The sequence below is a fragment of the Sprattus sprattus genome (genome assembly GCF_963457725.1).
Source record: "Sprattus sprattus genome assembly, chromosome: 9".
Lineage (NCBI taxonomy): Eukaryota > Metazoa > Chordata > Actinopteri > Clupeiformes > Clupeidae > Sprattus > Sprattus sprattus.
The window spans coordinates 28,839,060-28,983,238 of record NC_137928.1 but is presented as its reverse complement, the minus strand read 5'-3'; the positions used below and the strand labels follow the sequence as shown (position 1 = coordinate 28,983,238).

The window sequence follows — 144,179 nt, the reverse complement described above, 5'->3', positions numbered from 1 at the left end:
AGCACAGAAGGGGGAAGGAGGGGGTCATTGAAGAACGACTCTCCCTAAAGCTGACACACAGGAGCAACGAGTGTGTTCTGTTTGAAAGACCGTACCTATAAAACGAATCTAAAACGAGCGTCTGCCACTCCACCGCTGTCCGGAGTTCAAAACCTGCACCGACATCGTGCCGCGGCTTGTCCCAGAATGCTTTGCGAGGTCGGCAGCAGCAGTGCGAGTGCATTTTTCCAGCGTGACATCAGCGCTCTTCCCGCTGCTAATCACTGGAGCATCGTTCAGCTCTCGAGGGAGGAAGCGGCGTGTGAACACACTCACGCTGACTCAGGAAGTGGCAGGCATACCGCTGCGCAGAGTGCCAATGCACAGCACCACACACACACACACACACACACACACACACACACGCACACACACATGCACACACGCACACACACACATGCACACACGCACACATGCACACAATTATGCACACACACACACACACACACACACACATTCATGCATACGCTCACATAGACTTACGCTGTCATACACTCAACCACACACATACACATTCATGCAGACACAGACACAGACACAGACACAGACACAGACACAGACACAGACACAGACACAGACACAGACACAGACACAGACACAGACACAGACACAGACACAGACACAGACACAGACACTCACCTGAGAGTGATGAAGAGTGAAGAGGAAGATGATACTTAAGTGGTATCTCATGTGTGGTGACACACCTCAAAGGTGCCGTTCAAGTGGGTTTATTGCACATGTTTTACAGTGTTGGTGTCCCGAAGCAGATTAGCAGAGAATGGCTTCACAGAATGTGTAAAAACTAACCTTACTTGGTAAACCCCGGTGGTAGTGTGCGTGAGCTTTGAAATGAGGCTGGAGTAGGAAAGATCTAGCCCTCAGGCGTGTGGTTTAGTGACTGATTCAAATGGCACCATTGTATTAGCCAGGTTAAATGGCAGGTCAGTCTGCAAGGAGATTGCATTTCTAGATCTACATTCATCAAGGTTTGGGTGAACAGCCCGTTCAGAAATGTAAAACAAATAGCCCCCGTGGCGTGCAGGTCTAGTGTGTTGCCCGTCTCCCATCCCAACAGCACTCCTATTAGGACTAATGCACTGCGCCATGCTAGGATGCTAGGATGCTAGGAGGTAATTTTTTGTTTTCCTATCTTGTGTCTAGATTTTAATGCTGAGGTTTTGTTTTTCTTAAACGCTTTTTGTAAGAGCTGAATGTTTTGAATACAATTTTGCTTTCTAGCACACATGTCTCACATGGTGTGTGTGTGTGTGTGTGTGTGTGTGTGTGTGTGTGTGTGTGTGTGTGTGTGTGTGTGTGTGTGTGTGTGTGTGTGTGTGTGTGTGTGTGTGTGTGTAGAGTATGGACTCCTCAGACCTGTCAGACGGGCCCATCACTCTTCAGGAGTATCTGGAGGTGAAGAAGGCTCTGGCCTCTTCTGAAGCTAAAGTCCAGCAGCTCATGAAGGTCAACAACAACCTGAGCGAGGAGCTGCACCGACTACAGAAGGAGGTACACATGACATCCCCACACACCCACACAAACACACACACACACACACACACAAACACACGCACACACACATGACATCCCCACACATACACACATGACATCCCCACAAACACAAACACACACACACACACACACACATACACACATGACATCCCCCCACACACACACACACACACACACACACACATGACATCCCCACACATACACACATGACATCCCCACACACACACACACACACACACACACACACACGACATCCCCACACATACACACATGACATCCCTTCACACACACATACAAACAAACACACACACACACACACACACACACACACGACATCCCCACACATACACACATGACATCCCAACACACACACACATATGACATCCCCACACATACATACACACACACACGACATCCCCATACACACGACATCACAACACACACACACACAAGCTCACCCTACACTCACTCTCCAAAACCCCCACATCCCAAACACACACACACACACACTCACACTCACACACACACACAAGCTCACAATGTATCCTACACTCACTCCCCAAAACCCCCCCCACACACACACAGGCTCACCATATATCTTACCCTCACTCCCCAAAACCCACACAAACACACACACACACACACACACACACACACACGCACACACAAGCTCACCATGTATCCCACACTCATTCCCCAAAACGATGGTTATGTATGGGCCATTCTACCGAATTGGTGCAAAGTCAGGTCGGAAATATTTTGAATTTTTTTATGTTTTATTCCCAAAACTTTGTCCGTATGTATATTGTACCATATCTAAAGTACACATATCTAGTAAAAGAACAGTCAATTTTTATATTGTATTTTCAGAATGTGTTGGAATGTTTTTCCTCTTCCAAAAATTGTCACTACCGAAACATCACATTTACTATAGTAAAAAAGCATTATTATTGACCTGTTCAGATTGTGTTTCCTTCCCTTCTCTGAACAGTATTTTTACAAATATTTCTTGAAGGTTTTCACAATGAAATCCATAAAAATGAAATTTTTACCAAATTTTCAAGTTCAATTTATACAATTCATCAAAATCTAAGTGCAATATTTCTTTGTAAAATGCAAAATACTGATCATATTGATTCCAGAGTTGTTGATTGAGGAAATTGAACAAACATTAATCCAATCAGTATCATAACATTTTAGTTGATTGCTCAATATACTTAATTTTTTACAAAACATCCTGTGTTTCGGTAGTGCTGCACTGTTTCGGTAGTGACATCCAGTGTTTCGGTAGTGACCGCACTGTTGGATGGATATTCATTTCTCTCCCAAAATCTTCCAAAAGGTGCTCTGGGCCGCCCTTTAGTCCACACAACACATTTATTTAAAAATTATGGGATTGAACTACTTACCATTTCATTTTGTCACTACCGAAATCATCAGGTCACTACCATATGTTTCAGTAGTGACTGTTTCGGTAGTGACAATTCTAGCTAACTTTAAGCTAACTTTAAGCATAAATAAAGAATTCTAGCAAGCACACGGCTTGCAAAAAATCTTTGAAGAGGTGTACACACATACAAACATAAGATTTTGCATAAAACTCCAAAAGGTTTACTTAATTGAAGAAAACATGCGTTTCGGTAGTGACAATTCTTAAGGTTACACGTCGATTTTCAGACTTTGGAACACATTTATATAAAAACTATGGGATTTAGCTACTTACCATTCAACCATGAAGGACAGGGATGCAGTGTCACTGCGTGGTCAAAAATGCAGAGTCGTGGCTAAAACACAGGCTCAGCCAATGGACTAAAACTCTTGTGTTTCGGTAGTGACATGAAAACTAGGGACATGATTTTTTATATGTCTAAGTATGGTTAATTGATTTAAAAATTAAACCCAAAATTAATCTAAATATTCCAAGTTCTGTTTCAACCCAATCATAAAGATCTTTGACATTAAATCATTGAAAAAAATCTAAAAAAATTGAAAAGTGTTATTTACAGGCATTGAAATTTAGATGTCAGGGTTGGGGACAGCTACTTCCCAATAGAAAGTACCCTATAAATGATGATTTTGTATATATTTAGCTTATCACTATCTCATTTAATGCATTGGGTTTATATAGACCATAACATTTTCTTAGTAAATATCTATGCCTAAATACTTAATTGTTTTGTAAATAGTTTTTATTGTTGAGGGACTGCATATTACACTAATTCGGTAGAATGGCCCGTATATAACCACGGTTCTATGAGTTCCGGATGACCGCCAGAGGCGGTGCTTACAGCACATGGATATTATCACACGGAACGTGCAGGTCGAGACTTAATAACAACAAAGTCAAACGTGACCTGGGTGACGGGGGTTAAGACACCGGTGAACCCAGGAAGCGATCTCTTGGCAAGTCTTCTCGCATAGAAGCCCAGGAGGCCGCCATACCACGAGTGGAGTGCGCCCGGACATCCTGAGGAACCGCGGAGCCACTGTGCCCGTAGGCCTGCCGTATGGCCTCCACTATCCACTTGGACAGTCTCTGCCTAGAGAGTGCCAGGCCCCTCCTCGGTCCGGTGTGGCACAGGAACAGGGCATCACTCAGACGGAAGCCCTCAGTACGAGACACGTACATCCTGAGGGCATGAACAGGGCATACAAGTTCTGACCTCTCCCCCTGATCTGCTACAAAAGCAGACAGGCTGAGAGGCTGATTAACAAAGCCAGAAGAGAGGGGGGGCCTCAGACGGAGAGCGCCCCGGAGGAAGCGAGCCACCAAAGGAAGGGATCCCACAGTACGTACTTCAACCCTGGCATGATGTGCAGAGATGGCAGCAGCGTACACCTTGATGGTGGAAGGTGCAAGACCCTTGTCAAACAGTGACTGAAGGACCCGCAGAATGGTAGGCAGGGGGCAGCGTGTAGGCTCCACGCCCAGTGCCAGGCACCAATCGGAGAATAGCCTCCACCGGTTGGCGTAGAGGGCATTGGTGGAGGGCGCCCTCGAGCTGGCAATGGTGTTGACCACCGCCGGCTCACAAAGCCCTAGTAAGGGGTCTGGCTCCTCAAGGGCCAAACCCAGAGCTGCATCCGGGCCGGATCCGGGTGCCAGATCTGGCCCCCCAGCTGAGACAGAAGCTCCTGCCTCATCGGCAGGCACCAGGGGTCTCCGTCCAAAAGCTGTAGCAGCTGAGGAAACCACACTCTCCCCGGCCATCGAGGAGCCACCAGCAGAAGCGAATGACGGTCCACCATAACTCTTTGGAGAGTCTGCACTAACAGTGGTAGCGGGGGAAACGCATAAAGCCGTCGCCGCGGCCACGCATGTGCCAGTGCGTCCTGGCCCAGGGGACTGGGGCCGTGGAGACTGAACCACAAGGGCCAGTGTGTCGATTCCTGGCAAGCAAAGAGGTCCACCTCTGCCCTGCCAAAGCGGTCCCAGATGGCGAGGACAACCGCTGGGTTGAGCCGCCACTCCCCGGGATCGGGGCCCCGCCAGGACAGCAGATCCGCTGCACTGTTGGCGGCCCCTGGCAAATACGCAGCCCGGAGGCTCAGGAGACGACGATGGGCCCACTGCAGCAGATGCTGGGCCACTCTCAAGCACTGGAGGGACTTGGTGCCACCCTGGTGGTTGATGTAGTACACCACCGTGCAATTGTCGGACCTCACCAAAACGTGTCTGCCGGCCAGGCCCGTGAGGAATCGTTGCAGGCTGAGAAAGACAGCCTGCAGCTCCAACACATTGATGTGCTGCCGCCGCTGCAGAGAACTCCTGCGGCCTCTGGCTGTCCGGCACTGCCAGACCGCACCCCATCCTTCCAGGGAGGCGTCCGTGGTGACAACCTCCCGCCGGGAAGGGACGGCAGCCAGGGGGACACCCTGCAGGAGGTAAGCCCTCTGCCTCCAAGGAGGGAGGAGTTTGTCGCAGGTGTAGGAGACCTTGAACAGCCTGTGCCTGTGCAAGGCCGGGTGGAGGCGGAGGTCGTTCAGCCACCTCTGGAGCGGTCGCTGTTCCAGCAGCCCCAGCGGAACCAGATAAGAGGCAGCGGTCAGCATGCCGAGGAGGCGTTGGAAGGACCTGAGGGAGAGTGAGAGGGAGACATGTGCGACATCGGAGCGGGCCTTGGCCTCCGACCGGGAGCATATCAGCCAGTCGTCCAGGTAGGGCAGGATGTGCAAGCCCTGGGCCTGGAGTGGCGCCAATGCCGCCGCCACACACCGGGTGAAGACCCGGGGAGCCAATGCTATGCCAAAGGGCAGGACACAAAACTTGTACGCCTGTCCCTCGAAGGCAAACCGCAGGAACTGCCTGTGGTGTGGTGTAATCGGGACGTGAAAGAAAGCATCCTTCAGGTCGATCGCGGCGAACCAGTCGTCCGCTCGTATGCTGTGCAAAACATCCACAGTGCGGAGCATGTGAAACCGTAGGATCTTCAGATGGCAGTTCAAAGCCCTCAGGTCCAGTATAGGGCGGATACCGCCGTCTTTCTTTGGGACAAGAAAATAATTGGAGTAAAACCCACCTAGCCGCTTGCTCCGCTCGACTGGAGAGATGGCACCCTTCTCCAGGAGGCTCTAGATCTCTTGCCGGAGGACGAGGGCCTTCTCCGGGCAGGCCATGGTGGTGGTCCGGACCCCTTGGAATCTCGGCGGTCAGTGGTCGAACTGGATGCGGTAACCTTCTTCGAGGGTCAACAGCACCCAGGGGTCCGAGGACAGCTCTCTCCAGCGTCGGAGCTGCTCGCTGGAGAAGTGGCAGACCGCCGGCGTGACAACGTCAGCGTCGTCCAGATCGCCCCTGTCGGTCATCATAGGTGTGACGAGGGGCTGGTTGGGTGGAGGGAGCGGCGCCGCGGGCCCGAGATGTGTAGGGCCGGCGAAAGTCCCCGGCCCGCCTTGAGTCCCCGGCCCGCCTTGAGTCCCCGGCCCGCCTTGAGTCCCCGGCCCGCCTTGAGTCCCCGGCCCGCCTTGAGTCCCCGGCCCGCCTTGAGTCCCCGGCCCGCCTTGAGTCCCCGGCCCGCCTTGAGTCCCCGGCCCGCCTTGAGTCCCCGGCCCGCCTTGAGTCCCCGGCCCGCCTTGAGTCCTCGGCCCGCCTTGAGTCCCCGGCCCGCCTTGAGTCCCCGGCCCGCCTTGAGTCCCCGGCCCGCCTTGAGTCCCCGGCCCGCCTTGAGTCCCCGGCCCGCCTTGAGTCCCCGGCCCGCCTTGAGTCCTCGGCCCGCCTTGAGTCCCCGGCCCGCCTTGAGTCCCCGGCCCGCCTTGAGTCCCCGGCCCGCCTTGAGTCCGGGATGGGACGGCAGCCAGGGGGACACCCTGCAGGAGGTAAGCCCTCTGCCTCCAAGGAGGGAGGAGTTCCTCGGCCAGCCTTGAGTCCCCGGCCCGCCTTGAGTCCTGGGGGGTACGTGGCCGAGATCGCGGCGTCCGAAATTGCTGCGCCGGCGCGGGCCCCCTGGAGATCGAAGCTGCGTTGCCGCGTTGGGGAAGCTGGCGCAGACCGGCATACTGTTCCCGTGCCTGGACGACTTGAACGCTCCTGTCCAGGGCCTGTTGCGCGGCTTGGCCCAACAACTCCCCGGGGACAACAGGGAGAAAGCGGGGGACCCTCCTGTCCGGCTCCGCCAGCGGCGACTGTGCTAGCCAAATTTGGCGGCGGGCGAGGGTCAAGAAGGACATAAGCCTTCCCAGTTCTCGCGCTGAATAGGCGAATGCCTGGAGCGCAGCCTCGCAGAGCTCCTGAGAGCCCACGGCCGTCCCCTGGGATGTTTGGGCGAGGGCCAACAATAGGTGGGACGTGGAGTTGCTAAGGCGTCCCACCCGCGCCGCCGTTTCATAGCTCCGGACAAGCAGATCATCTGTGATGCGGCACTGAGCGCGGGGGCACCTAGCGTCCGGGTGCAGAGCCTCATTGGGGGACAGGACCAATGCCGCCATAGACGGCTCGATGTTGGGCATCTGCTGGAGGCCACACGCAGGGGCATGCATGTCCGCCAGAGCCCTGCACGCGCTGGGGAGGTGCGAAAAACGCCTGGGGTCCGTCCAGCATCTCTGAAGCTCCTGGATGTAGGGGGCCGAGGGCGGCACGGCCAATGCGGAGGGTTGCGTGGAGCCTCTAAAGAAGGTGCTCTGCTGAGGCTGGCGAGTCCAACCCCAGGCGGGCCAGTGCGGCCTTCAAGGCGGGCTGAATGGTGGAGCGCCCACGCTCCGACACTGCCACTGAGCCATGGCTGGTGGCCCGGGAGCCAGCCTGGGAGGCAGAGTCAGTGGCCCCAGACCCCTCATAATCCAGGCTCTCCGAAGCCAGGATGGACACCTCGTCAAGGCCACGGGTGGCCGGTGACAGATTGGGAGGCGGTGGCGTGCCACTGTCCGCCGGAGGTGGAAGGCGAGCCAACAGGGCCTTCATCTCCTCCAAGTCAGCAGACATCCTGCGGACCTTCGCCGCCAAAGGGACCGAGCGCGACTCATGCGCCTTGAAGGCGGGGCGTGAGGCCACCCCATGGCGCCTGCTGGGCACTATCGCTGCAGTAGACACGGCGCCCTGCCCCGCCGTGTCAGGGAAGCTTCCTGTGGCGCAGCCACCAGTGCAAGCCTGGCAGTCCGTGCCTCCATGCTGAGGCACATGCAGTCAGCGCAGGCAAGGTCGGTCAAGCCCTGCTGTAAGTGGCCGAGACCCAGACAGGAGGGGCACTCGCGATGCCCGTCTTCCATCTCGAGATTTGCCCGGCAGCTCACGCAGCAGTGAAGATACTCCATGTCAACCAGTCAGGCGAAGGCACCGGACAGGACAAGCTGACGAGAGAGGACAGGGGCGAGAGCACCCCAACAGTATTTCTTGTCTTAATTCAAAAAGACAACCAAGGCCACAAGACACCCAGGGGCGAGAGCACCCCAACAGTATTTTTTAGTCTTAATTTAAAAAGACAACCAAGGCCACAAGACACCCAGGGGCGAGAGCACCCCAACAGTATTTCTTGTCTTACAAAACAAAGAGATAACCAAGGCCACAAGACACCCAGGGGCGAGAGCACCCCAACAATATTATTAGGTTTACAAAAAAATCTAAATAATGATAACAAAGCTAACGTTATCAATAATCACCGCAATGAAAGAGCTAGGCGGCAACAGAACACAGGGGCGAGCACACCCCAACAATATTGTTAGGTTTACAAAAAAATAACAAGGGTCAAACAAGTTAGGCTAGACTAAGCCTGCAAGCAACCAATAATCAGAATCAAAATAATGATAACAAAGGCTACGTTATCAATAACTAACACAACATGAAAAGAGCTAGGCGGCAACAGAACACAGGGGCGAGCACACCCCAATAGTCAGCGGTAGTACAGCTACGGTAAACTTAGTTAAATAAGAAGGGCAGCCCACAGGCAAACCAAGAAGGCTACAAACAAGGTAGCTACAAGGCAACAAAAAGGGCGCCGGGCGCCACTAAATATCGCTAATAAATCAAACAGCGGCGAAAAACACCACTACAAATAAACAACCTTACCTCCAATGCAACGCCAAGGCAGCCTCCCGCGGCGAGGGACACACCGCTTCGGAGGGCCAGGCAGCCAGCCCCGGCCAAGCGAGAGCACTCTATAAAGGCGGCGCAACAGCGAAATAAACAGTGAAAATAAATATATTTCAAATGACCAAAACGCAGTCTCTTTGGGGGGTGAAATCACGGCCCCAACCAAACAAGGTACGAAACTTCGGCGCTTCAGTCCACAAACAATCTCCAAACCTGCAAACGCAAATGCGAGAAGTGAAAGAGATCGTTTCCTGGGTTCACCGGTGTCTTAACCCCCGTCACGGGGTCACCGGGTGACGTCACCCAGGTCACGTTTGACTTTGTTGTTATTAAGTCTCGACCTGCACGTTCCGTGTGATAATATCCATGTGCTGTAAGCACGGCCTCTGGCGGTCAGTAGGAACGATATAGAACACACACACACACTGATTGACTGTCACATGTTTACAACGGTAGTAGAGACATTGCTTTCATTGACAAACAGCATCTTTTGACCGTTTGATATGATGCAGGGCAGGCTCAGAGTATTGGTCATTACTCAGTCACTTACTAGACAGAGGGGGCAGATTTCTCATTATTCTTTGATGGTGTGTGTTTCTGTTACCCTGTGATACATGTCAAGTCATCTCCAGCCCACCATGGTTAGTCCCATCCTAGTGTGTCATGTGTCTTCTGTGCCTCCACTGGCGTCTCCATCACCACCAGCACCACCAGCAGCACCACTCGTCTGTTTATGAAGCCTCCATTATTCACACACACACTCAATGCCCTCAGTATGGAGGGACCAGTGGGCACAGTGTGAACCTAATGAACAGGACAGAACACTGGCCATGTGCACCTCTGACCCGAGATGAGAGGAGAGGAAAAGACTCCAGAGTCCCAGACCCCCCCCCCCCCTTTACAGCATGCCATCAGCAGCACCCCAACCCGCCCTCGAATGCAGCCACCCTCGAGTGAACATCTAATATCCCCCTCTCTCCTTCTTATATGTCCATTATTCCAGTTGTGTGTTCCCCTGTCGCTCTGAGGCCTCGCTCCATGTAACAGACAGCATGTTGGACTGTTGATCCTCTTCCTGGTGTTTTGTCTGACTGATGTGTGACCTAAGGTGACCTCCCCCCCCCCCCCCCCCCCCCCCCCTCGTTCCCTTCCTTGCCCCATCCCACCCCTCTCCTGTAGATCACGCGGATGCAGACGGAGAACAGCACGCTGCGGGGGGGTCCGGCCGGTGGGACATCCATGTCGGGAGCAGGGAGCGGCAGCGCGGGGCTCTGGTCAGGGGGGATGATGAGGACGGGCGGTGGTGGGGGAGGGGGGGTGGGTATAGCGGGCGGGGGGAGGGCTGGGGGCATGGGATTGAGCGGGGAGGTTGGCCTGGCCACGGCACACACCACCACTGCCGGGCCCCTCCGCAGGGACAGGCAGGCCTTCTCCATGTACGAGCCCGGCGCCGCCACTCCCAAGTCCCACACCACCGGGCTGGACTCCTTGTCTGGCCGCCTGCAGCCCCTCAACCCCTCCAGCGTAAGTGTGACCTCGTAACCGGCCTGGGAATGACCACAGCACACTCACAGGCCTGCCTCTCTCACTGTCCTCCCTCTCTCACTGTCCTTCCTCTCTCTCTCAATGTCCTGCCCCTCTCACTGGCCTTCCTCTCTCTTCCAGCTCTCTCTATCTTCCTGTCTCTATCTCTCCATCCTCTCTCTGTCTCTAGCTCTTGATCTATCCTCTATCTGTCTCTATCTCTCGATCCTCTCTCTAACCCTCATCTCTCTATCCTCTCTCTCTCTCTCTGTCTCTATCTCTCTATCCTTTCTCTGTCTCTATCACTCCACCGGTCCCTTAGTAGTTCTTTCATTTCCCTGTCTTGTGTGTGTGGTTCTGCCCCTCCCTGCACTCCCCCTGGCCCTTACTCCAGTGCTGCTGCTCCTGCTGCCTGGCTAACCTGTGGAAACGTGTGGTTGTCTCAGCTAACTCACTCCCCCTCACTATCTCTTCCTCTGCACTGCCTGCGATGATCTCCAAAACTGTCTCTACAGTTTCACAACGGGTCTGCTTCTAGGATGTGCGCTAGACTGGATGATGATGTGTATATTAACTGGCACAGAGAGAGCACATTCTTGAGCAGCTCTATGCAGTGAGGTTCCCCTGGGTCTCCCTGCATGTCCATGGGGCAGATGGAAACGATGGAGGACTGCCGTGACACTTCCCTACCCGTCTGCATATGTGCTCTGGTTAACTGACACCACAAAAGGAATGCAGTGCACGGAACCCCACTGAACTGCCTCCAGTCATAACAGTCCAGTCAAACATCCATCCTGTTCGTCTCATGCATTTGTCTTGTCTATCTGTCTGTCTGTCAAATTGTTCATTGAAACGATACCCTCACCTTCATTCTCTTCTGCATCCACAAGTATATGTGTTCTCAGACGTTATTCTTGGGTTAGTATCTACCTGAGAATGTCTCCCAAAGTCTAAATATGTACAGTGTTTGTGGGTACATGACATGCATTGGGACCTTGACAATTATGTGTGAAGTTGTCAATTGCCAGTAATGTCTTAAGCAGTCAGTGGTGGAGCTGATAATGTGAATGTAGGTGTGACCCAATGCAAGCAATCGTTTTGTTTCCGTTAGCTTAGAATTCACTCTTTCGTATATACATAGGGAGAGAGTCATCGTCCATGGAATCGGCCATGTTGTGCGGCCATGTTTCCACAGTAACCAAACCAAAACACTGGCACTAGAATGCCTTTCATGATTTTATGGCACCTGCTGGCCACCGTAGCTTCTCCTACACACTTGGAAAAGGAGAAGTATTGAGTTGGTTGTAATCTGCAGCCTCATGGCTAGATGCCACTTAATCCAGATACTGCACCTTTAGGCGAAGCAGCAAGCATCATGCAGATTTAGTCTTTGAAGTTCTACTCCGGCCAAAAACAAGTGCAACATAAATAAAGCACAAAATGAAATGTTCTGTCAAATAAAACAATGGCAATGCGAGTCTTTTTATCAAACTAAAATCTCGATTGGATGAATTCTAGGCTTTTAGGAAAGCTTAGCTCCATTGCATTTGTAGGAGCCAGGTTGCTGCTTTTCAAATGGCATAAAGACTATGCCTTAATGGCGTATAAACTATGCCTCAATGGAGTAGAAACTATGCCTCAATGGAGTAGAAACTATGCCTCAATGGAGTAGAAACTATGCCTCAATGGCATAAGAGGCTCATGTCCTGGCCGGGTAAAAAACGCATCCAAATGTTTTTATTTCTGCCAATTGAAAACCAAAAGGAGTGTGCATGTTCATTGTGATATTTAACCACAAGGTGGCGTAAGATGCAGTCGATTGAATTACAAGTATACTACATAAATCGAAGGTTACGTAGGTAACCACGGTTCTATGAGTTCCGGATGACCGCCAGAGGCTGTGCTTTCAGCACTGAATTATACATCGCACGTTCGTGCAGGTCAAGTTATAATATCAACAAAGTCACGTGTGACCTGGGTGATGTCGACAATGTGCACCAGCACAAAAGGCCGTTCCACCCAGGAAGCCACCTCTTGGCAATCATCTCGTGAAAGAACTCCAAATGACTGCCAAGGTCTGGCGGTCATCCGGAACTCATAGAACCGTGGTTACCTACGTAACCTTTGTTCTATTTCGTTCTTACTGACCGCAAGAGGCGGTGCTTTCAGCACTGGATGACAATACCAACAAAGTCATGAGGAGTGCCTACCCGCTTTTAGAGATGCTGTGACTGAGTAGGAAGTATCGCTGCAGCGACCAGGTCATTGGACACCACGTTCACTCTGTAAAACCTAGTAAAGGTGCAGCCTGATGCCCAGGAGGCTGCCCTGCAGATGTCACTGAGAGGGACCCCCCTTAGAGATGCCCATGAAGTCGCCACACTCCTTGTGGAGTGGGCTCGGACATGACGAGGGGCTGGGAAGCCACTGTGCCTGTATGCATGCTGGATCGTCTCTGCGATCCACCTAGACAGCCTCTGCCTGGAGAGTGCATGACCTCGTCTTGGGCCTGTGTGGCAGACGAACAGCGCGTCTGACTGGCGGCCCACTGCAGTTCTCATGATGTAAGTCCTCAGGGCGCGCACTGGACACAGCAGTTCAGCGCTCAGGCCTTGTCCTTCCTCCAGGGCGGACTCGAAAGCTGCCAGGCTGAGGGGCTGAGGGGCTGGTTGGCGAATGTGGAGGAAAGAGTCTTTGGGAGGAAGGAGGGGTTTGGCCACAAAGTGACTCCCCCGCCTTCGGGATGCCACTGCAGGCAATCCGCGCTTACCGATAAGGCGTGTAGTTCCCCTACTCACCTTGTCGATGTAATAGCCAGGAGAAAAGCGGTCTTCATCGAAAGCCAGCTGAGCTCGGTCGACTGCAAAGGCTCAAACGGGGCTCCACAGAGTGCTCGCAGCACCAGGAGGAGATCCCACTGGTGCACCCGCCTCCGCTGTGGGGGTCTCAGTCGAAGAGCCCCCTTGAGGAACCGAGTCACCAGGGTATGAGACCCGACAGTCCTGCCTTTTATCCAAACATGCTTTGCGGAGATGGCAGCAGCATAGACCTTGATGGTGGAGGGCGTGAGTCCTCTATCAAGGAGTGACTGTAAGAACTGTAGTACGGCTGGCAGGGGGCAGTGTGTTGGCTCCTGTCCTTGCCCCTGGCACCATTTTGAGATGATCTTCCACCTGTTCGCATAGAGGGTGTTGGTGGAGGGTGCCCGCGAGCTGTTACTGGTGTTGACCACCGTCTGCTTACAAAGTACTAGCAGTGGGTCGGGCCCCTCAGGGGCCAGACCCAGAGCTGTAGCCGAGACTGATCTGGATGCCAGATCTGTCCGCCCAGCTGCGAGAGGAGGTCCCTCCTTACCGGGAGGCACCAGGGTCTCCCGTGCAACAGCTGAAGCAACCTGGGGAACCATACTCTCCCCGGCCAACGGGGAGCAATCAGTAGAAGCTTGTGCTCCTCTGTTTCCACCCTGTGCAGGGTGGGCCAGATTAGTGGCAGAGGAGGAAAAGCGTACAGCTGCAGTCTCGGCCATGTATGTGCCAGTGCGTCCTGGCCTAGCGGACCTGGCTCCGAGAGGCTGAACCAGAGGGAACATTGTGTTGACTCCCGAGAGGCGAATAGGTCCACCTCTGCCCTGCCGTAACGATCCCATACAGCCTGTATTACCGCTGGATGGAGTCTCCATTCTCCTGGGTCGGGGTTCCCCTGGGACAGGAGATCTGCGGCTCTGTTGGACGTGCCGGGCAAGTACGCGGCCCTCAGGCTCAGTAGGTGCTGATGTGTCTCTTGCAGGAGCTGCTGGGCAATCCCCAAGCACTGCAGAGATCTGGTGCCCCCCTGTTGGTTGATTTTGTACACCGCCGACATATTGTCGGATCTTACCAGCACGTGTCTCCCTGCTAGCACCGGGAGGAAGTGCCTTAGGGAAAGCAGCACTGCCTGAAGCTCTAGCACATTTATGTGCCGGCGCCTCTGTTGAGGGCTCCACCGACCTCTGATCGTCCGAAACTGCCACACGGCGCCCCATCCCACCTGAGAAGCGTCCGTGGCCACTACCTCCCTCCGGGAAGGAATAGCGCCCAATGGGTTTCCCTGGGTCATGTACCTCCTCCTCCAAGGACGGAGGAACCTCATGCTGCTGGTGGTAACCCTCACCAGTCTGTGTCCGTGCCGTGCGGGATGGAGGCCCAGGGCGTTTAGCCAGATTTGAAACGGCCGTAGCGCCAGGAGGCCTAGTGGGATCAGGGATGCGGCTGCTGTAAGCATCCCAAGTAGGCATTGAAACGACATCAGGGTCAGTGCCCTGTGTCTTCTGAAGCATGCCACAAGCTGCTGGATTCTCTCGACCCGCTGTTGAGAGGGGACAGCACTCATCCCCAGAGGTCGAGGGTCATGCCCAGGAACCCCGTCTGCTGACAGGGAACTAGGGAACTCTTCTTGAGGTTCAGTCTGAGCCCTAGCCCCGTGATATGCGCAATCATCGTGGCAACATCGCTGCAGGCCTGTGCCTCTGACTGGGAGCAGATAAGCCAGTCGTCCAGGTACGGTAAAATTTGCATTCCCCTGGCCTGCAGTGGAGCCAGCGCAGCTGCAACACACCTGGTGAACACACGGGGCGCCAGAGATGTACCAAATGGCAGGACCCGAAACTGGTATGCCTGACCCTTGAAGGCGAACCTGAGGAATTGACTGGTGTGGGGCGATTGGGACGTGGAAATACGCATCCTTCAGGTCGATGGTGGTGAACCAGTCGCCTTCCCGGATGCTGTGCAGGACCTCCCTGGTGCGCAGCATGTGGAACCTCAGAGTCTTGAGGTGAGTGTTTAAGTGCCTGAGGTCTAGGATTGGCCGGAGTCCGCCATCCCTCTTTGGAACTACGAAGTAGATGGAGTAGAACCCACCTTCGTGTGTCCTCGAGTCTAGCTGTTCGATGGCCCCTTTCTGTAGGAGAGCGCCGATCTCCTGACGCAGGGCGAGGGCCTTCACTGGGTTGGTGACTATGTTGACGAATGTTGGCGGTCGGCTCTGGAACTGGATCCTGTAACCCTGAGACACTCTGGCTTCCAGCGAGGAACATTTTAGCCAGACTAGACTAAGCCCGGCGGTGTACACCCCGGCTCTGCTCAAGTAATGACACCCAGAGCGAATGCACTCCGGTTCTGTGTGACACCGTTGACTTAAGCCAAACACCTGTAAGAGACCTCTACTCATTCACCGAGCGAGACACACTCCGAATGAACAGGCCCTCACCACTAACTTAAACCGGGATATTCGTAACAGTGTCTTAACCTCTATTAAACCAGACAGCAGTGGAGCGAGCACACTCCACAGCGGCTGTCATAAACGAAAGCAAACTTAAACCGTAATATTCGCAAAGAGTCTTAACTTAATCATGGAGCGAGACCCACTCCGAATGAAAGCTCTATTAATAAAACAGCGGTGGAGCGAGCACACTCCAAAACGACTGACACAACGAAAGCAAACTCAAACCGGAATATTTGCAAAGAGTCTTAACTTAATCACGGAGCGAGACCCACTCCGAATGAAAAGCTCTATGAAATCAACAGCGGTGGAGCGAGCACACTCCGCAACGACTGTCACAAACGAATGCAAAAGTTTACTTACCTTACGTTTTAATATGCCGAAGCCTGTCGGGTAGCTTAACTGAATAATAATTGGGACACTACATCCAGAGAATCCGGCGAAAAACACCGTTCAGCCGGGTAGCTTTAAACTGAAATAATAATAGGGACACTACATCTAGAGAACCCGGCGAGAAACACCGTTCAGCTGGGTCATTTTAAACTGAAATAATAATAGGGACAGGACACTACATCCAGAGAACCCGGCGAGAAACACCGTTCAGCTGGGTACATTTCCCCTGTGGGGAGTGAGCAAGGCCGCTCCGGCCCAGGTTACACTCAGTAAGGAATAATAAGTTAGCTTACCCGCTTCAATGCACAAATCAACTTCGAGTGATGCAGTCTCTCAGAGGGTGAAAAAAGTCACTGCTCCGACCACAATAGTCACGAAACTACTCGCGTCTGACTCGAATCGCAATGTCGACCTGTTAACGCAAGAAGATGCAAGAGGTGGCTTCCTGGGTGGAACGGCCTTTTGTGCTGACGCACATTGTCGATGTCACCCAGGTCACACGTGACTTTGTTGATATTATAACTCGACCTGCACGAACGTGCGATATATAATTCAGTGCTGAAAGCACCGCCTCTGCCGGTCAGTAGGAACGAAATAGAACCTACAGTGATCTAGCAGGTGCCCCTCTTTGTGTGTGTGTGTGTGTGTGTGTGTGTACTTCTCTTTTCTCTGGTAGTTATCTAGAGGCTTACTCACAGGGTTTAACAAGGGGGGTGAAAACACCTTACTGCTGGAACCAATCAAACCCTGAGCCTCACAAGACCAAGTCCTCTTGCACTGTCTATAAGATAGACAAGTAGCCAGCGCTGTAAGGTTAGGTGTCAATCTGGTCTATGATGACTAGGGTTGGGTACCGAGAACCGGTACCGATACGGCACCGGCTCCATACAACCGATACCTACCCAGACCGAAATGCAACGCAGATTTCGGTGCTTCCTTTCGGTGCCTGAGCAGATTTTTTTTTTTTTTATTAAAAAATTAATAATTTAACAAAACTAGCGATAGCTAACGAGAAGTAACGTTAGTGGCGTAGATCTTTCTGAGTACGATCTGTATACTTTTTTGTGTTGCTAACAGATTTCGTGGGGCACATATAAAACTGCTCCCAATGTAGACTCTCGCCTGTGTCGCTCACGCTCATTGGTGATAATGTAGCATTCCATATGGGACTAGTGGAAACGGGATTTGTGTTGAGGAGTTGCCATGGTAATGGGTTGACTTGTGTGTGGTTTCGGTTTCAAGATAAGTGTGGTTGTTCTAAGCAGAAGTTGGATACGCTTTATTAAACGGAGAGCTACCGTCTCATCCAAAGATATTCCTTCTCAATGTGAGTTCTTAAGAGAGCACTAACTCGGACGCTACAATAACATTGCAACAGTCTAATGACAGTGAAGAGCAGGCAGCCTTGCACAGAGCAAGCACAAACAGAGCTAGCCATCAATATAACGGAGAAATTGCCGAAAGGTAAACGATCAAAAGTGTGGCTGTATTTCGCGTGTAAATGGGGGAGAGAACTCAAGAGGCCCTGAACCTAAACTCTTAAAGGGGCAGTACACATTCACGAAACCAGTAGGTTTAAATAAATGCAAACAAAATAATATTTTTTTTACTCTGAAGGCAAACATGCTCATATTTCTGCAAAAGAATTACTGAAGTGTGAAGTGTGTGTACAGAGTGTGTTATGTATTTATTTATATTTATTTAAGTATACTGTAAACAGTTGTTATAAGTTAATATATTGTTCATAGTTTGAAGTTAAAAGGTTTGAAGCCAAGTGTTTTGTATTTATTTTTATTTATAGTATCCCTTAAACAGTTAATATATTGTTAAATTTGAAGAAAACTATTTGCCTTGGCAATAAATAAGCCTTTAATGTCTTTAATTAAAAAAAAAAAAAGTATCGGTTCTGGCACCGTTTAGGCACCGGTATCGTTTTAAAAGTATCGGTTATGTACCGGTATCGGAAAAAACCCAAACGATACCCATCCCTAATGATGACTCCATAAACCCTTTAAAATCTTAGAAGAGTCCTTTATCTTGACCATGAGACAGCAGAGCTTGGCTGGCATCACCAGACTGGCATCACCAGACTGGCTTTGACTTGTGTTTCTGTGCCTAAGCACATGACTGAAGATGCTGCTCTCTTTCCTTTTCCTCTAATGCTTACTCACCCTAGCATCTCTTTCTCTCTATCTCTATCATTCTCTCGCGCTGCTAGTAGCATGTACCTCACTGACTTGTGGTTGTTCCCCTCTCTGTCCTCTCAGGGGCGAAAGGGTGGCCCATCCGGCCCCGGTCCCTACGGAGGCCAGCACCTCTCTGCCTCCACCGAGATGGGCAGGTATATGGTGAGTGTCTGCTCCGTCCCCAGCATCTGGCTCAGTACACACAACCCCACGTCCTTCAGGCATGGAGCTCATTGTGCTTGTCTTCCACCAGGTCTCCAGATCAGAGAAGCACGGTAGCGGCACGGACAGCGACTATGACAACACCCAGACATACGACGTCTCATTGGGGTTTGTTGGGGGCCGTCTCTCTTTGGTTACTGTCAGATTTGATGGGGTTTTCGTGGCCGAAGGGTATTTGGAATCGGATGTGGGATGTGTTTTTAACGTGGGTGTTTGCAGGGCGGGCCGCAGTAGTGAAGAAGAGGGCCGCACTGACGTGGATGAGGGGGAGGGGGGCGAACCTGACCCAACGCTGCCCTGCACGGAGGACGTCATCCTGAAGACGGAGCAGGTGACCAAGAACATCCAGGAGCTGCTGCGAGCCGCCCAGGAGTTCAAACATGACAGGTACCACCGCAGAAATAGCAACCGCTAAACCCAGAGGGGACCGACCCACTGATGTAGTGGTCAAATCTCAGGAGGCATCGTTAATTTACCTTTATTTAAATGCCCTTTGATTAAACAATAGGGTAATTAAGAACACTATTAGTGTTATTTGGGGTAAAAACAAATGTGTAAAGAATAAGCATCTGTACAGGAGTTAAATCTCTCCATTAAGTATAGTGTGTTTCTGCTTTCAGAGTTTGAGTTCATGAGATTGTTTGGTATAATGTTGTTTGTGTGTGTTTGACCAGTTTTGTCCCATGTTCTGAGAAGATACACACAGCGGTCACAGAAATGGCCTATCTTTTCCCTAAGGTAGGCACCAGCCTCATTTAGACCCCTTATACACTCCTGCTGTGTCATTGTCAGTAGTACAGCCAACACTTCCTGTCTGAATCACGCTTTTTCTGCTCCTCGTCACCCTTGCTTCCCTCCATGTCCATTTCTCCTCTGCATCCTCCAAATCTGTCCTCAAATCATGTTCTTTCCTACAACCTCACTCTTCTTCTTTCTTTGTGTCTGCTGCCTGTCTTTCCCTCCCTCCTTCATCTCTGATCCTCTCTCTCACTCCCCGTCTCCTAGCGACCTGCTCTGGATGCGGTGCGCGGCTCCCTGCGCCTCCTGCTGGCCAGTGCGTCGCGGCTGCAGGTGGAGTGCCGCAAGGCCGCGCCCTCGGACCCCTCCACTGTTACCGTGGACTACCAGCTCCTCACGCAGCAAGTCATCCAGTGTGCCTACGACATTGCTAAGGCCGCCAAACAGCTGGTCACCATCACCACCCGCGAGAAGAAGCAGTAGTGAGGCAGCCCCACCACCAGGGGCCAGCCAAGGGTTTGGGGGATGGGGGAGGGAGGGGTGACCAGAAGGAGAGATGGAGAGAAAAGGTCAGTCTCTGGTGACTGACAGAGAGAGGACTGCTGGAGGATAGGAAATAGAGATGGATAACGGAAGGCACTATGGGAGGAGAAAAGGACTGGGAAATGGAGAGGGAGAGATGAAATAGCATCCTGAATGGAAAGAGAGAAGAGGGATGCACAGTGTGGGGGAAAAAAGGAAAACCTAATCATGATGCTAAATGCAGCTATCACTACGGATCGTGGGGTGGGGGTGGGAGAAGCAGCAGACCGCCAGTGGAGGCACACAAGAGGCAGGAACCCCCAACGGGTCGGCTCTTAATCATCTCACTTAATCTCACAGGACCACTCGGTCCTGATCCCCCCCTCCCCTTCTTACACTTACACGTCTCTCTCTTTCCAACACACACACACAGGCACACAGACACACAAACACACACACACACACACACGAGCACGCTCGCTCGCACGCAGCCTGACTCTGGGGGCCAGGGCACAGAGACTGCATCTCTTTGGGGCCACAGACAGACAGACAGACAGACAGACAGACAGACAGACAGACAGACAGACAGACAGACAGACAGACAGACAGACAGACAGACACAGACACAGACACAGACACAGACACAGACACAGACACAGACACAGACACAGACACAGACACAGACACAGACACAGACACAGACACAGACACAGACACAGACACAGACAAGCACTCCCAGTCACACTAAAGAGAAGTGCAGTTACGGGCCCCCACTGGGTAGGAGTGCGTGCATCAGTGTGTGTGTGTTTCCTGGCATTGTTGAGAGTGGGAGGATTGTGACCATTTTATTCTGTCGATTTGTTTTGTTGTTTTTCTTAATTATGCCGTTCTGTTGGCCCGGACCTCTTGGGACAAAATGTACTGACTTTTGAAAAAGAAAAAAAGCAGACACTTACACTGGAATTGTAATTGTATTATTGTTATTGTTACTATAGTTTTGTATTATTGTTATTGTTTATCTATTGTTTTTGACTTACTTTGTCATTGATGTTTTTTTTCTTCTTTTCTTTGGTCTTCATTTGGATTTTATAGTCAGGGTTGGACAGGGAGGTGGCAGCGGAGCTTAGAGATGCCCCTACCTCCCGTCTCTCTGGCTGACACTAACCTGTGAAAGGATACTCAAGACTCAGTGGAACACTCCCATTCCTACACAGTGACATTGGTGGAGTGTCCGTTTATTCGCTTGTATTTGTTTGTTTGTTTTAGTTCTGTTTTAGTCTTCATGCATTCATACGTGTTATTGGAAATGAGGTTGAACAATAGCCAAAGGAGAAAGGGGTGTCACCGTCTACCCCTTTTGAGCACAAGGACAATGATTTCAGTATGGTCTTAGGGGGGGGGGGAAGAAAAACACTCAACGCAACTGATGTCAGAAGCATTCTGTTCTCTTCAGAGAGACCACAGCACTAGCTACACTGATAAGATGCTCATCTCAAAGTTCACAACATAACCGGATCATTTTGAACCGGTAGAATTACCTGTGTCGTAGTACCTCGGCTAGTCTTATCTGCCTTGTAGTGCTAGCAAGTTTGGGAGCAGTGAACATTTCAATACTATTGTTTTGTATTGTGTTTTTAGTTTGTTTTTCTTCTGGAGCTTCTTGCCTTCTTTGTATCTAGCCAAGTGAACGTTTTCGTGGGAACTCTTCCTGTCATTTTCGCACCTCTCTCCAGGACAAGAAGCCTCCTCTGAATGGGCTTTCACTGCGAAAGGGTCTTACTCTGTAAAGCACACGGGAGTCCGTCATATCAGCATGAACATGAATGAAAATGTACGTCAGTGATAATCCGATTCTTGCGTTTGTTTGTTGAATGAACTTTAAAAAAAGAGAGAGGAAAAAAAATAAGCTAAAAACGGAACTGAATGTTAACGGAGCGAGGTGCCTGCCGTAGCGCCAGGGGCGAAGGCACCTCCTTACAGAGCAGAAATAGCCTGTTTCCTGCCCTCTGGAGACACCCTTTTTAAACAATCTTCCTTCAATTGTGAGCAACTTTGTGCCAGACTGTTTCCCATTTTTTGTGACGCTGATTGAGTCATCGGTATAAGGCTGCGTGGTGCGAGACCGACTGGAGGCCATTTGTCCGTGTGTGAACAATAGCACAGCTCTGTGGCGATAGTCGGTAGTGGGGGCAGTGGGTGGTTAGCCATCCTCAACCAGTTCCACTCACTCACATCCATGTGGTCCCTATTAGCACTGCAGCAATTGGCAACTCAGTTTGCCACCTCCAGACTATTTCGGTATGGTAACATTACATAAGTTTGTTTTTCTCCTTTTTTGTTTTTAAGACGGTTACTCATATGGCCTTAAGATCTTCTGCTGTGCTTCTCATGTCTTCCATCAGCCAATTAATCCTAAATAGTTTTTCTTTTCTGTATGTAGAAAAATGCGACTTATCCCCTTTTAATTTTCATCTTCCTTATAAATCAGTGTCAAAATGTAAAGAAAGATTGTCTTAGAGAAAATATATGATCATTATTGCCTTTGCACATCTGCTAGTTTTAGCCGGTAAGTCTGGCCATCTCATGCCGAGAGTTGATTGGCTCTGCACCCCACCACTATGATAATGTGGCGTACGGCCTGGATGTCTGCCCCTGCTTCCATCTCCTTTACCTCCCATGAACAAAACCATATAGAATAGAGACATATATATGAGACTTATATTTTCACAATATTTTTTATCAAGCTTAATGTTAAAATATTGTTTGGGGGAGATCTTTTACCTCTTTCTTCCTTTGCTTTGGTGGACCCTGGGGCCAGACCTAGGGGTCTAGATCGAGGTCCACCACAGGTAAAGCACTAATCATCTCAACACCATGGAACAGTGGTTGGCCCCCCACGTCCCCTCCTCTTACTTGTTTGTGTCGAGTGACAGACCTGCTAGGGTAGTCTTAGTTAGGCTGGAAGAGGCCTTGAAATCAGCCTGTGTCTGTAAGCTCATGTAGTCATCCAGAAAGATTCATCAGTATGACGTTACATGGGGGCAAAACTGTGGAAAACTCATCCCCAACAATGCCCTCTTCATACCCCCACCAGCCCTGTCTCATCCATACACCCCCACCCCCTGGTGCAGACAGGTGCACTGCACTTCACGCCTTCACTGTTTCGTTTGTGCATCAATCTCACAGCTCTTCTCATGGGAGAAACATGGTGATGGGAGAAATTCCTTACGTAGAGGTGAACTGTACAAAATGAAATCAAAGCAAAAGATAGAAAAGAGTCAAGATGAGGCAAAAACAATGGAATCGTAATAGGAACTCGTAAGCTGTACATTTGTAATAAATAAACAAAAAAACAATGCTTATTGTCACTGGACTTATTCTTTGGTGTGTTCTGAGGTTTGAGTTGACCCCTGGTGACCCCGGCAAGGTAAGACATATTCAGCAACACAAACTCGCCCTAGGCAAAGCTATTCTACTAGTTAAACTACAGGGATACACATATGGGATTGTTTGAGGATAACCTTTCAAATATGCTGCTGCCACTTGGACATGTTTCATTTGGCCCTTTCCCAGGCGGTTGCGGGCAGCTTTTGTGAACTCTCCTATAACAATAGGCTCTGTGAAACCCCAGCTGAGCCTGTGGTTTCTGGATGCTCTCCAAACCCAAGATGAGCGCAACGAGCACAATCCTTTCTCCTGGGAAGTACTGGACACCAAGTGTCACGTCGACTGTTTTGTGTCTCTAAACAAATATATGAAAGGTAGCATATATTTGAGTTAATGCAACAGTAAGGAGTTTGGGCCTAAAACTAGCAGGTTAACTACCCAAAGGAAAGAGTTTGGAAACACCAACAGCAGCACAGTTGGCAGTGATCAAATCGAGCTAGGATGTTAACATTTGTCATTTGCCAATGTACTGTGAAAGCTTTTCTTTCATTTTTGCAGGGTGGTCCTTTCCATTTCCCTTCATATTATCATATACCATCAAAATAAATTTCAAGAGGATACCAAAACCAACTGCCTTTAATAAAAAAAACATACTTTAAAAAGTGGAAAATGGCTGCATACTGCTGCCTTAAGCAAGAACATTGCCTGTACAGAACATAGTCAGGGGCTAGGTCATCTGATTAAGTCCGAAACCCTGTGGGCCAGACCCCAACAACTACCCTGCAGTTGTTGAGGGAGCAAACGAAATCAGGCATTACTTACACAAACAATTTAATCTAGACAAATTAGAAAAAGTGGCAACACAACCAATTAAATATATGTTAAAAAAAACAATGAGTTGCAGGTGCTTATGACAAATAAGCAATACAATCGTTGTACCTGTGGCAGTGGTAGAGGGCCACACCTTTGGAGCTCAGGGTCCAAGAAACCCAATCAGTTCACTGTCTGTGACTGTACTGGTACAGTATCTGCACTGCGCTATACGCGACAGAGTATGGCGGCTAGGCGAAAGAGAAAAGCACTGAGTACCGACCCCTTTGCCACTGCTGTACTGTTTATCATAAAACAGGTCGTGTCAGTCTGGATACTGTTTACGCTCCAAACATCTTCCAGACTCAAACACTGAGGTCACTTAAGACTGTAAGGAGCTGCAGTGGAAGAGTACTAAATATCGCACACTCTGCTTCAAAACATGTGTTGGTGCAAGTCTTTATGAAAGGGACCATTCTTGGGGCTCTGGAAGAAGAGGTAATCTTTCAGTCCAGAGGAGTCCCTGCCAATGCAGAGAGATGAGGAGGAGGCAAAGGAGGAAGATGGGGGAGGAAGGCTGTTAGTCTGACTCCTCTTCTGTGCTTGAGTTGGGTATGAGGGGAGCCTCCTGTCTGCGGCCAGCTGCAACCCTTCTCTTCCTGCGGCCAGCCAGTTTCAGTCTCCGCCGGATCACATCTGGAACACACATCACATGTAACACACAACTCACATCAAACAATCCTAACTGACATTAAACACTCCTGAACTGACATTAAAAACTCCTTCCTGACATTAAACACTCCTGAAGTGACATTAAACACTCCTGAACTGAAATGAAAAACTCCTACCTGACAGTAAACACTCATGAAGTGACATTAAACACTCCTGAACTGATATTACACACTCCTGAACTGACATCAAACATTCCTGAACTGACATTAAACACTCCTGAACTGACATTAAACACTCCTGAACTGACATTAAACACTCCTGAACTGACATTAAAAACTCCTGACATTAAACACTCCTGAACTAAAAGTATACACTCCTGAACTGACATCAAACACTCCTGAACTCACATTAAACACTCCTAAACATTCTTACAAACTTGCACCCAGAACTATTTTGAAGTGTATGCTTTATTTAGTAGTGCTGTCAAACGATTCAAATATTTAATCGCGATTAATCGCATTTTTGTCATAGTTAACTCAAAATTAATCGCAAATGAATTAATCGCAAATCTATTCTAAAAGTCCCTTCAATAATTTTTTTCCATCATTTTTATTTTATTTTAATGCTCTTATCATGGAAAAGTGGATTGGCTTGCTTTATGCAATGTTTTATTTTATTGAAAAACAACATTGCCAAACAGGGCGGTACAAAATAAAATTATAAAGTGCACATTTCATATAAACAAGGACTCAGCCTATAGTGCAGTTTAAACCAAAAACAATGAACCGTAACAGTTAGGTTACCAATAAAAGGTAAGCCTACTACTTCTGTGCTTTCAGCCAGCTGCCTGTTGACATTTTCAGACAACAGTGAAGCTTGCTTCTTTTGCACAACACAACTTTTAAAGGTAAACTTTCTATTCAGAAGCTTCTTATCATCCATTTCGCCGTATAGCGCTCACCATCACTCAAACCGTAACGTTAGCCTACTACACAGTTTGCGTGGCCAAAAAGAACGTTAATCTTAAAAAAAAAATATATATTTTTTTTTCTTTTTTTTTTACAACGCGTTAATCGCGCGATAAAAAAATTAACGGCGTTAAAATGGGTCTGCGTTAACGCCGTTAATAACGCGTTAAACTGACAGCACTAGTATTCCTATACTCAGTAACTCATTATTTGAATCTGGAAGATGTTGAGAGTGTCTTTCACATGTGTGACAGAAATTCTTTGGGGCCGGTGCATTTTTTTGTGTGTGTGTGTGTGTGTGTGTGTGTGTGTGTGTGTGTGTGTGTGTGTGTATATGTGTTCATGGTTCCCATGAGCCCGTACCGGCCACACTGTCGTAGTCCTGTGTGCCATCGCGCCAGTACAGGCTGGGCGTGGTGCGCCAGTGGCGGTAGAGCCGCGTGTGGAGCACCGACAGCGTGAGCAGCACCAGCAGGAAGCCCAGCGCCGCCGCCGCCCACACCGCCTCATCTGTGCGTGCCGTGGGCAACCTGTCCCCCAGCGACCCCTTGCCGGCCCCCGCTGGGGCCTCAGTCTCCCGCTCCCACTCCAGCTCCAGCTCCCCCAGCCGCCGCTGCTCCTCCGTGTCCTCCCTCACGCGCTGCCTGGGGCTCGTCGCCCCGCTCTCGCCCGCCTTCCTGTGCGTCTGCCCGCGGGAGTGACTGTGCGAGGAGTGCACACGGCTTCTCGTCCTTGACATCCCTGTCGCCTTCCTCTGCTCTTCTTCTCCTCCTCCTCCTCCTCTCTGGGAGCCTTGGTTCTCAGTTCTGGTGGCCTCCTCCTTCTTTGGTTCTCCTTCTCCCACCGGGTTCTTTCTGCCCTTAGATGGGTTGGCCGTAACTGTTGCTGTTGGGGTTTTTGCAGTGCTGTTGACGAGCAGGCCTGTAGCGTGTGTGACTGTCTCACTTATTCTGCTGGGCTGGGGGCTGTGGAGGCCAGTCTCATTCTGGAGCCGTGTATGGAACTCTGTTTTCATGCTGTCCTGATGATGATCCTTCTCCTGCCCTCTAAGCACAGCTCTCCTTTCTCGTCTTCGGATCCCTTCATCCTCCTCTCCCTCCTGGGTCTCTCCATCATGGTGAGGGGAAAGCGTCTGCTCACAACAGGTCCTAAGGCTCTGCAAGACAGGTAACACACAAAACACAAATACTCAGAAACACACAGACACTGGAAAGATCTTGCAGGGTTTCATTCCAAAGGGTCTCTCACTGTTCTTTTCACTGATATGATTGAAATTAAAAAGAATGCGATTGTCTTTGCAAAATGATAGATTAAACATGTCTAGCACGTCTGGCTTAAAACCGTTTTCTTCCAGATAAGATACTGATACCCAGAGCTTAATTTGTAAATCAGGTCCCAGAAGACAGAGAGGGTGCTGTTCTGGCGGGTCAGAGAAGAGAGAAAAACAAAGAGTCACCAAACGCATAAAAAAGCCGCAATGCTTGGAGGACAAAGGACAAAACCTAGGTGCTAGCTGTTAAAACTGAACAAAACCGTTGATTTAATAATCCGAGCATGCCCATTGTAGCTGACCCTGATGTATCAGCTGTCAAGATATGGCCTGGGGTTGATGGACATTTCAATTGCACATATTATGTATCATTGTCATTTACAATTTGTGATTTAATTTGTTGTTGTGCAAACGTAATATGCATTTGCTGGTGGGTTCATGAATTTGTGCATTAGTCTGGTGACCCTTTGACCCTTTGCGACATGTGACCTCACCTATATGACCTGGAAGTGCGAGGGCAAATGAAGCTGAAAGACTGAGAGAACACGCACGCACGCAACATGTTCGCATCAAGTTAAGCTAATCTACTGCTGGTTTCCAGGCGAACACGTAAGGGATAACGGCCGACGAGCTGTCCAGTTCTACGAAGTTAATGGACGCTGCGGGGCAAAGAACACCACGACGCGGAGCGGAGTCCATTAACTTCGTAGAACTGGACAGCTCGGAGGCCGTTATCCCGCTTATCTCCCGTTTACAACATCCAAAAATGTTTTTATTATTATTATTATTATTATTATTTAGAATTTCCTTTATCTTTAGGAAATTTAATATGCATAATAACCTGATGAATTCTTGATTTGAAGCCTAGTGCTACCGTTAGAGAAAGTAGTGCGTTTTTTGAAGAAAAAAAAACCGTTACGTTGGTTGTCAATGGTAACCATTCATGAGCATTGATATGGAACGGCGATTTAACGTTTCTACTGGGACTACGTCCAAGGTGTCCGGTTATACGAACTTAATGTACACCCCATTAGCCAATCAGAAAACAGTATTTCGTTCCAGAGGGAGATAAGGTAATACTTACGTATCTGCACTATGTTTTAAATGGAATGTATATTTGTTTGCGATGTTATATGTAAACTTGGGGTTTGTTTGTTTGTTGATTGTTTGTTTGTTTGTTCGTTTGTTTCTGTCTAGTTTTCACGGTGTTCCAGACAATAAAGAAAAGAGAGTTGGACATCAGTATGATGCGTGGAGTCCTGTTTATCAGACAAAATCAGCGGGTATTTACACCCATAAATGCCCAAATCTACTATTTGATTCGGACAGGCAGCCGAAGGAATTCAACGTCCTACAAACCATTACATATCAACACGTTCATGACTTGCACACCACTATAAAATAATAATATAATACACTATAAATTATTTGTATTTTATGTAATTATGTATGTTTTCATTCCAGAGAGGAACCATATTTGTGCAAATCGGCACCGACAGTCAAAAACAATGAGGTCCTGGATCCTGTTCCGGTAGGAACCGGCTCAAATGAAGCCCCGCTGATAAGCCTGTCTCTTGGGTTTCTATGCTCTAGAAAACACTTTTTCAAATCAATAAACAGAATAGATCTTGGCCATTCTAGGTGGAAGCTTAGAAAACATAGCCATCTAAAGAGCAGTCAATAGTTCTGCTGTCAAAATGTACAACTCTATCTTGACCTACATCAGTGAAACAATAAAATAGAGTGCTTTCCTGCTATTCTAACAGAATGTCTGAAACAGGATTCCCAAGGAAAACTGCTCTTCTATTCATAATAATCGGGTAACTGGAAAGGCATGAACAGCCAAAACGTTGCAGTTCCCTTTTAAGCTGCCCATATTAAATGTCAGGTTATGAACTACCATGTCACAGAAACTCTATTTAACCCTTAGCTCTCCATTGGGAGAACTTGTACCCAATCTGTTGTGGTGATGACCCACATTGCAGGACATGCCAAAACTACAGCATGAAAGAACACTGTAATGGATGTCAATAGACAATATAAATGTGAGCTGTTTTAAGAAAGCCAACATGAATTATTCATTTTGTGTGCAAGAGTACAAATGGGCTCGGATTATCTATGTAGCATAACTTGTTTTCACGGCCATATTAAAAATATGGAGTATTCACACATGACTATCAGACCATGTTAGGACAGTCCAAAATTCTACATAGGCATCTGAGACTCCAGGCCTTGGTGTTTCCTCATTCAAAAAGAATGCCCTTCTCCTGTTGATATGGAACTTATCAGCTCTTTACCTTTAGCCAATCAATACGGGATGTTGTTGCACGCATGTCCTGTGCAGTCTCTTTGGGCCTGTGCAGGGGGGCACGGTGTGTCAATAGCAGGCTGTAGCGTTCCCTCCTTCTCCGTTGGTCTGGGTTATGGTGCTGCTGAGGGTTGGAAGAGACCGAGACTAACCAGTCACAGACCTCTGGGGCGCTCACATGAGACATCTCCAGAGTTCGACCCCAAGACACCAATGCCAGAGGCTAAAGGAAGGAAAGGAGACAAAAAAATAGCTTATAGAGAGACAGTGCAATAAAAAAATACTGCTCACCTCAGAATACTTTTATTGTGCTCTGCCATTTCATCTGAGTCAGTATCCTGGAAGCTGTCAAAATGATTGTGGCAACAACTTCCTTAAAACTGAATATATCTATGAACTTCCTTCCCGGCCAACTTCTTTGTGTGACCGGGAAAATATGACATCTGGGGATGCATTGAGAGGGGACACTTCACCTCAAAGCCATTCTCCTTACAAAGCCATAGACTGAGAAAATATTATTTTCCATACCTCCCTTTTGCCTTCCAATTAGTCTTTTATGTCACAACTCTTTCTTGCAGTCTTGAATCAACAACACTGCCTCCCACTCTAACTCCCAGCCGAAGTGTGCTGTGGTCTGTGATGTGACCTACCCTCTGAGGACTCAGCCAGGGGTGGGCCGTCATGATGGAGCCAGGCAGACAAGAACGCGCCAGGGCAGCCAGACGACCTCGCTGCCCATCAGGAGCACAAGGGTGATGCAGGACTACAATCGCACCATGCTACACACATACACACACACACACACACACACACACACACACACACACACACACACACACACACACACACACACACACACACACACACACACACACACACACACACACACACACACACACACACACACACACACACACACACACACAGGGAGAGAGAGAGTATTCTGAAACCCTCTTCAGACGGATAGGTCTTCATGTGACATGCTCTACAGGACTTGTGCACTGTGTATACATGGCAGTTTGTTTGGAGGGCAGTTTGTTTGGGCGAGTCGTGGTGTGAGGAGCTGAGCTGTGACTCACCTGAAGGTTGTTGAGCCAGCGCTGAGTTGGGCAGTACAGGTACACACCAGGTTCAGCTTCCACAGGCCTGTGATCTCCACTACACACAGCAAAAATACACTACAGATAGAACAACTATAACCTAACCTCACTACTAAAGTTAGGTTATACATTACATACATTTATTCAAAGTGGAATCGAAAAATGTATTTGTTCTAAATGTTTTGAAGGAATGAAGAAACGATCTAGATTGGAGCATCTTTACAGTCTTGTGAAATGTGTTTCATAGGTTCTTTGAGTTAAGTCATGGTTCTCACCTGCTTGGAATAGTAGCATTATACGAAATGGGCGTGTCCATGCAGACATGCTTAGCGGTCTGGAGATGGGGAAAGGGCAGGAGGTAAAGATAACCCAGTTATGCAGACAATGAAGTAGGCTACATATCCACTGCCAGTTTATACATCTACACAACCAGATAAGTCAACTAATTTGTGACAAGGGTGGGTGAGGGTTAAACCTGGTGTTTAGGTGTGTTAAATCATACTGACGTGTCAAATGCTTTGAACAAAATTCTGTCAACTGATAAAACTGTACAGACTGCGCTCTCGGCACATGTTGTGATTGCAAACGTACCCGCAAAGGTGGTGAATACTTCTGAACAATATGAAGTTGCTGCAAAGGAAAGCGAAAAAACATCAGCTTCAGAACAAATGTATGTAGCCTACGACTTCAAAGATAACTAACCCGACCTTCAGACTGGCTTAAGGGTGTTATTACCTGGCTCGAATCTTTCAAGAGCGGTTCAGAGCAATGTAACCCAGCCAAATGCGGCAAATCTCGCCCCACCTGAACCTGTATCACACATAGCCTATTAATAACACTGTCTAACATTGTTTCACTAACAAAACATTAGGCTCATGCTACTCGTTAGAGTCCTTAGATTATCAAGGAAAAGTGAAAAAATACTACCTTTCCATTGTCACATAACTGCCAAGCTAACGTTGACTGGCAACATGTCCAACAGAGTACAGTCAACAGGATAGCCACTTGTGGAGTCATAGCGTAGTCCAGGTAAGAAAATAAAACAGTGACTTAATCTAGCAGTGACATTAAGACTAACGATTTCCAAACGCTAGAGGAGCAGTAGGCTACCCTTGGTCGCTACCGAATAAGGCGAACTATTTAAGATGTTGTCTAAAATTATAAAATTAAATGAGATAGGTAAGCCAGGTCCACGACTACAGTTATCGGTTCGTATGCACATGGCCCTATGTTTCCAAAACTAATTTTTGCGTAATTTAAATTCGACATGAGCACGCCATAAAAATATGCTTATAACGCTATAGTCGATATAAGCATTTGGAACTGGCAAAGGACCTGTGGAGATTAGAAAAGCCTCTTAAATGAATCAGTTTGAAACATATCCAGAGAAGATATGCCATGCTTAATAGCGCTTATTATCATCCGAAGCTAGAGTCTCTCAAACTTGTCTTGAGTTCAGGCGCTTCGCAATTTCCATAGGCTACTGGTCATACTGTGTTTACAGATTTGCGCTAAAGCGCACGAAACGTGCAAAATGACTGGATATGTCGGGAACGTAGCTCACGCAACTACGTAATGCTGTCGCTGCCAAATGTGAGTGTCGCTGCCAAATGTGAGGACCCCTCCCTGTCATGTCTTCTTCTTCTTCTGTAAAGTTTTTTGGCGGTTTACAGTCAATGTGCATTACCGCCACCTTCTGGACCGAGATGTAGATCATTGGGGTCGTTAAAAAAAACTTAACGAAATCATAAAAATAAAAAATAAAACAAAACAATTAAAACTAAATTAAATAAAACAAAACAATAATTCTAAATCATGTTAGCTAATTGTGTTTCTTTGATATATTATATTACAGAACTTGTAATATTTCCTGTTCTAGGCTCACCCAATAACGTCTCCAATGAAAAGACTTGCTTTGCTGCACTAACAGCCCTTTTCATTTTTTCCCTCTGTCTAGAGAATATCTCACAACTTAACAAAACATGTTTTACATCCTCTTTAACTCCACAACCCTCACAATTTCCTGATGTTTGTTAATGATATATAAATTGCTGTTCAGAGCAGTGTGCCCTATTCTCAGTCTGTTAAAGGGATAGTTCGGTTTTTAACCCATGAAGTTGTATGGCATCTACATCACCAGTGTAATGCAATCCACGCTGATTTACCTCCGACAGCGTCCTGTGAGCAGAGTTCTCGTCCAGTTTTGGTCAAACCGAAAGTAGTCCGGCAGGTTTCTAGACCCAGGAAAATAAAACGTTTCTCTTCCCAAAACATTATGTGTTCAAAAGAGTGATATATTTGCATCCCAAAACCGTTGTAGTGGAAAAAGTCACACCTCGTTATCACTTGGCCCTATTTTCAATACGCTCGATAATGCAATCTCACAGCCAGAGTCTACCTCTTTGATTCGCGAAAGTTTGATTCACCAAAGTTGCCTGAGAGAAACGTCCATCACAGGAAAACGATGAAAACTGAGACAACATTTGATAAAATTGACATAAAGCATCCTTTTTAATTGAACCTCCTGCTTCCTCATTTCCTTTCACACCTTTATGAGCAGGAACCCACACAAACTGGACTGTCCTTCCTTGTTGACTGATTGAAAATATGTTTTGATTGACCTCATCCAATGAATCCTGTCTACATGCTGAATCTCCATTCTGTATAGCTGTGAGAGATGACATGGAATCAGAACAGATGATTGCCTTAGGGAGCCTAGCCTCTTCTAGCCACTGTAATGCAATGATGATGGCTGCCATTTCAGCTGAAAAAATGGATAAATGATCCGTAGTCCTCTTTTTAATGTATACTTCGGTTTCTGGTATAAATACCCCAATGCCAGTCTTACCCTCACCATCTTTTGATGCGTCTGTATACATTTCTGTAGTGTCGTAGCACATATTCCCTAGATACTGCCCTACATTGTCTTTTATTTCTATTATCACCCTAGGGGAACCAAATAGCCAAGGTGAGGTTGTTGACAGATGCAAGGTCTTACTGCATTCTATTTCCTCTATCCCCAACTGGCTAGCTAATCTGTTAGCATCCCATCCAAAACTACTGATCTGAGACCTGCCATATTCCCAACATTCTTTAAGGACCTCTTTCGTAGGATGAGATAGACTGTGTCCTTTTAAATTGACCCAATAGCCCAAACTCAGTTTCAGACGCCTGAGGTGTAATGGCATTTCTCCTGTCTCTACTTGCAGTGCTGGTACAGGAGACGTTCTGAATGCACCACAACATACTCTGAGACTTTTGGCCTGCATTCTGTCCAGTACTTTAAGGTGTGTCTTTGATGTGGATCTGTACACAATACATCCATAGTCAAACACTGATCTTATCAGAGCTATATAAATTCTCTTTAGAGATGTCCCTGACGCTCCCCAGTTGTACCCCGCTAAGCATTTCATTACATTCACCCCCTTCTGACACTTCTCAATTACCTTCTTAATGTGTTCCTTAAAATTTAACTTACTGTCGAACCACACTCCCAGGTACCTAATTGTGTCGACTTGCTTCAACGCTTGACCGTAGAGGTTCATTTGTAAATCAGGCTTAATTATTTTCTTTGAAAAACAGATGATTTGTGTTTTTTCAACTGATGAATGAAAACCCCACTCAAGTGACCATTTCTCAACCTTGTTAGTGTGCTTGCCCGAAGGGAAGCACAGTATTGTTATCGTCAAGTTTTCTTTATTAGTGTGCTTGCCCGTTTGAGATAGAGACGCCATTCAAACACCGAAATGTCCGGCTCGATCCGGATCAAGCCGCTATGACTTTTCGTGGCGGTACTCCTTGCCACTCCTTTTTTATTCCTCTTTTTCATCACCTTTTTCTCTCATTGACTAACATGGTGGAAGGTTGAGCCATTGTGACGTCACCCACTAAGGCGAAGCTCTGTATTCTCCTGTAACGGCCGTTGACGGCCAGCGACGACCAGCATACAATCATGGATATAAACACTAGAAAAGCTGTCGCTGAACTTCATCTACACACCTGATATAATTCTTTAAGCCTTATTGAACATATTTTTATCTTAAAAGCTATATATTTGTATTTAACTATTTTGAGAAATTATAACGTTATTACATGATGTGCCTTCGCTGCAGAACAGGATGGTATAAGAGAAAGAGAGCGGAGATTCTCCTAACTGGCTGGCTAATGTAGCCATCCCATTTAAGCTATTCATATTACCGCTAAGCTATTTGTGACATTGGTAATTATACAGTATAATTTGTTACATTTCACTCTCAATATTTCCCGCTACAAACTGCTTAGTATTCCACTTTGTAGCCTTCTCTAATCACTCGATTACCTCAGCCAGCCAGATTGGCAAAATGACAGCACCGAGACGTCCACGTATGTTTACCCTGAAGGGAGCAGTAGTGCTTTGCCAAATTGAGCCAGAGATTTTCGAGTCGAATGACAACGAAACTAATGTAAGTTGTAAAATGAATGTTGATGGATAACAACCTAAATCTGAGCCATAGTTGCCAACTCTGGCATCTACAACATTTCTGATTAGCTACGCTAATTTGACTCACAGAGCCTAGTTTGTGTTGATGCGCCGGTCAGTGTCTTTCAATAGAGAGTTAGCCTACACATAGCCTCTTACTCTATAAAACATTAAAGCAAATATGGCGATTATTATTTACCTTATCTGCTGGTAACCATAGAAGATCGTGAAGTAGGCCTACTAGTGATTTGAGTCCAAGCCCATATGTATTGTAGATGAGGTAATCCACTTGGTGCTAGCAAGCACATCAAAACTCCAGTCAAAACGATGGTCTGTCGACAACGCAGATTTTGCTAGGATGTTTATCCTACTTGTAACTTGTTGGTTGCTAGAAAGCTCTCTGAACATATGACTGGTCTTACTATACTGTTAGTACACAGAGTATTCCTATTTTATGGACTGCATGGCTTATGAACAAAGCTCATGTAAAGTGACATTTCTAGTAACGTAATCTTGGAATGTAGCCTGGCTCGTGTCGCTGTCATTCTTCCACACTGTCAGTGGACGAGCGTTGGCTCACTGTAGATTCACTTTGTTTGCGTTATTTCAGTGTAGTATTTATTTATATATTTAATTTTGCAATTAGGCTATATAGGCTGTCAAAAAGGTGTTGTATCGCTATGGCAGGGTTACATGAAGTAAATATGAATGTAATAGGCTACTTTGTGCTACTGAATAATGCAGCTGAGATAATAAAGTCTTTGGAAGATGTTTTGTGTCATGTCTAGGTTTATGTCTGTAAATGTGAAATGGTTAGTAATAGTATTGTAGTGTGCTCAGTTTCCGAAAACTAGACTGAAACTAAGAAGGATAACTATGACTAAATGTGACTAAAACTAATATGCATTTTTGTCTTAAGACTGAATCTAAAATAGCTGCCAAAATGAACACTGATAGGGGACCCCTTAATCTGCAATGCATGGTTGCTAGCTCTAATCAGATGTACTAACTAGGCTTATAAGAGAAGACTAACTTTTTATGCCAACGAACACACTAGACCCTTTCACAATAAACAAGCAAACATGACAGAAAAACAGAGCAAGCACACTCTCGCAGTTCGTTCACGAAACGCATTCTAGTTTATTAGTGTGCTTGCCCGAAGGGAAGCACAGTATTGTTATCGTCAAGTTTTCTTTCTTTATTTATTAGTGTGCTTGCCCGAAGGGAAGCACAGTATTAGTGTGCTTGCCCGAAGGGAAGCACAGTATTGTTATCGTCAAGTTTTCTTTATTTATTTATTCTCCCCGTTTTTCTTGCAGCTAACTACTCCTCGCCCGTTTGAGATAGAGACGCCATTCAAACACCGAAATGTCCGGCTCGATCCGGTGCAAGCCGCTATGACTTTTCGTTGCGGTACTCCTTGACACTCCTTTTTTATTCCTCTTTTTCATCACCTTTTTCTCTCATTGACTAACATGGTGGAAGGTTGAGCCATTGTGACGTCACACACTCTGAGATAGGAGAAGCTCTCTTAAATGCCATAACAATCATGCTAATCGAAAACCACCATCAAGGTTTATATCTCTTAAATGCCATAAAAATCATGTAAATCGAAAACCACCATTAAGCTTCATCATCATGATACAGTAGTAGTAATAGCTAGCGAGTTGTTTACGTTCACAACCCACAGACAGTTTAAAAGGCCCGACAACAGTCACCAAAGTGAATAGAGTGATGATAGCTAGCGAGCTATTTAGCCTTCACCCAGGCTCAGGTTTATTTTGCTAGGTATGTCCGATATCGACGCAGAGACACAGTGTGAAAAAGGATGGAAAACTTGGTTCGGGAACTACGTATGCAGTAGTTGGCTGTACCAACTCAAGAAAACACCTGAACGAGTGGTTAGATAGAGAGTGCAAAATATTAAAACGAATGTAGTGGCAACAGTTTCAGGTACAGTTTATACACCCGCTCTAACAGTGTTAACCAGTATGTGAGTAACGTGGGTTTTATTAAGGCATAGCGTGTGTAATGTGTAGCTATTTCATTCCGTTTGTTAACCTTTCCGGCTGTCTGTATACCAGCAGCAGAGCGGAGCATTTTACTCCCATGCCATCTCGGAATGAAATAGCTACACAATACACACGCTATGCTTTAATAAAACTTACGTTTTATGAGACACCAACAGAGGCACAACCGACAAGTCTTACCATTGAAGATCTTTGACGTTCGTTCTGAAACTACATATTCCGTACAGTAGATTTCCCCTCGTTTAGTATCCACCATCAAGCTTTATATCACAGGCAACAAATCGTGTTCCAAACAGGCAACAAATGATGTTCCAAACTCTTTACTGCTTATGGTGTCCACCACGGAGGGAGCCGGAGTTCGCCTGAAGTCACTGGCTATCTTATATCTACCTACCCAATAAAAGTAATTTGTTCCAGCTAATTCTTTGAAACACATTATTTGTTAAATATGACTCACTTTCCCGCTGCAAAGAATGTAACTTTGTTGCCTCTGATATAATTACCTCAGCTCAAGACTTCATCACATAATAAGTAATTTCGTCAATATGTCAGCACCAAAAAGATCGCCAATTTTCAGCCTTGAAGAAACTATAATGATGTGTAGCCTACCAACGATAACTCACATGAGTTAGAACACGGATTTTCCATGTTGGATGACATAGATGTAAGTGCCTGGTAAACTAATCATTTTCAATTAATACACACTGAACAAATACATCGCTGTTCTCATCAGTGGCTGTCAACGAAAGTTGATAGGTTTAGCTATTTGTGCTAACTTTCTAGCACAGCTTACACATTTCAAGCCAACTTCGTAAGTTGTACTGGGTTATCCAGTTGGGGCGACTTGCTCAGAAAAAAATGCGACGGTCTGACAATAACTCGGATTTGTTTAAACTTTTATTGGTCAACCGATGGGTACAGAAAGATAAACTTTACATTTTTGGTCAACAACCTGACAGTCATACAGACCTTGGCTAGATTATCAACAGGTTACGTGATATCCTACATCCGTCTTCCAGAATCACTGCGAGTGAACTAATTAGGGGTGAGGGAGGGACCTGACGTTTTTTAGCTAACGTCACGTGATCCCACGGGCACATTATATTGGATGCGTGGATAGACAAATAGATATGAATACATCTATAAGTATATAGATAGATTCATGCTCCCTGTTATTGAAGGCCTATACATTATGTGATTTACAAGACTACAGGCCCATGTTGGATGCCACACCTTTTTTTGTTTTGTTTACTAAGTGTTGTAAATTATCATTAAGAAAATCTAAGCAATTATCACTGACATCTGCCCCTAGATTTAACAATAAAGGTTGTTTCTAGTTACACCTCAGACTGTTAATACTTTTCTTCCCATATCTGATCCTTTGTGTGATGTTATGGCTATATACTTGATGTTATAACAATAAAGGTTATTTCTAGTTACACCTCAGACAGTTAATACTTTTCTTCCCATGTCTGATCCTTTGTGTGATGTTATGGCTGCAATGTCAAAGGTCATGGCCAAAACAGAGCAAGCACACTCTCGCAGTTCGTTCACGAAACGCATTCTAGTTAGTGTGCTTGCCCGAAGGGAAGCACAGTATTGTTATCGTCAAGTTTTCTTTATTTATTTATTCCGTACGTTTTTCTTGCAGCTAACTACTCCTCGCCCGATTGAGATAGAGACGCCATTCAAACACCAAAACGTCCGGCCCGATCCGGTGCAAGGTGCTATGACTTTTCGTGGCGGTACTCCTTGCCACTCCTTTTTTATTCCTCTTTTTCATCACCTTTTTCTCTCATTGACTAACATGGTGGAAGGTTGAGCCATTGTGACGTCACCCACTCTATCAGTCGCTCTCCATTCAACTGTAGGAATATTAAGAGACACCTTCCAGGGCTCTACAGTGCGAGTATTTCACTCGCATAAATAGGTACGTGCAAACTTGAAAAATAATTTACAAGCACAGTGTGCGAGTGACAGACAGTTGTCAATACGGCGCCAAAAAGTGAAGCATTCCATTGATTTCACATGGAAACAAGTGACAGGGTCGCGACTCCAGGGTTTTCGACGGGACCAACAGCAGCAGCATCATCATCATCTGGATTTACTGACATTTTCGGTATATATAAACACATAATATCAATTGGTAACTGGTGTGTTGTATCCTGTTTATGTCTGATACTTACGTTAACTTATTACACTAGGCAGCAGTATTGTGAAGTAGAGCTAGAAATGGCTTTGCTAGCTCCCATATTGTAGCTCACACCAGCAACTGCTCAATTTAGGACAGAAAGGAGTTTGGTAAAATAGCTAGTAACTGTCAATGATAACTAGTTATTAGAATATATTAGCCAACGTTAAGTTGACTTCAAAGGGGCAGTCGAGTGTTTAGGTTGTGTCAGCTAGCTTGGAAAGCTAGCTAATAATTTTTGATTGAAGCTTCACGTTAGCCTCGGTAAACGTTTAGCTAGCTAACGTTAGCTAACTATGAGGTAGCATATCCCAAGTTATACTAGCTTTTGATAGCTAGCTAGTAAACTCATTGCAGTATGGGCTAAAGGACAGGGCTAGCTAATCATTTTCGATTGAAGCTTCACGTTAGCCTCGGTAAACGTTTAGCTAGCTAACGTTAGCTAACAATGAGGTAGCATATCCCAAGTTATACTAGATTTTGATAGCTAGCTAGTAAACTCATTGCAGTATGTTTCCTTTTACCAAGATAACAATTTCGGACAGGCTACGCACAACATTAATCAAGCAAAAAATAAATGAATATGTGACTGGTTTGAATAGCCTTGTTTATTTGGGCAATTGTTATTATCATTGACACCACTTTCAACTGTCAAAACTATCCGTCTAGCTAAATCTGTTGGTAATGAGATTTCACAGCATTTCATATGGAGGATATGTGGTTGATTTAATCTAGACGTGATATTCTCATATATTTGAATGACAATTCTGTTAATCAAGTATTGCCTTAAATTATTATTTACATTGATTTAATTGGAATTCAGCTGATCTGTATCTTGGAGACTAATTGCATCCACAATTTAAGTACTGCAAGCTAGACTACTATGCAGTAGACACAACACAGGAGGTCCCTGGGCCTGAGAAGGGAAGGGAAGGAGTTTAATGTGGCTATAATATGGAATTTTAAATGTGCCTAAAACTAGACTAAATTGTAATGAGTTTTCGAAAACTAGACTGAAACTAAGAAGGATAACTATGACTAAATGTGACTAAAACTAATATGCATTTTTGTCTTAAGACTGAATCTAAAAATAGCTGCCAAAATGAACACTGAGATAGGGGACCCCTTAATCTGCAATTCATGGTTGCTAGCTCTAATCAGATGTACTACCTAGGCTTATAAGAGAAGACTAACTTTTTATGCCAACGAACACCAATAACTAGAACTAATTTGACAGACTATAAACCAATGTGATACACGTGCTCTCTATCTATACAGTAAAAGTGTTGCTTACGTTTGATACTAGACCTACAGTCTAACTCTAACTGCATTAAGTCTAACATGTAGGCCTATCTTACAATAAACTTTAAGTAAAGCTGGCTATGTAACCGCATTCATTCCAATATTGTTGCAGAGATGTTTCCTTTTACCAAGATAGCAATTTCAACAATTCACTTAGCTCAGTAAGTCAGTATAACGAAACTCTGAGATACCCTCATATGTCTAAACGTCAGTGGAGCCAAAATATAATGGTTGAGCTTGGTTGCTTGCTAAAATATATTGGAAGAAGGCCCCACTACACTGATTGAGTAGATGTAAATACATGTTGTAGCTGCCATCAAAGACAGTTGAATAAATAAATAAATAAGTTAATAAGTTCATAAATAGGTTAATAAATATATTAGTTTATGAATATAAACATTAAGAAATAAGTACTATTTCATGTTTAAACTACATTTGTGTTGTGTTTATTTGTTCTTTGAGTTAAGGGCTTAAAGTGGGTCATAACTCATGTCGGAACCAAAGTTCTGAAGTTACAGGTGATAGACGGGGTTTTGAAGGGATTGCTACAGTTGAGACCATGCTGGCAGTACGATAGACCTCAGTTTGCAAGTTTACTGTATGCAAGAAAGTTTAATGTATTTGTGCAGTACATTTGAAGTGTGTGTACATTTAACTAAGGATTCGTGTTTACTGAAGATCTGAAGATTCGTTGCCTTTTATTTCTCTCAAGTAAAGCGGCCAATGAGGTACAGTTGCTACTTTTCTATTATTTGGTGGTTAAAGCTAGCGTGACTTAAGTTTCGCTTTCCGTGTAACCTTTAAGTTATGTATGTATGTGTTCTCTATGAGAATTTAATGTAATTTTATGTTTCTGTATGTCCAGTTCTCACGGCACGCCTGTGGTGTGAATAAATGCCTGTAAAATAGAAAAGAACGACCTGGTTTCGTGTTTTGGACTTGAGAGGAGTAACAGTGAGAACTCAGCCACCGCGACGCGAGGTGGGATGAAGATCTTAGCCCGCTGTCGACGGAGCTACAAGCAAGATTCTCGAAGTTTCGCGGCATCCTACTCATCAAAGACTGTGTGCATGTACCGGTAACTTAAGAGCATTGTGTGGTTAAGCCAACAAGAAGCACGTTTAAAACAAGTTAAATGTGAAAGAAGTGGTGTAGCCTCAACAACTGCGTTACAAGGACTCTTTTAAGTGTCAAAGTTTAATCGGTTTGCACATAATTATAAGCTTAAGTGAACGCAAATTTCATCAAGGAATTATTGCTAAGCATCTTAAAAGTGTAAATAAGGTTTAAAATGTCACATTCTTTGGTTACATACATATGTGTTTTTTGATGTAAATGTATATAAGGTGACGTTATTGACAATTTCGTTAACCCACACTTGGTGTAGTTTTAGTTTAAAGGTGCATAACACAGTATTAGCTTTAAGAAGGTACTCTCTTGTTTAGTATTTGAGTGAAATAAGTCTCTCTTCTGCTAAAAACAGGGCATTTAAGTCAGTTTGATTTGATATTGATATTATTACATTTTTGAACTAAGTGTGATAGGCTAACAAGTGAAATTAGTTAAGATAAAATATTCAAAGTAAAACTCAATATTAAGTTACAAGCAAACTAGGCTATGCAAAGCTACTCAAACTATTTAAACTTAGTTTAAGGCCCCAATTAACATACCAACATGGATGATAATGACCTTGCAACTAAAAATCAAGACCCAGACACTAAGAGTGAAACTGAAGAGCAGAAGTCTAAACACACTGACAATGAACCTTTAGAACCAAACCATTCAAAGGAAATTGAAGTAAGTACGGAGACCAATGGTGCTGCAGAAAAAGAATTAGAGAGAAGTCAGAGAAAAAGGACACTTACTGAAAAGGGTCAAGAACTCCATGATGACAAGTTGAAAAGGCTTCAACGTCACTTCATTAAAACATATGAGAAATGGAAGATTCTTACTAAGGAGGCTAGAAGGGCACTCAACCTACCATCCTCAAGCGATGTTCTACAAGACCTCAAGACTAAAATTAATTCTGCTGATAAAGAGGTAAAGCAAAGCTATGAAGATGTATGGCAACACAGCACTCCTGACGGAGACACCCGTCGTCGGGTAGACGCTTGTGATGCTGTATCAGGGCAGATCATGGAACGGATATGTAGTCTCCTTGATGACTCGAATCAGGACTTGCATACAAGGCAAGCACCATGGACTAACACTGGCTCAGTGTTTTCATCTATAAAATCCCAAAGGTCCATTTCAAGCCACCAGGGCTCAAGTTCTGGACATACTTCAAGTAAAGGATCAAAACGTTCAAGCCTGTCCTCCACAAGGAAACAGGAAGCAGCAGCAGAGTTAGCCGCAACACAAGCCACCTTGAAAGTCTTGGAAGAAATGGAAGAAGAAGAACAAGAGCTTAAAAGGCTTGAAGCTGAGAACAGGAAGAAGCTAGCACTACAAGAAGCAGAAAATGCTGAAAGACTAGGGTTGTTAGAAGAGAAACCCAGGCAGTTAGAACGTTTAGAAACAACTAAAAAGATGAACGCTGCAAGGGCAAGATTAAAAGTTTATGAACAAGATGCAGGCTCAGATGAAGAGATATCAGAGCTTCTCCATAATCCTCAATTGTTAGGGCCTCCACCCAAACCAAAGACTAGGCCTTCACAGCCTGTCATAAGCAGTCAACACACAAGCCATGAACCTGCTAGGCCCACTTATCAAGATAGTGGCACAATAGTACTTGCCGAAGCAATAGCAGAGTCCATAAATGCAAGCCGTCTCCCAGTGCCAGAGCCACCAGCCTTTAATGGAGACCCAATAAGATACAAGGATTGGAAGATGTCGTTTCAAACCTTGATAGGCCGGAAGAACATTCCTGTAAATGAAAAGATTTACTACCTCCGAAAATATGTCACAGGACCTGCAAAGAAAGCAATCGAAAGTTATTTCCTGTTAGGCACTGACAAAGCCTATGAGTCAGCATGGGAAATATTGGAAGAAAGGTATGGCAATCCCTTTGTGGTGGCTAAAGCTTTCCGTGACAAACTAAATTCATGGCCAAAAATAGGACCCAAAGACAGTGTTGAACTAAGAGAATTCGCAGATTTCCTCCGAGGCTGTGAAGCAGCTATGTTGCATATGAAGAATCTTGAAGTCCTGAACGACTGCAGTGAAAACCAAAAATTGCTTAGCAAGCTTCCTGACTGGTTAACTGCCAGATGGAACAGAAAGGTTATTGAACTTGAAGAAGCCACTAAGGCCTTTCCAAGCTTCAGCAAGTTTGTTGAGTATGTGGCTAGAGAAGCCAAGATCGCTTGTAATCCCATGACCTCTCTTCATGCTCTGAAGTCTGGTGATGGTGAGAAGGTGAAGCCATCCAAGGTCCGAAGTGTTGGTGCAAAGGTCCTAGCAAGTGGATCTGAAGAGAAACCAGACACTAAAGTACCAAAGGGTGACGCTAAAGAGTGCATGTTTTGTGAGAAGACAAATCATGGCAATCAGACATGCCGAAAGTTCATGGAGAAGTCTGCCAGCGAACGAGTGAAGTATGTGCAGACAAAGAGATTGTGTTTTGGATGTTTAAAGCCAGGACATCACTCAAAGAACTGTGAAAAGAGAAGTGTTTGTAACGTGTGCAAAGGGAAACATCCCACATGTTTACATGAAGACCGCACCAAGGCGGATGGAAAGAATCAAGTTGATGGACGAAGAGAGAGTGGAAAACACCTAAAGGAGAAAGAAAGGTCAAAAGAAGGGACCGAATCTAAAGAGAGTAGTGACATACCAGACATGGCAACGTCTAATCAAGTGACACAAAACAGGAATAGCACATCTGCATCCACAATAGTGCCAGTTTGGCTGTCAACAACAAATAACCCAGAGGCTGAAGTTCTTGTATATGCTCTTCTGGACAGTCAGAGCGATAGCACCTTCATCCTACAAGAAAAGGCAGAGACTCTCGATACACAGAGGGAACCTGTACAACTAAAGCTTTCCACACTTTCATCTAAACAAACTATCATTCCAAGTCACAAGTCAACTGGGTTGCAGGTTAGAGGCTTTTATTCCTCCAAGATAATCCCTCTTCCAGTGACCTATTCCCGAGAGTTCATTCCTGCTAGTCTAAGTCACATTCCTACATCTAAAACAGCAAGAGCATGGTTTCACCTAGAACACCTTGCTGAAGAAATTGCTCCTTTAATTGACTGTGACATTGGTTTGCTCATAGGGTATAACTGTTCTCAAGCCCTGTTGCCCAGAGAAATTGTATCAGGCAAAGATGACGAGCCATTTGCGGTAAGAACCGACCTTGGTTGGAGCGTAGTTGGTTGTGTCAATCCCTGTGTTGATTATGGCGATGCCATTGCAAGCAGCCATAGAATTGTCGTGAGACAGGTTACACCTCGTCTACAGTCACCTGTCAACCTAACAAGTCAAGTTCAATACATATGCAGAACACAAGTCAAGGAACTTTTCGCTCCTACAGATGTGCTGAAAGCGCTTGAGTCAGACTTTAGTGAAAGAAATGTGGAAGATGCACACTTCTCTCAGGAAGACCTTCGCTTCATCTCAATAATGGAGGAGGGTATAAAGATACAGGCAGATGGACGTCGTGAAATGCCACTGCCATTTAAAGAAAACAAGCCGTGTCTGCCAAACAACATGAAGTGTGCAGATCACCGACTCAGGTGTTTGAAGAGAAGACTGGAGAAGGACAAGCAATACCATAAGGACTATGTTGCATTCATGAGTGACAACATAGCCCATGGAGATGCTGAGAAAGTTCCAGAATACGAAGTCCACCAGAGACCTTGCTGGTATATTCCTCATCACGGGGTCTACCACCCTCAGAAACCGGGGAAGATCCGCGTGGTGTTCGATTGTTCAGCAAGATTCGAAGGTGTATCACTAAACGACATCTACCTCACTGGACCAGAGTTAACGAATACCTTAATAGGTGTCCTCTGTCGGTTTCGTAAGGGTTCAGTAGCAGTGATGTGCGATATTGAGCGAATGTTTCACCAATTTCGGGTAAGAACAGAAGATCAAGACTACTTAAGATTCCTGTGGTGGGACAACGGTGACATTAAGTCAGAGCCATCAGTCTACCGGATGAAAGTGCACCTATTTGGTGCAGCCTCGTCACCTGGCTGTGCTAACTATGGCCTCAAGCACGTTGCTGCACAAGGGCAAGGACGATTCAGTGAAACATCTATCCGGTTTATTGAAAGGAACTTTTACGTGGATGATGGCCTGATAAGTGTCTCAACTGATGAAGAAGCCATACAGTTAGTCCGTGAAGCCAGACAGCTCTGCAGTTCTGGAAAACTACGCGTCCACAAGTTCATTTCCAACTGCCAAGAAGTGCTTGCGTCCATTCCAGAAGAAGAGTGTGCTGACGCTTCAAGAAGTCCAGATTTGACCTTGGGTGAACCAAAGATGGAGAGAGCCCTAGGTGTTAAATGGTGCGTCACGTCAGATCACTTCAGCTTCAGAGTAGAGGTGAATGAACGTCCACTTTCAAGAAGAGGAGTCTTGTCGACGGTAGCGTCCATCTTTGACCCATTAGGCTTTGTTGCACCCTTTATTCTGATTGGGAAGCAAGTCCTACAGCAGATGTGTCGTGATAAGGTTGGATGGGATGATACGCTACCAGAGGACCTGAGACCACGGTGGGAGTCCTGGCTCTTTGACTTGAAGAACCTAGCAGATGTCAAGATTCAGCGATGTTATCTCCCAGCAGAGTTCAAGGAAGTCCAAAGGTATGAGCTCCATTACTTCTCTGATGCAAGCGTCATAGGGTATGGAGAATGTACTTACCTAAGGGCAATTAGTGTGACAGGACAAATCCACTGTTCTTTAGTGATGGGTAAGGCCAGAGTGGCCCCCACTAAAGTTACAACTGTGCCACGACTTGAGCTATCAGCAGCAGTCGTTGCTGTGCGTACAAGTGACATGCTCAGGAAGGAGTTGGAAATAGACGCTCAAGAAGTCTTCTGGACCGACTCAAAGGTTGTCCTGGGTTATGTGAACAATGATGCGAGAAGATTCCATGTATTTGTGGCAAACCGCATCCAGCGCATTAAAGACAGTACCAGACCAGATCAGTGGAGATATGTGAGCTCTGAAGAAAATCCTGCCGTCCAGAGGCCTAAGGGCGAAGGAGCTCATTGCCTCCAACTGGTTTCCTGGCCCAGATTTTCTCTGGCATGAAGAACTTCCTAGTGGAGATGTTGAGGTGGGAGACTTAGCAGTGGAAGACCCTGAAGTACGCAACATCTTCGTACACAAGACTTCAGTGACAGAAGTTTCACTGCTGGATCGCTTCCTTAAGTTTTCCAGTTGGACAAGATTAGTCAAGGCCATTGCTCGACTCAAGCGATGGGCCAAGGAGCTGAAGGGTTCAATACCAAGAACTAATGAAGCTACAAGTCTAATGGAGAGAAGCCATGCCGAAGCTACCATCATTGGTCTCGTCCAAAGGGCAGCATTCTCTGAAGAAATCCAGAGTCTCCAATGTGGGAAGGAGATGACAAGACAAGCCAAAGCCAGCAGGCTACACAGATTGAATCCGTTCCTAGATGAACAGGGAATCCTCAGGGTGGGAGGTCGGCTTAAGCGTGCTGATTTACACCATCACATTAAACATCCAGCTGTTTTACCTGCCACAAGTCACATAACAAGATTGCTCATAAAGCATTATCATGATCAAGTGCAACATCAAGGGCGTGGCATAACAGTCAACGAGCTAAGAGCAAATGGATTCTGGATACTTGGATGCAGTCATGCTGTGTCATCTTACATTTACAAGTGTGTCAAGTGCGGAAAGTTAAGAAGGTCCACAGAGCAACAACAAATGGCAGACTTACCTCGTGAGCGCATGGAAGAAACTCCCCCATTTTCGTATTGTGGAATGGACTGCTTCGGACCTTTCTATGTTAAAGATGGAAGGAAGGAGCTGAAGCGCTATGGGCTGCTGTTTACATGCCTATGCTCTCGTGCTGTTCACATAGAGCTTCTTGAAGAGATGACCACTGACTTTTTCATCATCGCTCTCCGTGCCTTCATAGCCTTACGTGGAAATGTTAGACAACTTCGTTGTGATCAAGGCACTAATTTCGTTGGTGCTAGACGCGAGTTCCTAGAGGCTTTAAAGGAGATGAACCAAGAACGCCTAAAGGTGCTGGGCTGTGAGTTTGTTATGAATCCACCGTCTGCAAGCCACATGGGCGGAGCCTGGGAAAGGCAAATTCGGACAATAAGAAGTGTGTTGACATCCATTCTGGACCAGTCTTCCCAAAGACTTGATAGTTCATCATTACGGACCTACTTCTATGAAGTCATGGCAATCATAAACAGCCGACCATTAACAGCTCACTTACTGAATGATCCCACGGGACCACAACCTCTTTCACCTAATCACATCTTGACGATGAAATCCTCCATCATTCTTCCACCACCTGGAGAGTTTGTAAAAGAAGACCTTTATCTTCGTAAAAGATGGCGCAAGGTACAGTACTTAGCCAATGAATTTTGGTCCAGATGGAAGAAAGAGTATCTGTTGAACCTGCAACAGCGACAGAAATGGCAAAGAAAACGCAGAAATGCAAGAATCAATGACATAGTGATTGTGCAAGACGACACTGCACCTAGAACTGAGTGGAAGTTGGCAAAGGTCACAAAGGTCTATCCTGGTGAAGATGGATGTGTGAGGAAACTACAGCTGCTGATCAGTGACTCAACATTGGATAAGCAAGGAAAGCGTCTTGGAAAGCCAGTCTACCTGGAGAGGCCCATCCATAAGACAGTCACCTTGCTTGAAGCCGAGTGATGTAGCTTAACTACATTCTTTCTTGCAAAAGGTCTTATTATCATCCATAGTATGCAAGTTCATGAGCGAAATCACAAGTGATTGGTGGGAGTGTAGCTGCCATCAAAGACAGTTGAATAAATAAATAAATAAGTTAATAAGTTCATAAATAGGTTAATAAATATATTAGTTCATGAATATAAACATTAAGAAATAAGTACTATTTCATGTTTAAACTACATTTGTGTTGTGTTTATTTGTTCTTTGAGTTAAGGGCTTAAAGTGGGTCATAACTCATGTCGGAACCAAAGTTCTGAAGTTACAGGTGATAGACGGGGTTTTGAAGGGATTGCTACAGTTGAGACCATGCTGGCAGTACGATAGACCTCAGTTTGCAAGTTTACTGTATGCAAGAAAGTTTAATGTATTTGTGCAGTACATTTGAAGTGTGTGTACATTTAACTAAGGATTCGTGTTTACTGAAGATCTGAAGATTCGTTGCCTTTTATTTCTCTCAAGTAAAGCGGCCAATGAGGTACAGTTGCTACTTTTCTATTATTTGGTGGTTAAAGCTAGCGTGACTTAAGTTTCGTTTTCCGTGTAACCTTTAAGTTATGTATGTATGTGTTCTCTATGAGAATTTAATGTAATTTTATGTTTCTGTATGTCCAGTTCTCACGGCACGCCTGTGGTGTGAATAAATGCCTGTAAAATAGAAAAGAACGACCTGGTTTCGTGTTTTGGACTTGAGAGGAGTAACACATGTTAATTCATAGGCACTTGTTCTCTCTGTCACAGAGCAAGCACACTCTCGCAGTTCGTTCACGAAACGCATTCCAGTTTATTCCGTACGTTTTTCTTGCAGCTCACTACTCCTCGCCCGATTGAGATAGAGACGCCATTCAAACACCAAAACGTCCGGCCCGATCCGGTGCAAGCTGCTATGACTTTTCGTGGCGGTACTCCTTGCTTGTTGCATTTTATCAGTAATGTTTCCAATGTTTCTCCCTCTTATCCACAGAGCTCCATCATCCGCATATAAAGCTTTGTTGACTCTTAGATCTTTTATTTGTTCAAAAATATCACTGATCATTAAATTGAATAGCACTGGACTACATACACTTCCTTGCGGTGTACCATTTTCTATAGGATAGGTCTTGGAATAATCAACCCCAACTCTTACTTCTATAGTTCTTCCTTTAAGGAAATCCCTAATCCAATTGAACATCTTCCCACCAATGCCCATCCTTTTCAACTTAATTAATAACCCCTCCTTCCATAGCATATCATGTGCTTTTTCTATGTCAAATAGTGTGGCCAATACTAACTCCTTGTTATTTTGTGCTTTCCTTATTATATTTTCCATGCATACCACAGGGTCAATTGTAGTCCGTCCACTACGGAACCCGCTCTGATGGTTGGAGAATAAACCTTTCTTTTCTCCCTCGTACATTAACCTTCTCACAATCATTCTTTCCATTAGCTTACATAAATTAGATGTTAATGCAATTGGCCTTTAGCTTTTCACTTCAGCTCTGTCCTTTCCTGGCATTCCAATTGGAATCACTACAGAGTGTTTCCAACTCAAAGGTAATTTCCCTTGTTCCCAAATCATATTATACAGTTTTAAAAGTCCATACTTAGCCACGTCATCTATCTCCTTAATCATTTTGTAGCATACCCCATCTTTCCCTGGTGAAGTATTCTTGGCCCCATGTAATGCTCTCCTAAGCTCATATAAGGTAAACTCCTTATTGAGTATGCTCTCACTATTTGCCTGTTTCCCTAATATTCCTTTACTTCCCTCTATTACTTTAATTCTCCAAGCTAATTCTTCCTCTGTTAAGTTTTTTGAACTATGAACCTTAACAAACCCTTTTGCAAGTATCTCGGCTTTCTCTTGATTACTCACCGCCTCTACATCATTATCTTTTATCACCGGTATAGAGAATTCCCTTCTAATGCCACCCATCTTTTTTATCATGCTCCAAACATCACCTACTCTAACTTTTGCCCCTATCTTACCACAGAATTCACGCCAATATTTCCTTTTAGCCTCTCTTCCCACACGTTTTACCATAGACTGTGTGCTTTTAAGATCCATATAATTGGCATATGAGTGGTTAGATTTCACATTTCTGAATGCTTTATTTCTGGACTTTACCGCTTCCTTGCAATCCTCTGACCACCAAGGTACCATTTTCCTTTTCCTCATGCCAGAAGATTTACCAATAACCTCCTCTGCTGCCTCACACAATATATTGGTAATTTTTTAATTTAATTCATCTACATCACTACTCCTATCCGATACTATTTCCATCAGTTTACCACTCACCTTAAAGTTATACAGCCCCCAGTTCGCCTCCCTCATTTTCCATCTTGGAAACCAATTATCCTCTATGCGCACATCTTGATTCCTAACACTAACCCAGATGATATAATGATCACTACCAAGCGAAATTTCATTAACCTCCCACTGACTTACCCCTGCTATCTGATCAGATACTATCATAAGATCTAATGCAGACTCTGTTCCATGATATAAATCAAACCTAGTGCATCTTCCATCATTTAAACAAACTAACTTATTGTCATCCATAAATTCCTCAATAGTACTCCCATTATCATCCACTTTCATTCCTCCCCACAGAGTGTTGTGAGCATTAAAGTCTCCACATAATATTAGCTTTCCATTTCCCCCCTCATACAAACAGTCTAGAGTCTCTCTCAAAATCCTTTTACAAGGATTATAATAATTCACGATTTTAGTTATAGTTTTATCCACCCATATATCAACCATGACTACCTCTATATCTATATTCAAATTTATAATTCTATAGTTAATCCCTTGCTGAATAAATGTAACCACTCCACCTCCTGTAGTATCCCTATCTTTGCGCACTTCTGTGTATCCATGTATCTTAAAATCTAGTGATAGTTTTAACCATGTTTCCTGTATGCAGATGATATTTGGTTTGACCTCTATTTCCTCAATATATTGCCTAAATTCCTGTCCATTTGCTATTAAACTCCTTGCATTCCACTGTAGAATAGACAAGGTCATTTTGTTTGAGAATCCTCTAGCCCCACCTCTGCTAGTAATATATAATTTATACTTTCTATCGTGATTTCCCCCATTCCAATATATTTCTGTGCCGCTCTTATTATTATTTTAATTCTCTCGGTCTTACTCGTTGTTTGTGCAGAACAGTTAATCACTTCCGCTAGAAACGCTACAAACTTTACCTTATTCACTGCAATATATGTTGTATTTGCCTCACCTCCACTATGTTTGTTCCCCTGAGAGTTCCATTGCTGCCTCTGCCCAGGTATTCCTGGACCAGCTCCTGTTGGTATCGCGGTTTCTTTTTTTGCCTTAATTTGTTTCATAGCCTCGGCATACGTCACCTTTTCCTCCACTTTAACCCGTTGAATCTCTGCTGCTCTTTTATGCGCATCACACCCTTTATACGCCGCGCTATGCTCTCCACCACAATTACAGCAATTAACTTTAGTGCCTTGTTTACATTTGCCATACTCGTGATCCTCTCCTCCACACTTGCCACATCTCGCCTTCCCTCTGCATATTGCTGCTACATGCCCAAATGTATCATGTAGCTCATGTAGCCTACCCTAATTCTTTGTGGTAATTTCTCCTCTCTCATTGACAACAGTATAGACAAACTCTCCTTCTTAACACCGTCTTTGTTGTACATTAGCCTATTCACCCTTTCCGCCTTAGCTCCCGTTACATTATGCATAATTTCTTCGTTTGTCAGCTCCGTTGAGACCCCTGTGATTACTCCTTGCACAATTTTCCTCCTCTCCCACAAAACACACCTGATCTTCTTCCCCTCTAAAGTTGTCATTTTAATCAATATATCTCTTTGTCTGTTATCAACACATGAAATGATTAAACTGCCATCTCTCAACGTATTGACTGACACCGCTCCTACCTTCTCGTGTAACGGTGCAAACCCATGCCACCGTTGTGAGCGATGCGATTTCTAAACCCAATGCATTTCAACGGGAGCCAGTCCATTGTGACGTAGATGAGCGATCTGAGCGACGCGATCGATGAAAATTCGAACATGTTGAAACTTGCAAACGAGGAGCGATTTTTCCCGGCAGCGGCCAATGACATTGTTTGGTGTCGTCTTTGACGGTTTGAAAATTGTAGGACTGTATGCTATTTCCACACGCTACACCACGCCCACTCAAAGCGATGGAATTCGGTCACATCGCGTTGCGTCGCTGGCATGGGTTTGCACCGTAACGCTTTAGATATCTTCAGTGGGTTAAACGAACATGGCGTATCAAACTGAAGCTTTACCTTAATTTCTTCCTGCTGTTTTACATTTACTCTAATATTTTCCTCACTCGACTCCAGATTGTCACCTGACCCATTATCACTGTTTGTTCTTTTTTTCTTTTTACTTTTTCTAGATTTAACATTCTCCCAATTGTTTGTACTTCCCGCTTCCTCGTCTTCCATCTCATCGCTCACTCCATCTACGTCACTTCCTGCCATTGCACACCCATTCCAATCTAACCGCACCCCTCACCACCGTCTCAGTCCCGTCTGCCCCCGTCATGTCTGTACCACCCACTAGTAATCTATGGAAGGGGCAGGTCTCATCGCTGAGCTGGAGGCTGCTCAAACTAGCGGGAATACACAGGAACTGCAGAATACAAACCCGAAAGGTGTTTATCTGCTGAAGGCTACACCTGGTAAAAAATCACGCCAATAACTGTTCTCTGCTCTGCCCTTCAAGAACCTTTCAGAAAATGTCTCTATTGTGCATTAGCTATTTCTTACCGTTTATATAATGTCAAACAGCCCACTTAACGCAACACTATGTAACAATTTGACACTTTTTGAGGCATGGTTTTATAGGTAACTAGTTTTGGTACCATCCTCAAATTAATTTAGATAGCATATGGTCATGTGGAGGACAGATAAAACACCCATGTCTTTTTCACTAGCCATCCAGAATATGCCCTATGTAGTTCTGTATACCGGATGGAATACCCTTCAAAAATGGAAGAAAAGCTTTCATAGCATGACATTGCCAGCTAGGCTGCCAAAACACACCAGCTAGTGTGTTGGCAAGCTTCCATCAGTGTCAACTGGGCTGTTGGTGGAGTTTGCAAGGTTTTTGCATGCCTTTTAGGTAGTTAACTTGTTAGTTTTGGAACAGAACTCCTTATTGCAGCTTTAAGACTAGGCTACTCAATAATGACAGTGTTGCTTCACATGAGACTGGAATGGTAATCAGATGCTTGTCATGTTATCAGACTGGCCCCTGATAAAAATGGCCGGCGGGTGTACCTATTCCTAAGGATTATTTACAGTTCAAAAATCAACCAGTAACCTATGCTACAATTTTGGTGCTGTGTTTTATTTGGTGATATATTGATAACTACGAATAGGATTACATTATCAATACATGAAAATGTAAAATCGGTTTAAAATAAAACATTTGAAAATAGAATTTAGATTAGGGAAAACCTTGGAAAAGTTGTACATTTTCACAATCGTGTCACCTATCATGTTTCTATCAGAAGTCAATTGTAATTGGCTTATGCTGGGTTTGGTTTCATTGCACTGATATGAAAAGGGAGAAAGTTAAAGGACCAGTATGTAATTAATGCACTGTAATAAATCATAAAATGAACATCAGAGATTCAACAACAATGCCAGTATATAAATTTCAGTTCTGGAGTGGAACATCTGTTCTGGAGTGGAACATCTGTTTGTGTTTTGGCCTGTGTGATTCCGCCCACTGACCATTTGTGCAGTACGATTTCGACACCTCGGGTTGCCAGATAAGAACTTGAACACAGTGTGCGACCACCATGGGAGTAAGCAAACGAACAGAAACAAATTCCAATAGAAACACTGCACACGTATACATTAGCTGATCTACTTATAGTTTAGGACTCGTTGTTGCTTGCCATTGCCAAGTATAATGTTGAGTTCATATTTTGGTTGTTTGTGTCGGTTCAGTGTCTTAAACCTGACAACCAGTATGAATTTCGAGTGGGGGAGGTGGCAGACAATCTCCAATATTTTGAATTTGGAATGAAGTACCGATTGTAAACACTTAGGGCCTGATTAATTAGGGCCTGAGCTGCTGTAGGCAGCGAAGACCTATTGCTTCCCTATAGTTTCTTCTTATTTTTATTCTTTGCGAAACCTCCAGGAAAACTCACCAAATTTGGCAGGGACATAATTACAGGAATTCTAAGATCTTTTGCGTTCAAAGAATTTCGGGGCGGGGCAAAATGGCTCTGTAGCGCCCCCTACAACCCCCTACAACACTGCAAATACCCCTATGCATTGGGGTTAGTTTGGCATAGCAAAAAAATGAATCTGCAAACTTTTTTGTCATGCCCAGACGCACCAAAAAGTGTATTGACGAAATGGTGGCAGGTCAACAGGAAGTTGGCAATTTTGAGCGGAACGTGCGTTTTTACCTGTTTTTGGCCCTTTTCACACCTCGCATCTGATCGAACTCCTCCTACAGATTTCATGGGAATGACTTCAAACTTGGTCAGGATACTCTTCAGCCATGGGGGATGAAATTGTCTTGAGGGATTGTTCAACTTCTCAAAGGTGTGGGCGTGGCAGACCCTCAAACTTTTACGACTCGCCGATGCTCGCCACAAAACGCAAAGTCACTTATAATTCCAGCCTGCATTGTCCGATCCTGACCAAACATCATAGGGTTGAAGCTGCACCCAGCCTGAACGCAGACATATGCCTAAAGTGCCACACGCCTATAGCGCCACCTGTTGGTGGTTGGAATCGTCACTCTGTTACCACACCTCGCATCTGATCGAACTCCTCCTACAGATTTAATGGGAATGACTTCAAACTTGGTCAGGATACTCTTCAGCCATGGGGGATGAAATTGTCTTGAGGGATTGTTCAACTTCTCAAAGGTGTGGGCGTGGCAGACCCTCAAACTTTTATGACTCGTTAGTACTCGCCAAAACCACAAAGTCACTTACAAATCCTACCTGCATTGTCCGATCCTGACCAAACTGCATAGGGTGGACGCTGGACCCGGCCTGAACGCTTACGTATGCCCATAAGGCCACTCGCCTATAGCGCCACCTGTTGGTGGTTGGAAACATTGCACATTCTCCACTCCTGACCAAACTTCATAGGGTGGACGCTGGACCCGTTCTGAACTCAGATATACGCCCATAATGTCAATCGATGTGGCGATGGCCCTCTCATCACTGCTTGCAGTTTTAATTAACATTGCGACCGCAGCTTAATCTGCGGTCGCACCTTAACGCACAGTGTTTTTGCGCATTTTCCGTGGTATTTATCAAACCAGATCCGCGCTGGCACTCTGTGCTTACTCCGCCCTTTAGGGCCTGATTTACTAACATTGTGACCGCAGCTTAATCTGCGCCTTTGCCAGGCGCATATTAACGCACAGTGTTTTTCTGCATTTTCCGTGGTATTTATCTAACCAGATCCGCGCTGGGCAATCATTATTTAGCGCACCGTTAAAAGACGGGAGAAATCGCCTGCAAGTTACTGCCACCAAGGAGATTCGAGGAAGAAAAAACTAAGGTTCAGCAAAGAGGAGATAGACATATTGGTTCACGTTCGCTCAATCACTGAACCTGATTCAATGGGCACGCAGTTATATTGTCCCGCCATCACCTACACCGAGATGTTTAAAAGAACACGATTATAAAGAATATGCTATTGGTGGCATTAATGCATAAACTGTCTATTATAACAATATAGATGTGTACATGGCGAGATTTATAAGTTCTACAAGGGACATGGGTTCACTACAATATATCCCCACTGAAACAAATACATTTACCAAGTAGCCAGGCCTCTCCAAAATCACCGTTGCTCAATCATGGATAGATGGCACTATTCCGGAAGATAAAACTGTCATGGACAGATCCAGGGTATTTGGCTACCACGTTAGTAATGGTCATGTTGGCATCACATATGACCTGGACATTCATTGAATATGTGTGCTTTCTGTTTCGGTAAATGTGTTCGTCGATTGAAGGTGGGACTGTTTGCATGTGGGTGCAATCAATGGCTCCAATTACGTTCGGAAAGTTTAATTTCAGCTATCGTAGTGGGGAAATGTATAATGACCAGTGCGCCGTAGCAATGCATCGAGTACCTGGGTGAATATTTGGCTGAGTGAAGGCTGAATCATAAAACACGGGACGAGATGTTAAAACGGTCCATTGTGCCAATAGATGGTATGCACTCACATGAGATTTGCCGTGATGTTGACAGAGTGGCATGGGAGGTGTATTTCTTAGATTGGGTTAAGATGTCAATTTGAGACACATCCTCAGTAGTGTGCCTTCGAATCAGTGGGTGTTTCGGCCTTTACTCACTAAACACCCTCATCAAAGGTGGCCAGCTAAAGGGTGATCAAGCCTTAGCTTGTGTACCATGCCCAATTAAGATTTCCCAAGGGACTATGCAAGGCAGGGGTGTCCTCTTCCCTGAGCCAGCCCTACAGCTGACCGCATACCTCATATGCCCTCCTCAAGTTGGAGGGATCTGAAATGGGTTCTCAGGTGGGGGTGGGGGGGTCATGAAGTTATAGCCCAGCAAGGGTCCTTCCGTTTCACCCAGATGAGTATGCAAGGATGGATGAATGAGACCAGAATTAATGTTGATCGTATGCCTGGTTGGATTGCTATTGCTATTGTTGCACAGGTATGGATGTATGAATGGAGGAGCAGTTTTTGGTCAGGATGAATGCTGAGTGTTTGGTGTGATTGCTATTTGCACAGGAGTGTGGGAATTTACAGATTGCTATTTTTTGCACACGAATGCTTGTTTGCACAATACTATGTACAACAGTTCTTGAGCCTGTTTGTCCAATAGTTTTTACTGATCGTTTTCGTATCTGTGATTTGCCAATACTATGTACAACAATTTTGCACTTGCCCATGTGATGAACTGATTGTGTGTTGTATGTTGTATGTTGTATGTTGTTTCGTACTGATGTGATGCAGCTATTGCCCAGATCCAAACAAATTTCTCCCCTGGGAGACAAAATAAATTGACTTTGACTTTGACTTTGATCCACTGGCTTCCTCTTTCAGCTGCTTGAGAAACTGCTCTGACGGTCTGCCGCAGAGCCTGTCCATGGATTCCGAGTTCTTTCAGCAACCTGATGGTGGAAGAAGCCACGAATCCTCTGCATCCCACTTCAATTGGCCAGACTTTTGCATTCCAGCCACGCTGAGTTGCGTCTGCTGCCAGTTCTGTGTAACACAGTTTCTTCCGCTCGTAGGCCTCTTCAACAGAGTTTTCCCATGGGACTGTGAGCTCTATGATGTATACAGTCTTTCGTGAAGGGGACCAGAGTACCATGTCTGGCCTAAGGTTGGTAGAAGCAATCTCATGTGGAAAAATGAGTTGCTGGCCAATATCGACAAGCATCTTCCAGTCCCGGGCCATGGCTAGGTGTCCAGTGTCGGGCTTTGTAGGAGGATGCTTGGGCCTTTTCTGTCCCTCCCGGATGAATGTTGTGGTTTTGACGGGATTGGTTGGAGGTAATGAATTGGTTGCACTCCTCTTGGTCTCAAGTGCTGCAGCCAGGCTCTTGAGGACCTGATTGTGCCTCCAGGTGTAGCGGCCTTGTGAGAGGCTGGTCTTGCAACCGGTCATTATATACCTGAGAGTCGCTGGAGCTGGGCAGAGGGGGCAGGTCGGGTCCTCGCCATACCACTGATGTAGATTTTTTGGTGATGGAAGCACATCATAAACAGCTCTTATGATGAAGCTGATGTTGCTTGCCTCCATTTGCCAAATCTGACTCCAGTTGATCTTTCTCCTCTCCAGGCCTTCCCACCGCGTCCATTGCCCTTGTTTAGCAAGAGAGACAGCCTTTGCACTTCTTGCAGTCTCCTCCTGTCTGCGCACCTCCTCAACCACCAGCTTCCTGCGTTCAGATGTTGTTGCCTTATGGAATGTTGGTTTGCTTGCTGCCAGGCCAAAGCCTCCTCTTCCATGCTGGGTATTCCCCACAATGTCTTGGTGTCTCAGGGCTGATGTTGCTTGCTGCACAGCCTTGGATGATGTCCATTTCCGTCCAGTTTGTAGGGGAGGTGCAGCCTTGCTAATGGTCTGGTCTTTGGAGTCCTTCAATGTCATCTGAAGTCTTACTTTAGAGCACTTGTACTCCTCGGTTAGACTTGTAAGAGGTAGTTCAAGGACCCCTTTGCCATAGAGGCCGATGTTACTCAGACATCGTGGGACACCCAGCCATTTATTCATGTATGAGGTAATGGTTCGCTCCATTTTCTCCACTGTTGTTATTGGGACCTCATAGACTGTGAGTGGCCACATTACTCGGGGGAGGAGTCCAAACTGTAGGCACCAAAGCTTGAGCTTCCCAGGCAGTAGTGTCTTGTCGAATGTTCTTAAGACCGTCGGCGATGTCCTGCCTTACTTGCTGCACTTGATCTTTATCCCGCAGGCTTTCGTTGTATCATCTACCCAGGCTCTTGATGGGTTGCTCAGACACCGTTGGTATCGGGTCATCTCCAATGCAGAACCTCACATCTTTAAGCTGTCCCTTGACTGTGGAGATGCCCTGATGATGACTTTCATGGCCATAGTGAAGGCCAGAGGTGAAATTGTACAGCCTGCCATTACGCCTACTTCCAAGCGCTGCCATGTTGTTGTGAAGTCAGGTGTTGTGAAACATAATTGCAGGTCTTGGAAATAAGCCTTTACCAGTGTAGCGATGGGCTCAGGTACGTGGAAAAAGTTGAAGGATTCCCAGAGGAGTTCATGGGGAACTGAGCCAAAGGCATTGGCCAGGTCGAGGAAGATGACAGAGGTCTCTCTTGTCGTCCTTAGCTGTTTGGATCTGGTGCCAAATCATACTAGTATGTTCCAGGCAACCAGAGAAACCAGAAATGCCTGCTTTCTGTACAGATGTATCAATGTACTTGTTCCTTTCCAGGTAAGTGGACAGCCTCTGTGCTATTATACTGAAAAAGATCTTCCCTTCGATGTTGAGAAGGGAGATTTGCCGGAATTGACTGATGTCTGTCGCATCCTTCTCTTTCGGGATTAGCACACCGATGGGATTATTTTCTTCTGCCACACTATCCTCATGAGCCTCCAAAGAAAGCATAGAACATCTGGGGTGTTCTTGTAGAGCTTGTATGGTACTCCATTAGGCCCAGAAACCGAGGCTGCTCTTGCTCGTCGGACAACGTTCTCTACTTCCTTCCATTTTGGAGGGTCAGTGTCCAGGTTGAATTCTGGTGGCTGAATAGGTGGGATGTCATGTGGGATGATTATCTGCTCATGCCTTTTCGTGTCCTGGTGGACCTTTTCCAGATGTTCTTCCAGTTCTGGCTTTGGAGTTTTAAGGATTCCGCACTTTTCCTTAGCGAAGAGGTCCTTGACAAACTTAAAGGAGTTTTTATAGAACCGTGTTCTTGAGTGTTCCTTCTTCCTACGAAGTTTCCTTAAGTTTTCCGCTCTTTGCAAGGTTGCCAGCCGGCATTTGATGTCTGCTTGGAGTAGCATGAGACCTTCTCTCTCTGCATCAGCAGCCTTCTTCCACTGCTTTCTCAGCAGCCTTCTCTCTCTGACAAGTATCTCGATCTCTTGCTGCCTCCTAGATTTGGCTGGCGCGGGTGGTGTCTTGCCACTTCTCCTTTCGTTTACTCCAAAGCGCTCTTCTCCGTAGTGGTAGAGTAGAGTCTCCTATCCTTTCAATTTTTTTCTCTGCTGTTCCTACCTGTTGTTCCAAGATTTTTGTCAGGTCGTTGTTGATTGTTTCCCACTCTCTCTTTTCAACAGCTTTGGGCCACTTCACACTCGGTCTGTGCCCTTTGATCTTTTCCTCTTTTTGAGGTCTCTCTGGTTGGGTGAGTTCATCCACCGGCATTTCTGTGCTTGTGTTATCCTCCTCCGTCACAGGGGTGCTGATGCTCTGCAAACTTTGGTTTGTGTCCCGTCGCTGTGCTTCATTCGACTGATTTGACTGGCTGCTTCGTAAGAAGTACTGGTCAATGCGAGGTCCCTGTCTCTGCTCTCCCAAGCACCTTTTCCTCCCTTGGTGAATCCTTAACCCTCTTGCCGATGTTACTCTCGCCCAACCACAGCTGCACACCTGAAGTGTGTGTCCTGCTGCTGTTATGGTTGTCTCATGTGCTGTGTTCCTACTCGTAGTCGTTTCAGTTCCTGGGCCCGTAGCCGTGTGATCAGTCGTTGAGCCATCTTGCGCCCCAGCTCTCGCAGGCTCTAGGGGTATGTTCCTTTGTTGACTTTCAGTAGCACTTAGCGGTTGTCTCCAACATACTGAAGCACCGTCGGAGACTGCCAACATGGGTAGCTAGCCCATGACAGCCCCAGTGGGGTCTATTCCCTCCGGTCAGCTGTCTCTCCAAGCTGTCACACAGACTAGATATATACCTACTGCAGATGCTATACCTGTTTGAAATTATCCGGAGGCCAATATTTGCAAATGTTGCCAGGAGTTTAACAACTGATGGAATGGAATGTGATTGCTGGGTGGAGGGTTCGATGTCATCTCTGATCTGGTCCAGTAATTGAAGTATTGCGTGGCTGGTTAACCTGTACCGTCTAATGATTTGTGGTTCGTTTAACTGAAAAAGTGTTATACGAGTTGAAAAAAATATTTCTGTGCGCTGTCTCTGTCTTCTTTCTTCGCCTTGCTCTTATAATGGCTGCCATATCAACGTTTTCAGACTCAATGGAAATGCGCTTCCTGGTTAAGACGTGCTTTTATGAGGCGGAGAATTAGCCTGCATATTAGAGATGTGCGGTTTTAGTAAATACCACACAATACATCATTAGGCGCACTTAACTTCTCTCCTCTCATATATTTGCGCTTCATGCCCAGGTTTCTTATAACCTCCCATCTTGTTTCGGCACACACCCACAAAGCGTAAAAATGCACTTCTACTCAAATGCGCCTCCTTTGTAGATACCGTTTTATGTTTACGAGCGCTATTTTACGCCTGAAATGGGCGCAATCCTGTTAGTAAATCAGGCCCTAGTGTACATAATGCTCCTTTGGCATTTCTTTGCCTGATAGATACAGTGGCCCCAAAAAGGATTTCAAAGACTTTCAAAGTACATTTATTTTATTTGAAAAGATTTAAATGTAACACAAACAGAAGTTTGTTTGGACAAAAGTCACCATCCTTTATCTTACAACATCTGGGCATGGAATCAATCAATTTTGGAATTGCTGTGGTGAAAATGATCTTGATGTTTCAGCCAGCAAAGTTTTCACCCAGTGATCACTTTACATCTGTCACTGCACCGACAACTCATTGTACACAAGGCATGTAATGAAACTAACACAGTTCCAAATTGTTTGCATCTACAGGGAAGCCACCCCATACTTTGTCACTCAGTTCCCCCCCTACTCTGTCAGTAAAACCGCTACACCTTTAACCAGAAGGCTCATTGAGGAAGCTGATTTGGGACAGCAAACACAACTGCAACATTCAACGATAACTACGGGTAATGTAAATGTATAACAGTTGAAGCCTAACCCTAAAACACATACACATATTATAAAAAAGACTAAATATGTGTAGGGTAAGAGTTCCTGATAATTTGCATTGAACTGTCAGAAGAATTGGACTGATATCACCAATTTGAGGATATTTTCATGTCACAAAACTGTTCACAAGTGAAAATACATAAAGCATTATTAATGTTGAAGCTAGCTCAGCTTCAGAAGTCCAAATAATACAAATTACCTTTTATACCTGTGTAGTTATTTAAGTGTCTGTGTAAGAGCCAAAATGCTGGTCTGTATGTACATTGTAATGTCTTGTATGTAACACCGGGTGGCGCATGTCCATGACTTGCGTCAGGTTTATAGGTAGCACATACAATGTTGGTGGTAGGTGTTTGACCCGGAAGGGCAAAGGGTTTTTGACCACTTGTGCGCGGCACTCTGTATTGCAATGTGGGAACTGCGATGGAATAATGCTTTTACTGGAATAAATGGACCTCCTTTGGATTACAACAGCAACATTTGTCCATAGGCGTTTGTTTACCACAGCAGAATCAAGTGGGTTTAGCACGCGTAACATCCAGCGCGTCGGACAGGCTACCCCGGGCTCAGGCACCTCAGTAGTTCAGTATTAGACTGAACTCCTTTAACATTAGTCAAAAACCCTGCATCAGTTCGGACTTTCGTTTACGTCAAAGTCTTCGGCATGCAGGCATGGAATTAGGAACAGTCAAAAACTTTGCATTACTACCTTAACAGCGTTGATTGATCATGGAGAATCCTCCCGCGATTGAACAGGCTGCTTTGCAAACCGCCAGTAAAGACAGCAGTGTTGTTAGCGCTGGTAATAAGCATTCTAAACGTTCAGAATTGTTTGTTAATAAATGTATCGCATTGCAAGCAGACAGAAAGTCTCAATTGGACAATGCCAGCATAATCAGAAAATCGATACAAGGTTTAAAAAAATGACAAACCACAGTTACAAAATGCTCTGAAAGAACTGATCGAGACATGCAATGTTGCAAAACGTATTCATGAATCTTTGTTGAGTGTATTGCCTGTTCATGAGAAGGAAAAACATGAAACTTGGTTTAAAGCAAAGATGATCTCTAACAATGATGTTATTTCTGAAACAAAGGGTTTTATTGCTACGTGGTCTGAAAATGATAATGTTGCTTTGTCAATTGTGTTACCTGAAATGTATGATGCTGGTTTAAATGTGAATGGTCATGGTAAAGCAAATATGGGTTTCGAAGCCAGGCATGAAAATGACGAGGGTGGGGATGGTGTCAATCCAAATGACAGTGTGTCCAATATTAGTAGCCAACAGTCACATAAAAGTGGTAGCAGTGGAAGATCTAGCACTTCCTCAGCTAGGATCATGGCTGAGGCCGACAGAGCTGCTCTTGTGGCTAGAGCTGCAGTTTTGAAAGAAAGACACGCCCTAGAGGAGCAGGAACAGCAATTAAGGCGGAGAAGGGAGCAGCTTGATGTAGATGCAGAGTTGGCTGCATCTGCTGCTAAGTTGTCTGTGCTATAGGCCGCCGATCAGAAAAGTTGTTCAGCAGCACCCTCAAAAGGCATGAATTCCTGTGTGGTAAAGGAAAAAGGGAAAATGCAATCAAGAAGTGTCTTAAATCCTAAAACAAAGAAATTTCAACCTCAATTACCAAAGCCAATTATCTCTGCCAAAGGACTGTTAGCACCTAACAACCCGCTGTCACCGGAGGTAGTTAAAAGGCAAACTGAGCGGTGGTGTATGGATGCCTCTATACTTCAGTACAATCCAAGGGGCCTACAGCAAGGAACATTTGAACCAGCTGACTATCGGCAGCAGTTGACAACCGTGCAACAACAGGAACAGCAAAGGCTTTCCACGTGCCAGCCTGCCAATGAAACTCAACCCCCAGATCTACTGGCCATCATGCAGAGAAAAAATGACATCACCGCTGCCTTGGTTCGCCAACATCAGACATCATCTCTGCCATCAAGAGAGATTCCTGTGTTTGATAGGGACCCTCTTCAGTTCAGACCATTTAGCAGAGCCTTTGAACAAGGGGTGGAAAGCAAAGCTGGAAGTGCAGACTGTCTTTATTATCTAGAGCAGTTCACCAGAGGACAGCCACAAGAGCTAGTGCGTAGCTGTCAGCATATGGCGCCTGATCATGGCTACAAAGTGGCAAAGGTTCTGCTGCTGGAGCATTTTGGAAATCCGTATAAGGTAGCCACAGCTTATATGAAGGCATTGGCCTGGCAAGTTGTTAAGGCAGAGGACTTGAAAGCACTGCAAGATTATTCCTTGTTTTTACGTGGCTGCTGCAATGTAATGGGGGAGCTTCATTACTTGCAGGAACTGGACATGCCTGTTAATATGAGGGCCATTATCTCCAAGCTGCCATTTAAGATGAGAGAGCAATGGAGAACTACAGCTCATCATGGAAAGGTCTCATGACCGAGCCCACATCAACGACTTGGTTAAGTTTATTGAACGCCGTGTCAAAATCCTGTCGGACCCTCTGTTTGGCGACATACAGGATGCACCTACTGCCTCTGCACCAAGACCACCATTAAAGTTTTATTCTCAACCCAGGAGCCATGTAAGGGGTAAAATCGTTGCTGCTGCTGTGACTGAAGACTTGTTTCATGACGTAAAGGAGCAGCCATTGAGCACAGAGCACACTGAGGAAGCTAAGTGCCTTTTTTGTGATAGGCACCACCCTGTGGAGGAGTGCAAGCAGTTCAAAGGAAAAATGCACAAGGAGAAGATCCTCTTCCTGAGGCAAAAGGGAGTTTGTTTTGCATGTCTACGCGTCGGCCACATGAGCAGGGACTGTGAGAGTCGCTTGGCATGTCAAATCTGTGGACAATCTCACCCTACTGTGCTGCACATTAAAAAACAAGTGACTCAGGAACAGTTATTTGCTTCACCAGGCCAGCAACAGTCCTCTCCTCAAACATGTGGACACGCAGGGGCCGGTAAGGACCAGAGTGTGCTATCCATCCTTCCTGTCAAGGTGAAGTCTGCAAAGGGAGGCCATGTCATTACAACTTACGCCTTTCTAGATCCTGGAAGTTCAGACACATTCTGCTCTGAACACCTGATGCGGAAGCTGAACATCACAGGCAAAGGAACAAACTTCATGTTGCGCACAATGGGGCAAGAAAGGGTTGTCTCAGCATACTCTGTGTCAGGTCTGGAGGTGTCCAATCCGGACAGTGATGACTACTATACCCTCCCCGAGGTGAAAGAAATGCCAGTCACTGTGGGTAATATGATAAGGCCAGAGGATCTGGCCAAGTGGCCTCATCTATCAAAGGTGCGCATCCCAAGCGTGAAAGCAGATGTTGACCTGTTAATTGGAACTAATGCACCCAAGGTATTGGAACCCTGGGAGGTCATCAATAGCGACCAGAATGGCCCGTACGCCATCAGGACAGTGCTGGGATGGGTGGTTAATGGCCCACTGAGTGGAAACAGTGATGCATCATCATCCTCAGCCACAGTGAACCACATCTCTCTGCAAAGGCTCGAAGACCTGCTTGTCAGTCAATACAACCATGACTTCAGTGAGAAGGCTGCAGAGGAAAGGGAAATGTCTCGGGACGACATCAGATTTATGGAAATCATGGAGGATTCAGCAGTGCTGCAAGAGGGAAGGTACTGTTTGAAGTTGCCCTTCAAGAAAAAAGACGTTTCTCTGCCTAATAACTTGGCCGTCGTGAAGCAAAGGATGCAGGGCTTAAAAAGAAGGTTCTTGAGTAACGACAGCCTGCACCAGGAGTATGCTCATTATGTGAATGGCCTTATCACTAACACCTACGCAGAGCCTGTGCCCCAGCAGAAGCTTCAAGGTGAACCTGGCAGAGTGTGGTACATCCCCCACCACGCTGTCCACCACCCAAGGAAAGGAACCCTTTGTGTTGTGTTTGATTGTGGAGCCACGTTTCAAGGTGCATCCTTGAATAAGGAGCTGCTTCAGGGCCCTAACCTCACCAGCTCGCTGCTTGGAGTCCTGTTTCGGTTCAGAGAAGAACCTGTAGCATTCATGGGCGATATACAAGCCATGTTTCACCAGGTAAAGGTTGCAGAGGAAGACCGGGACTTCCTCTGTTTTCTCTGGTGGCCAAACGGAGACATCACTACCGACCTGGTGGAACACAGGATGACCGTTCACTTGTTTGGTGCTGTGTCCTCTCCAAGCTGTGCAAGCTATGCGCTGAGAAAAAGTGCTGATGATCATCAGTCCGAGTTCTCTGCCAACGTATGTCAAGCTGTCAAGAAAAACTTTTACGTGGATGACTCTTTGAAAAGTTCAGCCACTGAAGAGGATGCTATTCAGGACCTAACTGCACTGTGCCAGAAGGGAGGTTTTGTCTTGGAGAAGTGGACTAGCAACAGCCGCGCCGTCTTGCAGGCCATCGCAAAAGAGCGAAGGGCTAAGGATTTAAAGGAATTGGATTTGGATCGAGACAATCTACCGGTGGAGAGAGCTCTGGGTTTACTATGGTCCGTAGAAACTGACTTTCAAGTTTAAGATCGAAGTGAGGCAACAGGCACTTACCAGACGTGGTATGCTGTCAACCATCTGCTCAGTGTATGACCCTCTAGGTTTCCTGGCGCCAGTGACACTGCCTGCAAAGGTGATGCAACAAGAACTATGCAGAAGAAGATGTGCATGGGATGATGCCTTGCCACCTGACATCTTAAGCCAGTGGAAAGCATGGTTGGAAGACCTGGACCAGCTCAATGCATTTGAGATACCGAGATGTGTCAAACCAGTGAACTTCGGTGAGGTCGCCCAGGCCCAGCTGCATCACTTCGCAGATGCTAGTGAAGCTGGATATGGGACTGTCACATACTTAAGGATGTTAAACCAGCAACGTCACACTCAAGTTTCCTTTCTGCTCGGTAAGGCTTGGGTGACACCACTGAAGGCCATAACTATTCCACGACTGGAGTTGACGGCAGCAGTTCTTGCTGTTCGTGTAGACTCTATGCTAAAGGTGGAACTCAATTTCAGGTTGGAAGATTCTGTCTTCTGGACGGACAGTACATCAGTTATAAAGTACATCAAGAATGAGGATAGACGGTTTAACACATTCGTGGCTAACAGAGTTTCAACCATTCGAGAGGCATCAGAACCCTGGCAATGGAGGCATGTCTGCTCCAAGGACAATCCAGCTGCTCGAGAAGAGAAAATTAAACGTTGTGCTTATGGAGTGTGTAATTCTGACAGCCGATATCCAAAAAGGCTGGAGGGAGGGCTAACATTTTATCCCTTCCCGAAACCCAAGACCCAGAGAGAGAAATGCCTGCTGTGGATCAAACAATGTGGACGACCCCCCCCTTAAGCTGAATGTCAGCAACGTAAACACAAGCACCTACTTTGTTCCAAGAAGCTATGTCGCTAAAATCTGCCCACTGCATCGAAAACGTGAGAAAACCCTTGCTTAAAATACGATTCAGTTTTACCACCTTACATGTTTGCGTAGCGGCGACTGTGGAGATAATAGAACAAATAAACATAGCTGGAATTAACCTGTTAGCCTTAGCATTTGTCTACAAACACGGCATGTAATGTCGTGGTTGTAGCCTATATAAGCATATTGCAGACCCTTTTGCCTGCTTCGATCTGAGATCTTGCCGTTTTTCCAAAAAATGCTTATGATTTCTTTGGGTAGAGCTGAAATTGGCACGGTTGAAAACATGTTGCCACGCCATTCATACCAATGCTGAGAACCTGGGAAACGTGAATGCTTGACTGATATAGCAACCGTTGCTAAGGGGGGCGGAGTTTGCGGAAGGGTCCATTGTATGTAGTTGTTGGTACCTGATATTTGTTTGCTTCATGGTGTTCTCACAGCTTATCTTTAAGGGTCTTAACTTACCTTTATTCTGTTTGTTTGAATGGGCAAGTGGAGATCAGTAGGGGGGAATGTAGCGGAGTTAATAATTCCACTTGCCATTTAGAGATAACTTTTCATTTGGCTAGCAAGACAGGTTTTTTTATGTAACATGAGCGCCATCTATTGGTGCAATTCTGTAGATTTGGGGGGCACGTTCTTGCAGACTATCCCCAGTCTTCAGTAGCCTGTAACTAGGTAAGTCGCATATGCTGAGCTCCACTTTAGATAGATAAATGTGTTTAAATATTTGTGATTGTAACTGTAATTGTACTTGTGATAATTTAGTATGGATGCATTTAAACCCAAACGGGAGGTCTCTCATTTTATATTAGAGACCATTTTGTTTTGTTTCTTTAGTTTTAGCTGCAAAGTGATAGCTAACCATGTTGCGCTAGCTTGCTGGTGTGGTTGTGGTGGCTAAAGCATCTATCCTTCATTTTTGGTTTTATAGTGTGGAGCTGAATGTGAAACTGAATGTGAGACACACTGATTCTGTTCTTCAGGTACAATTAACAACTTTCGATATTTGGTGTATTTCATGTGATGTAAAGTCCCCAGTCTTCAGTAGCCTGTAACTAGTGTGGAGCTGAATGTGAAACTGAATGTGAGACAAACTGATTCTGTTCTTCAGAATAAACGGCTGGATAGCCAAAAAGACACAACGCTTGAAGGAGTACTATATATATACACTACATATGTGTAAGAGATGTATTGTCATTATAATTCCCTGAATTTATCGTAATCTTTGTCTGAGTTCAGTGTTCGAGAACCAGTAAAGAGTTTGAAGCACAAGTTGTTGACTCAAGCATTCTTTACTTCGCCACAATACTCGAAATGAAGATCGAAATGAAGATTGTCATTGTGGAATCATCTACAATGAATATTGACTGACTGACTGACTGACTATTCCATTCAGTCTTATACCGTTGGAAAGCCTGTTTATTTACATTTTTCATGTTCGCAACCCACATACTCAGCTGTGCTGCTCATCCCACAAATGCATGTTCTTTACAAATGTAGCACCATTTAAAAGGTAAATAAACAGGCTTTCCAACAGAATAAGATTTATTGCCAAGAAGCATTGTTACAACAAAGAAATGTTCTACCAAACACAAATTTCCAATAAGCTGTTTACAGGGTACCCCCAGGATTTTTCATCTCAAATTTAAGACTTTTTAAGACCTTTTCAAGACCACTTTAGATGAAATTTAAGACCAACATCGCACCTTTCCTGATATGCATAATTTTATGAAAAAAAAAAAAAAAATGTAATCATAAGACAACCATTTAAAACAATAACTATGAGGGGTGGACGTGTGAGTATGTGTACCTGTGTGTGTGTGCATGCGTGTCTGGATACGTCTGTGGGTGAACCTGTGTGCGGTTGTAATACAACAGATCCTACAGCCTTTGGGCTCAGATACACATACGCGTTTTTGTAAAAACGCGACGCTAGGAAATACATTGATTCCTATGGTACGGCGCGCTTTCACGCAAAGCGCCCCGTACCATAGGAATCAATGCATTTCCTAGCGCCGCGTTTTTACAAAAACGCGTATGTGTATCTGAGCCCTTTGGAGCTCTGCGCTTTTGGCAGCAATCTGTTCATCCAGTATGATGAGTTCAGCCAACTTATTATAGCGGGAGCTTTTCCATTAAAGTTGCTGTGTTTTTGAGGTGTTTGTTGCAATTAAATTGCGGAAGCAAGTGGAAGTTGTGATAGAGTTGCGAAGTTATTTGTTAAAAATAAGTTATTAATAAACAAACATTCATTAAATAACAAAACCATTGAGAAATGGTCCTCTAAAATAATAACCTCACCAACATGCCAAATAAAAGATGTAGCAAAAATTTAGCAAAATAGGCTGTTAAATGTATATTACTTGTATTGTTGTTATGGAAACAAACACCGTTTAGTATTGGACTTTTACTTTGACATCATTCAAATGTTCCTCTCGTGGAAATGGCAACAGCTGTTATCAAGAAAACATAGTTATGCGATGTAATGCTAAACACGTAGTGAGAACAGTACATAGCAACAACGAAGTGCAGCTGTTGGTATTACAAAAGGACCACCACTAAGACTGAATAAAGTGTTATGAATATCTCAGCCTTCACATATAATGGGGAAAAAACTGCCTGTGTCACTGATCTGGTCATGCACGCCTTTCTGCCGTTTTCAATCGGTTTTGCTATCCTTGTTAATTTATTTTATCTGTATAGGGGTTTATGTTGTTCAATCTCATATATGAATTTAAAGTTGTCCAATTTCAACTAACCCATTCTTCAACACTATGCTACCTTATCTTCAAACAGAAAGTAAGTTAAAATCTCAATTGCAACAGCTTTAGAGGGTTTGGGAAATAATCGCTGCTGATTTGATGTTTGGTGGAGTCAATCCAGAATTAGTGTTGATGAAATTATAATCAAGTCACCCAAACTGCCGTGAAAAAAACGGGAGTCGCTGAAACTGTTGTTGCATCCCTGTACAACAGTGTGTTCTTAAATGTTAGACGTTTCAATTTCTTTAAATCACCCAAAAGCCCCGCTCCACTGTTGCCTGTGATAGCAGACGCTTATTAACTAGCATTACCCTGTCCCTGACAGGGCAGTGTCCTAGATAACTGTCTAGCTAGCTAGCGCAGCTAGTGAATAGTTAACGTTAGCTAGTTTTATCCTTTATATCGTGTCAGCATCTCAGCCAGTTCAGAGTCATATACAGGTTGCCTGGTATTTTGGATGCGACGTTTGGGTGTACTAAGATTCGTTGTCACAACGAACAATAAACAAATGTGGACTTGATGAACGAAATTTAAGACCTGTTGACGAAATATAATACCTTTTCAAGGCCTTAAATTATCAATACTAAATTTAAGACTTTTTCAAGTTTTTAAGACCTCGCGGGTAGCCTACCCTGTGTTTAGTAGTGGCAGAGAAGATTTGGCCAATTTTTCATGGGCGCAACCCACATACTCACCTGTGCTGCTCATCCCACAAATGCAGGTTCTTTACAAATGTGGCACTGTCATGTTAAAAAGTGATTGGGGGCGAAAAAGAGCTTGGGTGACCGTAAATTTGTTGACTTTCGAACAACTCTTGAGTGACGGTTGCTATGCCAGCCCTAGCAATACGTCACCCGGGCTTGTTTTGAAAGCCACAGCCTGGCACTGCATTAAATTCCTCATAGCGTGCTTTACTTCAGTGCATCTTGCATTGTACTTCGCTACCTGAGACCAGCTTGCTTGTATTTGACCTGCAATAAACTAACCAAAACAACCATGTGCTTGATGTTTGACTGTGGTAGGAAAGTTGTTGATTCGCTAGTTTGTTAAAGTATCAAAGTAAGCACATTTCATCAGCTAGCATCTCGTAAGCTATTCATCGGTTGTTTTGCTTAAATTAAGAAAGTCCCTAATGTGTTGTGATTTTGAGACATATCTGACGGCACCCACAATTACATTTGAACAAAACAGGGCATTGTTTGCACAACCTTTTACTATAGAACAACGGGGGATTGCTAATCACTTACACAGGCTTTCCAACAGTATAAGATTTATTGCCAAGAAGCATTGTTACAACAAAGAAATAATCTATCAAACACAAATGTCCTTACTTTTTTGTGCTATGTTTAGATTATAATAGAGTTAAGAATTTAAAATCTTCTGATGGCCCAGATCTCAGATTGTATGTAAACTAGTGTTACATAAACCAATGAGGGAAAGAGCAGAGAAAAGAAAATAAGCTTCAGCCCCTTACTCAAGACAGCGCTTCCTCCAATACTGTTAAGGACAAAAGTGGCTTTTCCATTCAGTTCCTGCTTATGATCGTCCATGGGCTGAAGCCTCCTGCATCATTGTCACGGGCGAGTGGGGAACGAGATGAGGAGGCCGAAAAAAGACACTTTTTACAGGAAGGGGAGGACAGAGAGAAGAGAGAGAAGATGCTCCAAATAACGAGTGATAATGATACAGAGGTATGTTAATAGAGGGAGACAGGCAGGAATATATGGGGAGAACTCTGCTGACACAGGTCAGATGGTTTTGTGTGTGTGTGTGTGTGTGTGTGTGAGGATGGTTGATACAACCCTTCAGATGGTTCAGACAGCCCTTCATCTCATGACCGTGCTTCTCAAATTAAATTGCAAGCAAATCCACATTCCTTCAATATATTTACTCGCAAATTTAAAAGTGACTGCGTGGAGAAATCTGACTTGAAAGGCTCAACTTTGTCCACATTTAAAAGCTCCATGTATTGCAACCGTTCTAGATGTTGAAAGTGCTGCGTGATTTGGGTGATGATACTGTCATGAATGGAATCGTACAGCCGCCTATAAGCTTGACACGGATCGGACTGGCCCTGCCTCCTTTTTCGCCGGTGAAATAATTCTGGGTCGTCTACAGTGACGACCCTTTGGTAAATTTGGACAAATGTGTTCTCCAATTTTAGCTCCACTACGATCCGTAGGAGGCTCTCTTTGTGCCGTCTGCAACAGGAGACATCCATGGATTTGTGTTGCAAGATGTCAAACACGACGTCAGTGTGTGAATTAATTGCTAATTCATTTTCCCCTCCACCCATCAGCTAAACGTATGGTCTCGTCATCCATTGATGGATGGTCGACGAAGTGGTCAAAAATCTCCACGAGTTTGTCATAATTTGAGGCAACTGTGTTCACGACCCTGGAGGTGAAGTTCCGCTTTTTCCAGGTATTATCGATGAGCAAACAGGGCCAGCAGTATAGCCGATTGTTTGTAATGGTACCAGTAAGCCAGATGAGTATTTCACATACCAGTTAGCATTACGCAGCGTTTTGCCATTGGGTTAGTGACTTGGATTTTTCGAAGTAGTCTCCCTGTTGTTTTGATACTAACCTTCTCTCTGTAGCTAAATGTATGAAACGGTTTGTACAATCAAACATCTACTCTATCTTCGTTCTCCATTGCACATCTGAGAGATTATTTCCAAACACTGTTAATGACTTAAGAATATAATAATCAAGTGCCTTGTATTAATGTATTCCTTGTATGAATGATGTGCTTATGACAGCAGGAGCATGGCTTTTCTCTCTATGTGTGTAACTAAAATATTAGGTGCCACTAAGTCTGCATATGAACAAGAGCATGTTTAGACCAGAGGAGATAAGAAGGGAACTGTGCTTCTTCCGACCTTGTGCAAAACTGCCATCCTTGCAAGACAGGGAGCCTCGGACGTGAGAAATCGACCACGTGATCATCCCTGCTGAAAGCTAAACTTCTGACTATATAAACCTTGTGCGATGGGTTTATCATGGCTTCACTGTCAGCCTCAGCTGGGAGGGGAGCCCAATTGCAATTGTTGTTGTTTGTCTGTCTAATAAATATACTTTCATGCAGCTCCGGAGTCCTGAACTAACTAGGGTGAATTTTCACCTATCAACATCTCTTTATTTGCAATCTTTCTACTACAGTCTTTAAGGGTGAAGTTCTATTTTATATCCTACCGCAGAATGGTCGAGGAGGGAAACTTCAACAAAATGGGGGGGTATGTTAGCCTGGATACCAGACCGAACCCCGCCCACAAAATGTTTGGTCTGGAAGTTGGGTCTGGCACTGCTGCGTTGGGGAGAAATTATCACAGATCCAAAATGGATCTAGCCAATCATGGCTTGAGTTGAATTAACGGTAGATTCAAAATCGTACCAAGATTCTTTAAAACGATTCTGTCTCGATTCAGAAAAGTTTATAATCGATTTTGTAATTTAAATTATTTTTTTATTTTTTATTTAAACACATCCATTTTATGTTGAAATGCAAGCTGCATCGATTTTTGCATTGCTCATAGAAAGTCAAAATTGTGACAAGAAAAAGCTTTTTCTCTAATAAAGAAGGTAATTCATCTGTTGATTTTCTTTAATTATCAAACACAAAGTAGGTAGTGATTTTTGACTCTGGGTTGCAAACTCAAATGATTTAAAAGTCGAAATGCATCCATTATCGTTTTATCGGTTTAGAATTGACAATCGATAATCGGTTTCAAATCGATAATCGGTTTAGAATATGCCACACGGGGCAGGATATGCTACTAAAGTGTGAACAATATTTCAAAATGAGAGTCTCGACCCAATGACGCAGGATTAAACAACCGTTACCAAGAACTTCATATACAACTCCGTTACATAAGCAATAAGGTACGAGAGGCAGTACAATATCGGCAGTAATGTACTGTTCAAGGGTGTTGTGAGGCCCAACGCGTAGTGGACGGCCAGCAAACCCATGAACAGTGCATTATTGACGATACAGTACTGCCTCGAGTACCTTATTGTATTTATAATACGATTACCAGCGACATTATAAATAGTAAGTAAATAGTAACTGCTTTTCAGCACAAAATAGCAAACGTTGTGTATCACATTTCAGTAGCCTAGAGAAAATAGTCCACGTATGTGTGGCTGTTGCTATGCTGGGCATAACAACGTCAGGTTAATAAACGCAACCTCAATAGCCTTTGCTGTCACGCAAAATCTACCATTAATTGAAGTGCGCACTGATATGAAATGCTCAGATAAATGTTATCAGGTGTACAGTACATTAAGGCTCAATACAGTACACCCCGTGCCTCACTCTCAACCAATCAGAATGCTTGATTTCATCTACCCATATTATAAATAAGCAATATAGCACGAGTGGGAGTGGGGTAGGTAAGGGATAATCCCACGGGTGGTGTTCGGCCGTAGCCACCGAGGCCGCCAGGCCGAGTGGCGTAGGCAACAACACCCGTGGGATACAGTCAACAAATTAACATTTCAACACAAAGTTATTGATTAAAAATGGTTTATTTCGCCATTGTTTCTCCGCAACAAAAAATTGTTCCATTGTCAACGTCTTGGTTTGGAATTTTAAAAACTTTGAATTAACGGTTATCATCAATGCGAATGTTTCATCGCGGAGTGATTTATTTTTAGCTGTGAAAAGTCCCGTAACTATGTATGTTGAAGAATAACCTATAGCATGGAACGTCTCTCGTCCAATCAGAAACAGCTAAATTACGCGCTAGAACCCAATTGTTTTATAATAATGTCTAATCCCCTCCCTCCAACGCCAAATTCGTTGTTTATTGGTTAAGCGATCTTGGCGCAGACTCCTCCCCTGGGCAATGTCAGTGAATAAGCCCAACGGGCCGTCAGTATGCAGAGACTGAATCCATTGATCTCAATAGGGGCAAAAGGGAGGACGTCTCTCCATGCAATAATTTCTGGTTACGATAGGGGGTGCTAATGTTATTTTAACTCAGGGAAACGAATTTTGATATGCATAGTATTAAATGTTGATATCTAACTGCATTTTTAAAGGAGTTTAATCAGTTCATTTAAAGACATAAATCCTCCAAAAGTTTGGGGAGATCCTTCCTCCGTTTCCTCAGCTTGCACACTGCCCCGACTTTCTCCAACATTCTGTTGGTGTTAGTTGGAGAATGTTGGCGTTTGTCGGCTACTGTCGGAAGAGTTCAACATGTTCAGTCGGATCGGGTAAAATTGGAGAATGTCTGACCAATGTAGAGCCATTCTCAACTAACTCCAACATTCTGGCAGCTCATTACCTTGACACCTAGGCTCAACTTGCGTGCATAACATCCTCGAGCTCTCTTGGATGTCGAAGTTATGATGGTTATCAGCCAGTTTGTTAAAAAAACGATATCCTAAGTCTATTTATAGATTAACGTTATGTATTCGCTTCCCCAAACGAAAGGTTTTCGAGACATATGTCTATGTCAACTTCTACGACTCGTTTAACACTGCAAGAAAACGTGTCTCTAAATATTAATGTTTACGATTACACTTTACATGAGTAAGGTAGACTGAGTAGCCTATACAGTTGAGACACACTGTATAGTTGATACAGCTTTATTGTGATAGCCTATGCTACCTCATAGTAGAAAGTAGCTTGGTCAGTCACCATCAATGGGTTTAAATGGGTGAGCAACTGTACTAAGGTACCGTCTCAACTGTACACCACATATAAAAAAGTTTTGGCACCCCTCTCAGGCTGCATGATAATTTACTCAAAAATCTTCACCAAAAATAGATCACAGTGGTAGCCTATATTATTCACTTTCTAGTTAACACTGAGTACTGGGGTGTTTTCCAGACAAAGATATTTAGTGTAGCAGTGTTTATCATTTTTCTGATTTGAATAGTGTAAGATAATTTCATAGGTAGTTCAGTACAGTATGGGTTTATTAAGAATAGGTACAATCTTTGGGCAGCAGTCTTTCTACCAGAGTGGGGTAACAAGCCTGTACGGGTCATGTGGATGTGTGTGTGGCCTCACATATAGTCTGACAAAACAACACAGTCACAGCATAGGCCTCACATGCAAAGGTTAGGTCAGTTACGACTGTAGCTCCTGACTGTCCAAGACAGGAGCACACTGTTCCACGTACTTTGATACATTGAAGGCCACTGTGGTGGACAGCTGTCCTCTGAGAGATGGAGAGGCAGAGGTTTCACACAACGTGACACATTTGTGTCCTCCTGACGAACAAACAATACATCAGTACAGGGATCCCATTCATTTCACACGTAGGGTAAAACCCATGTGACACACCTAAGGTAGACCCATGATGGCCCACACCTAATAGACCCATGATGCCCTCAGGGATAGAAACAACTATAAGAACTGGACGTATTCGATCACAGGTCAGAACTCCGGAGTCTCCTGTTGTGTTTACTGGATGCAATTGTCTTGTGAACTCAACTGTATTTGTGCAGCAACTTATCAAGTAAAGCTCTTACCTTGTTACAACAAAACCTTCGTACTGGCGTACTTTACCGAGTCCTGAACCATACGCATAGAGTACAAACCATACTCTTACAGCAGCCTACCTGTAACTTCTCAATGCTGAATAATTGCAACACATAATTAGACTGATTAGCTTGTTAAGCCTTCAATTTCATAGAAAGGGGCATCCAATTATTAGAAAAAGTAGGCCTATGTAAGGTTGCCAATTGCAAGTTGTGCTTCTCTTTGAATCTCCTATGAAGAGTGGCATCATGGGGGCCTCAAAACAACTGTCAAATGATCTCAAAACAACGATTCTTTAGCTTTGGGAAGACTTGAAGCAGACTCGCCACGCTAGGCAGCCATCAAACCTAACTGAACTGGAGATGTTTTGTAAGGAGGAATGGTCCAAAATAGGTTCCTCCAGAAAACCGACACTCATCAGAGGCAATAGGAAGCGTCTAGAGGCTGTTATTTTTTACAAAAGGAGGCTGTAGTAAATATTGATGTGGGTGCCCAAATGTATGCACCTGTCTAATTTTTGTTAAGATGCATATGGCATATTTTCAGTTTATCCAATAAACCGTATTTAACTGCTGAAATAGAACTTTGTCCATGGGCGAAGTTAGCAAAAGCCGGGTTGTCTTCATACCTAAGCTCCCTACATAAATTGGGATAGGCTCCCTGCTCTGCACGACGCAGTAGCCTATCCATGGTTTACACCAAAGTCTCTACTTAAAATGATACTACACAATTGAAAAAATAAGTAGCTAGTTGGAAAAAGTCTGGGCAGTGTGGAGCTGGCAGTTGGTTTACTGGACATTCTAAAGACCAACCACTGCCAACTTTAGAATGTTGGTGTTAGTTGGAGAATGTTGGAGAAAGTCTGGGCAGTGTGCAAGCTGCTTTAGGGGCCAGCATGCTTCTTTTACGGTGTCACATTGTTGTGTAAATGTACTCATAGCAATTCATGCTCCCTAAAGGCCGGTGCAAAAGGTTGCCCGTGTTGCAAAGCAATTCACGTCCAGAACAATAGGTGGAGTAAAGTTGAATTCACGTGAATTGTTTATGAGCCTGTCATGTGCTCGGCAGATAGAAAACAGTTTCCCTAACAGAAAGTCTGAAGCTTGAAGTTATTTTCAAACCTTTACTTGGGTTAGGGTTAGTAAACAATTCAAACAAACTTCGGATCATTACAAGTGGTTCCCTATCGCTGTGGGACAGCGATGTGATTGACGGAAATGACCTGTTCATTGACCAATCGAAGTACTTTCTATTCAAGTCTCATAAGCATAAACCTCAAATGTCACAAACATAAGTTATGCTTGGGTAAGTTTCCCCTCAGTACACCCATGGTGCCCTTACATAAACAAAATGTAGTGTGTGCCCAGGTCTTTTGCCCCCCTCGGGAGTGGGCAAAGTCTCATAAGCATAAACCTCACGTCACGAACATAAGTTATGCTTGGGTAAGTTTACCCTCAGTACACCCATGGTGCCCTTACATGAACAAGATGTAGTGTGGGCCCAGATTGCTTTGCCAGGGGTGTACAAGTAAACTGTAACGGTGGTTACACACTACAAACCAGTGCCACTGCAGCAGATTATTTCTCGTCCCTAAAAGGACGGGAATTATCTGCCTGTATTAAATCTACGTATATTGAACAGTGTACTGATGCCGTAGGTTCAACATGTGAACTCCATGCTGTCTAGTTCAGTTCATACAACCAGGCGGCTGGTTTAATCAGTAGATTTAAAGGGCGCTTCCCACGTACCGATTCATTCCAGATATCAGAGATATCTGAGATTGCAGTCGGGGAAGCAGCGCAACTATGCCACACACTAGTGTGAAGAGGCAACCATCGCCCCATTGCTGAGGCAAGCAGGGGGACTGGGTTATGCGCTCGCTCAGAGGCAGAGGCGGTGCAAGAGTGCCATCTAGTGGTGGCGCACCTGTACTGCCTCGGATCCATCCAAAACATTTGTGCAGCAGTTCAGACTGAAGCAAAAGTTGCATCTTTTCGCTATCAAAAGCTGTTGGGGTTGATGGCGGCCGCAGCAATTGCACTCCTACTAGGGAGGCTGCATGCGCGGCCATTTCAGGCATGATATCTGTCTTTCAGCTCAGCTCCACCAGGGATAAGTTCCGCTTGATCGCGGTGGATCGCGGATGCTGGCAGGCCTTGGCCATAAGGCAAGCCCCGCATTTCCTCTCGGCAGCGTCTCCACTGGGCACAGTGACGCGCCGTGTTATCGTCACCGCAGACGCCTCAATGGAAGGCTGGGGTGCGATATGCGAAGGATATTCTGTGAACGGGCGTTGGTCATCAACACAAGCCGTGTCACATATAAATGTGTTGAAACTGCGAGCGATTTTTCTAGCGCTTCGACATTTCATTCACATTCTAAGCGGGCGTCATGTTCTCGTCAGAACAGACAACATGTCCGCCATGGCCTACATAAATCGCCAAGGAGGGGTGCGCTCCCCTGCGCTTTATCATTGGGCGAGCCGACTGCTCCTGTGGGCAGCGAAGCGCATTCGCTCTCTCAGAGCAGTGCATATACCAGGTCATCTCAATTACGGAGCCGACCTTCTGTCGAGGGGCAACCCTCAAGCAGCAGACTGGTGCCTTCACCGTCAGGTGATCGACCAGATTTGGCACAGGTGGATCTGTTCGCGAACAGGGAAAACGCCTGCTGCCCTCTGTGGTTTTCGCTGGGAGGCGACAACCCTGTTAGGCGTAGACGCGCTGAGCCAGCGATGGCCCAACATGCGTCTTTACGCATTCCCTCCGATTCCTCTGCTACATCAAGTAATCCGCAGAGTGGAAGAGGAGGGTTTGGAGCTGATATTAGTGGCACCCCATTGGCCCAGTCAGCCATGGTTGGCGGATCTAATCAGATTGTCAGTGCAGCCTCCGTGGGAGCTCCCTCTGCGCAGGGATCTCCTCTCACAGGCTCACGGGATGGTTTGGCACCCCAGGCCAGAGATGTGGCAGCTCATGGCCTGGCTCCTGAGAGGAACAGGCTCTTAGCGTCAGGCCTGTCGGATTCAGTGGTGAATACTATACAGAGCGCGCGGGCGACATCTACCCGATCTCTGTATACGCTCAAGTGGCGCATGTTCGAGCGACGGTGCGCTGCACGTCAGCACGACCCTATTGATTGCGCCTTGGGCATCATCTTGGAATTCTTGCAACAATTATTTGATGAAGTAAAAGCGGCTTCTACAATCAAAGTGTATTTAGCAGCTATTTCCGCCTGCCATATTGGCATTGACGGCAAATCTCCAGGTAATCATCCATTGGCTTTGCGCTTTATGGCTGGAATAAGGCGTCTTAGAGTGCCTGTCAGGCACCTATTGCCTTCTTGAGATTTGCTAGTGGTGTTACGGGCACTCGGGGGTCCTCCGTTCGAGCCCCTAGAAACGGTGGACTTAAAGTTTGCTTCTTTGAAAGCCGCGCTGCTCCTGGCACTAGTGTCAGCGAAGCGCGTTGGTGACACACAAGCACTGTCTGTCAGCCCATCGTGCATTCAGTTTTTGATTGCCGGGGACACGGTAGTATTGCGGCCTAACGCAGCATATACACCCAAAGTAGTGACAACTCTCTTAACCAGGTCATTGAGTTGGCTGTATTCTCGCCCCCTCCTTTCGCATCAGTGGAGGAGGAGCACTTGCACAAGCTCTGCCCAGTGCGCGCTCTACGCATTTATATAGAGCGCACTGGTTTATTCAGGCAATCGGATCAGTTATTCGTATGCTTTGGTGCAAGCGCCACAGCGATAGGGAACATCTCGGTTATGGATATAACCTCGGTTCCCTGAGCTAGGGACCAGATTTGATAAGGTTGCGTGCACAGTGCGTGTGTTTCTTCTGGAGGCTCAGAGTCTTCAGAGGTGGAGCGGCATAGTCACCTTCAATATATAGGCACCTGAGGGGGCGGGCTCAGGGTGGTGATTTGCCGCAATTCAGCCTTCCGGCTTGAATAGAAAGTACTTCGATTGGTCAATGAACAGGTCATTTCCGTCAATCACATCTGGTCCCTAGCTCAGGGAACCGAGGTTATATCCATAACCGAGATACGATGGGTTATAGACATCCAGACAGGACGTAGTCAACCGACCAGCAGACCAATCACAGCCTTGTGAAAGCAGACCAAAAACTCAGGACAAAAGGCTGTACTAAAATTACTTTATTACAGCTCATCTCTCCAGTATTCTTCTGTCAAATAGTAATTACAGTACAAACAAAATAGTACATTTGATCCTAGACTTTTTTTTTCAGATCCATGTTTTATATTTTAATACAATTTCAATGGTTTTGCTTTGCTTTAAATTTTATGTATAATCTGTATAATCTTTTTTTTTTAGACATTCAATAACATGTTTCACAATCTATACAGTTTAATACAGGTTACTCATGGGTTGTAGTGGTCAGGAAGGGCTGAATACTGACATACTCTTTACACAAAAATTGATTTATTTTTCCTCTTTAAAACTACTCCCCCTTTCCCCACTGATTTGCTTGAGTCTTAAGATGCTATAATGAGTTCCTCCTCCTGGTTACTGCCGGAACTAGTTTTCCCGTTCCTGTCCCGAGGGGGAAGGATACTCCAGGGAGGAGCGATGCAGTAGTGTTTGGGCTTGGCAGCTCATACTGTAGATGGCACAGTGTTCGACCAGAGGCTGGACCTCTAATACACCTTTTGAAATCTTAAAAAAAAAAACTTAAATGTTTCTCTCCCTCTTCCTTCAGCTCTTTCTATAAGTTCAGTCAGTAGGACAAAAAAGGGTGAGTATCATAATACTAAAAGAATGGCCCACAGAAGTAGAGAGGTGACATTGGGTACATACCATAAACAGGGACAGGGGAAATGAAACACCTCTACAGCCTCACTCACGGACATTTAGTAAAAACCAGAATATAAACAAACAAAGAGCCCCCAAGTATTAACACATGAGGGCCACTTAGCCAGAGGGTCTGATAGGTACAGGCCAAACCAGTCAAGGGTGATGTGAACGCCTGAGGGATGCTGCTGGTCTGAGGCAGAGGGCAGGGGGAGGAATACACAGCTGAGGGGATGGAGGCAGTGAGTCCGGTTTGACAAAAACTGTTCCTGGATCAGACGCTTGAACCTAAACCCTGACACCTGAGGTAGCCAAGAAACAAAGTCTGGTCTTTCTGATGCACAGTGGAGGCGTTACATTCTTTATAATGCTAAAAACAAAACTGAGAATAATTTCTTGGTGGTAGGAGGATTACAGATTGTGAAGTTTTGAAGTGTGAATTAATTCTAATGGGGCGAGGGCTTGCCAGGAGCCAGAAGTGTGTGTTTGTGTGTGTGTGTGTGTGTGTGTGTGTGTGTGTGCATGCGCAGAGGTGGCATGTAAACATTAGTCCCTGATCTTCAGCTAGAGAAGACCGGGGACCTCCTGCCACCATCGCTCAGAGCACACACGAGCATGTCCAACCCCAGTGGCACAGAGAGACAAATGGGCACACGGCTCGTTGAGGCTCCTTCCTTAGTCTTCTCATTTCTTTAGCAAGAGACTAAATGAAAAGCTGTTGGTTCATTGTTTTTTTCTGAATCAAATTGACTTTCACACAAATACATCCTCCTGTCTTTTCACACACACCAGAGTTGCTCAGCATACTTTGTTCCTTAAAGTGTTTTGCTTTTCAAACTTATTTTAAAGTTAGTCAATGCATTTAAAGTGTTCCTAGAGCTGAAGTGTCCCATGAAGAGGTTGGCTTGCTTTCCGTGGCCTTCAGGTGTGCTGCTTTAGTGTGTGTGTGTGTGTGTGTGTGTGTGTTGGGGGGGGGGGGGGGGCAGCAGCAGCACTCATCTATCAGGAAAAGACACAGGGCTTTCTGCAGTCTGACCCCTGAGCTCATCCCACAGGGAGGGGAGAGAGAGAGAGTTGGGAGATGAAAGAGAGAGAGGGAGAGAGCACACATACACACTCTCACGCACACAAGACAAAGACAGCCATCCCTGCCACAGTCACAGTACATTCTGTCTAAGTGCTTAGTCAAACACTTTTAAAAATGCATAGAAAGTATTGTTGGGATGGGTTTGTGTTGGTGATGCATTTCAACATTTTCCCTATCGAAATAATGTCATTCATTTTAGTAGAATCACCCCCAATTCATGTGCTTTGTGTGTGTGCAATGTGTTTTTGATGAAATATATCTATATCTATAGAGGGATATACACACTATATCTATGCTAAGGAGTTTGAGAAACACCAGCCCACTCTGTACTGATGAAGAAGCCATCAAGACAAGTGACTTAAGCTAGAAGCATTCCTTTCTTGAAAACCACATCATCAACTCAGTTCAGCGCAGCTAGCAAGTCCCTCCTGTGCCAACTAGTCCAGTCTCATCAACACCAGAGCTCCTAACGACCCCTTGGCCCCAGTCCCATTGCACTCAAACACAACGGAGTAGATCAATAGATCACTTGGCTGCAAACACAACATTCAGCTGTAGCAAAACTGAATCTGAAATCACACCAGAACTCACTTTTTACCACCAAAACCCCTCCAGATGTGTTTCCTCTCTTCAGTCTCATCTCCTCAAAGCTGGACTGTAAAACCAGAAACTCTCTCCTGACTGCCTAAACTTTCAAGTAACACCAAGATCAAAATACAAGCAACTCCTCAATGGCATACATTCTGTTCCATCCCACAGTGAAACATAGTATCCTATGTGCAGGTAAACCTGGGTGTCCAGGTCATAGTTTACATCACGTCATTAGAAACTCATATGACAGCTGGAATAAAGTGCTTCTGCTTGGCAGCTGCCATACAAGGCACGATGGAAAATGGCCACCGCCCTGTCACTGTGATAGTTTGGTGTGAACTCTGCTTGTTGGCTGGCATGGGGTATCTCTTCTGTCTGAATCTATTACATTACAGCATATATCAATATATCCATTTGGAAAAAAAAAAAATATGAGAAATATTATGTAATATAATTTTAATTGGGTCTACATCTGAAGGATTACAATATTTAAAACATTAATTATTCTGCTCTACTGCATTGTTTCTTCAGTACTAAAGAATCATTTCAAGGCACTAAACACAATGGATTTTGGCTCGGGATCCCTAATAATCCTTAGGGAAGTGAAACCCTATGGCGGCTAAACAGGAGTATGGCAAGGAGCTGGGGATGTTGTTCAAAAACAAAAACCAACAAACAGTCAAAAACAAACCAAGGAACATGTAGATCTGATAGACACCACTAGGTGGCAGGGCAGGCTGCCTTTTGCTGCACTGAACCTAACATGCAACACAAGGTCCTCTCTTTAGGTCTAGACAAGCCCCTGGCCTCTTAAATGGAAGATATGTATTAACACAACTGTGTGTATAATAAAGGAAACTGGGTTTTGGCATTCTGTGTGGTGTGTTTCACTGAACCTCTTACACGGGGGCGGGGGGTTGGGGGGGGGGTGCATCTGAAGCATAACTGCTGTGAGGAGATCACTGGCAGGGGATGTCTTGTTGGGGCTCTCCCCAATCCTCCCAAACAGTCTGGGTCTCTGTGCGCCTCCTCCAAACCTCCTCTGCCACTGAGTGACACCCTGATCACATCACCATTGAGCAGTGCACTCTGGGATTGGTGGTTCAAAGGTGCACTCAAGCCTTCACCTACACGGGAGGGGGGGGGGGATCTCATTTCAAAGAGCTTAGCAGAAACCAGGACACGCTAACTCGTAATCTTCGAGTCACCTTTTAAAATTGTTAAGAATTAAAATGACTGTGATTTAGAAAACTTTTTTAAGGAAAGAGGCTTGGCAAATTCTACACTGCAAAGCAATGTTAACACACCACTGAGAGAAAAATAAATGCAAATCCAAGCTTGTAGTTTCATCACTACAGTCAAATTCATTTTTAGCAGAGCGAATGGGACAGACTTGAGGAGGCCTTCCATTCCACCAACCTGGAAGAAGGGAGGCTGGAGGGGTCTATTGGGCTGGGGGTGGGGGGGGTCTATTGGACTGGAGGGTTCTATTGGGCTGGGGGTGGGGGGGGTCTATTGGACTGGAGGGTTCTATTGGGCTGGGGGTGGGGGGGGTCTATTGGGCTGGAGGGTTCTATTGGGCTGGGGGTGGGGGGGGTCTATTGGGCTGGAGGGTTCTATTGGGCTGGGGGTGGGGGGGGTCTATTGGGCTGGAGGGGTCTATTGGGCTGGGGGTGGGGGGGTTCTATTGGACTGGAGGGTTCTATTGGGCTGGGGGTGGGGGGGGTCTATTGGACTGGGGGTGGGGGGGGTCTATTGGGCTGGGGGTGGGGGGGGTCTATTGGGCTGGGGAAGGTGGGCTAGTGTTTCTCCGTTCCACATCATAGACAAGCCCTCGCACGTCACAGACAATAAGCCTGGTCAGTAGCGCCAGATCGGGCCGTGTGGGCCGTAAACTTCGTCCTTACTCTCGGTTTAAGATCATTTCACAAGAAAAGCCGTTTTTGGAAGACAAAAAAAGCTAAAAGTTTTAAACTTAACGACGAAAAGTAAAAGTCAACAACAAGTCATGTGACTGCAACAGAAGTAGTGCAATATACTGGGTTGAACTATGCTGACCTAGTGCACTGCAATGTAAAGCCCACAAACCTGCACAACTTGACACACACAAACACACACACAGACACACACAGACACACACAGACACACGTGTAGAGATGAGAGGAGGTGACCAGGAGAAGGAGTGCTGTGTGGTGTCCCTCTGGCTCCCTCTGCTGCTTGGGCAATATCAGAGGCTCACACTGGCCTTGACTGGCCCTGACTGGCTCTGCTGTGCTGTGCTGTACTGGGGGTTCTACATGAAGGACAGGTGGGAGCCATTGGATATCTGAGAGGTGATGCTGGTGCTCCTGTTCATGGCCTGCTCACTGTGGCCCCCCGACGAGGTCCTGTTCAGGGCCTGGGGGCTGTTACGCGCCCCCACCCCGGCCCCGCTGCTTTTTGGCGTGGCCCCTGACGGATGGACCCACGGTTGACCTCCCTGGCCCCAGCCGGCCTGGATGGGGGGCCCTCCCGGACTGGAGTGGTAGTAGTGGTGGCCACTGCCACTGCTATGATGGCTGGAGATACTGCCCCCACTCACTCCTCCTACTCCACCCCCCCCTCCTCCTCCGCCCCAGTGGGGCCCCTGGGAGCTGTTGGATTGGTGCGGGGCCTGCTGCTGGGTGGCCCAGCTGGCAGGGGCCCCAGGGAAGCTGTGGCTGAGGGCCTCGGGGGAGATGTTGGCCAGCACCATGTTGCTGAAGCCCAGGCGCATGCTCTCAGAGTCGAAGGCCTCAATCTCGCGCGCCTGACGCTCCAGCAGCGAGCGGATGCGCTCCAGGCGCTCGTTCTGAAGAGCCAGCATCTCCTCCTCGATCTGAAACACACACACACACACACACACACACACACACACACACACACACACACACATCAAAGAGCAGTAGCCAGAGACAGATTTCAAACTCTTTGGTACAGACAGTAAGTGGGGTGTAGCTGACAAACATGAAGAGGAGGAATGGAAGATGTAGACAAAGGTTGAGCTCAACAGCTTGGTCAAGAAAGGGAGACAGACAAAGAGAGACAGACAGAGAGTCACACAGACCTTTTGCTCGAGCAGTGCCCTGCGCAGGGAGACTCTCTGCTCCAGCTCCTTCCTCTCGCGCTCCTGCTGTGCATCCGTCTGCATCTTGATCTTACTCTGGTACGCGTTCAGCAGCTCCAACTCCTGCTGCAGCTGCATACGCAGCACCTGACACTCTGCCTCCTGAGCCTCATCCAGACGCAGCTGCAGAGGGGGAGAGACACAGACACAGACACAGACACAGACACAGACACAGACACAGACACAGACACAGACACAGACACAGACACAGACACAGACACACACACACACACACACAAAGAGAAAGAGGGGATTTTAATACAAGAGAGCACACAAAACTGTATACACTGCAGTTATGAGCGTGAGTGTGCGAGTATATGTAGTCACTTATTCTGAAAGAGAGATTGTGTCTCAGTGTGAGTGTCCGTGCCAAACTCACAGCCTGCGTGGAGAGCATGTCGTTGATGGAGTGGTCGTACTGCTCGGCCAAGATGGCCAGCTTGCGCGTCTGCTCCTCCTTGATGCGCTTGAGCACGGCCTTGTGCTCGCTCTTGGGCGTGTTCTCCAGCAGGTGGTTCCGCAGGGCCTTGTACTGCCGGGTCTGGATCTTACACGTGTCCTGGAACTGCTTCTTGATCTGGAGCTCTTTGGACTGGGAGGGGAACCACACACAGCCACAGGACAGATGAGAGGAAGGAAGCTGCCGTTTGGTTTTAACAGACTACATTACCCAAAGAGACTAATAGTCCCTAATATGGGATCTTTGGGAAAGAGACTACATACTGTCCATAGATTGATCAATCACTAAAGCTGAAGGATTCAGTATTTGAGTTGCCAGAAAGAACCAACACATGTTGCACTGCTAATGGACTAGCGCGAGAGCTAATAAGCTAACGAACATCGCTAGAAAGTAGTAATGCAATCAATCTAGAGGAATTCCTCTCGGCAAGCGATTGATTTGTTTTGTAGACGGCCTACAGGGCCATACAAGGGGGTCAGGGTTGAGAGGAGGACAGTGGAGAGAGGAGAAAGAGTAGAGAACAGAGGAAGGAAATGAGAGGAGAGAGAAGGGATAGAAGGAAGGGCAGTGGTCCCACCCTGAGGCTCTTGGGCTGCTGCCGGACCTCCATGACATGCTTGCGGCGCAGCTCCCTCTCGCGGCGCTTGTTGTACTCCTGCTGGTTGGTGAGCTCCGTCATGTGCTGCGTGCGGATCAGGTCGGCCCGCATGCGCTGGATGATGTTGAGCTGCCGGAACTCCAGCTCCTGCATGGACTCGTGGTGCCGCAGCAGCATGGCGTGCTCCAGGTCCTTCTGCGTCTGACGCTTGTTCAGCTCCTGCAGGTCACGCACACAGACAGAGACAGAGACATACACAGAGACAGAGAAGGAGACAGACACAGAGACAGACACACAAAGACAAAGACAGACACAGAAAACAGAAGGGTAGAGAAATGTAAGGTAAGACAAATGAATGACGCAAACATGCAGATAGGGAGCTCCATGTTGAAAGAGAGCCCACTGAAGAGGGCGGAGGTGCAGTGAAGGAGCAGTGGAGGCGCCTCTCCTCACCTCTCGGGCCAGGTCCTGCTCCACGTTGTGCCTGGCGATGAGGATGCGCCTCTTGAAGCGGCGGCACTCCAGGTCCAGGTACTGCCTCTGGCGCCGCAGCAGGTTGGCCTCCTCCTCCGCCTGGAAGTGCTGGATGTTCTCCTTCTGCTTGGACAGCCACTCCTGCTTCTCCTTCTTGGGCGTCGACTGGTTCTCATTAAGCTCCTATGGGGGGGGGGGGGAGATAGAAAGCAAAAGACTTAAAACAACTTTCAACTTTGCAGCGAAGTCTCTTGTGAAGGTCTGCTCATCCTGCTACTGTGCAGTGGTGATTTCTCCTGACGGGGGCCCGTACCTCTTTGAGCTGCTCCTTGCGAAGTTTGTACTCCCGTTTCTGCGACTCCAGGAAGCTGCTGAGCTCCTTCTTCTGCTGGCTCTGGATGTGCTGTCCAAACTTCTTCTCGTCGTTGGTAAAGGTCTTGGCCTGCAGACAAGAAGAAACGCTTAGCACTTCATGCCCATTTAAAAACAGGGCTTATTTGAGACTCAACCAAGACATCAACACAAAGACAAGTTAAGAGTGAACGTCAGTGAGAGGTTAGTGAACGTCAGTGATCGTCAGTGAGAGGTTAGTGAACGTCAGTGAGAGGTTGGTGATCGTCAGTGAGAGGTTAGTGAACGTCAGTGAGAGGTTAGTGATCGTCAGTGAGAGGTTAGTGAACGTCAGTGAGAGGTTTGTGAACGACAGTGAGAGGTTAGTGAACGACAGTGATCGTCAGTGAGAGGTTAGTGAACTTCAGTGAGAGGTTTGTGAACGACAGTGAGAGGTTAGTGAACGACAGTGATCGTCAGTGAGAGGTTAGTGATCGTCAGTGAGAGGTTAGTGATCGTCAGTGAGAGGTTAGTGAACGTCAGTGAGAGGTTAGTGAACGTCAGTGAGAGGTTAGTGAACGACAGTGATCGTCAGTGAGAGGTTAGTGAACGTCAGAGAGAGGTTAGTGAACGTCAGTGAGAGGTTAGTGATCGTCAGTGAGAGGTTAGTGAACGTCAGTGAGAGGTTTGTGAACGTAAGTGTTAGGGTCACTGCTCTGGTGGACACGTACATCTTTCTCCATGGTGGCCTGGTGCTTCTTGATGAGCTTCTCCATCTCGGAGGCGAAGCTGCTCCTCTGGCTCTCTAGCTCCTTGTCCAGGCGCAGGCGGTGCTCGTCCATCTCGGCCTTCACCTTGTTCTCCAGCGCCATCAGCTGCTTCTGGTGCTGCCGCCGCATGCGCTTGTAGCCCCACATCTGCTCCCGCAGCTCAGAGTCCTGCTCGTGCTCCTGGATCTGACGCGTCACCTGGCACACACACACACATGTTAAATACTGACAAAACACTGCTAGACATAACAAAATATATGCTATTTAAGTAGGAGACATACTGGATGTCAAACAAGACTATTTGCATATTTTGAAATTTGTTATGGTACATTTTAGTGACACAACCCTGCCCCCCGGTGTCTTGGCCCAAGATTTGCAGATGAAAATGTACAGAACATATCATTTGTACCTGCTAGGGGATATAGTTATTACTATTGTATCAAACAGTCAGTGACTTTGGATCATGACTTTCATGAAGAGGTCATGGTACGACACTGCTTTGACAGAGACCGATGAGAGGTCAGGCGTCAGAACAGTGAAGTGTGCCGTCAGACACACGGAGTCACTTAGCCGTTTAGCTGGTTGACCATATTGTCGTCCATATTGATGCTGCCATATAAAAAAACACCCCATTTATGCTTCATTAATATTATGGACCAGTCATGCCATATTGGTGGAGTTGAAATAACATATAGAAACTCAACATTTACCTCCACTAATGAAATGTATACAAATGCAGGCAACTCATGACCCACACCTTTTAAATAAACAAACTCAATACAAGAATGTTTCTGTGTGCTCCAAGTTCTTTAAAATGTCTTGTCCGTGCCATTAAGGTGCAAACCTGTTGTGTACCCACTGCGTACCAAAGCCAACACAGAGCTGGAGCGCTGGAAGCTGAGCTGCAGGTTATACTGGACTGTTTTGATAAACTTTAAATAGCGCTTGCTCATACGAGGTTCACTTTAATGTTCGATCCGACAGGATGTTTTCTCAAATCAAGGGTGCTGACTCATATGTCAAGAAGTGCGGCCACAAGACGGGTTTATGCAAGCAGACGCAAAGCATCTTGCCAAAGGCGATGGGTCTCCTCTATAATTACTGAATACAGTCAACAGTCTATCCGTCAGCCCTGGGCCATGTGACGTTTACAGCTGACGTTTGTGTTCAAAAGTATAAAAAAACAGGACCTCTTAAAACAGACTTTCTATACACCGTTTGCCACAGCTACCATCCTGAAAAACACGTGGACACGAGAATGGAACTACAGAAAGGAGAGAGAGATGAGGGGGTGGCCGTTGTGAGAGGAGGAGAGGAACAGAAGGAGGGAGGGGAGAGAACTAGGATGAGGAGGGAGGGAGGTTGAGCGAGACTGAGAGGTGTGTGTGCTCTCTCACCAGGGAGGCGGTACGGATGGTGGCAAAGTGCTCGCGGTTGCGGAGGTGCTTGCGAGGCGTGTGAGCGGGCGGAGACTGGGGTGGCTCAGAGGGCCTGCTCTGGGTCTCCTTCTCCTCCTCCTGGTAGCTCTTCGACGCCTGGACACACACACACACACACACACACACACACACAGAGACACACACACACACAGAGACACACACAGAGACACACACACACAGAGACACACACACACACACACAGTGACACACACACACACACACAGACACACACACACACACAGAGAGACACACACACACACAGACACACACACACACACACACACACAGAGACACACACACACACACGGCATTGTGAGTCAACTTTACATAAAACAGGGGGAAAAAATAGGCAACAGGAACCAGAATGCAACACGTGCTTCGCACAAAGCCCCATCCACAGTGGCCATGACAGGACCGGAGGGCGGCGAGGCGTACCGGTTTGAGGTGGATGACGGAGTTGTTGGACATGACGGTGCGGTCACCCTCCAGCAGGTCTAGCTCGCTCTTGTTGTCGGCGTCGGTGGCGTCGGGCAGGCTGTTGACGGAGCTGCTCTGGGAGCTGGCGCTGATGGACATGCTGGGGATGGACTGGTTGCTGCCCACGCTGTTCACCGTGCCAGTCCTGCCCGCGGTGTGATCGCCCTCCTGCCAATGTCATATGTGTCAGACACATACACACTACATACAATATACGAGACACAAACACACACAGACATACACTCACACAAGACACAGAGACACACACTCACACACAAGTAACAAGTACACTCAGTTCAAAGGCCAGTTCATTAGGTGCACCTAGTGAAAACAAAGGCAGTGTAATACAGTCTTGCAATTAATCCTCCTTCATGATTGTGATAATGAACAGTTTAAATGCTGAAACAGTTTATAGGGGGTGATTCAACTGTATGATCATTTTTGGAGGTTGCAATTTGTGGTGCTGTTAAACTGTTCAATTAAACACAAATATATTTAGCTGTTGTTACATCTAGCCTTACTAGATGAAGTGGAATGGTCAAAACAAAGACAGCAGCGTCAGTACAATGTAATACATCTCAACAGCACCGCTAATGGCAGCCTCCAAAATGAACACAGTTGAATGGACAGATCTCTAAATTAGTTTAAATAAATACTAAATACTATAACCTTTATGAGGCTAGGATTTATTGCAGGACTGGTGTATCAGACTGCATTCGTTTTACCTAAGTGTTCCTAATAAACTGGCAGCTGAGTGTCCCACACACACAGACAGAGAGACACACTCCAGACAATACCGCAGGAACAGACCCACAGACAGGCAGATGGCACTGTTGACACACACACACACACACACACACACACACACACACACACACACACACACACACACACACACACACACACAACAACAGAGAAACAAACAAATGCATGCAGAAAAACAGCCAGTGTTCTTCAGTAAATGAAGCTTCTCAAACTGTACCAACTGTATGCACTAGACTGCCAAGATACTATAAAAAAAAAGGACATCCATGAATTTGATTTGATTCTAAAGTGAGTGCCATTAGAGACAGAGACACAGTCTCTCAGGATCAGGGTCCATTCCTTATTCAGTAAAGAAGTGCCACTGTGTGTGTGTGTGTGTGTGTGTGTGTGTGAACTGTGGTGTGTGTGTGTGTGTCTGTTTTCGGCTTCACTGACTAGGGGTGGGCGATATATATCGTCTGCGATAATATCGTCATTGTTGTTCAAACGATGTGCAAAATTACATTATCGAGTATTTAAATGACTTCGCCAAAAACAATGACACGCACGGGGAAACTGTTCATATCATGTTCTTAATATAGCCTACGGCGCAGCAGCGCTTCCCACAGCACGGCACTCACACGACTAGTGGGCCTACGTGATCACGTGACATGGCTTCTCGCGTCCACTTTGCAACAGGTTAGCAGCGCATGGTGATGTCTGTTGTGCCTCCGTTGGTGTAGCATAAAACGTGAGTTTTATTAAAACATAGCGTGTGTAATGTGGAGCTTTTTCATTCCGTTTGTTAACATTTCCTTCTGTCTGTCTCTGAACGTAGTTGAATATTGTAGGGGAGTAAAATGCTCCACGGCCGAAGTAGATTGCATGTTTTTAACTTCAGGGTTAATTCCCTTTCCTTTACGTCTGCTGCTGGTTAGTAAATACAGACAGCAGGAAAGGTTAACAAACGGAATGAAATAGCTACACATTACACACGCTATGCTTTAATAAAACTCACGTTACTCACATACTGGTTAACACTTTCACAGCACATAAACGTTTGTTGCTACATCCAAACTATGAGTCACCGTTGTCCCTCCCTGTACGTGTACCTTAAAGGAGCCGCACCATTTTACTAAACGTTCTTGCAATGTGAATCATTTAATTTAAATATGCTTATTGGCCTTATTGTGTACGCTTGAGCGTTTAACAGCGCTTGTTTGTGAGAGAGAGCATTTAACTGTTGATGCCCCAGTTTAATAAAGCCAGGCTATTCATAAAAAACGTACGTCAATGTGGCATTAGTACTATGAACAGTTGAGCTACAGTCGGTCCGGGCTCGGTTACTTTTCTGTCGTACAGAAAAATTCGTCCCGATCCATGCTCTAATACTCATGTATTTGTACAATCCTGGACAGAATTTTAAGTTTAATAAGGCCATAAGAACTGCTGTTGATGTGCAATAATTCTCATGGATGCATGGAGAACTTTATTACAAGAGTTAAATATTTCTGCATTGCAGTTCAATTGTTATTTTTGTTTAAAGGACAATAAAGAAGTGTTTTCCTTAAACATTGTGCCCATTATTGTAATCTCCAAGAAGGTATGACTGAGAATTCCAATCAAATTTTGTTTTTAAATATCGTCTAATTATCGTTACCGCCAAAATGAAAAAAAAATATCGAGGTATTATTTTTTGCCCATATCGCCCACCCCTATCACTGACCTCTTCCTCATCGGCGACCTCTGTGGCGGGGCCGTTGTGGGCCTCCTGGAAGAGGATCTTCTTCATCTTGCGGTACTGCAGGTTGTCCAGCTCCCGCACAGCGTCTTTGGTGCGCTGGATCAGGTCCATCAGCACCGACTCGGGCCGCTCGCGCTGGACAAACGCATGCTGGGGGAGGGACACACACACACACACACACACACACACATTACAGAGTGCCCACGCTGTGCTGCTGTGGTGTGGGGGGATAGTGGGCATGGTGTGGCCACTCACCTTCAGCAGCTCCTCAGAGGTGGGTCTGTCCTGAGGAAGCTTCTGGAGGCACGAGTCCACAAAGTTTCTAAAGTAATCCGTCCTGGAGAGAGAGAGAGAGAGAGAGAGAGAGAGAGAGAGAGAGAGAGAGAGAGAGAGACAATGTCAATGGATATAAAAGAGTTGAATAAATTCAAAGAAAGATAAAGTGGAGAAGGAGGGAGAGTGAGCAGGGGAGGGGAGGGGGGGTCTGCATCTCCTGCTCTCCTCTTCCTCACAGCTCATATTGTGAAGGTTAACTCAATTATGGATGAGGGGAGTAAATACTGGCACAGGGCCTGAGGACCAATCAATACTGGAAACACTCACCAGTCGCTGGCCTGAGGACCAATCAATACTGGAGACAGTCACCAGTCTCTGGCCTGAGGACCAATCAATACTGGAGACACTCACCAGTCACTGGACTGCAGCGAGGGGCTCTCGTTCTGGGCTATGTGGTATAAGGCACTCATGGCGTTCATGTTGAAGAGGGGAGGTTTCCTCTCAGCTGCACACAGAGAAAGGAGCACAAATCACAGTAAAGGTTAAAGACACAGGCACAGGCACAGGCAAGTCAAGAATCCTTCATGAAAAAACACTGGGCCTCGCTGCATCCATCATCCATACAGACAGTAAGAGAGGGAGAGAGAAAGTGAGACAGATGCATAGACAGAGAGAGAGAGACAGACAGACAGACAGACAGACAGACAGAGGTATGGATGGATTGGACAGACAGAAAGACACAGACAGAGAGACAGGGGGGGAGGGTTTGAGACAGATGTTAAGGCTGACAGACGTTCAGAGGGACAGAGATATGGACAGAACGGACAGACAGAGAAAGGAGGGTGGGGAGGAGCGGATAAAGTGATGGATACTGGAGGCCTGATCAAGAGAGAAAGCACACGGTAGACCAGGAGAAACATGGTTGGTAGTGAATAGCTTGAGTGCGTCTGGTGTAGTGTGGTGCGGTGTGGTGTGGTGCGTGGTGTGGACTGACCTAATTCAATACAGGTGATCCCTAGAGACCAGATGTCCACTTTGCCCTCATACTGCCCCTCGTCCATGGCCAAGATCACCTCTGGGGCCATCCTGAGAGAGAGAGAGAGAGAGAGAGACACACACACACACACACACACACACAGAGAGAGAGAGAGAGAGAGAGAGCGATTACTAAATCAATGCATCCTCTAGGTTTCCCCAACCAATGGCTGGCTGACTGAGTGTGTGTGTGTGTGTGTGTGTGTGTGTGTAGCTCAGAGAGGAGCCTCACCAATATGGAGTCCCCACAAAGGAGTTTGCAGGAGAGCTGAGGGAGGCGGAGCCAAAGTCTGCCAGCTTGACCTGCCCTGGCTCTGTCAAGAGGATGTTCCCAGCCTTGATGTCTCTGAGAGGAGAGAAGAAGAAGAAGGGATGGGGTTCACATGAGAGGAGAGAAGAAGAAGGGATGGGGTTCACATGAGAGGAGAGAAGAAGAAGGGATGGGGTTCACATGAGAGGAGAGAAGAAGAGAGGATGGGGTTCACATGAGAGGAGAGAAGAAGAGAGGATGGGGTTCAAATGAGAGGAGAGAAGAAGAGAGGATGGGGTTCACATTAGAAAACTCATGTTTACTTGACAGACCAATTGGATATCCAAATGTTTAGGAAGAATATTACATTTTACAGACTATATGTACACATGATGAACACATTAAGTGCACTGCAGGACAGCGTTAAACACCTTTACACACACACACAGACACACACACACACACACACAAACACACCTGTGAATCATAGTATGGGAGTGGAGGTAGGCCAACCCTTGCAGTACACCATGAGTGATTGCTGCTATTTCCATTTCTTGTAAAGGTTTCTTGTGCACTGGATGGAGGTAGAAAAAAAAGAACAAACCGACAAATCAATACACAACCACTGATGCATTTGAAGGATTATATATGAGGTGTATATATATATATATATATATATATATATATATATATATATATATATGACTTGCATTCATATGAAGTATTATTTATAATGTTTATCACATATCATGTGTAGACCTTGGCCAGACTGGACAGTGTGTGAGGAACAAGCCTACCCTCTAAAACATCGGAGGTGGACCCCAGGCAGTACTCCATCACCAGCTAGAGAGACAGAGACACAGACCATAGTGTGAGTCCACTGGCAAACACCACACACAATCTGACCATGTGCCTCTCATCGGAGATGTATTAAATGAATCAGGAAGGCAGAAGGGGTTGGGGGAAATAGGGTTATGAAAGTAATGCCAGCTTTCAAAGTGCCTTTAATGATGGCAAACAGAGTTGTTATGCAACAGTGAAATGAAAGTGCTGGTCCACCGTAGCATTAGGAGGCACTCCAAGCTCTCTCAGCAGGCCAAGAGGGGGGACTCTTACCCAGGCTGTGTGCTCGCGCAGGTAGCATCCTTTATACTCAATACTGTTGGGGTGCTGGAGCTTCTGGAGGAACTTCACCTCCTTAATGATGTCCTGCCACTTCTGCACGTCACAGAGAGAAGGAGGAAGAAACACAGGAGAGAGGGGGGGGGGGGGGGGGGGTTAAGAAAAGACTAGCCCAGACAACACATACCAGCTGACATGACGCATACAAGAATAAGACCAAACTAGTTAACCTACACTGTAAATATCAGACGACAGAGATCAAAACCATTCCTGCGTCACAGAAACTAAAGCTATGTACACGGATGCAGTCAACTTCAAACAGGTTCTCTGTTATTGAGAATTAAAAAAAAAACGAAACAAACAGGACAATAGTTTTGCTTCTTCTTTGTTTGTTTTGAACAGATTTATGACGCATTTATGACCCGCCGGTCCCACCTAGTGCGGCTCTAATTGTACGTCTGGTGTGAATGCTGCCCCTGAGGGCTCGTTGCACAAGTTCCTGAACGTAGCGCTCCCACTCCACTCGCGACGGCAACGCAGCGCTACTCACTCTGATGCCAAGAGGGTGACTAAAGCAGCTTGACCTCGGATGAGTAACGGGAGCAGAAGAGGCAGAATTCTGGATCTGAGCAACTCCGCCGCATCTGCAGCAGACCAAAATATAGCAGCGGCCGAGAAGGGCACGCAAAGACTATCACAGCCCCTCTGCTGTTCAGCCGGCACAAACATTAGGCCTAAGTTGGTTATTAATGTCTCCACTGATGACTAACACAACTTTGTTCCTTCTCAGGGTTCTTCTTGTTCGGTGTGCATTGTTGGTGATATAACGTCATGTAAACATCTTTAGAATAGATTTAGGATACGTGTAGAAGGTATGGATCCATAGGAGATTCCCTATTGGCCCTACACTGTTTAATAGCACAAAGTTGCCTGAATGTAAGAGCGCCTTATTACTGCGTTACGGCACAAGAGCCCACTTATGGTGTTTACATGGTGAGGTAGAGTCAGACCATCATCTCCACTCACCTCATTGCATTGTTTGCCGCTGTAGGACATCTTCTTGATGGCCACCACCTCTGAGGTCCGCACATCCCGAGCCTGGGGACACACGTCACATGAGCACGTCATCAGACAGACAACACCACCACAGGAAGATCCTACACAGCGCTATTTGGCTCAAGACGTGATGAAAGGGTACCATTCTTTTTCTGGGTTATAAATGATTGTTTTCACAGAAAATGTATCCAGCTTACCCCACTGATCTTATAAATAGATCTTAAATAAAAAATGATCTTTTATAATAAACACATTCATGTTTTACCCATAAACCCCTTAGCCACAGGACAAGGCCTATAGAGAGTGCTGGTTGGCTACTGGCTACAGGACAAGGCCTATGGAGACTGCTGGTTGGCTATTGGTCACAGGACAAGGCCTATGGAGACTGCTGGTTGGCTATTGGTCACAGGAATAGGCCTATGGAGAATGCTGGTTGGCTATTGGTCACAGGACAAGGCCTATGGAGACTGCTGGTTGGCTATTGGTCACAGGAATAGGCCTATGGAGACTGCTGGTTGGCTATTGGTCACAGGAATAGGCCTATGGAGACTGCTGGTTGGCTATTGGTCACAGGAATAGGCCTATGGAGAATGCTGGTTGGCTATTGGTCACAGGACAAGGCCTATGGAGACTGCTGGTTGGCTATTGGTCACAGGAATAGGCCTATGGAGACTGCTGGTTGGCTATTGGTCACAGGAATAGGCCTATGGAGAATGCTGGTTGGCTATTGGTCACAGGACAAGGCCTATGGAGAATGCTGGTTGGCTATTGGTCACAGGAATAGGCCTATGGAGAATGCTGGTTGGCTATTGTGTACTCACAAAGTAGACGGCGCCGAAGCTGCCATGGCCGATCTCGCGGAGGTCGGAGTAGAGCTTCTCGGGGTCCTCTTTGAAAAACAGCTCGGCGATGTCGGGGTCCTTGAGGCTCCCTGCACGGGCGCTCTTGTTCATGCTGGGACCGGGGGCGGGGGAGGGGCCGCAGCGCAGCCACCAGCAACTATCTGGGTCTGCGACTGCGACGCGACAGCCCCCACCGATGGCTCATCTGCAGGACAGTGGCTGCATACAGATCCACACCTGAGGGAGCAGCACAGAGCAGATCTGCCTGTTAGACGAATACTACCTGGGATGGACATGGAGGGGACAGACAGCCAGAGAATCATGCAATATGTTGGCTTCACTCTCAGCCACAGGGGGGAGAGAGAGAGAGAGAGAGAGACAGAGAGAGAGAGAGAGAGAGAGAGAGAGACAGAGAGAGGGGGGGGGCAGTGGCGCACACACACAGAGAAACACTGACTACATCAGAAGTAGTGCTGCCCAATTAGGCTAATCTAATCACAATCACCATGTCAGCCGGTGTGATCACATAACGGCAAAAGGCTGCAGTTTAATTAAGCAAACAATGTGTGTGTGAACAGACAGATTATTCTCTGTTTGTGTGCAGTCTGCTCATTATCTACGCCCAGAATAACAAGATGACCAATCTGTCTCTGTTACGGCAGTCAAGTGTATGGTCACATGGCTATTCCAGGGCTGCCAAACTCTGACTGCCTAAACTACTGTTAAACGGTACTACGGCGGGGATTAGGGCGTTGGTTGGAGTTTATGACCAATTTCTCACGTAACGCTTTTTTCACCGTAGGAATGAACTATAATAATTAGTGTCTATAAAGAGATTAAAGAAACCTCAACACCATTACAGGGAGGCTTGTAGGCAGTGCACTGCCATCAGAATAAATGAGAAATGTAAACGTTTTCTTGTCGTAGGCTAAGCTAAGTAGACTATTTTGTCCATATTTATATGATTGAGATGGAACAAGAGACTGAAAAGTCTAGCTAAATATGTGAAAAAGTATTAAATTGATTTAGTTAGAGCCTACACATGGGCTACAGTTCTAAAGTTGACCCGTTAATCACTGTTAATGAGGTTAGATCTACTCCCTAGGATAAATGGATCCATATAATGCTACTGTGACAAATAATTTAAGATGCAACCCCAGATTAAAGCTGATATGCAACAAGTCAGGATTAAAAATAATATTTTCATATCAAGGGGTAGGCTATGCATTAATAGCTCTCATTAATGCTGAGCATAGATGAGGTGTGTTGCTCACACTTCTAATAGCCTATAGTATTTATGTGCTCTCAGCAAGCAGAAAAAAAGCTGCCCTTGTGAAAGCTGGAGGAGGGCCACCTCCTGCTCCCTTCTCCCAGGCTAAGGAGTCAGCCACTGCAGTCACCACAGAAGTCCCATGATGGAGGGGGACCAGGAGTCAGCCACTGCAGTCACCACAGAAGTCCCATGATGGAGGGGGTCCAGGGGCAGTCAGTTCTGACCCTGCTCACTGTCCACCCTTTCTCTACAATCATTTGTTTTGAAGAAATTTAAATATGCTGTGTACAGTTGAAGGGGATCCTATTGAGCTGCTAAATCAAGTAAACTCATGATACCAGTTTGTGATCCAAGTGTTACCATTACTGCATATCATGCCTCCGTCTCCACAGATGAGTGTGAGGATGAGGAAGAGAGACACACAGAGAAAGTCATGGACTAGGTTGGCTACTTTGCTCCCTACTGGAGTTGTTTAATGCTGCTGGTCTATTTGAAGAGAGAGAGAGGAGAGAGAGAGAGAGAGAGAGAGAGAGAGAGAGAGAGAGAGAGAGAGAGAGAGAGAGAGAGACAGACAGACCAAAAAGGGAGTGAAGGAAGCAGAGGCACACACACACACTGAGAAAGCCAGAAACAGGAAGTGGAGAGGAGACACCCTTGAGCGGCAGCCACAACACCCTAAGCACACTCCCAACAGGGCTCTAGTGGGTGGGTGGGCACGCACACACACACGCACACGCACACACGTGTAATCAGCTGGGACCGCCTTGCTACAGACACACAAACACAGACACACACAGAGCAGTCATTTCTATCATCTGTGATATTCTACACTGTTGTCGCTGCCAGACTCACTCCATGTCGTCCAAACACTTCAGTCCGCTCACTTGATCTAGAGGGAGCTGGGAGTCTAAGGCAGAACTTTTGCCATGATCTGAATGGGTAATGTGTATGTGTGTGTATGTTTATGTGTCGCCCACTTTAGGGAGTGCTCTGGGAGTGGTGGAAATGGGCCTGTCCGAGCCCTGTGTGTGTGTGTGTGTGTGTGTGGCTGAGTCAGGCGTGAAGGGCCCAGGAGAAAAGGCCACTTATAGCTCCTGTTCCCCTCTGAGGCGGCCACACATATGTGACGACACTGGGAAAATGGGCCCTCTGGTTGCCATGGCAATGGCACCGCCTGCACGTGGTGGACTGATGGCCTGCACCCAAGCAACAACCAATAGCCCAACACCCCCACCCCATCCCAAATAAAACCTCCCTCCCTCTCTCCATCCCTCCATCCCTCTCTCCCTCCCTCCCTCTTTCTCTTCTCCTGCCCGTTCAGTCTTTGAGTGGGTCACACTTGACTGTGCACCCCTCCGCCAACGCAGGCCTGACGAGGAGGGTTGCGTAACCACAGGTGAGAAGAAGAAGGTGCTCGACAGAGACACAAAGCATAGCGCCCGCACGAGTCATCAGTCACGCTGACAGCGCAGAGGAGCAGCCCTTCATCGCTGCGCACCGGCCAAACACATCTCACACAGAGGGACAGCTGTGGTGCAGGAGGAACGCGGGCCAATATACTCATTACCAGCGCGCCCCTTCAAAGAACATTACACACATTCCTCCTGAAAAACGCTGAAATTCTTATGTCACAATAGTCTACTGTATGTTGAGGAATACCTGGCAGAAACTCTCCCCCAGTTTAACAATAGCGTCAGAACAGGTCATCTTGATTCCATGGGACGCGTGTTCACAGCATGTCTGGATGAGTGGCCTGCTCCAGTCCATTCTTGTGGGGCCTTGACTATAGACTAGGGGTGTGTTCAAAATATCGATACGGGGATACATCGTCGCGGGCCTCTTTACGATGCGTGTATCGATACGGAGGCGTCAGTATCGATACTTCACGTGCATCAAAAAAAAAAAAAAAAAAAAAATTATTATTTTTTTTTTTTTTTTTTTTTGTCTGTTTCTTTGTACAGCGTCTACTTGGTTCATGTGCCTGCCTGCATACTTTGCCCATCATCCAGTTGATGGTATAATTTGAAAGCAGAGTTTCTGTAGAATCCACATGAGGTGACAAATATGTTATGATGTACTGTCAAGGAGTTACAGGCAATTTTTTTTTGTTATAAGCCTAAAATATCGGGATACGTATCGTATACGTACGTATCGCATGTATCGCGATACATATCGTATCGCGACCCCTGTATCGGGATGCGTATCGTATCGCGAGGTGGTTGGCGATACCCACCCCTACTATAGACAGATGGATATGTGTCAGCATACAGGCGCCAGACACACACTCCTCTCTCCGCCACAACCTGCTCATGAGTAGAACGACGTAAACAACTGCACAGTGGCTCTGGGATTTTTGGGTGAGGTGAACGCCTCATTTTTTGGGTAATTCAGCAATTTCCTGATACCAATCAAGTAGTTTCTTCTTTTAAACCAACCCTAAGGGCCATTTAAGCCAACCTAATGCTAGACGTTAGGCCCTTGTTGATGGTGCTGGCATTCGACAGGAGCTCTCTTTAAAGCTCATGGTCGCAGCTCGACGTCTCTGTGCCTTTCTGCATGACGCTTTAGGGGCTGAAGCGTTCCATGACCAAACTCTCATCAGTTCACACAGCACTGGAGCTCCAGAATGAAACGCTGGTTTTAAATAGAAACTCTGTTTATTACTCTGTATACAGACCCCCGCCCCATCCCTCCCTCCCTCTCTCACCACACACACGCTGCTCAGATGATCATCTTTACAGACACAATACTGAGGACTGATGTTGGAGTCACAAGACTGACCCTCACTCCCCACCCGGGTAGAACAGACCCAGCTCTCAGAGCATCACTGTACGTACACACACACACACACACACACACACACACACACACACACACACACAGAGAGAGAGAGAGAGATGGTGCAGCAGTGTTAAAGATCATGTTGACTGATGCTCTCTACAATCAGTCTGGTGACCCAGAGTGGTAATCAGACATCACACGAGCAGACAGAGCATGGGCCCTTGGCTGGTAATGGCTGACACCATTGCGTGCCACTGACCATACACAGATTGCAAGAATGTGGCAGGGCAGAACAACAAAGGGCAGGAATTCCCTCTGCACGTTCTCCCTGTGCATACAGTTTGCTCTCCACTTCCTGGTCTGGCTGCGCTCAGCTAATGTGCAGAAATGAAAGGAGGGAGGGGGGGGGGGGGGGGTGTGGGGGGGGGGCTCACCACTGCCATCTGCCTCATGGAACTACAGCAACAGCAACACAGTATTAAAATGCGTATAGTCAGTATCCTACAACCCCTGCAAATATTTAATGCACAATACTGCTTCACACTACAACTGACAATCACTGTCCAACACTACTGACAATCACTTTCCCACACTGCTGACATGACCACATCACACCAAACCACTTCTGACACCAACCAGAGAACCTCTGGATTAATCTTCTTGTACTGTAAATCACTCTGCTACATCATACCACATGCATACAATCATTTGTTGAAAAAGAAATCCTTAATTCAGGCATGAAAACGGGTCAGGGGTGAAAAAGGTGAGGAGGATATTACCCCTCTAGGGGGTCCGGGGGCGTGCTCCCCCGTAAGTAAAATTTTAATATTCCATGTTTTAAAGCGTCAATCTGATGCAGTTTGAGATGCTTTTTTTCCAACCTGGGGAGAGCTGGAGAAACTTAGCTTCAGCCATGAGTGGCTTAATGCATAGCCCCCACGAGAGATGCCGTATCTTAACTTGTCTACTCTTCCATCCATGATTGACAGCCAATACAATGTTATGTAATTCAGATTTCAATACATTGTATTGGCAAAGCCCTTCGCGTTAATCAGCGGCGAAAAAAACAACACAATCATACATTCTTTAGAAGTACTAAATGATGCAAAATGTAAGGATCTCTTTTAATTTATGGAATTCTTGTCAAGAAAATATGATTCTATTGTTTGTTTCGCCGCTGATTTATTATGTTGAATAACTGGATATAACTTCCAGTGGCACTTGCTCTTGACTGCTTTGCCTCATAGCTTGGCGACTTGGCCTTTTTGCGCAGAGCTCACCTTTCTTGTCACCAAAGTGCTTGTCATGTCAGTGCTCAGGGTTGCTCTGTATTGGGTCTTGTTTATGGTAATGAGACTGAAAATCGTCATCTGACGTCATGAATCATGATTTGTTTTATACCTGCAAGGCTTGTAGGTTGACTGGATGCAATAGTAGGAATTATTTGCTACGTTAACAGTCTGTAGTCAAACACCTTTGCAATGGTCACTTTGCCCCAACAGAGCGATTCAAAGTTAGAACAGGGAGTCTCTGTGGCGTTTGAGTTATGTAGCTAAATTAGCTTACTCTCAGTACATCAGTTATTCACACCGTATGATTAATCATTCAATAGATCATCACATCACCCAATGTAATGAGAGGTCTTCTTTCACGCAAACAAACATTCTAAGGTCGACCTCATGCTCTGTCAAAACATCATATGGGCTCCACATTTGCCTGTCATCTTACTGCCCCACATGACTACTTCAGATAGATGCACTTACACATGTTCTATGGTCCTCTCGGGGAAGACAAATACTATGGAGGTGGGATTTATTACCCACCCACCCATCATCCTTAACCCACAAGGCTTTATTGATCCGGTTTCATACCAGATAGGACAGATTACACAAACACAGAGAGAGTAAGTAATGCTTATCCCCATCCACTGAAGGCGAGGTGGTGTTCCCGTTTGCATCATCATGTCCACTCACTGGCTAAGGTCATTACAGCAGTGTCACAGGCCTGCCCTGGATTACGTATGTGCTGTTGCTGCTGCAATCTGCCCGCCCACAGCTCAACCCTGATCACTCTCTCTCTCCCTCCCTCCCTCCCTCCCTCCCAGCAGCCCACTGGAGGGGCCTGAAAAGCAGCTTTGTGGGCTCCGTCCGACACACGTCTGTAATCACGCAAGGGCCAGCTCAGGAATGACGACTTTCTTACGCACTGGCCACATTCACATCTGTACAATGTGCCAATGAATGGGAGGCTGGACTGGACTGGACACTGCACTTTAACATATGATGCTTAAGTCCCATGATGGCTGACAGTGATAGTGTGTGCTGCCTCCAAGACTTCAAAAGGTACACCCCACCAGTAGGAATGTGTTTACTACTAGAGTTCACCAATCTGGTTCAAATTGTAATATTTGATTGTTCAGTCAGAAGTACGGATTTCTTCATGAAGGTTAAAGGCTGGTTAAAGGCTGTGCATGAGGTTCCACTCCACTTATACTCAACTCTACCTTATACGTTAGGTTATAGACTACAAGCTAATGAGCTGGTACTGGACTCACAAAGGAGGGCTGACTATAACATTCAGTTAGGCGACTCAAAAGTCCCCAGGGAAACAAAACAAGTCAAAATGTACAGACAAGACTAAGGTTAACTAATCAGGAGAGAATATAAACAGGAACAAACTGAAATGCTTCTGATTGGTTCATCACTGTTAAATGGACAACAGTGAGCATTCCACAAATACCACGAGAAACATGTTCCTTCTTTCCGCACACACACGTCATGTGATGCCCAAGCTAAAAACATTTTTGATCCATTTTTTTTGCAAACCTTTACTGCTTTTGGCCCTCGAAGGCCAACCTTCCTGAAAAAACAGACTATAGTTGTGAAAAGGTATCAGCAAGCAAGGTTGCATATTGGAATTAAAAAGTGACGCATGACAAACTCCTTAATACTTGCTTTCACTCAGCTTAGTTTTTTATTATTATTTATATCTTTATTTTGTTATTTATAGTTATTTTAAAAACTATTTTATGTACTTCACACTCTCAATATATATTTTCAACATTTGTATTGTTTTGCACTCTTAAGCACTTTTATTCTTCCTTTGGATGTTTGTTTTGCTTTTATATTTGTGAATCACATTGGACTACCTCTGTGTATGACATGTGCTACTTTCCTTGTCTAGTTGAAGGAACCCCTTCACTCCTATAAGGAAGAGTGATGTTCGTCCTCAAATAAATGTTGAAGTCTTTGAAGCTATACATGGGACATCACATTCACTACTGAAGGGCTGTGATCATCTGATGACAGGGATACAGCACACTTCTCTTTTCATTTTTTTTTTTTACACTATTGTCTGGGGTAGTTCCCAAGAGGGTGTCAACCTAGTGGCTAACGACACACAATAAATGTTCACTCTGGGGAGAGTGTAACACTACACTGACACTACAAGCTACTCCAAATAGGGCATCGCCTGTTTTACAATCTGTTAAACAAATGTTATTGAATACCACACAAAATATGGTCTGTGCATTTACCGTTTAGGTTGTTCTGGTAGCACTGGTTGAAGCAGAGTTACAAAAAAAACCTGAATAGCTTGGGAAAAAACTGACTTATTAGCTATACAGTTGTATTTAAGTTATTTGACAAACCTTTCGGTGCCAAAACTGTTTGGTTCAATAATCGTGGTCTTCAAATTACTTGATTATCCTAATGTAATTATTCATTTAGTTCTGCACAGTTGTAAGAGGTGTAGTAAACTTTGATTTTCTTCTAAAATGGGGATTTGGGGAGCGAAAAATCAAGACTTGGGTGCCTGTTAATAGTATATCTGACTGTATGGACTAGTGGTATGACCCCTTCATGAAATGAGACTTGAGATAAGTTTTAATGAACTCCCCAGCCAATGCTGGACACATGACAACACTCTGCAATAGGTTTAGGATGAACAATATCCAAATGATCAGCCTAATCCACCGGGGCGACTGAACGTCTCGTTCCTTAGGGTATGAGACCATGTAATTATATGTACCTGTAATGCACCAGCATGGATAACACAAGGGACAGAGACCACTGGCTATCAATAAACACTCCGGGAGTGAAGATCAGAAACAGGCAAAATGACAATCGGGCCTGTATTGCCTGGCATTTCCTTCCATGGCATAGCTGGCAGATGATGGTATGCATGGTCAAACAGCAGCGACTGAACTGATGTGTCCAGGAGGAGGGGTAGAGAGAGAGATGATTTAATGAGGTCAGAGACAGACAATTGTGGGGAGACAAGGGACTGTGGTGTCCTCCACACAGAGGCGTCATTCAGTGGCGTGTTCACACACATTTCACTTTGCATGTTTCTGTGTGATATACACCCAACAACAAATAGGCCACTGCAACAAGGCCAGCGAGAGCTTTTCGCCACAAGGCTTCTGGCATCCACAAGTCCCCCTTTAAAATGATTTCTGCCAGTGGATGAACAAGCATATCAACACCATCCAAATGTGTCTTATAGAGTAGACTGTGTGACAGCAGGCCTCTTGGGGAAGGGGGGGATCTCTGCTCTTGCTCTTCTAGCTCCATAAAACATTACCAAAGGGAACACACCCAGGAAAGTCAGGCGATAATGCATGGCCTCCATATGGAACTGTGTGCCTGATGAAAGGTTCCTGTTTCAATGGGAGGGAAGCAAATGAATCTGGCACCAATGAGTTAGCATGTGCTTTCCCCATCAAAGGCAAAAAGGTTCAAGATTTAATGAACTACACTCCATCTGGACGTGAGGGTAGCTTCTTAGTAATAATGGGGTGCATTAGAAATGACAGCCACATGCCACAACCAAATGAATGTAGAGACCGTTACAAAGACCTACATACTTTTATGGACTTAATGGCATAAAAAAAATGTTTCTTCCAGTTGTAGTTTGTCGCTCTGTACCTGAGACACTGCATAGGGCCTGGCATTGTTGTGTCGCTGAACTGTCAATGCAGTGGTTTCAGGGGACTGGATGAGTCAACGTAAGCTAAGCAGTTTGACATAAGGAAATGAAAATACCAAATGCGACGCCATAGTAGTACTGCAAGACCCTAGCAATTGCATTGCGAGTATTGGCAACACTGACATTTGTCAAACGGTACAGGGGACATGGTGGTGTCAGCCGATGCGCCCCACAATATGGACAAATCCTCACTTTTAGGCGTTGTCCAGAAACAACTAAACCGGAAAAGAGGCTGGCTCACGGAAAAAATATTACTTGTTGCAATAAATCACAGGCAATTAGTCAACTTTAACTGCTCATTGAGAGAGCGGGCTGGCCGGCTAGGATAGTTTGCAACCCTGTGTTCAATTTAGTTAAATTATAAGTTACTGGATCACCTCGGTCCCAAGTTGACATAAATTAGTTAGCAAGTAATATGGCATTGTTACACCATGCCATTTTCAACATTCCTGGAAATTCATATAGCCAATTTCAGATGTAGCCTACTAATAAAGCATGTTGTGGATGATTAGTTAGCTATCTATAGAGCTAGCTAGCGAACACAAAAAATACTAGACTATCAAGGCCTGTACTCTTGCTTAGCTCTAATGTTACACATACACTACAGTTAGCAAACGTCAGCTAAGTTAGCTAGCTGGCGTTACAGACCAAGCTAGCTAGCTAAACTAATAAACAAGTTACAACATTAAAATGTTTACAAACGCAGTAATGAGCGAGATCTTAGCGGTCTAGTAAATATAGTTCATGTTATTTATGGATCAATAATAATACAATGTCACGAGTTAACGACCAGGTATAATTGGGTAACATTAACTTCATACCAACAGACAGAGACAACTTCAGAACTTCCAGAACTAGCTTGCTATCAGCTAGCTAACAAATAGCTTTAACGTGGCAGTGGATTTGGCCACTTATGTCATGGCATGCCACGAAGTTTAAAATGTATCGACTTACAATTTTAAATACAGCAAGTCCGTCAATAACTATCTGATTATCTATTGTGTTTACAGTGTGTAGATGGTTATAGTTGGCTTTCCCTGAGCGAAAGTTGCTTGGTCGTTCATAGAACAGCGGACTGGATAGCTAGTTAGCGAGCCAGCTAAATCTGATCATTTAACGTTACTAGAAATGCAGCTGCTGAAGAATGAGGCGGTAACTCACCCGTCCGACAGGCCAGTTTTGAGAGGGCTGAATATTGTCTGGAATCAAGAAGTGCTGTCCATCCAGACCAGAGTAAGAAGTCGTCTGATGAAGGTCTAAACTTGCCTTTGATCGAGTTTTGAATCGTACTTAATCGACAGGGTTTTGTTAGAACTTAACGTTCCTGATTTTGCTAGTTGACAATGTTAAAACTCCACCCCAGGGCTAACGGTGGCCCAGAAGCTTGATTTCCCCCTCACGGACAAGTCCTAAAGATGGCGGCCAGGCAACTCACTAACTCCGTGTCAAATTCGACGAGGAAAATATGAGGGAACACTCCTTAAAACAATCTAAAAACTAGCTGCAACCACGCCCTGTAAGAAGTCCGATGCTTTACAGGCCTCGCAATATTAGATGGAGTTTGCAGTCGATTTCACTGTTTGTGTTGGGACTGTGATTTTCTCTCCCCTCCTCTTCCCGTCTGTTCCTGGAACGCCAGTTCCGCCCTCTTTTTCCTTGGATGCATTGTGCAGCCTGTGAGGGGCATCAACTGTATGCATTTACCCACAATTTAGCCAAATCCATAGAATGTGGTGAATCTTGACCACTGACAAAGACATGAAAATGCAAGGTGTCAGTTGTCATATCAGGATATGGGCTCTAATAATAATAACAATTCGAACTATACAAAATTCTTGATTCAGATAAGTCAGTAGGCTATAAACACGGTATTACATGTGGCCATAGTATTTTAGGCAGATATACAGTGTCTGAACAAATGAAGTTGAGGAAGTTTATGTATAATGGACCCTAACCTCTCTGTAATATTACGTTATAATTTCTGTAATGTTATCAACATCACAAATCTCAGTTTATTTCAAATGAAACGGCCTGCAAATGCAAAATCTGTTTAGTATTAGGCATAAGGAACTCAGACGTTTCTTTTGTAATTAATTACATTGATCAACTAAAGCACTTGGGATGAGTCAGTGAAAGGTTAAAACACAGGCTATACATATTTTTTGCCTGAGCTACAAGCAACCAATTGGTGTGAAGAACAGAAATCAAGACTCTGGATTGGCTCTTGGTTGGCCACGCTGAGCTTTACCTCTGTATCCAGGCGAACGTAGAGCTTTGAAGCTTACTGAGGATGCAACATGAATGGGAAATACAGCTCAGTGTGTACAGTGTTATGCTGCATTTTTTGTTATGCTAACAGGCCCTGTACAGTATTATGTAATCCCTTGAGAAGTGGAGCCATAGCAAAAAACACATAATATTACATGGCTGAGTGAAATGGTTTCTATAGAGAGTACAGTTTAGATTTCTGCATTCCTTTGATTCAGCTTGTTGGATCCAATGATTGTTTTCAAAGGAATAGTAGACAACCCATACAAGGGGTTAACTTAGAATATACTGCATCATTTGTGGATAAATATATTAACAGACGTCCCTGTGATTTCACATTATTTTACCAATTCTACAATTGAATCTAGATCATTCTTATCAATTGCTTTGTTTGCTGTTGTGTTTTGTTTACTTCCTTGCGCAAAGTGAAAACGACAATAGTAAACATTTTCATTTCATATTCAAAGTGTTCATTTCAGTTTAGTCCATTAAAATGTTTCTCACTTCTGTAGCAATGGCAGGAGAATGGATAGCAAGACGAGAACAATGCAAGCAGTATTGCAGTCCCTGTCAGACTGAGAACTTCCTCCTAACCATATCTGCCTCCCGGCATTTCCTGAGATAGACCCCACTGGACTGTCTTAGCCTACAGAATGAAACATACCATGTCTTTGAGGCTTAGCTCTTTGTTAGCATTCATGAAAGTAGGATGTTTTTGAAAAGGTAGTATAAATGAAGTACATTAATCAATTAACATTGTAATGTGAAAAAGGATTGAATGCACTCTGGGTGCCAGAAATTGGTATTCTTGACAATCAACTTACTTAATGCTACCACCTACAGGACACATTACTAACTTCATTTTTAGATGTATAAACAAATAAGGAAATTCATTGTTGTATAGTGGTTGCAACATGAGGTTCCTTTAACTGTTTTCTTCGGGCACCATAAGAACATTTACTCTAGCCAAGGAAGATGTCAGTTTTACCTTAAAATGGTGGTTTTTAAAAGCTCTGACTTGAGAGTATGCTTTTATTTATTTATTTCAATCCAATTCAATTAAATTCAATTATATATAGTATATGTAGAAATGTAAACGATATTTTAAAAAACATGCCTGCTTTGCAGTGACTGCTGTTGCCTCTCGTCTAGGCTACACTATAAAATACAGACACACAATTCGAATTTTGTATTCCTTAAGGAAATATTCACAGCCTTGTCTTACCACAGAAAATAAAATGTACTTGATCAGGACCTGTAGCTAGAAACGTCAGTAAAGGTAACCTACCTCTTGCGGGTCCATTTATTTAACTTTGGCGCTGGTATATTTCAGTATTAACTAATGTAGGTTACCATTAATACTGAAACAAATATGACTATCTAACATTTATCCTATAGGCCTACCGTGTAAATTATAGTAGCCTAAGTAAGAATCGGTGGAACAGTAAAATGATGTTTCACCGATTCTTACTTACTATAGTTTTGATCGAATATGTTTCTGTTTTTGTTTGTTTGTTTTGTTAGGAAGGCAGATCAATCCGTTTAATCGATTAGTTGCAGGGCGTGTTCCAAGACAGCAGGTGGCACTCACACAATTGCCTAAGCCGAAATCAAGCAAGCGAAGAAAAAAAACGCGCATGAAAATTACGTCACTTAAAGTTTGTGCAGAGAATTTGGGGCACACGTGGGGAGATGGCTCCGAGTGAAGATCAACAGCAGGCACATCGGCCTGGGGTTTTTAAACAGAAAAATAAAGGTCACAAGCATGGCAAGCATCGGACGAAGGGTGAAATTGGACGGGAGAACAAGGGTGATTTTTTTTTAAGGTTATCAAGGAGGAATGTGATATTACATCTCAAACTTTAAACGTTAGCGTTAGCTAGTAGCCTACTAGCTGGCATATTTATAGTTGTAATCACCACGTGTGTAATATCATCATATGCCCCAAACCAATGTGTGACATGGTAATAAAGATCATGCTCGAGTCCGGTGGTTAAGCGAGGAGTGGTCGAGGTTAAGAAATGTAACGTTAACAGTTCTGTAAATTGGGTTTCTTGACAGGCCGTGTTGCAGTCATGGCACTCACGAAGAAGCAGAGGAGAGAATTTAAAAAATTGGACCGAAGACACAAAGCTACCCAGCTACGTCGGAATAAGAAGGAAATGGTAACGAATATGCAAATGTTACACAATACAATACAATATGTGTTACACGCGATAGCATCATTGATGAGCGAGTTGTGCTATTGTTTTGAAAAGGTGCTGAACGAGAAACGGCGATTGGGCAGCAAAGATGGACCCCCACATTTAGTAACAGTCGTGGCACTCCATGCCGATGTTGACACTGGAGCTGTGACACGGCTGCTCCGAGCAGAGGGAGCCGGGGGCCTGGTGCGGGAGGACCAGGGAGTGAGCGGGGCAAAGGACAGTTTTGGAATGGTCCTCCCCCGATTCAAACAGAGGTTCATCTTCCACCGCCCAGACCCATGTGAGCATTAACGACTTTTGCTCACTTTTGATGGCAGTGGGTTTGTTTTAGTGTGTGTGTTGACCTGTCTTTGTATTTGACTTTCTCCTGCTCTCACTCCACAGCTGACCTTCACTCCCTTCTTGATGTGGCAAAAATTGCAGACAGTCTAATTTTTGTGTTGGATCCTACAGTTGGCTGGGACAGTTACGGAGAGTACTGTCTGTCATGTTTGTTTGCGCAGGGATTGCCAACTCATGGTAAGCTCTTTGTAGACCCATCTTCACCTTAGTGAATGAACTATACAGTGACAACAGCTATGGTAATGTCAGTTCATCTTTTATGATAATAGGTATGTGTGAGAAGTTAAAACCTGTTACATCACATGTTTGTTAGAGATGTCACAACACAATCTCTGTCAGACAGTATTGTGAATTCAGTCAGCTCTTTCTATGTAAGAGTACTGCATTCATATCTTCACATTTCAGAAACTTTCAAAGGTCTGGGCACTAAAATAAAGGATTGTTGACCTTAGCATCCTGCAGATTTTGTTGTTAAAAGGGCTCCTCTCTGTTCTCCCCTAGCTCTGGTGTGTCAGGGTGTGTCTGCCTTGGCTGTGAAGAAGCGTTCTGACTGCCGGAGGTCGCTGTCCAAGCTGGTGGAGTCCCGCTTCCCTGACGCACGTCTCTTCCCGCTGGACTCAGACCAGGATGCCACCGTACTGATGCGGCACCTGGGCGCTCAAAAGCAGCGGCGGCTGGGCTTTCGTTCCCGGCGGGCGAACCTGCTGGCACAGCGCGTGGCCTTCACGCCCAACCCCACCACAGAGGGGGCGCCCACGGGCCTGGGCACGCTGCAGGTGTCGGGTTACGTGCGCGGGAGGCCCATGCAGGTCAACAGGTTGGTGCACATTGTGGGCCATGGTGACTTCCAGCTGAGCCAGATTGATGCGCCTGAAGACCCGCTGCCCATCCAGGCCACAGCGCCACGCCCTGCTAAGCCCGGAAGAGAAGGAGAGGTAGAGATGATGGTGAGTCTGACTAAATGTTCTTTTTTGGAACCAACTTAGCATAACGTTAATTAACGATAGGTGAGAGAATGGATCTTATCAAACACCAAGAGAAGAAAATCAAAACAAACTGCATCTAAGGTATGCATGATGTTTTGTTATGAAATGCTGTAGGCTTTGTCGTTCTTTGTCAGTCGTGGGCTCCAAGGTCTCTGCTGGCTATGAGAGAGGGTGTATGATGCTGGCTATGAGAGAGGGTGTATGTGAAGCTGGCTATGAGAGAGGGTGTGTGTGAAGCTGGCTATGAGAGAGGGTGTATGTGAAGCTGGCTATGAGAGAGGGTGTATGTGAAGCTGGCTATGAGAGAGGGTGTATGTGAAGCTGGCTATGAGAGAGGGTGTATGTGAAGCTGGCTATGAGAGAGGGTGTGTGTGAAGCTGGCTATGAGAGAGGGTGTATGTGAAGCTGGCTATGAGAGAGGGTGTATGTGAAGCTGGCTATGAGAGAGGGTGTGTGTGAAGCTGGCTATGAGAGAGGGTGTATGTGAAGCTGGCTATGAGAGAGGGGGTGTATGAAGCTGGCTATGAGAGAGAGTGTGTGTGAAGCTGGCTATGAGAGAGGGTGTATGAAGCTGGCTATGAGAGAGGGTGTGTGTGAAGCTGGCTATGAGAGAGGGTGTGTGTGAAGCTGGCTATGAGAGAGGGTGTGTGTGAAGCTGGCTATGAGAGAGGGTGTGTGTGAAGCTGGCTATGAGAGAGGGTGTATGAAGCTGGCTATGAGAGAGGGTGTATGAAGCTGGCTATGAGAGAGGGTGTGTGTGAAGCTGGCTATGAGAGAGGGTGTGTGTGAAGCTGGCTATGAGAGAGGGTGTATGTGAAGCTGGCTATGAGAGAGGGTGTGTGTGAAGCTGGCTATGAGAGAGGGTGTGTGTGAAGCTGGCTATGAGAGAGGGTGTGTGTGAAGCTGGCTATGAGAGAGGGTGTATGTGAAGCTGGCTATGAGAGGGTGTGTGTGAAGCTGGCTATGAGAGAGGGTGTATGTGAAGCTGGCTATGAGAGAGGGTGTGTGTGAAGCTGGCTATGAGAAAGGGTGTGTATGAAGCTGGCTATGAGAGAGGGTGTGTGAAGCTGGCTATGAGAGAGGGTGTGTGTGAAGCTGGCTATGAGAGAGGGTGTGTGAAGCTGGCTATGAGAGAGGGTGTGTGAAGCTGGCTATGAGAGGGTGTGTGTGAAGCTGGCTATGAGAGGGTGTGTGAAGCTGGCTATGAGAGAGGGTGTGTGAAGCTGGCTATGAGAGGGTGTGTGAAGCTGGCTATGAGAGAGGGTGTGTGAAGCTGGCTATGAGAGGGTGTGTGAAGCTGGCTATGAGAGAGGGTGTGTGAAGCTGGCTATGAGAGAGGGTGTGTGTGAAGCTGGCTATGAGAGAGGGTGTATGAAGCTGGCTATGAGAGAGGGGGTGTATGAAGCTGGCTATGAGAGAGGGTGTGTGAAGCTGGCTATGAGAGGGCGTGTGAAGCTGGCTATGAGAGAGGGTGTATGAAGGTGGCTATGAGCTATAGAGGGTTTATGAACTGCGGGTCTTGTTCTTCTCCAGGACGGTGGTCATGGCGACGGGGCTGCGGTGCGTGTGCTGATGAAGGCCCAGCCGGCCAAGAGGGAGAGCCTGCAGGCTGAGGCGGAGGTGGACCCCATGGATGGAGAACAGACCTGGCCCACTGAGGAGGAGCTGCAGGAGGCAGAGGGTAAGGGACACACTCCTGCTCACAGTGTGTGTGTGTGTGTGTGTGGAGGAGCTGCTGCAGGAGGCAGAGGGTAAGGGACACACTCCTGCTCACAGTGTGTGTGTGTGTGTGTGTGTGTGTGTGTGGAGGAGCTGCTGCAGGAGGCAGAGGGTAAGGGACAGACTCTCACTGCACACTGTGTGTGTGTGTGTGGTGGACATGACTTGTTGCATTTTTACCAGAATGTCACTAAGTAAATGTAGCTTTGTCCCTTTTTAAACTAAGCTTTTAACCTAACTTAAAGTGAATCCTAGATAAGATCATGCAATTTGTCTTATTCCCCTCGCGACCATTTTGAAAACAAAAACGAGGCTTGGCTTGGTAAACCCGACCAGGGCCCTGTTTGGCGTACAATTGAAGCTAAGATAATTAATTTAGCTCGCAACTGGAGATTAACTAGCTCGCTAATTGAGAACAGGCCAAGCCCGTCTGGCGACGGGCGCTAATTTATTTTAACCTCTCGTTAATTTATCCCAGGCTAAAATCATCAGCTAAATTGCACGTGCACGTCCCTCTTCAAAAGGCAGGAGAGGTCGATCGCCAAAACCATGATATTTATAACGGCACCATAGTCTAAACTCAAAGAAAAAGGCTAATTTTTTTCTCCGCTAAGGCAGGATATGACCATGAACGCGTTATGAAGAATTCAAGACCATAATCATGTCAAAATTCAACACTGCTGCGACTACGACAACATTAAAGAAACTTTCTATAGGCTGTCTAACAACTGATATCTTTTCTCGTGTCGAACATGTGACTTTGGTGCAGCGGGTAGAGCGTATGACTTGCATGCAGCAGATCTCCGGTTCGACTCCCCTCACCGTCGTAAGAATTGTAGTTTTACATCGCTTTGAATAAAACCGTCTGCTAAATGACTAAATGTGAGAAATTCAATAAATTGAAGCAATGCAAATAAATTGTGTTTATTTCTCTCTTCTTATCATGCATCCACCTTACCATCCACCTCCACCATCCACCATTCACTACTGCACAAAAACTAGACACGTTTACAAAACTAAACGTTTGCAATGATGTCATATAATTATTAGTGCTTTGTTCTCCGCATCGCCGACATTACAAAAATGAAGGCACTCGCAAGAAAGTGTCTTCGGTGGTTGGATGCAATAAATGACTCGAGAAGGTCTTTTAAATTAATTATTCCTTGTCGGGTGGATCAGTAGCGCTCATACAAGAACTCATCATGATGGAGAAATGGATCTTCTTGGCGATCGCAAAGAACTCTTCCTACGCTAATCAAACTATAATATGACTCCTTGTCAATGGGATCCCTCCTTTTGGCGTGGGTGTGGCAAGTTTAGCCAGCTAAACTTTGGTTAGCCTGCACTGGAGCAGGTTAGTGCTAAGCGATTAATTACCATGGTTATTGAGCAAAAGTTGGTACGCCGAACTGGCTAAAGCGGTGTTGTCTTTTTTTAGCCTAGAATTTAGCTCGCTAAACCGCTTAGCGAGCGTCGCCGAACAGTACCCAGATGCCATTCTCTACTATAGGAAGAGTAATGATGGATAGAGAATGGACCACAATTCTTCTGTCCTTTCCCCCTATAACCGCGGTATTAATAGATTATTTTTTGCAACTCACCGTCAGCATCATGTTTATTTACTTGACTATTATGAAATGCACCAAACATGGAATGTGAGTGCCAAAATACTGTTGAAGCTCAGAACGTGAGCAACCTTTGAACAGCCTCTGAACGTAAGGAACTCTAATACTTTAAAGTAACAGTATTTAGCAATTGTTCTTAAGGGTATGGGTAAGGATTGGCAATCTAACCTTAAAATAACATCTTAATGCGCTACAATGACGTTTAATATGGAGAATGGGCTCTGTGCTATTGCCAAATCAGGGTCCGTAGGCATAATACTGCGTTATGTATGTTTGCCTTAAGACTTCTGGTTACTACTGTCTGTTGAAGTAGCTTATTTGCTGTTTTGTGTTACAGGTGCTTGATGTTTGACTGTTAGGAAAGTCTTTGACTCAGTAGTTTGTCATAGTGTCAAAGTAAGCGAATTTCAACTGGCTTCGCTGGGCTAGTTTAATACGCTAATATCTCGTTAGCGATGTAGCAATTCCTCCCATCTGTTGCATCTAACTTAGCTGCAATGACCATGTAGGGGATCTCATTCTTTCTCATGGAAGGAAATGCCCTCGCTCTCACACTTGCCCTGTCAATCTCTCTCTTTCTGACTGCAAAAGCATTGTTATTCACAAGATCATCCCGGTTAGAGAAATGTCAACAGGCTTAGCCGCGAACATCTTGTTAGGGATGTAGCAATTCCTCCCATCTGTTGCATCTAACTTAGCTACCTTGAACATGTAGGGGATCTCATTCTTTCTCAAGGAAGGAAATGCCCTCGCTCTCACACTTGCCCTGTCACTCTCTCTCTCTCTTTCTGACGGCAAAAGCATTGTTATTCACAAGATCATCCCTGTTAGAAAAATGTCAACAGGCTTAGCCGCGAACATCTCGTTAGCGATGTAGCAATTCCTCCCATCTGTTGCATCTAACTTAGCTACCTTGACCATGTAGGGGATCTCATTCTTTCTCATGGAGGGAAATGCCCTCTCTCTCTCTTTCTGACTGCAAAAGCATTGTTATTTACAAGATCATCCCGGTTAGATAAAAAAGATGCCAAGAATCACCTGCCATTTTACATATTCTTGACTTATTCGTGCAAGCAATTCTGACAATATAACTTAGCTGCCATTTGCTAGCTAACCAAGTAAATAAACATGATGCTGACGGTGAGTTGCAAAAAATAATCTATTAATGCCACGGTTATAAGGGGCAAGGGCAGAAGATATGTGGTCCATTATAAAATAATCTTTTAATGCCGCGATAATACGGGGCAAGGGCAGAAGATAGGTGCTCCATTTTCAGTCCATCATTACTCTTCGTATCGTAGAGAATTACCTCAGGTTGGGTTACCCAGCCAAGCCTCGTTTTCGTTTCAAAATGGCGTTGCAGGGGAATAAGGCGAATGGTGTAGCTCACTTGTTCCTTCTCGTCTCCTCCCCCAGAGAAGCAGAAGAAACGGGTCATGAAGGTTCCTAAAGGGACCTCCGAATACCAGGCTGCTTGGATCCTCAACGACGAACAAGACAACGGAGACGAGGAGGAGGAAGATGAGAGCTGTGATGATGATGATGATGATGACGCAGTAGACATGATGGACGATGGAGATGAGATCGATTCCCAGGTCAGAATGACAAGAGCAGTAACTTTAAAATGAACCTAGAATGGTATTTCACAGGGGAATGGTTCAGGGTGGTATGGACCAGCTAATCAGATGTGGATTGCTTTTTAAAATGTTACGTATCTGATCAAATGGACATCATTGAGTGCTTCTTTAATTTCTCTGAGGTGTGATAAGCTATTGTTTTTGACGACCACGTTCTTAGTTCCACTGATTGTGTTCCAGTGATGGTAATCTCTGCATTCCTCCAGAGCAGCAGTGTTTGGGGTGTGAGAGGATGTAGCATGGAGGGTCTCCACACTGAGTCACAGCCCAGGAAGGCGCTGTTATGCAGGCAAATAGTAGCGTAATATCAGAAGGGCCAAAGCTGCGAGAACAACTGTGTCCCCACGCCTCAAGAAGAACAGTCCATGCCACATACCGACCCGGCTGGGTTTGTTTGTGTGGCTGTTACCATAGTGGCGGCTGTATTAAAAGGGAGAGCAGGGGGAGGGCTACAGGGAGAGGCCAGACAGGATGTTATGTGCTGGACTGGAGGTCAAGACATCAACCCCAGCGACGCAGCCCTAGGAGGGAGGGAGGGAGGGAGGGGGAGGAGGGGGAGGGGGAGAGGGAGAGGGAGAGGGAGAGGGAGAGGGAGAGAGAGACTGGTGAGATCAGTGCGTGGGCGATCGGCACATGGGCCCCGGTGGGACCAGTGCATACGTGCTGGTGGGTCTGTGGGCCGCGCGGCCCTCGGGCCCCTGTTTGTTTTTCCAGCATCTGCCTCCCGGGCCCCTGTGCCAGGCTGTTCCCCGCCGCAACAATAGTGTTTGGAGCCGGGGTCCCGGGAGAAGCCTCCCCGCCTTCCTGCTCTTTAGACACGGCTTCCCGTCCGGGAGGACGGGGGGCGGCCATTTATTTATATCAGGCCCCTCACTTTGAACGGAGAATGGGGGAAGCTCTTTATGTTATAGTAGCAGGGCCCCACTTCATTTATTTTCATTTAGTTTGCAAATTAGCATGTGTCTGATGTGTGTGTGTGTTTGATGTGTGTGTGTGTGTGTGTGTGTGTGTGTGTTTGATGTGTGTGACTGGAGGAGCACAAAAGAAAGGGAGCTGTGAACAATGGGGGCAGGGGTACAGGGGATGATGGTGTTGCTGTGGATTATTAGTATTATTGCACCTGCCATTGTTCTGCTGGGTTATGAGTCTGGTCTGGAGGGGGCGGGGGGGGGTGGGGGTTTCTTGCCCTCTGTGTCTGACCACAGCGATCACGCCTGGGTCAGGAACACCGCCGTCACCTTTAGCGCCACACTTCAAAGGGCCCCTTTAACTTTGAGGCACTCGCGTTTATTGGAGTTGTCATTTCCGGTAATTCCCCACAGCGTTTTATTTTTAGAGGGTATTTGTGTTTGTGTATGTCTGAGACCTAGCTTTCCCCTTGTGTTTCTCAGGATGCTGGCTCGGGCTGCGGCTCCGGAGATGAAGAGGAGGAGGAGGAGGAAGAAGAGCTTAACTCCACGGATCATGGCGGGGTCGACCAGCGCTACGACGAGACCATAGATCCGGCGGAGGAGGAGGATGGGCTGAAGCGGTACCGCGAGGCCCGGTCCCACGTGATGTTCCCTGACGAGATAGACACGCCCATAGACAAGGCTGCCAAGACCAGGTAAGGACCTCCAGAACCTCGACTCGGTCCAGGAGAGTTTTAAAAGCGACCCCAGCAGCTCTCCTCTGTCCCCAGCCGTCACAGGCCAGAGCCTTTATGAATTGGACATTTCCTCATGTGGCCCAGGGGAGGTGTGCTAACTGCTCCGCCTCACCAGGGGAGGAAAGCTGACCTGGCTGAGGAGCGACGAGATGGAGCCGTCTGTCAGGGCTCTCCACTGGCCCAGGGAGCCATCTGATCTGTGTCCATGTGTTTGTGGAATAAAGACAGCCAGCAGGCCTGAACCGTGCTTTATCTCTCCCTCCCTCTGTGTGTGTGTGTGTGTGTGTGTGTGTGTGTGTGTGACTGACTGACTCAGGTTTCAGCGTTACAGAGGGCTGAAGAGCTTTCGCACATCCCCGTGGGACCCCATGGAGAATCTGCCCCTCAACTACTCTCGCATCTTCCAGTTCCAGAGCTTTGAGCGTACGCGCCGCCGCGTGCTGGCCGAGAGCAACGAGGAGGAGGAGGGGGTCATGGTGTGTGTTTACTGATACCCTTTGTGTGTGTGTGTGTGTGTGTCTGAATGCACAGGTATTCTGTAGAAATGGGTGTATTTGTGTCTCAGTTTGCAGATCAGCTGTCTTCTGTGTATACATAGCATCTCCACTCTGCCTCCTCTACCCTACTTTGTTGGCCTGTTGGTGATTCCTATGTAGTGTATGTGTATTCAGTGTGCGTGTGTGTATATTCCCTAACTTTGTTTACTGTTTCTCCTTTCCCCCTCTCTGTGCGTGCATACGTGGGTGGTGTAGGTGGGTTGGTATGTGACCCTGCACGTACTGGACGTCCCTCCCTCTGTGCTGGAGAGTGTCCAACAGGGCCGCCCACTGGTGCTGGTCTCCCTGCTGCCACACGAACAGAAGGTATGGGCCAGGTGTCTCTGTCTCGCTCCTCTCTCAACTTCAGTTAGATCAGGCGAGATACAGAGGACACTTGGTGCATTCTATGTATTACTTAATGATGTTTCGTTTTTTGTATTATTTTGGTGAAAGAAAAATGTAAACAGAGGCATGACCATGTCTTGAGTAAAGAACAAGGTTGGACAGAATGCATGGCCATGTTGAGAGAGCTTGGAACGTTGTAGGCAGTATTTCATGTGACTGATCTCACTAGATGTCAGTGATTCACATGTTTCATAACGTATACCGGTCACATGTTTCATAACGTATATTAGTCCTGCTCTCGTATCTCTAGATGTCAGTGATGCACATGTTGGTGCGCCGTCACCCTAGCAACACAGAGCCCATCAAGTCCAAAGAGGAGCTGGTGTTCCAGTGTGGGTTCCGCCGGTTCCGAGCCTACCCAATCTTCTCCCAGCACACCTCTGGTACGACCATCAACCACAGGGTCTCACAGTAGAGAATGGACCTGTTTTTGTTGTGACCTCGTTTATTATAATTAGTTAAACACTTCAGTAAGCTTAGTTAAACGCTCAGCATGTGAGCCGATTTGAAGTTCATTCCGAAGAAATTTGAATTGCTATCTGTAGCATTTTGTTACAAGTGTATACATGAAATCACGTCGTTAGACATCAATATTTACAAACGTGTCCATACGGATAGGGAGGGAATGGGTTTTGTGTTCACATGATGCTGAGGGAGGGACTGCTGGAAACCGATGAGTTGAGACGAGTCTGACCTCTGGTGTGACCTCTGGTGTGTCTGTGTCTCCAGCTGACAAGCACAAGATGGAGCGCTTCCTGCGAGACGACGCCCCCACCGTGGTGTCTGTGTACGCCCCCATCACCTTCCCCACCGCGGGAGTGCTGCTTTTCAAACAGAGGGACAATGGTAAAGTCACACACACTATGGATATGGGTCACAAATGTGTCACAAATGTGTTTGAAGTTTGCATTTTTCCATATCGATCCATAAGTGTGTCTGTGTGTGTGTGTGTGAGGGTTTGAAAAAGAATAGCTTTATGTTTAAGAGATTAGTTTGTCTGACTGCTTCAACTGGTCATGCTTTTGCCCGCAGGGATGCAGGACCTGGTGGCCACGGGCAGTCTGCTGAGCTGTGACCCCCAGAGGGTGGTGCTGAAGAGGACGGTGGTGAGCGGACACCCCTTCAAGATCAACCGCCGCTCCGCCACTGTCAGATACATGTTCTTTAACAGGGGTGAGAACACACACCACAGCCACCGTCAGATACATGTTCTTTAACAGGGGTGAGAACACACACCACAGCCACCGTCAGATACATGTTCTTTAACAGGGGTGAGAACACACACCACAGCCTCCGTCAGATACATGTTCTTTAACAGGGGTGAGAACACACACCACAGCCACCGTCAGATACATGTTCTTTAACAGGGGTGAGAACACACACCACAGCCACCGTCAGATACATGTTCTTTAACAGGGGTGAGAACACACCACAGCCACCAACAGGACATGGAGAACACAAACTGTCTCACATTTGCTGTGTCTCTTACACATACTCACACGCAGTTTGGGTACTTGATACCTTTACACAGCCTTCTCACTCACTGTGCCATGTCACTCACTGTGTCTCTCTCTCTCTCTCTCTCTCTCTCTCTCTCTCTCCAGAGGACATTCTGTGGTTCAAGCCTGTGGAGCTGCGCACTAAGTGGGGCCGAAGAGGACACATCAAGGAGGCCTTAGGTGAGCACTAATCTCAGACCTCCACCCCAACCCATGAGATCAGTTCCTTATCCTCACTCATCTCCCCAGTAGATGTAGATCACAGCTGCCTGCACTCGCACCTCAAGGGGCCGTCCACATTATGTGTCTGCACAGAATGCTTTATGTCTAGATGACGGGATTATCAGGCAAAAGGCTTCAAGTGGATTACAGTGGACAGCGCTCTTTGTTGTGAACTTTTACTGAATTTGGGAACATTTGACTGCTTGCTAGATAAACCCTGTGTGTGTGTGTGTGTGTGTGTGTGTGTGTGTGTGTGTGTGTGTGTGTGTGTGTGTGTCTTGCAGGTACGCACGGACACATGAAGTGTGTGTTTGACAACCAGCTGAAGTCTCAGGATACGGTGCTGATGAACCTCTATAAGAGGGTGTACCCACGCTGGACCTACGACCCTTATGTGCCCCTCCCCCTGCCCTGGGTCAAACAGGAGCAGGAAGTGGACATGAGTGAGATCGACATGGAGTAGACCGGAGATACACCATCCCCATGACAAAACAGTGGACCGTCACTTTAAATATCACATGCATGTAGTAATAAACCAATCCGTAACCCCCCCAAAAAAATCCCTTTTCTGTTGTTTTACTTGATTACTTTCTTGAGTGAAAGTATGGAAAAACTGTAAAGTCGAGTCCCTATGGGAAATGTGATCCAGACCCAGCCACCAGATGGCAGGCATGTATTGGAGAGAAGAGAATGGGAGAAGGCCCTGCAGCCAGTACTGGATGAGAGGCACAGCAGAAACAGAATGGCTGATTATCTTTTAATGGGCTGAGCACAAACTTAACAGGCCTGAAAATCTCTGAAGGGCTGGTATTACAAAAGCATGCAGATACCATCTTAAATGTTTAACTAGACATGGATATGTTCTTGAGGAAGGAGTGCATGTGGAGTTGATTACTGTGATATCCACTGTTGTTCTACTCAAAACCTGGGGTGCAGTATTTTGTAACACATCAACTTCCCAAAGCTCTGTGTATTCTCAATTATCCATCCTGTTCATTTTTAACGAGCAAATATGTTTCTTGCCCTTCAGTTGCCACCAAACAACTGTTTAAGAGCTGCAAACAACTGTTAATAATCCTTGTAATTAATAGCCCTTATTTTCTGCTACCATCTGTTGAAAATAGAAGAACCCTTTTATTGCTATTTAAACTAGTTTAGCAGTTTGTATTAGAGTGGGGAAAATTGTGTAAATTCCTCCCCAAACCTCAAGCGAAAATGCTTCAGGCTTCACATGCAGCATGTGTTGGGTGAAGAAACCGCATCTAAACAAGCGCGAGTAAATAGTTGTCTGAGTGTGTTTTAGTTCATACTTTCTGCTCGGGTCCAAACCTCACGGTGGGAGACAATCCGCCACAGCTATGTCAAACCAAGGGGGGAGTGGGCTCCGGCCGTCCACTATCAGCGTTTATGAGCTCACAGGAGACACAGAGGGGGAAGTGTCCCGGCTGACTTATTGTCCTATGCACACACACACACACACACTTACACTCACTGATGTCTGTAGCCGTGTGCTACTCCCTAAAGCTTGGTTTATGCTCAGAGGCGTAAGTGCAAGCGCAAGAGGCCGCGCAAGCCCCTTGCGCGACTTTTCACGTCTTGCTTGCCTCGGCCCCTTTTTCTAGACTTGCGCCATTTTACGCAAGCCTATTGTTCTGGCGGTGAATTGCTTGGCAACACCCCCAACGCGTAAGCACCTAGCAATTCATGCTCAACGCAGAACCAAGCAAGGGCCTTAACACCCAAAACGTATAACTCTCCTTGGTTGAAACCGTGGGGTGGGGAGCAGTGCTGTGCGCCTGCACTTCTCACTGGCTGGGTCTGCTGCTCTCTCTCCCCTCCACCTCGCCCTCTCCCCGGTGGTCCGGTCCGACCCGAAGCCCCCTTTTCACCACCATTCAGGCTCACACGCAGAGAGCACGACCTTGCTGTTGTTTTCTTTCCAGATCCCAAAAGCTTTAGAGTTATTTTCCCTCTCTCCTCTTTATCTCTCTCTCTCTCTCGCTCTCCTTCCCTCCCCCATTCCAACCCACACTCTTTTTTTCAGCTCTTCTGAGAAACAAATGATTTATGAATTGTAATATTTATCATAAAACAGGGCCCTAGCATGCTTGCAGCTACATGATTCATCCCTGGGCTGTGTTGGGACCGAACCACAGACGCATGCCAATATGTCTGGGAAAAGAGAAGGTGAAGATTCGAGCTGGGAGCGCAGAACACGATCCAAGAAAACGGGATCAAAAGTTCAATACGTTCATTTTTTGGGGGGGGAGATCTTACTGTGAATTTGATTACTGTGGAAAAAAGTCAAAAAAATGATAAAACAATCGCACAAGGGTAATACTTCTTTATTGCCTGGGGCTGAGCTCCGAGCTCTGGACAGTTTAGTTAAAGGCACTCAATTTATTTTCTGCTTCTTTTTTCCCCGAACGTGTGTTGCACTGGGGGCACTAAGCGGAGATGTGTTAAACACATCTTGTTTAAAGCTGAAGGGGTGTGGTGTGCCTGGCCAAATGTTCGTAATCTACAGGGGAAATTCAATCCTCCTGCTCCAGAGTTTGTCAACTTTAAGGACCAGATGCATAGGTCTCTCTCTCCCTCCCGCCCTCCCGCCCGCCAGTCATCTGACATCTCTCCCAGCCAGCTTTTTGTGCCGAGACCATAACCGTTTTGATCAAATGTGCGAAACAAAAGGAGGTATATCAAATAGGTAAAAAGGCAATCTTTGGCGTTCTCTTTCTCTCTCACTCTCTGCTTGAGAGGGGGCTTGTGATGTTGTGGTGCCTGTCATGTTCAGAAGGAGTTAACGCTGTGACTCTGGGCTGTTTGGATCAGGAACGTCCTGCGGTTCCTACTGCCACCACACTCGGCTGGCTCCCATTGAAGATATAATGGGTGAGAGATTTTTCCGTTGGATGCGGATGAAGAGTGGGGAGGGAGGGTGGCAGGCAGCGGGAGAGAGAGAGGGGTGGCAGAGGAAGATGAAGAGAGAGAGACAGAGCGTGAGAGATAAGAGAAGACACCACAGAGTGTCTGCATCCGACAGGCTCACACTTGGAAGGGGAAAGGGAAATCAGAGTGATCTAGAGATGAGGAGTGAGGCATATCAAGACCAAGTGAAGAAGTTGGAGAGGAGAAGTTTGGGGGGGTTAGAGAGAGAGGGAGGGAGAGGAAGAGAGGGAACTTCGGCAGTGTGGGCGAGGGAGATGTGGAGCGAGAGTGGCTGGCGTTTATGGATAGCAGATGTGGCGCTGTGGGGTTTTGGCAGGGGCCGAGCGCCTGGGTCCCACACCGGCTGGGTGGCACCGGGGTGAGGGGGAGGTCAGCGCACCGCAGCACACAGCCCATAAAACACAGAGAGAGAAGGAGAGAGAGAGAGAGGGATGGAGGGAGGGGTGCAAAGGGAGGAGGATCTCTCAAAGGGCCGCCAGCCTGGGATGAGGGGCCACGGGGCCCGGCTATCAGCACATGCAGAGGCCCTCGAGTTTCCAGGTGCCATACACAAACACTCACACTCTCACACACACCATGGAACAGCCTTTAAAACAGCAAAGGAAAAATATTAAAAACACACTCACTGATGCTTGGAATGCTTTGAATCACTATTATCTGTAATGATTCTGTTTTTTTGGGAGCAACATTTGCATTTCATCAGAGGATGATCTATTGTTTCAATGAGTAAGGTTGTTGTCTTCGGGTTTGCACTGGGTACATACCAACACTTCATTTAATGACTGCATCTCCGAGTTCAACTGGTGGTGATTCACCCGGTCCCTTAGTCTAATCAAACATCCTGCTAATTTCCTTTTAAAACAGCCATGCGCAGCCCACAGAGTCTCTTCCATTATCTTTTTCTCTCCTGTTCTCTCTCTTCCCCTTTCTCTCTGTCTCAGTCTCTCTCCTTCTCTTCCCCGTCCTTCTCTGTTCTTCCCCCTTTCTCTCCCCCCTTACCCTGGTCCTGACTCTTTGGTTCCTGGGGCCTGGCCAAGGCTTGTGTCCCTGGAGGAGTCAGCAAGGAGATGGAGAGAGAGAGAGAGAGAGAGAGAGAGAGGGGGCAGTCAGGGGGCTGAGAGACGGGCTCCAAAACCACAGCTGCGGCAGCCTTTCCCTTCCCTTCCCTTCCCTTCCCTTCTCCACTCTTTTCTCTCCTGCCTTCACTTCACTTCGCAAGAAACTGGCCTGGCACACTCCCCAGCTCTGCCATTAATCAGGGTGAAAGAGAGAGGGGGAGAGAGAGAGAGAGAGAGAAAGAAGGAGAGAGAGGGGGAGAGGGGTAGTTTGTGTGCGTATGTGTATATGTGTTTACGTGTGTGTATGCGCTGTGCGTTTGTGAGTGTGAGTGTGTGTGTGTGTGTGTGTGTGTGTGTGTGTGTGTGTGTGTGTGTGTGTGTGTGTGTGTGTGTGTGTGTGTGTGTGTGTGTGTGTGTGTGTGTGTGTGTGTGTGTGTGTGTGTGTGTGTGTGTGTGTGTGTGTGTGTGTGTGTGTGTGTGTGTGTGTGTGTGTGTGTGTGTGTGTGTGTGTGTGTGTGTGTGTGTGTGCTGATAGAGAGCTGGCGGGGACTGGGGTGGGGTGGTGGTGGGGGGGTGGTGGTGGTATGGAGACCAGGACCTCCCAACTAAACTGAAGAGTTCACCCAGCGAGCGCAGAAGGGAGGGAGGGAGGCTGACAGACAAAAAGCCTGGTGCACAGATTGTGACTTGTCAGTGAGGGAGAATAAGAGGATGAGAGAGACGCAAATTGGAGCGAGCACAAAGATAGGGAGAGAGGGGGATAGACGGATGCAGAGAGAGAGGGAGGAAAAGCGAGAGAGAGAGAGGGCAGAGGAAATGGACCCAACGTGGGCAGAGGGGAAAAAAGATCCAAGATTCCAACTTTCTGTCTATCACAGTATGCATAAACATGGAAAAATCCCATGGTTCAGTACAAACAGATGTAAAGTATGCACTTCATTCTCATTAGGACAGCACAGCGAGCGCCTATATCTTTATCCCAGACGCCAGTCCAAAAGGCTGAACTGAGAGCCAGCTTTGTTTTACAGTGCAGTGTTGGACTCGGTGACCAGCCGTGTTCCTCACCCATGAGCTCAAATGGCCAGTGTGTTGACCCATTAGTGTCCCCTCACCAGAACCACTGCGGTCTGATTCACTGACAGCTTTAATCCGCCTATCTCTAGATCATCCCATCCAAATCAAATGAAAATGCTTGTCAACACGTGTCTCAAGTTCTAATCCTATTAGAGTTGAGTCAAAACTACTCAGGGGGTGATGGAGAGGAGACCGTAATAGATGAAGGCACTTTACACAGGAGAGGGTGGACAAACACACACACACACACACACACACACAAGTTTGAAGTGTGTGAAGGGATGTGAGCGAATGTTCGACTACCAAGAAAACACAGACATGTCCATGGGTCCACCGTGGGGACAGTTCCCTGAAGGAGAGCAGTTCACACAGAGTCCACTCCAGACCTCCCCTCGTTCTCTCCGTCTCTCCGTCTCTCTGTGTTTCTCTCTCCACTCCAGACCTCCCCGCGTTCTCTCCGTCTCTCCATCTCTGTGTTTCTCTCTCCCCTCCATGCCCCCCCTTCTCTTCCACCCACCCACTCTCTCTTCCTCTTGATTATCCAGGTGGGACTGAGGGCTGAAAAACCCTATCCCCTTCCAACCTGCATCTGCCCCCCCCCCTCCCACCCCACGTCCACAAAACACCCCCACAACCCTCCCCCCTGCCCCGACGGGCCCCCCAGCATGCCTGTGTGCTGACATCACTGAGCAGAGGGCTGGCAGTCCTTTCTCTCTCTCTCTCTCGCTCTCTCTCTCTCCGTGCTCCCTCCTCTCTTCCCTTTTGCTCTCCCTCTCCCAGCTTCCTGCCCCCATGATGTCACGCGCCATATGGTTTTCAGCGAGAATCAAGCCGGAAAAGAGATTTAGCTGGTGGAAGGCAGAGGAGAGAAAAGGAGGAGGTTTTTCTGGAGGGTGGAGGTGTGTGTGTGTGTGTGGGTGGAGGTGAGGGGGGGGGGGGAGAGTGTGTGTAGGACATGGAAAACAAAAGGCTGCTCTTCCCCCCGGTATGTGTGCATGTGTGAGGTGTGTGTGTATAGTTGTAGTGTGAGGTGTATTTATGTGTATGAGAGAGGGGTGTGTGTGTGTGTGTGTGTGTGTCAGTATAACTATGTGTGCATGCTGATGTGGGAGTTGTATGCGTATGTGTGTGGACCTCTGTGAGGCCAGTGTGTGTGTGTGTGTGTCTGCTGGCTTTGCATTGTGTGTGTGTGGAGGCTAATGAGGAGAGAGCAGAGACCACTCAGCGGACAGCCATGTGCTTCACACATGCCCCACTGCCTGCCTGCCTGCCTGCCTGCCTGCCTGCCTGCCTGCCTGCCTGCTCTCCCTCAGCAGGAGTGAAACTGGGGGTTCCCAGCGCCATCATCACCACCATGGGCCCGGTGCCCCCCCAGCAGGACCCTGCCTTCAGCAAGGCCACAGGGGCCACAGGGGCCACAGGCTGAGGGCCCACAGCTGGGCATGGTGGCCAAAGGTTCACGGCTTTCCCATGATTCACCCGGGTACCTGTGCTGCCTCACAACAGGAGGCCAAACAGTTAACAGCTCTGTGGTCTCTGTTCACAAAAAAAATCTCATATAGTTTCAAAAAGGAAAAAGTTACAATCAAACAGGCTTCTTGTTCGTGACCATGCCAACCCACACCACTCTATCGTGGCTGATCTCCCAAAGAAGGACTACAAAAAACTCAATGCAAAAATTCCAGCTGATTGTTGTTGAGATTTATTTTTTTTGTCAATAGAACTCGATCTTGAACTCTTGAACAAATCAGACATCTGGCAGCAATAGAGATACGCATGATTTCCAAAGGCGCTCTAAGGAAATGCTCTGAGTCCGAGTCATACCACTGCGCATTGCATCTGGCAACAAAAATATTCGCTGGTATTGCTTGCGCCATGTACCTTTCACTCTGCAGTCCCACCTGTGGAATTGCTTTGAGAGCCATTAAAGTCCCATTTATATCATGCCATCAATCATGCGTCCTTCTAATCTGGCCTCCATGTTTCTTGACACCAGCACAGGAAGGAGCTGTGAGCCCACGCCAAGCTCCTCACAAAGGCCCAGCGCATGCAAATGACCACCCTTGCATGCTGCTCCACTCAAACTGTCTCCAAGCATCTCATTAAAGTGACTTAGAGAGGGTGTGCGTAAATGTTGGGCCTACCGCTCAATTTCTGGTGAGATGTTGGTTCTCAGGGGGTGTGTCTGGCATGAGCTGGATGGTGATCTTGCATGTGGTGATCTTCAGTGGCCGTACCCACAAAGAGGGAGAGAGTGCTCATCTTCTGTCCTGGGGCCACGGAGACAGAGGGACAGGGGACAGGGACGGAGACCAAGGGGTGAGGAGGGGAGGTGGAGGTTGGTTGTCTGCACATGGGTGCAACGGAGCAGCCACCAGCCATCCGCCTGTCCTCTGTTCCCATGCAGCACTGTCCTGACTTCAGGCTACCTGCCAGACAAATAACGGCTCAATAATAACTTGATTGGATTGCTATTAGTCACACGCAGCACAAATTGAAATAAAACACTTTGGGCCCCTGAGCCCTATCGACCTCACTGACCCCAGAGCCCCCCCATCCCCCCCCACACACACACACATTTTAAACATTCATCACATTCATAGCACGTGGCAAAGAGGCAACACTCTCAACTCTCTGTCTCTCTCGTTTGCACACACACACACACACACACACACACACACACAAAGACATAAACATGTGCACAAACACACAGACAAACACACAAACAAAATGAGCGAGGGAGGTAGGTAATTTAGGAGGTGGCAGCCGAACACTAACTGCCTGCGGCTGTGTGGAGCTCCAGTGGGCCTGCCTCTGCCTTATCTCCTGCCTCTGCTTCCCAGCCCCGGGCCTGGAGGAAGTCGCTCGCTCGCTCGCGCCGCTGCGTCCTCTGGTTTGTGTTGCAGTGCAACTCGCAGTCTCAGCCAACCTAATTCAATCAGCTTTCCACGCCAGCCGCTCTGGAGGCTCTCTGTAGAGGGCTACGTGCCGCCGGTTCATTAGGAGTTCAGCGCTTCAGATTTGCCTCGCGCTCACTTCTGCATTCTGGCAAGTCCTAGGTGAGGTTCTGAGCTGGCCACCACAGAGGGAAAGATGTCTGAGATAAAGAGCGACTGATATTGTGCTGTGCCTAGTGTGTTGTGCCTATGCCTAGGTGCCACCTTCACCACTCACTCATTTAAAGTCACATCAAACAACCACAGACAATCATACAGTTTTACATATTTGTTCTATGAAACATTTGTAATCTGTCCGTATAACTGTCCAATAGCCTTCAATCTTTGTATGGATAAGTCATTTACTGGTATTTTAATGGCACCAAGGTCACGTAAATAATTGCTGGCATGGATTTGAACATTCTCCAGGCCCATTGTGAGCTATCTTTACACATCACTTCCTGAACGTTGTGGACGAGGGCAGATGTGTGAAATGCATGACATATTTAATTGAACATCAGAGAGGGAATTGACTGTAAAAACAGCTGGGTGCCGGTAGGCCCCTGTGTCTTCAGCGGCCCAAGCAGGTCTACCTACCTCTGTTTGTGAGGTTATCAGCAGTTCATCGAGAGAAACTGGAAGTGAAAGACAATACCGCCCTCCACTAAAGCTGGACTCCTCTGCCTTTGACCACCATAATGAAAGAGCAGCATCTCGAACTTTAGTAATTTGAAGGGGAAGACCTTGGAACAGGAGTTTGTCAGCTGTTGTTGCGCTTCACAGACAAGAGGGCAGGCACAGACATGAACCAGCTCCTGCCAGGTGAGTACCCCTCTCTCCCTTTCTCTCTCTCCCTTTCTCTCTCTCTCTCAATAACACTTCTTTTATCTCAGTGCAGTGCAACTCCTGTCTTCGGTAAAGGTTGGGGGTGGAATGGGGTGGGGTGAGCGGGTCATAAAACAACTCGAGACCGCAGTGCTCTGATAGTATCTAATTTAGGAGAATTAGTAGACCCTGTGAAGTGCCGTGGATTGTGCCTGGGCTGTAAAAACTCTGAGGATGGCGGAGGTGAACAGGGCCAGTAGGACTTCTTCAGTGAAGGCCTGTCTGACATAACTATTGCATCTGGAACTATTATCTTGTCTGAAAGTCCATTCATCACTATTCAATGTGTACTTGTGCCCTGTATTTATCAAAGGCATCTACAAGCAATACATGGTCCAGTCATAAAGGAAATATGAAGGGAAAACATAATTCCAAAATATTAGTTTACTTCTCATTTCTATTTGATTATTTTTAACCTTTTTTAACATTTGTATATATTATTTTAGACTACTTGTATATGAAATCAAACTTAGTTATATTCAGTTGTCAATACTTTAATTTCGTTTTGTATGAGTTTCAGACTTTGAGACTAGAGAATATCTTTGCTCCACTTGCATATGCTGATTCCCTCATACAAGGATGTACAGTTTGTGTTTAGAGGGAATATAATATGTCGAATATAACGCACAAATGAATAACTTTCAATAGTAGAGCATTTATGTATCTAATATCTAATTCCACATACCAGGTAAATGTATAGTTTGCAAGTGAAATACTTAATGAGAGAGGTTTAAATGTGGCGTCGTCAGACTTACTTCAATCAGACAAACGCGTTGGTCTAATCTCAACCGATGGGTGTCGCTGCACGCGCGCCCACCAGGTCAAATTTTACCCAAATTTTGATCGAAGTCAGGCTAAATCTGAAGAGGTGTCTAATACACTTTTGCACGTGAGGAATAAAAAGTCTGTGTCTGGAAAAGAGGGAAGCCAGGGATTGTAGTAAAGGACAGAGGGAAACGCGGAACAACTAGGTAAACGCTCCCGAAGCTGACCTCTTGGAGAGGGAATTTTGACACCGGGAAGTCTGGATGGGGGAAACCCACAGAGGGAAACGCTACTACGGAGAGAACATCAGACATGAATCCGAGGTGGGTTGATGACCGTAAACCAAGACGAGCGATGCTTCATATGAAAACGAAGCCCGGCGCTGTGTTAGTATTTAAAGGGATTACAGGTGGCTTCATTGAATATGCTTCCTTATCTATTTATTGAGCTATTAGCTTTTTGTGCGTTGGTGTTTTGACAGCTGGCATGGTTTAAATGCGAAAGAAAAGGGAATGGGCAAATTCTTCCATTATAACACTCATAACAGGTTCCCTCAACATGCCAATAAGAAAATGTATTTTAAATAGGTAGGTTTTTTAAAGTGTTTTTTTTTTCAGTCTTGACACCCTACGCGATACGGGTGTCAATACTTCAAAACTCCTGTGCTGTTATCTCAGTCAGATGCTGGTGACAGAGCACTAGTTGAACAGGTCTTTGATGGCTTATATATCAAAATGACGAACGCAGAATTTTATTTAAGAGATCAAAAGCTGCGATTCGGAATAGTGTGGCCCATTTGCGTTTATTTCTGTTTATTATAAATATTTTTGTTTAGATATTGTATAAATGCTGCATCTTCATTACGTGGAGCCTACCCTGTAAATGTGCAACATGTAGGTATACATTCACAGTTTAGTGTAAATAATCAACAACAATAAACAATTTATTTCAGAGAACAGGGCCTTATTCTTCAATTGTGTTAATTGTAAAGTTTAATAGAAACATATGTAAAATAATGGAATGTGAAGTTGTCAATGCGATGGTTTCGTTCAATAGGCTAGGTCAATAAGAATCTCATGAGGAGGCCCAACATGATCTAGTATTCATAAAGTTATTGATAAAATATTAGTGGATTACAGTCATCGCAATTAAACTGCATTGGTTGCTTCTCCCATACTGGTTTGTACCATTATGACATCAAACTGGGCAAACGTTTTTTTTTGCCCTCACCTCTAAAGGTAAAAGTGAAGGCTGACCATGCCAATATGAAGAGAATGCGAAGAACTATTAGTACACGTGAGTGTTCTAGCATAGTTTGTTTGAGGCTACGTTTTATTTTTGAGTCCAAGTAGGCCCTGTTATTCAAGGAACAGAGAAGAGTAGCCTACATTCACTGAAATGTGGATGTAACGCAGGTACACGTTAAGGTCCTACAGCATCGTTTGACGTCCCCAACAAGATTTCTAGTGGTATTCAAGCATAGACTTTTACGAAACGCGTTTAAATTTTTCATAATGCTGTACATAAAACAAAAACAGAAAATCCTGAATAGTCTACAGGAGAGCACTCATCAATCTGAGTCTGTCGACCTGCGGTTGTATTAAAGAGCAAATTAATAATATTGAGCCGCATGGTTCTTGTGATAGCCTATACAATAAAATGCCTGTCTCTTTAAGACCTAACCCGCGATGTGTTGCGAAGTTCAAGTTGGGGTCACTTGAAGTTCCTGCCCTCGATTTTACCTTTTCGTTTTATTATAGACTGACATCACACGGGGCGCTAAAACACTTACGCCGCATAAAGGTCCCATTATCATCTCCCTGCGCGTTATTGCCTAGATTTAAAAATAGCCAAGGAAATTACGAAAATAAAAAATCGAAGGAAACTGATGCTGGACTAAGCACGTATTTTTTTATAGGAGGGGTGAGAGAGACAGAAAGGGATAGGAAGGGAGGGTGGATAGAGAGCGAGAGAGAGAGGGAGGAGGGGAGGGCGAGTAAAGAAATTCATAGCAATTAATAATAAAAAAGAGTTGGCAGTCGTGCTTGGAAAACTGGCATGGTTTTTGGAGGCTGGCAGTTCAAAGTTGAAACGTCAGAAATGACTCCAGAAGTCTGTTGAGATGATCATTAAGGGAGACTTAGATCGGATGGCAGAAGAGCTCGGGCATCCAGGTAACTTCACTATATCGCCTCTTGATTAAATGCGTAGTCTACAATCAGGGATCAATGTGTTAACAACAGATAACCCATTTTGCTGAATTAACTTTTGGCAGAAATACATTATGACCACTCTACATCTCGACTATTTTCTGTTAATGATACAATCGCTGTCGCTACGTGATCAGTTATAGGCTGAGCATAATCGTTAACTTATGTTATCACTCACCGTATCTTAAATAGGCTACTTTTTGACTTTTCACTCGGAACGTTGTCCAACATAGTGCAGCTATAAACTCTCTAACAAGGTAAGTTTGTAATTTGATTACTTCGGTTAGAAATGTCCTGTCGGTGGACAGTAATTTTGTGTTTAGAAGACACACAGGAGCATTGTATAGGTTCGAGTGTCTCCTGAAGTGTAGCGGTTGATGTGGTCTCAGACATAACCCACTGTCCCTGCCGGGTCACATCTTACATGGGACTTAATTAAGAATACACGCAGTTTCGCATGAATGCTGTATCATTTTAGAGACGATGTCTGCCTCCGATGTAGACTCGTCCTCCCGGACTCTGTTGGTTAACATTTTGAATATTTAAATCGAAATGACAATTGTATGTCAGTCGCACTTCACAAACCTTTGTTAAGTTTTAAATCCAGCGTGCCTGCGAGAAATGTTATTTATATGACAAAAATCATTTGAATTTGTGGGCCTTTGGTGAAGTTAATGTCTAGTAATGTTGCTGACACTTGGAGGAGATATGTAATTCCTTTAAGGTCGAATAGTGTTAGATTTACATTACGTGTTTGTTTCATTATATTATACTTTGCATTAACAAGCCATAGCCTACATAAGGTACAATTTTAACCATCTTAAGATATGTCTGCAACTATTTGCAAAGAGAAATTAAAAGTTTACGGCCATCTTGAAAATTTTACAATATCAAAATAAAGAAAACAGGAAGGGGGCAATTGTTCCAATGATCATACATAATGACACATTCATTGTTCATTTTCCTATGGGTGTGTATCGTGTTAAACATAAGGTAAATATACACTCTTAAAATGCAGAATAAAGTAGCCTACATTTAGAAAATATCTTACATTTCCATACATGCTTCTGGCTCGCAGTTTGGTTTTGCTACAGAGACCAGTCTTTGCAGTTAAGTGTCCTCGACAATAGAACCTCGCTTATTTCTGTAGGCCTATAGCATTATTATCTTAAAACAGATTTGTAATTGTTATCAAGTAGACTAAAAGAGGTGTTGTCCCGAAGAAAACGAAAGGAGTCCATACATCACTATTGCAAGCCTCTATTTAAGTGACAAATAGTTGGGTGATTATAAGTGTTTTGTCAGTTTTTAAAATATTCATCACATTCCGGGCCAAGAGGCCGCTTAACGGGGCTTGCAAGCCTTTTCCTCCCGGCGGGATTTATGAATGAAAATCCAGGGTTATGGATGCTTAAAGGGATGGGAACGGTGCTCCTGAGTTTCTGGGGTCTACTGAGACAGCAAACTGTTATCCGCAATACAGTGAGCAAACGTAACCTATATGTTGAAGCGCAACACAAATATCAGTATAATGTTTTTACACAATTGCACTGTTGTGGTTGACATATGGGGGAGAGAGGTGTCGAAGGCTCAGGATATTAAAACCTTCCAAAATGTTCTTTTGTCTTTTCTTTTAAGACTCTGCTCACCATATGGCCTGTCTTTGCTCAGAGAGCTCAAGTGGTTTTCATTAAACAAGGTTTCATGCTCGACTATGCTTTTACATCCCATTCAGAAAAATATCATACTATGTAGCCAGGGGCTACTTATACCGACTGCAGCCAAAGCGGATATGTAGACGGTGCGCTTTCACAGTTTCTTTTCTGTAAGCATGACAAGGCTACGCCCCTAAACAAAGAGTGACAAAAGTAATGACATTAGTTAAGCAAACAAATCATACTATTATTTCAAGGGTTTCAACGTAATGCGCAGTGACACTGATTTATAGCGATATAAGACTAAACCCAAACTTCTTGAAGTGACTGAGTGCCATGTAACCTTAAGGCCACTATGCGAATGCCATTTCCCTATGTACGCATATTTATTGACTACCTTTAAAGTCCAGCCAAGAGTGTTATGTTGACATTGGAATGTACCAAACTATTTAGTCGTTCATTTAAGTCCATATAGTTCGTTCGTGGTAATACAAACTTTAAAAGTAAGGCCTGTCTGGGTATTTTTTTTTTCAATCTTAACACAGTGGCACTAAAGCTATTAACCGTACCCTCTAATGTAACGTCTTAATGAAATTAATTCAGTCTAATGTGTTCGACGAATCACTAAATGCAACCCCCGGCCCCAAACCCCGTGAGGGGGAGCATATTTCGAATATGAATATAACAAACTGAGGGCGGAGATAGAGGAAGTGAAGAGGGTGTTCTTTGCACAGTGCAGACCCCCTCAGTCTAAACCAGGTCTTAACCCCAAACCAGCAAAGTGACAACACAGACAAAACACAGGGATAATGAATACCAAACTGTCTTAAATATGACTCTGGGACTGTAAAAAGGAGTCGCAGTTGCACACCAAATATAGCAAGTCCATAATCAAATGTGCCCATGGAAATAAGTCATTTTTTTTTGCTGGAAGAAAAAGTGAATTATAGATAAACATGTGGATTTATAGGGTGAGTGTATAGCCATTAAGGGAAAACGCTATCTATGACAGCCTTTGGTGCTTGAGAGAATTTAGGAGATGTGTCGTGCATTAGAACATTGGTACCCATGCTACCTGTGACCATAATGGCAAGACAACATGCACATTTCTGAGTGAATGACACACTTTGACTAAAGACTTTTATTTAAGGGACAAACACAATTAAGGTCACCAGCCAAGTGTGAGGTACCTTAAGGGTAGTTGAAATGTATTTATTAATTTATTTGATAATGAGTTTATCATCTGAGAGAAAATACATTGACGTCCCTTGCGTGTATGCCCAAATAATTTACGTTTGATGGAGGAATTGTTACGATTGTTAAGACTAAAAACTGCGTGTGTAGTTATAGGCACAGTTTGGGTGAACAATGTTGTAAACTCCTCATTATCACAAGTTGTAAAAAGTTAAAAGCTCCCTGGGACGTCCGAGAGGATAGGATTGTTTACGCATGATATCAAACAATGACTTTAAACATGATTTACTTCTGTTACCACTTTCGTCGTTTTGCTCTACTCTTTGAAGGTTCGAGACGCTCGGTGAACTATAGCAGATCCCGTTGTCAGAGGCAGAACAAGGACAAGGGCACATTCCATCGAACTCTTTGTTTTTTCCTTACGCGCAAGCTTAGACTTTTAAAGTGCCTCTCTCGCGGACAATGGATTAATCAGGTGCTTAAAAACGATAACCATTAATTAATTAATTAATTTCATGATTTTTTTATTCTTATTATTTTTCGGCGTTAACAATCTCATAGTTGATGATATCCAAGTGCGCTCAGACGCACAAACGCGACATACTGTGAATATTTTCACAAGACGCTGTTGAAAAGCGACGAGCCATAGAAATCAGCGACACATCATCAGATACACGTGCTTCAAGAGTACACAGCTGCAGCATGGGGACCTTATGTCCTGAGTCCAGTTATTAACGGTGGCCTACAGATGAGACACAGACGGAAGAGGAGAAAATACTGAGGCATTCGTGTCTGGTAGTGATAAGGGCCGCTATATTTGGTAATACTTCTTGATAAGTGGCCTGTTTATTTCCTCGTCCCTATGTCGGGCCGGCGTAAAAACAGGTGTTTGCTAATAGGAGGGTCGTGTTACAGAACCTGCTTCTGCATTTGGTGATCAAAAAATAAAAGCATGAGGGGAAGTATTAACGTTATACGTGAATGTATCGATGTGCTTGTCTGCATACCACGTTCTCTATTCATGTAGAATTATTGCCTTATTTGATGGTTGCGAATCCGCTCTCAGCTGCAGGCTCTACAGGTGCGCTGGTACGAAGCTTGCTGGAAATTATGTTTTGCGCAAAAAAAAGCCTCAGGGATAACTATACTTGCTTCTTGGCTTTTATCCATGAAATGTTAGTAATTTATATATTTTTCACTAATTATCATATTCTGTTAGTTATGCAGGAGGTTAATCTGACAAGATTGCAACGAGTTAAATTGCATCTAATAAAAAACACACGACTAATCATTTATTTAAGTGTGTTATTTGTCCGTGAAACCTGTTCTGTTATTCTTTTGTGCACAACACTACACCTCACGAAAAGAGCTGTGGTGGTTTGTTCTGTGGAAAACCACCTTCGTTTATAACAACGTCTGAAGACGCTGACGGTTAAAACGCGATCCACCCTGTTCAAAGAACAGAATTTGGTTTCTCTCAGTCGTTAGGAAGAAAAGACGGCTCCTTAAAGGTGGACTGCTGGTTAGCCAACATGAAGCTTTATTTCGGCAATGACAAATTATGTCAAATGTGCCTTCACGTCCTGGAAACGTCAACCATAAATGTTCCACATTATATTCATATGTGAATACACAAAATTATGATTTCCATCCCAATTACTAAATTGTTCCCATCCAATGTGTTGCAAAGAACACTGGTGACTGTGCAGATTATTTTTCAGATTCATTATGAATCTGTAAGTAAACAAATCAAAGGGGAAGTCTTGTAATATTAAGGAAAGCTCTTGTTTTAATAAAACAGCAATCATGAGGCTGAAATGTGAGTTCAGCAAGTCTTTCTGTGCATGGTGGCTAATTAAATTGCTGCGTGTAAATACAGACTTCCTTATTCCTCCAAGGGAGCTTATACTCAGTGAAATAAACAAAAAGTGGATGAACTGATGGCGGGCTGACTATCATCGGACTTATTTATTTAGCCGCTTGTTTCCCATCTGTGAAACCAAGCCCTGAGGGATCTTAACTGTTTCATCTAGAATGTCAAGTATCTCTGCTCAGTTTGAACAACACAGCCTGAAGTTTGGACCATTCATTACTCTTACAAAAGACGGTCTTCACTTCAAAGAAAAAAAAAGAAACTTTGACTTTTCAAAGAGTTTTCCTTTAGTTTGTGGCTATTGTCAGTGTTCTTGCGGTGTCAGTGTTTGTGTACGTTGAAGTCTTGAGTTCATTTTCAAGTCAAACTGTAAAAGCTTCTCTCTTTCTCTTGCTTTCTCTGTCTCTTATATGATTTACATTAAGTATGCTCCTAGTTCCTTATATGACTGAGTCGAAAGAGAGATGAATATCACATCTTTTTTTGGATGTATTTTTGTCTGCACAGGTTTATACCTGCTGTTCATCACACTTGCAAAGCGCTCAGACTGACTTTGTTTAAAGCTGCACACACCACCTCTGGAATGCTTTATCAGGAGGCCAGCAACATGAAGACGCATTTATACTGGCATCTTTTTTTCCCTTGTGCTCTTTCTCCCCTCTAGACATTCACCCTCGGTTTTGATTATGCAGACTGCAGTTCTCGATAATGACAAAACCATTACAGCTGACGATCAGCAAACAGTGCACCTTCACCAAAGTGTGTGTGCGTGCGTGTCTGTGAAACTTCTCTTTTGATTTCACACCAAAGGAAATAAATCAGCTGAGTTGTCAGACTTAAGAAAGGATGGAAATCAGTTGCCAAGAAGCATATGCAGAATGTGATCATTATCACACACATTTCAGGGACATGGTTCAAAACAACATAAAACATAAAAACATAAAATGGACTGAGCTATCTATCCGAGAGCACTCTACATTCCTCATTGACATGTTATGCAATATCTGGTCATTCAATACTGCCTGAGGGGTTCATGTTAGAGGCTAAGACATTTTTCAGACCTGCCAAACAAGTTTCCATTTGTCTGCCCTTTTAGGTGGTGGTCTGAAGACGATGCTGGATGCCATGGAAGTCCCAAGTCATGCTAGGCACCTCCTTTTGCAACTCAACACACAGCGTACCAAGGGCTTTCTGTGTGATGTCATCATTGTGGTGCAGAACGCCTTATTCCGAGCTCACAAGAACATTCTAGCTGCCAGCAGCCTCTACCTGAAATCCCTGGTTGTCCATGACAACCTCATCAACTTGGACCATGAGATGGTGAGTCCAGGAGTCTTCCGGGTCATATTAGACTACATCTACACCGGACGCTTGAGTGAGGGAGACCCAGCCTCCCCCTCGGAGCCCAACATTGGGGCAGTGCTGGCGGCAGCTAACTACCTGCAGCTGCTGGACTTGGTGGCCCTATGCAAGAAAAAGCTGAAGAGAAATGGGAAGTACTCATCGCACCCCAGCGCAGGGTTTTTACCATACAAGTTGGGCAACAGTGAGATGGGCATAGGGGGAAGGGGAAGATTTCGGGTGCCCACGCCCGTCATCCAGCCCTGTTTTCCAGGGGCGGTTGGGAACAGCCACACGCCACGTCCGCCCCCTCTGGATGACCTGCCCCAGCACCTGTCCCGCCATGCCGGGGAGCTCTATGCGCCCATCTCCTCTCAGGGTCCCCAGGCATACCCCAGCCTGCAGCAGGGCCTGCCACCCCAGTCAGGCCTGCGCCTCCCTCCCCCCGAGAGGAACTGCTCCCCCATATACGGCCTGGACCTGTCCAAGAAGAGCCCCACCTCCCACTCCCACCTGAGTCACCCACACCACCCAGACGAGGAGCACGGAGGCAGGCCGCACAGTGGCCGTGACAGCCCTCTACTGGTATCCAACCACTCAGATAAGATGGAGACCAATGACCACTCGGGGCCCCTAACCCCCCACTCGCTCCCCCGCCTCAACCAGCCGCTGGCACCCCACCTCCCCCACCTGCAGCGCTCAGGCCCCCAGAACCAGGAGGCTTACCCTTGCCCCCCCAGCCCCGACACCCCGGGTGACAACAGCGACCGCAGCAGGGACAGGGGGAGTGTCTACCGCTGGGTGAAGAACGAGCCGCTGTCATACAACCCAGAGGACGAGGAAGAAGAAGAGGAAGATGATGAGGGGGAAGGGATGGAGAGAGACAAGGAGTCCCACCACCAGCATCTGAACGACCACAAGAGCAGCGAGGCTGGGTACAGAGGGGGGGAGTGTGATGGGGAGGACGAGAAGAGTGGCTCGGGAAGTGAGGAGACAGGCAGTAGTGAAGGCCGGCCGTCGCCCCCCGGAGGCCTGGGGAGATACCACATGCCGTTCGAGCCGGAGAGCTTCGGGGACAACCTCTATGTCTGCATTCCCTGTGACAAGGGCTTCCCCAGCTCTGAGCAGCTGAACGCCCACGTGGAGACACACACAGAGGAGGACCTCTACAGCAACTCCGAGCTGGGCAACGGTAATGGGACTGGCAAGGGCAACACCACTAGCAGCACCACCAATGGGCCTTCCAGCCTAAACAACTGCCTGTCATACCTGGAGAGCAAGACCGGCCAGACCCTGCCGGCGGTGGGCATGGGCGAGATGATCCGGCCCTACCGCTGCTCCTCCTGTGAGAAGTCCTACAAGGACCCGGCCACGCTGCGCCAGCATGAGAAGACCCACTGGTTGACACGACCCTACCCATGCAGCATCTGCGGCAAGAAGTTCACGCAGCGCGGCACCATGACGCGCCACATGCGCAGCCACCTGGGCCTCAAGCCGTTCGCCTGCGACGCATGCGGCATGCGCTTCACCCGCCAGTACCGCCTCACCGAGCACATGCGCATCCACTCGGGCGAGAAACCCTACGAGTGCCAGGTGTGCGGCGGCAAGTTTGCCCAGCAGCGCAACCTGATCAGCCACAGCAAGATGCACAGCTCTGGGGGAGCCGGCACCGGGCTGACCGCCGACGGCAAGCTCAAGATGGACTTTGCAGAGGGCATCTACCCGCTGACCAAGTACACAGCCGAGCACCTGGGGCTGAAGCATGAAAAGGCCTCGGAACTGCTGGCACAGGCCTCGCAGCACCTGCTGGACGTCAAGACCATAGAGAGCCTGTACCCACACCTGGGGCTCACACAGGACAAGATGGACCTCATCAACCAGTCCCTGGCGCAGCAACCCCCGCCGCCTATCCCCGGGGAGTCTCGCACCATTGATCGCTACTCACCCAGCTAAAGAGGAAGCTGACGGGGGTAAAGAATGAAAGAAAAAAAGAGAAAAGCCTGCCAAGCTACAAGTCTCAGACGAGTCTACATTGGCATCGTTGGGGACACCTTTCTGAAATACCGCCTACAGTATTTTTCAACTCCACTCACCTCAACTTCTTCTGAACCCTGCACCTCAGACATAGGAGGCCAAAGAACGCGTTGGCACCATCCAAAAAGCAAAAACTTGACTCCAATAAGTGCCTTTCCTTGCAGATTTTGCATCACATGCAGTTGAAAACATAAAACTTCCTGAAAGGAGAACTGTTATTTATATACTGGTTTTGACCATGGACACACACATAACAGTGCAGTATTTATGTGACAACAACTCTTTTTTAGCTAAGCCATCGAGCCAGAAAAACAAAATTTAAAACCTAAAAAGATTGTTTTATTTATATTTTTTTCTTTTGTATGTAAAGGAAAGCCAAAGAGAAAATTGTTCAAATGTTACAATTAGTGTTGCAACCATACCCTAAACCTGTGTACTTAGAGTTGTTAGTGTATATGTAAAATGAGGAAAAAAGCACATATGAACAAGAATCAGGGCTTCTGTCCAGGACTGAGAGGAAATTTGGACAAAAGAAAAAGCCAAACCTTTGGGATTTTACAGAAATCAAAAGACTGTATTTTTTTTTAAAGACTTGACGGAGTACTGGATTTTCTCCTGTACCTCACTTTCCAGCTTTTGCCAGCTCTTCCAGTCAAAAGGGAGCAACAAACCGAAGAGAGTGTTTGTTCCAGCGTTTAGGTAATGTGATCTAAGCTTTGTTTTCTGCATTTGTTGCCCAGCCCTTCCAGCCGTTATGTGTAACAGCCCACAACAATAATAGTGCAATTATTTTACAAGCGGTGCCATAGCCTTTTTCAACCCTTCAACTTTTTACATCTTATTGTTTAATTCCACTCCTGACAGAGAACCAAGTGCCTTTAAACTGTTTTTGAAAGAGTAGCTAGTACAACCCTGTGATCTCACAACTGGGAAATCACTGTGCATACCCTGATCATGACATAGTAATCCTCGTTCATGAATTTTGATCCATCTGCAGGGTTAGACTAAGCATGGGCGTTGCCACAGGGGGAAATAAATTGGGTAATATTTACAACGGGAGGCCACAGCCTTGTGATAGGCCTCAAGAGAGACCCACTTAATCCATCTGTAAACCAGGTCTGCACTGATCAATGACTGTCCAGGGTGACCAGATAAAAAAGCCATCCTGTTCAAAATCCATCACACTATCTGGCGACAGACTGACAAACATGCTAAACAAGCGTTTTGAAACAGTGGTCCAGGGACAGCCTTTTAGTGGGCCATGTGATAGGCTGTGGAGGGTGCTCCCAGTGGACCCTGGAACATCTTCACGTGACCCCTCTGTCTTAGCCAGTTGTCTCGCTGACATTGTCTGGTTGATGGGATGGTCTAGGGTAGAAACCAGCCCCCCTCAGCACGCTCTATAAGCTGATAATGTGACATTCATCTGAACTGAGCTAACGCTGACGCTTGTGTGTGTGTGTGCGCGCATCTGTGTGTGTGTGTCTGTACGTGTGCATGCAGGCGTGGGGTTGAACAGCATCGTCCAGCTGCTCCACCAATTGTAATCCCTGTGAAATCAACAATTCTCCCTGACAATTTAGGACTGTCCGACCGGCGTGCTCCAGGATTTCATGCCTGTTCTTAGCTCTCTGTGATCTAGTCCACTGTCCAGCCATCCAGATTCCCCCACTCCCTGATACTGGTCCATCTGTCAACTGCAATAGTGGGGGCTGTCATATGAGAAGAGAGTAGCAGGGCCGCACACACAGGCTGCATCAGCAACGCTCTTCCTAAAGCACCACTAGGGTATGTAGTTGCAGGCATGTCTTGTTCAAGACAGCGGGATCAAAACAGACTGGGCGTCCCCATATTTTTTAAAGACATTTATTGTAATCTTATTTCATGCTCAGCCCTATTAAATTGAAACCACTTTTTTTTCGGGGGGGTTGGAGACTATGGCACACAAAAGCGTATCCCAAAGAGAATGCTGGCAATTTCGTTTTCTTTTTTTTTTCTTTTTTTTTTCTTGTGATTGAAATTTCGAGTGAGAAGGGAGTTTGTTGACCACTAGTGACAATTGCAACCTCAGTAGGTGAATGTGAAGACCAAAGCCATGAATGCACTGTGATAAAAAAAAAAGTTATGCATCTGAGTGCAAGCCTTACTCAGTAAAGACTGAGACCTGGTAACCAAAATGTGGGACGGGCACCACAATATAACGCCTTAATAGAATTCCGAGGGCTTTGATCTGTAGCATGTTAACATATCTTGGTGTTTTTTATTTCTGTTACTTTTGACTTTCACCAAAGCGAAGGGTAACTGGTGCGTACCTCAGGACGGATCCCTTAACGACATGGGGACGTGATGCTTAAGCAACACAGCCAGTTA

General features: G+C 45.9%; 5 protein-coding genes across 7 annotated transcripts in view; 3 read left to right on the top strand and 2 right to left on the bottom strand.

Moving 5' to 3' along the window:
- Positions 1-23,221, top strand: part of git1 (G protein-coupled receptor kinase interacting ArfGAP 1) — a 41,081-nt gene extending 17,860 nt beyond the window's left edge. The window contains exons 14-20 of the mRNA XM_080844692.1: positions 1,396-1,548; positions 10,253-10,597; positions 18,514-18,594; positions 18,686-18,762; positions 18,874-19,041; positions 19,329-19,392; positions 19,660-23,221. Of these exons, the coding sequence (XP_080700818.1) occupies positions 1,396-1,548; positions 10,253-10,597; positions 18,514-18,594; positions 18,686-18,762; positions 18,874-19,041; positions 19,329-19,392; positions 19,660-19,875 (1,104 nt within the window). The 3' untranslated portion in view covers positions 19,876-23,221. The remainder of the gene's footprint in view (positions 1-1,395; positions 1,549-10,252; positions 10,598-18,513; positions 18,595-18,685; positions 18,763-18,873; positions 19,042-19,328; positions 19,393-19,659) is intronic.
- A 1,470-nt stretch (positions 23,222-24,691) lies between these two features.
- On the bottom strand, positions 24,692-58,506 carry tp53i13 (tumor protein p53 inducible protein 13; the record flags this gene model as incomplete). The annotated part of the gene is made up of 9 exons (XM_080845078.1): positions 24,692-24,807; positions 26,115-26,907; positions 29,319-29,552; positions 29,980-30,108; positions 30,409-30,487; positions 30,705-30,763; positions 31,021-31,059; positions 31,165-31,239; positions 57,352-58,506. 9 exons carry the CDS (start codon positions 58,504-58,506, stop codon positions 24,692-24,694), a joined length of 2,679 nt encoding a protein of 892 aa, XP_080701204.1.
- Positions 58,507-84,681: 26,175 nt separating this feature from the next.
- Positions 84,682-108,315, bottom strand: taok1a (TAO kinase 1a). Of its 2 annotated transcripts, none has more exons than XM_080844685.1 (20): positions 107,900-108,315; positions 97,675-97,932; positions 96,824-96,895; positions 95,792-95,893; positions 95,473-95,518; positions 95,153-95,249; positions 94,658-94,771; positions 94,385-94,476; positions 93,802-93,895; positions 93,370-93,451; positions 93,097-93,264; positions 90,585-90,794; positions 90,108-90,245; positions 88,672-88,908; positions 87,924-88,052; positions 87,590-87,793; positions 87,116-87,355; positions 86,458-86,670; positions 86,019-86,201; positions 84,682-85,790 (listed from the first exon to the last, which is right to left on the bottom strand). In XM_080844685.1, exons 2-20 carry the CDS (start codon positions 97,804-97,806, stop codon positions 85,227-85,229), a joined length of 3,117 nt encoding a protein of 1,038 aa, XP_080700811.1. In that variant the 5' UTR covers positions 97,807-97,932; positions 107,900-108,315; the 3' UTR covers positions 84,682-85,226. The 2 variants fall into 2 exon arrangements, with proteins under 2 accessions (XP_080700811.1, XP_080700812.1); XM_080844686.1 differs by lacking the exon at positions 107,900-108,315 and adding an exon at positions 100,628-100,645.
- Positions 108,316-110,679: 2,364 nt separating this feature from the next.
- Positions 110,680-122,395, top strand: tsr1 (TSR1 ribosome maturation factor). Its single transcript, XM_080844687.1, has 15 exons — positions 110,680-110,816; positions 111,068-111,171; positions 111,265-111,493; positions 111,598-111,732; positions 112,057-112,502; positions 114,075-114,222; positions 117,302-117,480; positions 118,914-119,128; positions 119,487-119,646; positions 119,923-120,033; positions 120,365-120,497; positions 120,844-120,960; positions 121,147-121,287; positions 121,719-121,793; positions 122,120-122,395. Exons 1-15 carry the CDS (start codon positions 110,699-110,701, stop codon positions 122,296-122,298), a joined length of 2,490 nt encoding a protein of 829 aa, XP_080700813.1. The 5' UTR covers positions 110,680-110,698; the 3' UTR covers positions 122,299-122,395.
- A 9,246-nt stretch (positions 122,396-131,641) lies between these two features.
- hic1 (hypermethylated in cancer 1) overlaps positions 131,642-144,179 on the top strand; it is a gene marked incomplete at its 5' end in the record, with an annotated part of 13,855 nt that continues 1,317 nt past the window's right edge. Inside the window, 2 exons of one of the 2 annotated variants that reach the window (XM_080844689.1) lie at positions 131,642-131,825; positions 139,531-144,179. The exon at positions 139,531-144,179 is cut by the window's right edge and continues 1,317 nt beyond it. In XM_080844689.1, the coding sequence (XP_080700815.1) occupies positions 139,548-141,728 (2,181 nt within the window). In that variant the 3' untranslated portion in view covers positions 141,729-144,179. Of the gene's footprint in view, positions 131,826-133,624; positions 133,677-139,530 lie in introns of those variants that run through there. The other variant, XM_080844688.1, reaches the window with a different exon arrangement.

What these genes read in the sequence shown, in the direction of transcription:
- taok1a (XM_080844685.1), bottom strand. Translation starts at nt 97,806, where the DNA reads ATGAACAAGAGCGCCCGTGCAGGGAGCCTCAAGGACCCCGACATCGCC. An exon ending in AGGCCACCATGGAGAAAGAT is followed by an intron (nt 88,053 to 88,671) that starts GTACGTGTCCAC and finishes TCTTGTCTGCAG; the next exon opens with GCCAAGACCTTTACCAACGA. An exon ending in GGGCACTGCTCGAGCAAAAG is followed by an intron (nt 85,791 to 86,018) that starts GTCTGTGTGACT and finishes TGTGTGTTTCAG; the next exon opens with ATCGAGGAGGAGATGCTGGC.
- tsr1 (XM_080844687.1), top strand. Translation starts at nt 110,699, where the DNA reads ATGGCTCCGAGTGAAGATCAACAGCAGGCACATCGGCCTGGGGTTTTT. An exon ending in GAGATGAGATCGATTCCCAG is followed by an intron (nt 117,481 to 118,913) that starts GTCAGAATGACA and finishes TGTGTTTCTCAG; the next exon opens with GATGCTGGCTCGGGCTGCGG. An exon ending in TTTCAAACAGAGGGACAATG is followed by an intron (nt 120,961 to 121,146) that starts GTAAAGTCACAC and finishes TTTTGCCCGCAG; the next exon opens with GGATGCAGGACCTGGTGGCC.